General features: G+C 32.0%; 8 protein-coding genes and 1 non-coding gene across 12 annotated transcripts; 5 read left to right on the forward strand and 4 right to left on the reverse strand.

Annotated features, from left to right (window-relative positions):
• Positions 1-10,632: 10,632 nt before the first annotated feature.
• Positions 10,633-11,715, forward strand: LOC125859610 (uncharacterized protein At5g65660-like). The gene is made up of 2 exons (XM_049539393.1): positions 10,633-10,902; positions 11,256-11,715. Exons 1-2 carry the CDS (start codon positions 10,684-10,686, stop codon positions 11,451-11,453), a joined length of 417 nt encoding a protein of 138 aa, XP_049395350.1. The 5' UTR covers positions 10,633-10,683; the 3' UTR covers positions 11,454-11,715.
• Positions 11,716-29,659: 17,944 nt separating this feature from the next.
• Positions 29,660-30,287, reverse strand: LOC125859534 (protein BRICK 1). Its single transcript, XM_049539302.1, has 2 exons — positions 30,016-30,287; positions 29,660-29,913 (listed from the first exon to the last, which is right to left on the reverse strand). The coding sequence occupies exons 1-2, from the start codon at positions 30,146-30,148 to the stop codon at positions 29,789-29,791; spliced, it is 258 nt and encodes an 85-aa protein (XP_049395259.1). The 5' UTR covers positions 30,149-30,287; the 3' UTR covers positions 29,660-29,788.
• Positions 30,288-34,662: 4,375 nt separating this feature from the next.
• Positions 34,663-36,615, forward strand: LOC125860301 (L-type lectin-domain containing receptor kinase IX.1-like). Its single transcript, XM_049540229.1, has one exon. It carries the CDS (start codon positions 34,663-34,665, stop codon positions 36,613-36,615), a length of 1,953 nt encoding a protein of 650 aa, XP_049396186.1.
• Positions 36,616-38,065: 1,450 nt separating this feature from the next.
• TRNAN-GUU (transfer RNA asparagine (anticodon GUU)) lies at positions 38,066-38,139 on the reverse strand. The gene has a single exon. It is a non-coding gene; the product is annotated as a tRNA-Asn (tRNA).
• A 3,734-nt stretch (positions 38,140-41,873) lies between these two features.
• LOC125859425 (U-box domain-containing protein 4-like) lies at positions 41,874-45,946 on the forward strand. 2 transcript variants are annotated; one of them, XM_049539174.1, is made up of 3 exons: positions 41,874-41,966; positions 42,173-42,336; positions 44,648-45,946. In XM_049539174.1, exons 2-3 carry the CDS (start codon positions 42,257-42,259, stop codon positions 45,498-45,500), a joined length of 933 nt encoding a protein of 310 aa, XP_049395131.1. In that variant the 5' UTR covers positions 41,874-41,966; positions 42,173-42,256; the 3' UTR covers positions 45,501-45,946. The 2 variants fall into 2 exon arrangements, with proteins under 2 accessions (XP_049395131.1, XP_049395130.1); XM_049539173.1 differs by lacking the exon at positions 41,874-41,966 and having other exon boundaries at positions 42,055-42,336.
• Positions 45,947-47,536: 1,590 nt separating this feature from the next.
• On the forward strand, positions 47,537-48,211 carry LOC125857561 (agamous-like MADS-box protein AGL80). The gene has a single exon (XM_049537160.1). The coding sequence runs from the start codon at positions 47,537-47,539 to the stop codon at positions 48,209-48,211; it is 675 nt and encodes a 224-aa protein (XP_049393117.1).
• A 6,776-nt stretch (positions 48,212-54,987) lies between these two features.
• Positions 54,988-83,739, forward strand: LOC125857782 (protease Do-like 7). The gene is made up of 24 exons (XM_049537424.1): positions 54,988-55,378; positions 55,724-55,794; positions 56,857-56,991; positions 62,816-62,874; positions 64,480-64,516; positions 65,236-65,361; positions 66,816-66,905; positions 68,645-68,710; positions 68,792-68,848; positions 68,934-68,999; positions 69,446-69,553; positions 73,642-73,722; positions 75,274-75,323; positions 75,495-75,660; positions 77,325-77,825; positions 78,890-79,072; positions 79,153-79,258; positions 80,237-80,407; positions 80,524-80,603; positions 80,679-80,906; positions 82,261-82,476; positions 82,637-82,794; positions 83,097-83,208; positions 83,390-83,739. Exons 1-24 carry the CDS (start codon positions 55,114-55,116, stop codon positions 83,564-83,566), a joined length of 3,309 nt encoding a protein of 1,102 aa, XP_049393381.1. The 5' UTR covers positions 54,988-55,113; the 3' UTR covers positions 83,567-83,739.
• Positions 83,740-97,773: 14,034 nt separating this feature from the next.
• Positions 97,774-100,557, reverse strand: LOC125859424 (heavy metal-associated isoprenylated plant protein 21-like). 2 transcript variants are annotated; one of them, XM_049539172.1, is made up of 3 exons: positions 100,169-100,225; positions 99,588-99,663; positions 97,774-98,298 (listed from the first exon to the last, which is right to left on the reverse strand). In XM_049539172.1, the coding sequence occupies exons 1-3, from the start codon at positions 100,172-100,174 to the stop codon at positions 98,006-98,008; spliced, it is 375 nt and encodes a 124-aa protein (XP_049395129.1). In that variant the 5' UTR covers positions 100,175-100,225; the 3' UTR covers positions 97,774-98,005. The 2 variants fall into 2 exon arrangements, with proteins under 2 accessions (XP_049395129.1, XP_049395128.1); XM_049539171.1 differs by lacking the exon at positions 100,169-100,225 and adding an exon at positions 100,387-100,557 and having other exon boundaries at positions 97,781-98,298.
• Positions 100,558-115,469: 14,912 nt separating this feature from the next.
• LOC125859799 (uncharacterized) lies at positions 115,470-121,136 on the reverse strand. Of its 2 annotated transcripts, XM_049539623.1 has the most exons (9): positions 120,870-121,130; positions 119,340-119,470; positions 119,177-119,234; positions 118,954-119,088; positions 118,242-118,844; positions 118,021-118,164; positions 117,839-117,949; positions 117,682-117,723; positions 115,470-116,171 (listed from the first exon to the last, which is right to left on the reverse strand). In XM_049539623.1, the coding sequence occupies exons 1-9, from the start codon at positions 120,939-120,941 to the stop codon at positions 115,554-115,556; spliced, it is 1,914 nt and encodes a 637-aa protein (XP_049395580.1). In that variant the 5' UTR covers positions 120,942-121,130; the 3' UTR covers positions 115,470-115,553. The 2 variants fall into 2 exon arrangements, with proteins under 2 accessions (XP_049395580.1, XP_049395581.1); XM_049539624.1 differs by lacking the exon at positions 117,682-117,723 and having other exon boundaries at positions 120,870-121,136.
• Between the last annotated feature and the right edge of the window lie 2,269 nt (positions 121,137-123,405).

Below are 123,405 nucleotides of genomic sequence, written 5' to 3' on the forward strand. Positions count from 1 at the left end.
TAATTTTACTTACCTTTTAGCCTGGACTATGACAAACTTTTACAAGTTGACATAGTCCAAAAATATCTAGAACTAAGTTTCTAGGATATTTTTGTGAATGTAATTAGGTCTACCTCAAATTGTTACCAATCAAAGTTTGTATAGCCAAAAATGTCAAGCCATTGGTTAAGCAGTACTCTCTTCATTTTTATTTATATGTTATCATTTTTAATTTTATGTGCATTAAGAAATTAAGTAAATTTAGTAATTTACTATTTTATCGTTATTTTTTTTTAAGTCAATTTTCAATTAATGAATATGAATTAATTAATTTTAATTAATTAATTTGATCAATGAACATGAATTATTCACTTAGTTTTCTATGTTGGTCAAATATATATTTTCAAGGTTAATAACTCATAAGGGTAAAATAGGAAAAATATTGTAATTTATGCATTGATTTTATGAAATGACAAGTATTATAGACTAACTATTTATAGTAAGGATGACATATAAAAAGGAACGGAGGGAGTATCACTTTTTTTTTTCCAAAGATGTGCCCTATGAGTAAGGGCATTTGACTTGAAATCTTGAGATGATTTGAAAAGACGATAAGTCATACTCTCTCCGTCTTTATTTACTTGTCAAATATTTTTTAATTTGATTTTTCTTTTTACTTGTCATTTTTGATAAAATCATCAAGGAAGAATAATTATTTTTTCTTTCTATTATATCCTTAATTTATTAACATTAAGCTAATGTCTTTAAAAAATGTAGTGAGTAAATATGTTTAAGACTCTATCAATTAATAGGAATAAAATAGTAAACTTACTGTACAAATAAAATGTTTTCTTTAAATTTCACAAATTAAAAAAAAAGGGTTAAAGAGAATATTAATTAAGATTGAGACTCAATTTCTAATTCGAGATAGATGTGGTGACTTTTTTGCAATGGACAAAGAAATTCAAGTTAATTTCATATCTAGTCATTCAACTTTAAATTTATCATATAAAAATTACTTTTCTATTTTTTGTTACATAAAAATCATCTAACTTTAATGTGGTAAAAATCAAAGGGTAGATTTTTTTTTTCCCACCAGGTGTTCGATATCCACATTGGAGTATGACTAAATTCGGATTCGCGCCAAAAAGTTTCACATTGAGGGGTAAAGAGCTCCTTAACAAAGGCAACTCCGTATCCAAGGAAACTCGAACCCGAGACTTCTTGATTAAGGATAAAAGATTACTTACCATTCCATCACAACCGTGATTGATAAAGGGTAGATTTAGAAATTAGGTTTACCAAGGTAATCTAAAGTTTGATAGAGCAAGATACTTCTCAAATACAACCGAAGTGTTGTAAATGCAAGACAGCTTAAAATTTTGAGCACTACAGCTACTTATCAAGTGGATAGGACACAAAGTAGGACTAGTCAGAAAATATGTCATTGTCTTTGTTGTTTCAACTGCACCAACATGCATGTGTATGTGCTATATTAGATATTCGAATGGCTATATGTTTCGATTGAACATCTGAATATGTAATAAAATGGTTATATTAAATATTTTTAATTTAAATTTAAAAGAAATTTGTGTACATTCTCAAATATCATTATATAAATAAATTAATTATTTAAAATATGTCATTTTCTTTAATTATACGTAACTGATAGATGAGTTGTGGACCAAGTCATGTTGTCTAAGAGTTGAATCCACTAGATGTTGTCATGATCCCTTAGCTCCTTTACTTGTCAATTATTGTGTGTCTTTGCGTCGGCGGACCATTTTTTATTTTTAAAGAAAAATAATCCATGAAATTGGAATATTGAGAAGGGAAAAAATGAATTGAAGTTGTACTTATAATTTTATTGAGATCTATATTATATGCATGAAAGAATATATATCATTGATTTTCGATTGGTGTCTTAGTTATTATTTGGACAGTCAAAGGATATCTATTTTTTTTTACAGAAATTTTTCTTATAATTAAATAGAGCACTTTCTACATATATATTGAATTATTAACTATCGTAACTAGGGGTGTTCACGATTCGGTTTAGATCGGTTATTGATCAAAATTAAAACCAAACCAACTTAATCGGTTTTAAAATTATCAAAACTAAATCAAACCAAGTATAATATATATTTATCGGTTTGGTTGTTATCGGTTTCGGTTCGATTTGATTCGGTTATTCGGTTATTAACCATATACAAAAATAAAAGAAACAATTCATTCAAAACGTGAAAAAAATCCATTCAAAACGAAAAATAGTTAAAATGACTCACATTATATAACTTTCGATTATTGAATTTACTACGTATAAAGCTTCAAAATTCATTATTTGGCCTAAATAGAAGAGACAATGACATTTTCAATCCCACGAAGAATTGTCATACACTCATATACATGAAGCTAGGGGTGTACAAAACCAAACCGAAAATCAAATCAAACCGGAAACCGAGTCAAACCGATAAAAAAACCCGACTAGCGGTTGGTTTGACTTGGTTTGGTATTGAAAAAAAAACCCGGCTATATTTGGGTTGGTTTGGTTTTAACTAAAAAAAAAAACCCGACATTATATATATATTAAAATTTTATTTTATACATGAAAATATTTACTTTGATATAATTTTTAAATATTTCTTATACTTTTTCATAGTTTTTATCTTTTAATATATTATTTCAAGTTTGAAACTTAGATTCTGAATGGGTCAATAAAGATTATAGTCCACAGATGTTGATAATTATAATAAAGCTTAAATCAATATCAAACTAATATTAATGCAAAAAGAAAGTCAATTCAACACTACGAATGACAATAGTATTGAATATTTGTTCTTTGGTTTTACATTGGTTTAGACAATTCAAATACATAATCTACTTTTAATTTCCTTTAATATTTAATCATGTAACTAATACTTATTAAACTTATTTTAGCATGATTTAGTACTTTTAAATTATGATCATTTTCATTATGACTTGTTAATTTGCAATATTTGTCTTACGCGATTTCATTATTATTATTTTTTGTTAGATATTTTAGTGTCATTACTCGTATCATATTTTGTGTTATTTTCTTAAGAAACACCTTAGATAGTTGTATTTTGGTAGGACTAAAGAAATATTTGAAGTACAAGTAAATATTATGTTTGTATGAATACTTTACCGGAAAAACCCAAAAAAACCCGAAAATCCAAAAAACTCGAAAAGATCCGAGGTTGAAAAACCCGAGTTTTATTGGTTTCGTTTGGTTTATAGATTTAAAAATCCGACACAAATGATTTGGTTTGATATTTGAAAAACCCGAACCAATCCGGTTATGTACACCCCTACATGAAGCCATAGGATAAATGTTCTCACTTTGAATATTTTTGCTTTCATAAGTAAATATATATAAATTTTAATGAAAACGTATATTAGATATTTAAAAATTATTTATAAAAATAATATATTATGTATGTATAATAATAAAATATATGTATATATTTTGTCGATTTGGTTCGGTTATTTCTTTGGTTTTTTTCGAACAAAATGATAACCAACCCAAATACTATCGGTTTATAATAATCTAAAACCAAACCAAATCAAACCGAACCCAAATAAAATTGATTTAGTTCGATTTTTCGGTTTGAATCGATTTTTATCCAAACCGTGTACACCCCTAATCGTAACTTATAAATTCTTTTTTATGTGAGTTTTATTTTTTTAAAATGAAAGATTTTATGTCTAAATTTACAGTGAAATCTCTTGTTAAATCAGGCAAGTTAGTAGTCTTTTTTTTATGCATCATTGAAGTTCTGACGGCTAATAAAAATATTTGTTAGTTTGACCCTCATACTCTGAATCAAACTAAACCGACAGAGATAGTCTTATTTGACATTTGTCCTTTTCTATTTTGTCCATCAAGTAAAAGAAATATGAAGTGTTTACTTATTTGTTTCCTATAAAATTGGTGGAAATTGACCTCTAATTTGCCTTTTATAGAATACTTTACATAAGTTTATTAGTTGGAACGATATATTGATAAGTACATGACACACGACGGCAAGATTTTTTTATTTTTTTTTGGGGTGGTGGGGTGGGGTGGGGTGTGGGTGGGGGGAGGTTTCCCATTTGGTGTAAGGTATTTGGTTTGGGGTCATTCGTGTATTGTGGTGCCTATATTTTTCGAAGACTCGAACTCGAGACCTATGATTAAGATGAAGAAGTTTCAACTATTTCATTATAATTCATATTGATATGATAGGAAGAGTTTAAATTCTTTTAAGCGGATACTCGAGTTTGTTTTGGAAGACAAATTGTCCACTTGCATGTATTCACGGGTCACATGGTTTAGAGTTTACGAGATGAATAATGCAGAAATTAATATTATAAAGATTGTTATATAAAAATTGTACTATAAGAATTAGATACATGTATCGTAATGTAGATAGGTAAGTAATACATGAATTGTAATGGAAAAATATATGATTCATGAATTGAAATGTAGAGGATAAATTAGGTGTTATTTTGATAATTTCATCTTCTTAATTTATGTATATTTAGTAAGTAACTTTTACGTTCTTATTTCACCTTGTATTACAAATTAATGATTAACTCATATATGTAGTGTTATGCAGGCAACATAAATGTCAATCAGATGCATAGCTACACATAGCTTAGAGTGGTCAGTCGAACACTTTTTGTAAAATATTATAATATATATAATAATATTATATATGTAATGTTATGCAGGCAACATAAAGTCACTTGTGTTGTGTCCTTCATTTGCTAGGAATCGACATTTTCAAATTATCTTATGTGTACTATATAATTTTTTATCGAGAGAATTCGGATGAACACCTTCTGACTCCCGCCAACTACATCATGCCCTGCGTATAGTCACGAAGATGAGATAAGTGCATTAAAATTCTAATGTGTTCTTTAAGAACCCCAAGGGTCACAATTCTTGAGGGGACAATATGCAACAAATTAAATTTATTTTATTTTTTAAACATCCTCTCAAGAAACATGCTTCTTTCAACTGTTTCTATGATATTTTTGTTACCAAAGGTTGAATCCATTATGAAAAAGAAAAAATAGACTGAAAATTAAGATACACTAATTTTGAAAGAAAAAAAAGTAATTTCTATAGAAGATAAAATAAATAAATAGAAGGCTTTTATAGAAATTTTAACTTCAACCTAGCTAATACATAAATAAATGAATTTAGAGGTGGGCATAAACAGGGGCGGACCCACATAGTCATTTCCGGATGCTTGAGCACCCACTAACCTTGTATCGAATTATTTATACGGGAAAATAAAAAAACCCTAACCGAATCGAACTAATTTGGTTCTTCGATTTTTCTGTTCAGTGTCGGCATTAATTTTTCAAAAATTCGATTTTTTGGTTCGGTGTTCGGTGTAAGGGTCCCAGAACTTCAGTGCACCGAAATCGAACTTTTATTAAAAAAAAATAATATATATGGGCATTCTCTTAACTAAAAATAAAAAGTTAATTAACAATTAAATGAACAAATGTACAATTTAATAGTTAACTTCAAATATTAATTCCCAAGAGGAACCCAAACATATTTTTTATCAATGTACATTATGTAAAGGAACCCGTCTTCGTCATTTTTTTTAAAAAAAAAAAGTAGTTCGAGGCACAATGTTCTTGACAAAGACAAATATAGTCATTTAGTAAGCACAATAAGTGTTCCATGGCGAGACACATTATTCCTTAACGTAGTTTTAAATTTTTAAGTATATATCTTATACTTTGATTTTATCCTCATTTTATTTTTCATTTGCATCGAAAAATTAAATTAAAAATACCGAACTAAACCAAACCGAAGTAGAAAAAACCAAACCGACTCGAACCAAACCAAACCGAATTAGTTTGGTTTGGTATACGATGCACACTTTTCTAAAACCAAAGAATCGAACCTCCACCCCCTATTTTCATATAGATTTTGTGTTTAATTGTTGTAAATATATTTTTACTTTATTTAATTATAAAAATAGACTTCCTCTGTTTCAATTTATCTAACACTTTTCAGATTTTGAAATTCAAACTAACCTATTTTTGATTGTAAAATTTTTATTTATTTTTTAATTATTTTGAATTGTCATTTTTTGTGACTTATAGTACTTTTTACGTAGTTTACAAATATATAAATTTCATTTTAAAAAATGACGATTTCATGCGCAAATTCTCGATCAAACTTAAACTTTGACTCTAAAATAATAAAAAGTGTCACATAAATTACGACAGAGAGAGTAATATATTAACATAATTTGATGTAAATATTTTATATAACGACACAAATATTTTTTTACCATTTATATACCTCCTGACTTTTTATTAAGGACTTTGCTTATAATATCAGTTCTAAAATTCTACTCATGAAGAAAACATAAATACTCTCTTCCTATCAATTTGTGTGATGGTATTTGACTGAATATAAAATTTAAGAAATAAATAATGATTTTTTAAACTTATGATACAATAAGCTATTAATATTTGCATAATTAATAATTATTCACTAAAGATAAAATAGCTATTTTAAAAAATTAAATTAATATATATAATAAAAATATTATTCTTTTTGAAATCGACTTAAAAAAAAGTGTGACCTTGGACGGAGGAAATACTACACTGTTGGAGAAGAATTTACACTGTTATCACTATAATTTTGTAACTTGCTTACTGTATAGTACTTTTATACAACTATTCGATAGCTACGTTTAGCTAAAATACATTTTTTTTTAAATATTGAATTTGGCTTACACAAAATATCGTAGATTTTACTGACATACATCTATTTTATAAACACTTTTTACATGGGAAAAGGGACAAAGATATTTTTGAAGTACTTAATATAGGTTAATTTTACTATTGTTAATATTTTTGTCTCAAAAATATTCTTCAACTAATTAAAAATTGAAAATTATTTTTCCTACTAGCGGCTGCTCCAAAATAAACTTATATGTGTTGTATCTCATTGTTTTCAAGATTGACGAGACATGTTAAGATATGTGATAACTCATTTAGAATGTAAAAGAAAAAAGTCGTCACCTAATGAATTTAGGTGTATTAGGACATTATATTACTAAACTAGTTTGCAAATAACTTTCTTTTATTAATCTGTAATCACAAGAAGAAATACGAGCTCAAAGTAATTTTAGAAGGAGTGTGTTAGATACCCTTATTTCTTGTTGACTACGAATCGTTTGATATTACTATAGAAAGGTCAAAAGTATTTGAGTACGAGCTTGTTTGATTTTGATGTAGGAAGGCCAAAAACATTTATTTTGAAAAAAATATATATTTTTAAAAAAATTTAAGGTGTTTGGCTAATTAGGAAATCTACTTTTAAAAAGAAGCAGAAAATTATTTATTTCAAGATCAAAATATCCCAATCATATTTACAAATTTATCAATATGTCCTTTATATTTATTTCTTTATTTTTGTGGTGCATTTAATTTGTGAAATAATTTTAAATTATTTTTCTTGATATTATTTAATTATATTTAAATCAACATATTAATATTATATCAATATTTATTTAATTAATTTATTTTATTCATCTATGTATGATATTGATTGAAAATTAGAATCAGTACATTTAAATATTTAATAAAAAAATCTACAATAGATATATAAATATTTTCTCTACAAATAATCTTAATATTAAAAGTGCATTGATACTTATCTTTTCTTTTTTTTTTAATTTGACTATCAAAAGTATTTTCTAAAAAAGATTACTCAAACACAATTTGCTTATCAAAAGCACTTTTCAAATAAATTAACCAAAAACAAATTGTTTTTTCCAGAAGCACTTTTCTGGAAAACTATTTTGAAAAAATAATTCTAAAAATAAGTAATTTTAGCAGTAATGCCAAACAAGCTCTACTTCATTTCATTAATCTATAACAACACAAATAATAAACATACAATCATGACCTAGAACTAATAGTAAGTGATATTTCATTCTAAAAATCTGTTTGAATTAGTTGAATAAATAAATAATAAGTTGCAAGTGTTGAAACGTATTTTTAAGCTGAAAATGAGTAGTTAATTTGCATGATAAAAAAATGTTGATAAGTTGTCTTTGTTAAACGACAAAAAATGGCTTTAATATTCTTATAAAAATATGAATTTTTAAAATATTTTTTAAAAATTAAAAAAAGAAGAAGAAGAGGAATGACAAATAGGGAAGTGAGATAAAGTTTTATGAAAAATATATTTTAAGGATCAACAAAATATTAAGAATAAAATAGTAAAATATTATAAATTAAAAGCAACATAAGTTAGAAATGATCGGCTTAAGGTTTCTTGATTAATTTGGTTTAGAATTAATTATATGACTTGTAAATACTTTAGATATTTAAAGATGTCAATAAATGCTTAGAAAATTGAAGGTTATTAGTTGTGTTCAATTCCATTGAAGTTTCTTTTTTTTTTTTTGTTTAATTATAAACTTAATTCTTTTTTATAATAAAATACTTACTTATAAAAAAATACTTTAGATATTTATCAAACGTATAAATAAATTTTAAAAAATAATTATAAATTAATTTGACCAATTTATAATCTTATAATCACACTATCAATTTATATGATTACTAAATTGTTTGATATACAGAATGATAGGAACATTTCATGGGGTTAACTATCCACTTGAGATAACTAATCCTACAATTTAAATATAAATAATAAAAATAAAATAATTTTAAAACTAATCAACAATCATAATTAAGGTTGTCAAAAAGGATTAGCCCAGCTCCAACCGGTCCAAGTCTTGCGGGCTAAGGAATTTGATGGGCTATACGGATCGGCCCTTCATTTAGAAGGGCCTGAAAATGCTCAACACAACCCAACCCTCGAAGGATCGCCGGCTGGGGTGGGCTAGCCTTTTTTTTTCTTTTCAAACTTAAAATTCTATAACATCAGGAAAATGAGAAGATTTTCAAATTAAATATGACAAAAAATGGTATTATTTCAATAACACTAGCAAAAAATCTAATGTGAATAGCATGTATCTAAGATACTAGATACGCAAGATACATGTATCTAGTGTGATGCATTCCAGATACGTGAGCGAGATAAGAGAGTGGCGTGGGAGATGGGAGGGAGGCGAGGGCTCAGGATTTGTCTATGTAACCTAGATACATGCGAATCCACTTGGATATAGTGTATCTAGAAAAAATTACATATAATTTTGAGTCCATGTATCTCGAGATGCATGTATCTAGATGCACCAAAATATGGTAGGATTCGTAATATCACAATATAACATGCATCTAAGTAATTAGCTCATACATTAGCGAGATTTCTGTAAGTTACCCTTAAATAAATTGTTTTGGCCCATGGGCTGATCGTCACCCAGCCCCGATCAAGCCTCAAGGGACAAAGACTTATATGGGTCAAACTTATAAGCTCTAGTTTTATATGGGCTTGAGAAATCCGATCCAAACCTATCCCAATAATGAGTTGGGTTGGGCCGGCTCCATGGGCTAAACCCATTTTGACGGCGATCTACTCATAATAAAATGTGTGCTAGCATATTCTTATATTTTATCTCAAGATTATTATTTTTATTCAGCTAACCAAACAACACTTAAATTCAATAAAGTGAGAAAAAATTGATTCCATGATTGCTGAATCTCTTATATGAGATAACTAATTCTATAATTTTAGTACAAAAATAAAATATATTTCTGAAACTAATTAATATTTATAGGGACAGTGTGGTATAATATTAATATCAATAATTATTTTTTTAGTGGTGTGTTAAGTCACACAATAACAAATAAAAATGAACGGAGAGAGTAATATATAACTACTATTCTTTCACTATCATGAAGTGATTTTTTTTAAAAAAAGCTATGAAAAGTAAATGATCAAAGAATTGTGATGACTTATGAAATGATATTATTATTTTTAATTAGAAATATAAAATTCAAATTATAAAACTGAAAAAAAAAGAAGAAAAAAGCTTATAAAAACTATTTTCCAAAAATAAGAACAAAAGGTACTACTTACTACCAAATGACTATACAAAGTATACCAAAAGGGTCGAAGGTTGCATATTTTCTCTCCGCCGACAAAGAAAATATATTTATGCTTTAATTTGTCTGCCTTATCTTTTATTTAGTTTAATTTAATATATTATTAGAAAAAACTTAAAATTAATTTGATCATTTTTTAATTCCAACATATCACATGTAATGTCAAATTTAAGATTTTTATTAAGGAAATTTGAAAAATAAAAATATAATTAAGTGAATTTTTGATTCTTTAAACCACGTCAATCTCTAATCTCATGTTTAGGAGATTCAAAATTTATCTATATATACACATAAAAGAAAATTTTAAAAAAGTAATTCATATATTCAATAAAATCAAATAAACACCCTCACGATCCTCTAAATCTGCTCCTACTTACATCATATTTTAAATTAAACTTTTTATATCTAATTAAATTAAGATAAATAAATTAAAATCGAGAAAATATGCACCAAAAACAAAATGGGTCCATAATATTTCTTCCGTACTTGCTGGCCCCGGACAGCGTAAGCTGTACCTTTACTCAATCTTTACTCCATAGCCCCCAATTTCCAACTTTATAAATTCACCATTCTTCACATCTCAAATTCACACCAATTTACTTGTTTGTTTCTTTTTGCAATTTCTCTATTATTATTAGTAGAAATATGGAAAATCAATATTATGCACCACCACATTCAGATGCATCTAGGCCTTCGTTAGGATTTCCTTTGGGCACTGCTGTACTTTTGATTGTCATTTTTAGTTTGAGTGGCATATTTTCTTGCTGCTATCACTGGGAGAAGCTCCGGTCGCTTCGTCGATCGTTTGCTGATCTCGAATCCGGCCTCGATCCTACTTCTATGAAATATAAGCAAAACCATATGGTAAGTTTTTTTTTTTTCTTTTTTCTTTTTACGAATTCACAATTTAAACTTCATTATATTTCAAAATTTAATATAGCTAGCGTGTAGTAATAAATAATAAAATTTTCAAGATTTTTGCGACTTTCACTCGGAAAACTTAAAAAATAATATCATCTCAAAATATGACTTTCAAATTTAAAAAACGTAGATTTTCGAGCTTCAAGTGTTAACTGCGAAAGATCAAACAGAGCTTCTATTTATTCATATTTTAATGAAATTTTACGCGAAATTGAGATGAATTTGAGATTTTTATTATTAGTATATCTTACTTTAGATTCAGTTTTATTGTTTATTAATTAATTTTTTTTTTCCAGAATTGGAAACAAAGCCAGAGTCCAATTTTGCCAGCAGTTTTAATGCCAGGGGATGAATTTCCAAAATTCATAGCAATGCCATGTCCATGTCAGTTTCCGACACCGGAAAAAGTCGTTCATGAGTTGCAGAAATTGCCGCCACCGTTGCCTTCGCCGCCTAAGCCGCCGCGAACGGTGGCCGCAGTACCTTTCTATTAATAATAAAATTCAATTTTTAGGAGTTGGCCAATGTGTAAATTAGCGTATAGAGTTGTAGTTTCAATCGAATTTCTAGATCTTTTTTACTTGTGAATACTAATGAAATCTCAACAATTCCATTTCTTGTTTCGAGGTCGGATTATTTCGGATTCACGTTGAAAATTTTCACTTCCTGAAATATTTTCTATCAAAGGCAATTTTATATTCAAGCTCAAACTCAAAATATTTAAATAGAGATAAATGAATACTTATCATTTTGTTTAGAACTTGTGATGATATATACTTCATTAATTAGAAGGTATAATATTAGAAAATAACAAATAAATCAAATTGTACATTTTTTGAATTTTTTTTTAAGGATAAACATGATAAATTAAGTGAGAGTTATAAATAAATTAAAATACATGATATTACAAATCACATGAAAAATTATTATTGTGAAGTCGATTGTGAAAGGACTAAGGAGGTCCTTGATATTTTTTCTTTTACAATTATAGCAATGTAATTATCCTATTTTGTCACACTAAAACAAGTAAACTTACCCAATAGAAAATTATTTTGATAGATAAGCTTTTGTGGTAAAAAATAATTTAATAATTTTATTGTTAGAGTGAAAAAAGTTACTATGGATAATAATCGTCCGTAAAAATGACCTATATGGAGAGGACAATAAAACCAATTGACCGATAAAATTGGGAGGGATAAGTACTAGATTTCAAATAATATTTTTTAATTTTTCATTTGGTGTTTGTTATCAACATGAAAATTTGGGATGGCGCATTGTAAGACCTATTTTAAAAGCAGTGCTTTCAACAAGATCTTTTTCATATCAAGAACATGAGACTTCTGACTAAAAATCGAAAGATCCAAACCATCTCATCCTGACTCATATTAATAGTAGATGCCAAATATATGAAGGCAAGAAACACAATGATATCCTTGGGTATATGCCAATGCCATTTTGTATATATGTATTTGATTAAGCAATTATGCTATAATGGAATTTTTTTAGCACAAAACATTTCCCCCAAAAAAATAAAACAAGTGACTTATTCTCAAAATTCGAATTTTTTTGTTGTATTATTGCAAATCCGAACCAAGAATAAGAATGATATAATAGTTGAATTATTGAAAATAAGAACCAAGAATATTAATGAATATGGTTGTATTATTTTAAATCAGAACCAAGAATATTAATGAATATGGTTGTATTATTGCAATAAGAACCAAGAATATTAATGAATACGGTTGTATTATTTCAAATCAGAACCAAGAATATAATAAGAATGCTACTACTTCCTCATCTCAAAATAATTGTCATATTTTTCATTTATAAGAATACATGTATCGGATATTTGACTACTTTATTCTTAAATGTTTTAATATAAGATATAATCTTTCTTAGCTTCACTGAATATTTACTCTATTTATAACTTAAAAATATTTATAGTTTTCAAGAACAATTATCATTAAAAGTAAAATAAAAATTAAAAAATAATTAATTTAATTTTAAATATTTGAAATGACAAATATTTTGAGATAAATATGTTTATAAGTAAGAATACTACTATTGTTTTTAAACGAAGGAAGTTAAAAAATTCAAGTTTATCGTTTTCTTTTTTCCTCGTTGAGGTCATGCACCCTTGATATGTTTTATGCCTTTGTTGCCTAAACTACATCTTACTTTGATTTATCAAACTCTTTTCTATGATATATTCTATTCTTCGATCTTAATTATCTGACCGGTAATGTATAACTGAACACATAATTTAAGAAAATTATAAGAATTTCAACACGTAATGAAGTATTGTTAAACATATCATATATGTTTTTATGGTTCTAAAATTTTTTAAGTTAAAGAGTTTATATATATATATATATATATTATGTGTGTGTGTGAGAGAGAGAGGGTCAGTGATCATATTTATTAACTGCTTATATTTATTGAGTACTTAGACTAGATTAATAATTTGTGTGATCATAGAAATTATTTATTTATTTTTAAATAATAAAAAAATTCACATTATTTTAAAATCAATATTTAATTATGAAAAATTTACAAATTTGGAAAATAACTTTTAATCACTTTTTCAACTCATATTTTTGGTTTTGAAGTTATATTTAAAAATATTCAAATATAAACATATTTTAAATATTTTTTAAAGAAATATAATTAAACACATATCCATCTTCAATTTCATAGTGAAATATGGGCTAAACACAAGGGTGTATACGTCACATGTCCTAAATTGACCTATCAACGCTGAAAAGTCACAATCCCAGCTTAATTCGTTCCACCAGTCCACGCATATACTAAGCTAACAATATATCTATATATTATTAATTTTGTTTTAAAAAAACTTTAATAAGTACAATATTACTATTTCATAAAATCAATGCAATAGGTTAATTTGTGAATGAATGATAATAGTTTGTGAATGGATGATTGCATTGTTTTAAGTGAAAGCCTTGGAAAAAAAAATTTAAGTGATATGCAATAAGTAGTATAAAAGTTTCTATGAAGTGATATCCACCCAACTTCTATTCTTCAATTTTATTATTACGAGTTATTTCATATACTTTAATTATCTTTATTATTTGATATAGTACTTTTTCTTCTTCCATATTTCATGTCTTTCCGTATGCACTCTTCTAAAAATTGTTTTCTTATGTTGAGGATTCGTATCGAAAATAACTTCTCTACATTTTTAAGATAAAAGTAAGATTTACACACATCTAATTACCCTCTTCAAACTCTATTTATATGACTAAACTATTTTTTTTAAAAAAAAATCAATACTATTTTCATTACTCTTCACTATGAGTCAAATCCTCAACCTATACCGATTTATAATAGGGGTGTTCAACTACTTAAACAAATTTCACTTTTTCAGTATTACAATATTACACTAAATATGTTATTGTTGTTGTTATAAAGTTTTGACTCTGTTACTCAGATTTCTCAAACACAAATTAAACCTCTTAATTCATTGCTTGCACTATTTTGAAAACTTATTTTTCATGAATCGAGGGTCCATCAGAAACAATTTATCTACTCTTCAGAGATCTAAGGTATGTGCACATTCACCCTTCATGAGACCCTACTTTTATAATACAGAATATGTTATTGTTATAAAATTCTGACTCTTGTACCGATTATAGCGTAGGAAAAATTGAGAAAAAACAAAAATCAATATTACAAAACTATATATATTTTTGTATTCCAATTATATCCCTGACCTAATTTTTCTGTAGAATGTAAGTGGCCTATTTTGTTCCCTTTTTTCCATGGAGACAGCATCTTCTTCCCCCACCACTTAGCCGTGTTGATGTTTTTAGTGCTTCTTTCATCCCATATATAATGTAATCATTTCTCTTCTTCTTGTTTTTTCTCAACTATATTTTCACTTTTTTTCGTCAGCAAACGACCCCTCGCCGCTTACGTTTGGCCCCTTCATATTTTGAACACCAAAAGCCAATTAAACAAAATCTCCAAACCTTTTTTTCTATTCATATTTTTATTTGGGAAAAAGGACAAATATATCTCCAAACCATCGTAAATGATATGCAAATACCCTCCGTTATATTTTTGGGACATTGGTGCCCCTGTCGTTCAGAAATTAGAGCATATATACCCTTTATACTAACAAACATACACGTGTCATAATCTTATCCATCGGTCCGACATTTATCGACGGATAAGATTACGTCACGTGTCCCTATTTAGGCTTCCGTTAGAGTGAAGGGCATATGCTCTAGTTTTTGGATGGCAGGGGCACCAATGTCCCAAAAGTATGACGGAGGGTATCTGCATACCATTTACGATAGTTCAGGGATATATTTATCTTTTTTCCCTTTTTATTTTTGTGTAATGGCCTTATGAGTTATGTCCATATGACATTAGTATGTAAGACCTGCTTATTTATATATCTAATATCTCTTTTGTGTTTTGTCAACGTGGAACTTTTTAACTTAAGATGAGGTGCTACATAAACCAACCCCCTCTTATGACTCAGCGTCCTCACTGACGCTTGCCTCACTGCATGAGATTTGCCTGGGCTCAACATTGAGGTTTTCCCTATCTTACTGAGATTTGCCTAAACGCAGTTGAACTCTAGCCTCATATCGATAAGATTGACACAAGGGTGACTCTGATACCATCTGTAATGGCTTATCCCGTTAGTGATGTTGTTCAGTTTAAGCTTGTACTCGCACAATTTTAAAGTGTATTACTAGTGTGTAACACCTGCTTCTTATATACCCAACATTATCTCTCATGTGTTTTTATCAATATAAAACTTTTTATTTTAAGCTGGGGTATTACATTTTAATATACGTAATATCTTAGTTTTTATTCAACATAAGCGGAATAATGTCTAAATATGTGTCTAGACTCTAGATATTGGTATTTGTTGAGATTCGAAGAAAAATAGTGTTCATTGAAAATTGAAGTTAGAAAAAAGAAAAGAAGGTATTTCAAAGTTAAAAGTTATGTTTCATAAAAATAAAGTTGAAAATTTGTGAGTGATAACTTGAAATACTTAAATAATAATAAATAATAATCTTATATACTAACATGTTTTCATACTTATCGTCAAGAGTATGAATCAATATCTTCAATGTATGACAAATGATAAAATTAAGATATTTCATATATCGCAGTATAATAATATTTTAGAGGGAATAAAAGTTTGAAATATATTCGAACTTTGACCGAAATTACTGTAACAACATCGAACTTTGAAAAGGACCTTTTACCCCTGCACTATTTAATAGTGTATTTTAAAGGTATAAATGTGTCCACGTGGACATCATAAATATTGCATCATTTTAAATAGTAATGTGTCCACGCGAGCACATATATAGCTTTAAAATACACTATTAAATAGTACAAGGGGTAAAAGGTCCTCCATAAAGTTTGATAGCGTAACAACAATTTCGGCCAAAGTTAAAGTATTTTTCAGACCTTTTTCCCTATTTTAAACATTTTTTCCTCTTTAATTTATATTTGGTACGTCAAGAAAACACGATAAGAGTTGGAAAATGAGGGTACAATGAGATAATTCTGTTAGTTAAATTAAATAAAAGAGCATGTCTCTATAAATTAAGTCCAATTGCATTCCTTTCATCATAGGTTGTGATGGAATGATTGAGATCTCTTTGCTCCTAATTAGAAGCTTCGAATTTGAGTATTGAATATATATAAAAAATGCATTAGGAGCACCATCCTTAAAAATGAGCCCTGCAATATGTATATTTAAATTAGTCGAACTTCAATATGAGTACTGAACATCAAATCAATAAGAAAATAAAAAAGAATTAAGTCCAATTGTGCCTATTGCTTTCTAGCTTTATTCGAACAATTAATTAAAGAAACTGATCCATTACAATTTTCTATAAATAACACATGGATTAAATTGGACGTTCTTTTTTATGATAAGGTGAAGATAATATTATTGGATATTTATTATATATAGATGCCTTAGATAAAAGACACTTTCTACTCTAGGATAAACAAACAATTATTTCCATCTTAGCTTTGTCACTTCACAAGAAGAGAATCACCATATTTAGAGAAAGGAGGACATATACCTAAATAAATTTGACATTTAACTTCCAATACAAATATTATAAAATTCCATTACGTAATTTAGTCCAAGATTTTTTAATCCAATGGCAAAGCCTCATAACCTTTCATTATCAATCAATATGCATGACAAAAGGGTGTTAGAGAAATAAATAAGGTAATGATAGATTCAAAATTTAAAAAATATGATCGGGAGGAAGAGGCGTGGCAAAATGAAACATTAACACGGTGTGACACAAATTCTCAATCAACTCGTTATCGATATATAAAGTACATATGCTCCAAAATTGTCTAAAATTAGCTTAGACATGAAACAAAGAAAAAAACATTTCTTAACGATCAATACTTCTACCACTAAAAAATCGCTATTTTTTGCGAATAAAAAATCACGTCTATCTTTTCAAATCTTATATGATAAAAAATTGAGGATATATGCCCTCTTTTCTATTCTTTATTTAAAACTCGTAGAGGTTTATAAATTTTGTCCCCTTAATTCTACTCTTTGAATTGTTTATTTTTTTTAAAAAAAATTAAACTAAAAAGACTTTACCCATTTTTTTAAACGTATATATATGATTCACGGGGTAGATTTGGATAATCAAAAAATCAAGAACTTTAATATTATAATGATCAAAATGTGTTATATTAGAAATATCTGCTGGAAATCCAATAACAAAATAGACTCTTGATCTAGCAGAAGAAATGAAACCGACTTAAGCTTTGCCAGTCTCTTGGATAAGGGTTTGATTCACCTTAGCCACGTATATATAGTAAATCTTCTTTTGAAATTTATGATTTATGAAAATTCATAAACTTTGAACCCGCGAATTCTTGATTGTTGGATCCATCAATTGGATTGGACCCCTACCCTGCCATCTCAACATCAATATGACCCATCAATCAAACATAAAGATGTATAAGCCATCAGTTCCCAACGTCCCAATAATATGTTTTCAAATGGTGAAGGGATATTATCTCATGTTGTTTGTTTTGAATACACACACTAAAAGTCAAAACAAGTTGTCGTGTCATGTGATCTATAGGCCACGAGTTTGAGTTATCAAAATACCATTATTATTTTTATTAGGATAAAATATCTACTTTACACTTTTTGGCGCTCTTTTTTAGGTTTTACTAATGCGAAATGTTTTGTGCATAGAGTTATCCTGCTCTATCAAATTCTTTAATTTCAAGTTATTTTGATGTCTTATCTAATGTCTAATATTTGTATTAAGGACCGACTAATCTAGAATAAGAAAATTCTCTCTATCAATTTATTTTTTATATACAGAACTCAAAATCGAGACTCGAATTAATTTCAAACTTCCAATTGCACGGATGATGAACCAAGTAAATAGGACCCTTTTGGTCCCTAGATGTCACGTGAAAAAAAATATATGTCGTGAGAGGCAGCTTCTAGTGGGTGATCAGTGATTTTATCTTTAAAAAAATTAGGTCATGATGTAACATATAACATATAGAATATTATATGTTACATATTGTTAACTTTTGCTTTTCTTTTCTATTTGTAATAATTTTCTTGTAGAGACAAATTATGGGGAAACTAAGTAAATACCACGTAAAAATAAAATAATTACTAGCATATACTTCTTTATATTCATACCTTACTAAATAACTACATTATATATTTCCTCAATTAATTTCGCTTAACTGATACTAAATCAGTATTATATATTGTATTGATATTATTAAGACTGCTTAATTGATACTAAATTTATATATATACTCTTATAGTATCATTGACTAATGAATAATTTTTTAACAAGAAACCTTAATGATACCACAACAATATACATATAGTATTATAGTATCATTGACTAATAAGTAATTTTTGAACAAGAAACCTTAATGATACCACAACAATATACATGTATTCTTATAGTATTGACTAATGAGTGATTTCTGAACAAGAAACCTTAATGATACCACAACAATATACATATACTCTTATAGTATCATTGACTAATGAGTAATTTCTTAACAAGAAATATTAATGATACCAAAACAATATGCATATACTCTTATAGTATCACTGACTAATGAGTAATTTCTGAACAAGAAATCTTAATGATACTACAACAATATACATATACTCTTATAGTATTGACTAATGAGTAATTTCTAAACAAGAAACCTTAATGATACCACAACAATATACATATACTCTTATGGTATCATTGATTAATGAGTAATTTCTGAACAAGAAACCTTAATGATACCACAACAATATACATATACTCTTATAGTATTGACTAATGAGTAATTTCTGAACAAGAAACCTTAATGATACCACAACAATATACATATACTTTTATAGTATAATTGACTAATGAATAATTTCTGAACAAGAAATCTTAATGATACCAACAATATGCATATGCTCTTACAGTATCATTGACTAATGAGTAATTTCTGACCAAGAAACCTCAATAATACCAATTTAGTGTGTGTATATATATATACTGATTTAGTATTAGTTAAGCGAAATTATCAGCCTTAATGATACCAACATAGTATATGATATTGATTTAGTATCAATTTAGCGAAAATTATTAGAGCAACTTTCACATATAACAAACATAAAAATCATAATTGTATGTTATAGCTATAGTTTGTATAAATGTTTGCTATGGAGCATCAGATTGTATAACTCGCTGGCAGGAGCTTCAGATTTGTATAATTTTGTTGGCAGACCATTTGTGTAAATCGATGGCAGACCATTTGTATAAATCGCTGGCAGCCTCTCAATTCAATTTTATGTGTTTGTATATCTGCATAAAATTTGAATTTGTATACAATTGAATCGAAATAAAACATTTGTATATCAAATCTTTCTCTCTCTCTCTCTCTCGCTTATATAACACATATTATACATTGTAATTTGTATAATCTGTGTTTGTATAAAGAGAGAAAGAGAGAAAGACAAAAGAGTACTGGGCAGGGGAAGATATATATTTGTATAATTATAAGGGTATAGGACAAAAATATATGTATTTGTATATACAGTTTTCTCTCGCTTTATACAAACACAAACACATTTTCTACATTTGTGTTTGTATAAAAGCGAGAGAGGCGAGGGAGAGACTGGGGAGACTGGCGAACGAGAAACCTAGGGAGAGAGGCGAATGACAACTGTTTGCTACGGGTTACAATTAAATCAAACTGTTGTTATATCATTTAATTTGAATTAATAGTTTGCTATTTTATACAATTTTTCCAAATTTTAACCTTAATGAACCTGCATGGGCTGTCATTTTTTTTTTGAGAGAATGGTTATTTCTTGGATTACTTTGGATTGGGGTATGAACATGTAATTATTTTGAGTTTTATGAGTCATTTATGTAGTTTTTCCACAAATTGAAGGGTTAGCCATACCTTCGGGGGCTTGGGACTTCCATGTTGGAGGTCTCAAGTTCGAAACCCCTTGCCAGCGAAAGCAAGGGGGTTTGCCTTCTGGGTCGAGCTAGTCGCACCGGGCTTGCCTAGTGCGGATTACCTCTCCTATGTGGTTTGCGAGCTATTACATAGGAGCGGGGGTTTTATTACTGTGCGCACCCAAAGAATAGCGATTGCGGGTTCCTTTGTCGTCAAAAAAATTAAAGGGTTAGCCATTAATGTCTAAACCACATGTTAAATTTACATTCATAAATATATTTTAAGTCTTTTAACACATTTAGCTGCTCGATCAAAATTATTATAATGATCAATAAAATATACACCAATTTTGTATATAATATAGTATACAATATACATTTTTCGACTATTATAATAGATGGTTAAATAGTGTAAAAAAACCTATAGTTTTCTAATAATCTACTGAAGGTAGAATTTAAGTCATTATTATTAGAAAGAAAAAAAAAACACTAATCGAAAATTTAAATATTCATAGAGATTGCAGCCAGCTGCCAAGTTTTAAAGAGGTGGGACAATGACCTTTTTATTCCTTCAATAATTTTAATTTTGATCTTCTCATATATGAATCCAAGAAAATTAATTTTTGATTAATAAAAATATATGACTTAATTTCTTTGTATAGAAAATATGTTATATTTATACAATTTTGAGAAGTATATTATCTCCAAATATGGAACAACAATATAAATTTACATAACATGTGGACAATCAAATGGTAGAACGATTAATAAATTAAAAATATTTGTGATTGTTCACAAATAAAAATTATCAAAAGTGTATATTTTAAATATATGAAAGTTAAATGTGAATTCAGTCAAAATAATGTAATTGGATATTTCAATATAATCTTGTGCAACCACATGACATAATCTTCGTCTAAAATAAAGCTATATCTATTCTATAATATAATGGTAGGGTCTGAAATAACTAAACTAAACAAAATAATATATTTAAATTATTTTTGATACTATTTTTCGTAATTATATTATTAATTACATTTCTATGAACGATTGATTATAATTGTCTCTAAAGAAATGATTTAATAGTGTAAAAAAATAAAATAAAAATATAGGAAATGCTAAATATATAGTGGAAGTCCTACCAAAAAGTTACTTTATCTCTAAAAAGCCAGCCTTGCATTAACTTTTCACAAGATATATATTATAAATATTCAAGAATGTCTCTATCAATACCTAAGTTGTTGATGTAATCCAAGATATCTACTATAGAAGAAAACAGCTAGTGAATCATAGTGTAAGGAGGGACACAAGTGTGACGCCACTCCATTAAGTTATAGTATTCGTCTGAACGAGATAGACAAGGATATTTTATGTACTATATATAAAATAAGAGTAGCTAATATTTTTTTGATTTCTTACTTGGTGTTTGAAGTTTACATTAGAGCCCTTACTAAATTTGAATCGCAAAGTGTAGAGCCCGTTCGGAGGTAACTCCTCTAACATGATTTTCTTTATACTTAAGGCTTGAGTTCGAGACGTCTGATTAAGGGTAGAACAGTCTCATTATTGCACCACAATCCATGTTGGTGGAGTAGCTAATATCATTATTTTTGTATAAAATAGTTCTTGAAATTAATACCCTTTCATAATCAACACAAGTGATAAAATAATTTTATATTTTATCTGAAGATTATTATATCTCATTCTATCAATAAAAAGTTGCTTGGTACATAAATTGAATTATTTTAAAATTGTAGTCTTAGAAGTTGAGATATCAATTATAATTCCTGAACTAATATATCTCATATGGAAAATAGGGTAAAATAATTTCAAATTAGATGTAATAATATTTTAAGATTAAGTTTAATATTAAATTTATATCGTCAATCAAAATATGACATAAATATATTTTCTACTAATGTAAAATATTTTATGCATCTGAACTATCTCTACGATGCATCATGAAGGGAATAACATTAAATATATTATCATCAGTAAAAGTGAGTTCTAACATCTAGTAATCCAATATTAGTATACAAAATGTGCAAAGGTAATTTGTCATTTTCTTAATCCAATTTAATTTTGTAATCTTTGAATTAAGAGTGGGTACTTAACGGATCGTGAAAGCAATCTTGTATAAAGTTGAGCATATTTTTATTTTGTAGCGACGGTATACGACTTTTATGGTAATTATTATAATCATTTATATTAAATCATTTTTTTAATTCGTTAATGAAGGATCTAAAACTGATCTAAATTAAGATCTTTTATTTGCAATTATATACATGTTAATGCACTTATTCTTGTTTTTATATATGTTAGAACTTTTTTTAGTTAAATATCTGAATTTATAATGATATCTTATAGTCTCACAACTCAAGATTATTCCCTCCATCCCATAATATTGATTATGTTTTGCTTATTAAGAGTCATGATAAATATTTTGAAATGTATATTTTTATTCTCTATTGATGGGAGCAGAGTTGTAATTTATAATATTTGTTATATAGTTTTTAAGTATTTGAATTTTATTTTTAAAATATTAAATTAATAATCTAATCCTACTTAACTCTGAAAATTAATTAAATTAAATTCCGAAAAGTGAAACATGATTCATGTTGGATATTAGGACAGGATGAAGGAGATGAGGGTGAGGGCAGAAGAGGAGTTGCATGAACTCTTAGCACGTTTCATTTTTCTTGGGGACATGAATTAACAGGACATATTCATGATGAGGTGTCATGGTGTATGCTATTTTGTAAATGACATAATATTGATGGATGAGACACGTGATGAAGTTAATGACATGTTAGAAGTTCAGAGATAGGGTTTTAGTCGTTTAGGTTGAGTAAGACTAATTAGACAATTTTTGGAGTGTAAGTTCAGTGACACTACCCATGTGACATATATGAAAGTGAGAATTGATACACAAGCCATCTCCAATAAAAGAACTTTCAAGTATTGTGGGTTAATAATCCAAGAAAATGGGGAGATCGGTAATGATTGTGCACATCATATTGAAGCAGAGTGGATGAGATGGAGACTCACATCCGATGTCTTATGTGATATTAAGAATATGTTATCAAAACTTAAAGATAAATTTTATAACGTGGTTATGAGACCAGCTATTTGTATTGGGGGAAGTGTGGCTAGTCAAAAACCTGCATGTCCAGAAGATGAAGAGAAATGAGGATATTGAGATGGGTGTGTTTGCATATCCTAGGAAAGATAGGATTATGAACGATGATATTTGAGATAGGGTGGGAGTGGCCTATGTGGTGGACAAGATGAGGAAAGTGAGACTAAGATGGCTCAAGCATGTGAAGAGGAGATGCACAAATGTTCTAGTGAGGAGGTGTGAGAAGTCGACTATGGTGGGTATGAAGAGAGGTAAAGGCATAACACCCTCACCTTACCAAGCACATGACCCTAGATAAGAGGATATGAAGGTCAAGTATTAGGGTAGAAAACTAGTTGGAAGTCTAACATTGTCTATGCTCCCTAATCAATATTGATATTATTACTCTTTAACTATCTTATTCTCTGATTTTATTATTGCATGTTTTTTCTTCATATTTGAGTTGATCATCTATCAGAATTCAGAAACAACATATCTACCTACGTAAGCTGAGGATAAGACTACATACACACTATGTTTTCAGACTTTACTTGTAAAATTACGTTGAATATGAAAATTTTAATTTGTTTTATAATTGAAAAATATCTATAAACTAGTTTTTTTTTTTTTTTTTGATTTGCACCGGGTGTCCGAGTCTCTTTGAGCCCCGACTAATCCCGGGGGTGCACAATGAATAATGATTCTTCAATAGTATTTCTTTCTTTATAGTATAGTATAATATCTCTCCCAAAGAGCATAAGAAGGTCTCTATATTTTTGTTTCTATGATTTTTCGAACCTATTGCTCCTACACTATAGTAGCAAGTGAAAAAATAATTGACTTGTCATAGTGGATGTGAAGTGGTCTTCAGCAAATGGGCTGGTCCATGGATTTAGACATTACAAAGAGGCCTTGAGATGTTGCAGCCCACATAAAGTACATAAAGGACAAAGTGCATTTAAAGGATGTCACACTACTATTGGGTCGACAAAAATATTATTACATGTGTGGCTTTATTGGCAAGAGACAACCTTCACTTGATGATGATAAAGAGTACGGGTGGAGCTATAAAGTATCGGTTATGAATTCGATCGAATCAAGTAATTTTAGTTCAAATTTTATAGTCTTAAAATTCACTAAATATGTGTTAGATTATTTAGTACCCAAAGCCCCCAAAAGCTTCAAATCATCAAATATTCAAATATGATTTCATAATATCTAATTTTGTTAAAGTAACAGATTCTAACCAACTGCCAAGAATTCTGGTGGCATTTAGAGACTTATTTCATGTAGAATTTTACCTGTTATTGGACAAGAGGGAGGAACACTTAAGCTAACCAGGAAACTTGAAGTTTTGAGTTTTGTTGGTCATCAATAAGAGAGAATTACTGGAATGTAGCAGGTTTAGATAATTGCATTTCCCCAGATGAATTGAACAGAAAACAATGATAAGTTGAGAACCATTAGCTATTAAGAATATTCAGTTGGCTAATCATGAACATTGCCATGGTATATAATGCCATAGATGTTGAAAATATTAAAATTGCCTAATAAGTTGAAAGATGGCCAAGGAGGAAAAGAGACTGGATAGTGCCAAATTGACAGTGTTGCACTTGTGTTTGGAACTGGAGAGCAATTGCACTCTTCTCACTATTTCAGTATAGAGAGCAACCATGGAGAGTAATTCAATCTTTATGTTGATGGGTGATAAGAAATGATTTGTTTGATTATGGTGGTGGTCGGTCTAGCTTGCATGCACCTACACTATTCCACCAAAACGGTAGGGCCTAGACTAGTGGTCAAGAAGTTGACAACCATGAGGTCTCACGTAAAAGAAGAATACTAGTAGGTGATAGGGGTACCTGTGCTGGTGGGAGGTAAAAGACACAAATAACTGCTTTTCAGCCTATTCGCGATATCCCCCACAGCCACCACCACAAACAATACTTATCAACTACCTTCCATGACATCCCCCATAGCCCCCACAACAGCTGCCACAACTACTGTTTTTTAACCTTCTTTCTAAACTCTTCCATAGTACAATACTGCCAAAGCCCAATATACCTGCTCTCTATTCTGTCCCCACAGTCAACACCAAACTGCCACAAGACCCCTCACTACATTACCATAACCACTACCACTACCTATTGTGTCCACTGTCGCCTCCTTTAGCGACATTCCTTTAACAGCAGCACATTCACTGCAATGCTAGTTTCTTGGAGTTGTAAAATTCTTCTCTTTCTAGCAGGCTACTGCACTCATCCTTTCTCAAAGTATCAAAAGTGTAAAGGTGGTATGTTACCAGGAGAAAGCAATCACCCCTCTTCACCAGCTGATCTTCAAAGAAGATAAATGCAACTCTTGGAATAAGAAAAAATATATAGAGTTGCAAACCAACATAGTGCTGTTCATTCATAAATAAAACTTATGCCGACTGCTTATCTATTTCAAATTTGCATAACTTATCCACATAATAACATGCAAGTGTCCTCTTTGATGTTCAGGTTAAAACTTCATAGTAGGAACACAAGAGTTGAACAAATTATGTATCCAGGTATTAAGGGAGGTACTAGGCTGAGGATATGTGGAAGGTGGTGCTTACCAACCATGCATGGCCAACATTGTAAGAGAGCTTGAAGATGCCATGATCATAGAAAACAATGCATCAGAATATATGAACTTCGAAGTCCATTGAAAGCTTTAGAGGATCTAATCATTTCTCTCTAGAAAGATCAATTAACCTTCCACCCACTAAATTTGAAATAGATCCATTCGTCACCTCCTTTCAAAACCAGCTCCTCCACTGCCGAGATAATTGTTCAGCAGAGGGATTACGGCTGTTGCAAATATATAACAGATTCAGGTGGGAAGTTTTTCAAACAAATAATTACTCCTTTAAATTCCTTTAACTTAAACTGTCCCTTATTTATTCATTGAAAAAGTTTCTAAAATGTAAGAGAGCTGCCGAATAAATGCTCTCTACTAATAAAATTCAAGCATTGGTTCTTTTCTAAGCATGGCACAAGAACACATGCAGCTTGCTTTAGGTCACTGCTCTGGGTCATTCAATTACTGAAGCATTAATCTATCAAATAATAAGATTCAATCCACAACAAATCTGAAACTTCACGTCTCACATCAATGAAAAGCCGCACAATCCAAACTTAGGGTTCAGTCGACATCAAACAACAGGAGATTTTATCTATCTAACCCCTGATAAGTAGCATCACTTCTTTTTTAAAAGTAAAAAAGAAATAAGAGAGAATTACCCTAATCACCCTCAAATGTAACCGTGTATGTTAAAAGATTGTGCAGCGGTTCACAGCTTATTAAGGGCTTATCTTTCCATGATAACAATGGCATGTGTACATTGAAGATTATATGAAATGAGTTGAGATCAGATAGCCGAAATCCTTGGGTCAAAAGATAGGATAGAGTTCTTGATTAGTCACTGCACACATGTTGTACTGAGTCCAAGAAATCCCTCTCTCAACCCCACTTGGCGCAATATTCAAACAGCATCTCGTGAAAACACAGATCATTCATAATTGCTAGAGGGAAATAAAATTTCACTAGTAGGAGATGGCGAGATGCCTAAACTGTAAACAAGAATTGCAACAATAGCTAGTTTGAATTAGGACACTGAACTTAATGAACCATCAAAAGGAAAGTTGAAATTCTAAATAAACTCAGCAGCTTTTTTATGCAGTATATAAATAACCCAGCCTGTGAGAATTTGTCCTGTTGCAAGTCGAAAACTCGGATAAAGGAAGAGAGTTACGGTAGGTTGACGGCCAGCAAGAAACTAGTCATTATATGATGAATCCTCACAAGCTATTAAGGATTAATATAACCAACTTCAACTAGTTTGGAATTGACGCGTAATTAACATAAAGAAGAAGGATGGACAGAGTAAGTTATGTCAAAGTTTCCAGGCACCATACATCTATGCAGGGTGTTAAACTTTTAGCTTCTTTATTCAGCAAGTAGGGTGTTAAATTCCATAGGATCAAAATAAAGAAAATAGAAGAATTAACCTAAATAACTTTCCACCCAACTGCTTAGACTAAAAATAGCCGGCGGATGTATAATATATGATTAATTCAAGTATAACCGTGGATAATATATGTGTAGCGCTTAGGAAAAGTAAACTGGCTATTTGTGTAAAGATCCCAAAATCAAATATGGAGGGAACAAATAAAGTTGGAAGGAATGAGAATACTCATTGCCCTGGAAACCCTTTCATTTCAGGAATACACGAGCTTTCAGCACTCAAAGTAACAGTGATACAACAGGTCAATGAGGTCTGGAAACACAAGTTTCATGTCTTCGTAAAAATGAGATATGTCTGATAGACAAGAAAGCAATTTGATCAAGTTGAAGAGATGATTAGAAAGCAACTTGATTCAAGGTGTCTTTGGATTGAGAGATCTGAGATTTATGTTGCGAATGAATTATCTCAGATTCTCTTTCTTTTCTTTTTTGACAAGAGATGAATTATCTCAGATAAAAGAAACTAGAACTCAAGGCTGCTAAGCCACTGAGAGGGAGCTGATACAATCTAAAGGGGAATGATACCATTTACAGGGGATAGGTTGCTCTTACTAAAAAGATTTATCAAACACTTGGACTTAAGAGAGCAGTTAGGAGTTGAAGTCCCATCAAAACATCTTTTGTTCCTTTCTGCACATAGACACCAAAGATTACGAGCTGAGTCATCTACCAGATCTTCTTAATGGACTTGTCACTTTCCACATACTCCAACTTCCAACTAGAAATAAAACTTATTACTATACTCCTATAAGTCCATTACAAATTAAACATTAACATAATCTTATAATTTTGTAAATAAACAGTGCTCAATCTAAGCTACGAGCCTGGTGGCTAGTATGAAGAAGGCAAGGGAAAAACATGTAAGCTCTAGCAGTCAATACCTAGTAACCCTTCATAGATAAATCAACCATGTTAACAATAACCAGTCTGGAATATAGCTGCATGGTATATGGCCAGCAAGCTATTTCTTTCTCGTGTCCAATCTTTCATTATGTTAAACTCTGTATTGGAAACAATTATTCCCTTTGTCCCAATTTATGTGTCTACTTTCACCTTTAGTCTGTCCTAGACAGAATGTCATACTTCCTTGTTTAGAAACTATTTAACGTTAAACTTTCGATTTTACCCATTATGAGGATTTAAAGCTAGACACATCTCTGACTTGTTTTAGACTACAACTTCAAAGAGTCTTTTTAATTACTTAATCTCTGTGTCCAGTCAAACAATGCCACATAAATTGGAACGAAGGACGTATTAAAAATAGCTACAAGTGAGGAAGTCCTAGTTAAAGCTTCTATGTCCAAGTATGATCTGGAAACCTCTTAATTTAGTTCAAAAGATAATTCTTTTAGTATTACAAAGAAGCAGGATGGATAAGAGGATTCACATAGATGGCACAACTAGTTTTAGTTTAAGCATCATTGATTGGTTACCGACTACAAGAATGACATTTCACATGATTGTATTACATAACAAGTGAGTAGAAAAAAATGAGAAGGTAAAACGATCATTTTTTTTCTAGAGAAGGTAAAGTAACTTTTATAAATGAACAAGCACAAAGTTCCTATTTCCACATATACAATCTCATCACACATAAGCAAAGAACCAACTCAAAGAGAAATAAGAGACTGAGATCCAGCAGATTAAAGTTCCAAGAAGCCATATGAAGAAAACAGGCAAGAATATTGAAACGGCATTACAGAAGGTATAAAGAACATTTGCTTCATATTAACTGGGTCAAAAGACTAAGATGGTCTTGAAGAATTTATAGTAATGCTTTGACCCCTCAAATCAACTTATCATTCCAATTTCCACATATACAATCTCCATCGTGCATTGGCAATGAACCAACTCAAGAGCATAGTAGTTTTAGCGAACTGAAAAATTAGACGAAAGAAACTGTAGATCCAATAGGTATGCATACTTTCAGCTACTAAATTCCATGAATCATTTCCACAAAAACTGCGATAGATTATTAACTATCCGAACATAATGTACTTGAATAGAGCCGAATTTCACACAAATTCATATAGCTAACCTAACTAATTAGGGAACATTTGATTGAGATTTTCATAAAACAAGGACTTTTCACAGATATGATCTCCAAAACAAAGCAATCTATTTATAATACAGAATTAAAGTAGCTTACAGCTAGAGAATATTAGTACAATGCTGCATCATTTCAAACATTAAACAGAGCTGGATTAGCAGTTGCTGTACTGACTTGGACTTCAAGCAGTTCCAAACGACGTTCCAGTGTATCAAGCTTCTCATTCAGTGTCGCCAATTTACTCTTCGTCGTCGCCTCTGAAAATACAACAAAATTAACCCCGAAATCGCTTTAAAAACAGGAATTTAACAAAAACGAAAATTTTCCCTAAGGAGATTGAATGAGTCAGAGAAATTTACCGAATTGGACGAGGAAATCGAAGAGTTTACGGACGTTGAGGGAGATGTGAGATATGAATTCACGATTCTCCCAATCTGCTTGTACTGCTATGCCTACATTCACCGCATTTGTTATTCCTCCGGCTCGAGCCATTTCTGGTCACTGCTTTCCGATCAACGGAGAAGAAAGAGAGAGAGAGATGTGGAAGGAGAACAAACAATTCTGCAAAGTTTACTTTTTCCCCCCTTTTGTTTTGGCTACTACTCACTCAAGTTGTAGGTTAAGAAAAAAATGGAGGAGATAGTGATTACCTTCTTTTTTTTTTTCTTCAAAGGCAAGCATCTCTAATTGCAAGTTATTGCAAAAAATTAATGATTTTGTCTTTTTAAAAATTAATGATTTTTTGTATGTGTCAGAATGTGGGTTTGATATTTGGATGTATTAGAAGGTATGATAGTTAAAGTCTAATCAGGTTTAATTGAGCAAAAATAGGATCAAGCACAACCACGAGTTATACTCGCAAGATTATTCTGGTTCATTGAAGATTCAATACAACGATGCAAGCTCATCTAGCCCTTGAGAAGATGACAAGGAGGACTAGTGAATCATGTAACGGGACTCACACTTTCTATTTTTTATTTCTTTTTTTCTTCTATTTTTATAATTGAATAATGTTAGCTATGACTTGTGTTTTTGTCACAAGCATGATTGACAGGGGCGGACCTATAGTGGGTCAAGTGGCTTTATATAAACCCATTTCATTGAAAATAACACTATATATATATTAGTTTTTGAATTTTTATAGGTGTATATTGAATTTTGACTTCATTTAGCACAAGTGTGATGCTTCGCCTAGCAGTGAAGAGGGTTCATTCGGTCCAGCCAACCCAAGTTTGATTCTAGCTTCCAACATTGTCTATTTTATTTTATATCTCGAACCCGCTTCGTGATAATTTTAGGTCCGCCATTGATGATTTATTAGATTTTTTTTTTTAATTCACTGCTGATTGACTAGGTTTTTTTTTAAAATTCTAGGGTTACAGGATGATTATATATGAACATTATAGCTTGAAGCTTTATGTTATCGTTTTGATTATCAACATTGGTTTAGTTATTTTATCATGCACTTTATTATGTGATTGCTTGATCAATAATTGAATACTATCTACAAATGAACTCGAGAGTTACTGCAAAAAAATTTATGTCGGTGAATATACTATAAATTATGATAAATTAGTAGTAGTTAAAAAAATATTTGAACAAAATTGAATGAATAAGTATTTAGAATGAGGTGTTGATATCTCATTCTTTTTAAGGAGATTCAAGGTCACTATGATATAATCTACACTGATCTAATAATATATTTCTTGACTTCCCTTCTACAAGATACAATAACTCAACAATGTCGTATAACTCAAACAACTCCGGATTTGTTAAAGAGTCCAAAACTCCATCATAAGAATACATTTCTTCAGCACAAAATTACTCACTTTTTTTTTTTTTTATAGTGAATAAGTTGAAGTCCTGAAATATTTTTCCTTGTCTCAACCATCGCTCTTTCACTACACGAAACTCAAAATATAAACACAATATAATATTTCTCATCAACTTCTCATCCTTTTCATCTAATACAACACAACGAAGAAAACATCCTTTATATAACTAGGATTTCTTCCACAAATAAATAACAAAAATGTGGATAGTTATTTGAGGAATAGTGGAAAAATTAGTAGGAGATAATAAGGAGAATGTGTCATTATGGTTACATGAGTTACAAAGAATTATGACACTACTTTCTCCACTCTATACGATAATTAATTAATTCTAAAAGTTAATCGAGAAAGTCTGCATAGTAATGAGTAGGGGACCTTGTTATGACGCTAGTAGGACTAGAACATACAACCTCAAAGAATTTTCACAAGACCTTAATCACTAGACTAAACCATTAACTATCCAACTCTTAAACAAAAAAAACTCGAATGTTGCATCCANAGTGGTTCAGGAGTTCAACTCTAACCGAAAGGGTCTGGGTTCGATTCCCACTCGCGGCAACATTTTCCCATTTGTGTTTTTTTTTCTTTGAATGGGCTCTTGCTTTGGGCTCAAATCCAACTCTATTTCATTGTTTTTGGAAGGTTGAATGGGCTCTCGTTTCGGGCTCAAATCCCAACTCAATGAAATGCCTCATTGTTTTTGGTTCAATGTAAAGCATTATTATTTTTGTTATCATTATTTTTCTCTCTATGCTATTTCTTTTTCTCAATTTATCTTTGTTTAAATTTATATATTTTAGATACTTTTGTCTTTTATTCTTCTTATTTATACTTCTCATTTTATTTCTACATAAGTCTCTTTCCATGTACTGACGATGACTTATTATTAAATTTGAAATTGATTTACCAAAAATATTATATAAAATAAATTAAATTAAAGTTAATCGAATGAAGAAATTTAAAAATCATGTATAATCTTTTAATAAAATCTAATTAATTGATTTTCCGCCCTTAATTTTATAGTATTTCTTTCTTATTATTTTTCAGTTCGATTTTAAAAAGATGAAAACTAAACTAAACTTATTTGTTCTATTCATCATTTATTTTTTTCATGAATGATTAACCTAGTAAATTGAATTAAATGAACTAAAAAATCGACGATGTCAATTATTTATCTTATGAATATATATTATAATATCTTAGTGGTTGTATTTTAAAAAAATTCAAAAAATAGAGTAGAACACTGCAATATAAAAGAGAAAAAAAGCACAAGAAATATTTTTAAAAAAAAACTTGATGAAAAAGGGTAAAAGTAAAAAAAATTAAACGCGACATGACAAGGCAAGTTAAACTTATTGGATTCAGATTACTAGTTTCCTCTTATCTCGCTTAGTTTTTTATCTTGTAATTTTCACATGTTTACTTCTTTATATTTCGAACCCCCTCCACAGAAATCCTGGATCCGCCACTGGTTACAAAGAATTATGACACTACTTTCTCCGCTCTATACGATAATTAATTAATTCTAGAAGTTAATCGAGAAAGTCCGCATAGTAATGAGTAGGGGACCTTGTTATGATGCTAGTAGGACTAGAACATACAACCTCAAAGAATTTTCACAAGACCTTAATCACTAGACTAAACCATTAACTATCCAACTCTTAAACAAAAAAAACTCGAATGTTGCATCCAAAACAACGTGATATGCAAACGCTCTAACGTGGATTAGTGAGCCACTCAATGACTGCCAACTAATTAAAAAAATTACACGTAGATTTTAGAATATATTTTTTAAAAACCTAAGTTAATATGCCACTAATATACTGGGGTTAGGGTGAAAGACTCCCCAATTTCACCCAGTTCTCTCTCAAAATCGCGAAACCCTAGCAAGATTTCTTTGTGAATCAAAGGAAAAATTATTCAAGATCCGTGTCGAAAGCTCATATACTTGGATGTTTATCTGTTCATCTTCCTCAATTTAGTCCAGATATATCTAATCTTGCTATTTTGAAAGTTTATTTTTGATAGAACGTAGAATCATTTGTTCACCGTGACTGTAAATTCGTTCCTTTTTACAACTTTAATCATATGGATTATTTGCAGAGCAAGAAATCTTTATTAGAGCTCTTTTTTCCATGATGACAAAAAAATAAGGAGTCATTTGCATTAAAAACAAGCAACAATCGTGCTAAAGATAGAGAAAAAATGCTTCAGTACTAGAATTAGAAAGAAGTGAACAAAAATGAGATTTTGAATTTGAAAATATAAAGGTATATATAAAAAGGTATTCATTTAGGGTATAATTGTCATTTCAACATATTTTTTTTACAGTTGTGGACCTCGAAATTTACTTCTGACGTGTGTGGATTGAGTGCATACCACGCATTTTGCCAGGTAAAATTCGAGTGTTTTATTGTTTAAGAATTGAATAGTTAACGTGCCTCTTTGTGAACTGTCAAAGTTATAATTTGAAGCCAAGTTAAGAATTTTATTTATGGATTATGCCTATATTTATTAAATCAAATTTTGACCTTTATATACAATGTAATTTTCAGAGAAGGGTGTCAAGAGTAAGGGTGGGTCTGTCCCTGGACTAGTAGCGATATTTTTTTTATTATTATATTATTTGTTGATCACGTACACTTGCGTGAGCAATGAACTCGACCACCCCACTAAGAAAATACAGGCAACACACGATCGTTTCAAGTCAACACTAGATAACAAATTCTATTGATTGCTTTCTCTATAATCTTGTCAAGTCACATAAAAAAATGAGAGTTGACTTTCAATACACAATTAAGGCTACCTTAGTAAATATGTTCATGTTTGTGGGGACACAATTTGAAATTCAGGTAGTTTTTCAAGCTTAAAAATATTTTAGGTCACAATATAACTTTAACTTATTATAGTTGGTTAGTTGGATCTTACATTGTTTAAAGTAGAAGATTGCTGGCTTAGTCCTTATCATAAAGTTTCTTATAATTATAAAATTAAGTTGGTAGCTAAACCTTATCATCAAGAAGAAGACTATTAACATTGTTTATGCATAACCTCAAGTAAAAACTATAGTTATCCTCTAAAATTCAAGCCCTTTGTCAGTTCGATTCGTTATACTCTTGTAACTTGTTCAATACAAACATTTATGTTCAAGCATTTTTCCCATTCAATTTACCAATGATAATTATGCCTTCCAATGTATGTTGCATAGCTCTCTTCATTGCCTTCTTTCTGATTCCATTTGTGAATTCAGTGTCCTTTCAAATATCTCGATTTGGACCGGACATGACTGACATACTCTACGAAGGAGATGCAGTCGCGTCTGTAGGAGAGATCGAGTTTAACAAAGCAAACTATCTATGTCGCGTTGCTCATGCCATCTATAGAGAGAAAGTTCCACTTTGGGATCCTGATCATGACTCCACAAAGCTAGCTGATTTCTCCACACGTTTTTCGTTCACTATAGATACTCAAAATCATTCCTCATATGGTCATGGTATCGCGTTTTTCCTAGCTCCAGTTGGTTTTCGAATTCCACCTAACTCAGATGGTGGTTTTCTTGGACTGTTCAATACAACCACTAGTGATTCAGCTCAAAGCCAAATTGTTTCTGTTGAGTTTGACTCATTTTCCAACGTCGAATGGGATCCTCCATTCGAGCACGTTGGTATCAATAACAATTCAATTGCTTCATCTGTAACAGCTCCTTGGAATGTTAGTTTACATAGTGGTGATCCTATTGAGACATGGATTACTTACAATGCTACAACAAATAATCTTAGTGTCATTTGGAACTATGGAACAGGCCCGAATTCGAGCATGTTTTACATAATAAACCTCAGAGATGTTCTGCCTCCATGGGTCACAATCGGATTCTCTGCTGCAACAGGACAAAATGTCGAGAGACATACACTTGAATCATGGGAATTCAGCTCGAGTCTTGATATAACAGAGTTAGGTGGAAATGATCGCGAAAAGATTGGACTGATTGCAGGGCTAACAACATTAGGTGGGATTTTGTTTGTGAGCGCGATTTTGGCTTTGGTAGTTTTGAGAAAATGTAGACGAAAGGTGAAGGGAAATCCAGAGACAATAAGCTTAACATCATTCAATGATGATCTTGAAAAGGGGGCAGGGCCAAGAAAGTTTTCGTACAAAGAGTTAGATACTTCAACTAATCATTTCTCAGAGGAACGAAAATTAGGCGAAGGAGGATTTGGAGAAGTTTACAAAGGGTACCTCATCGATCTTGACATAGCGGTTGCTGTAAAGAAGATCTCGAGAGGGTCTAAGCAGGGGAAAAAGGAATACATAACCGAGGTGAAGGTTATTAGTCGATTAAGGCATAGAAATCTTGTGCAACTAATCGGTTGGTGTCATGATCAAGGTGAGTTCTTACTTGTTTACGAATTCATGCCAAATGGTAGCTTAGATTTTCATTTGTTTGGTAAAAAGAATCCTCTTAGTTGGACTATGAGGTACAAGATTTCACTTGGTTTAGCATCAGCGTTGCTCTATCTACACGAAGAATGGGAACAATGTGTGATCCACAGAGACATAAAATCGAGCAACATAATGCTAGATTCAAGTTTTAATGTCAAGCTTGGTGATTTTGGCCTAGCTAGACTAATGGACCATGAATTAGGTCCTCAGACTACAGGACTAGCTGGAACTTTAGGTTATTTGGCTCCGGAATACATAAAAACAGGACGAGCAAGCAAAGAGTCAGATGTATACAGCTTCGGAATAGTTGCATTAGAAATTGCAACAGGAAGAAAATCAGTTGATCCAGGGACAGGGAAATGTGATGCAGGATTAGTAGAGTATGTTTGGGAATTTTATGAAAAAGGGAAACTTCTTTCTGTTGTTGATGAGAAATTAAACATGGATTTCGAACAAGAACAAGTAGAACGATTGATGATTATCGCGTTGTGGTGTGCTCATCCCGAGAGCAATCTAAGGCCATCGATAAAACAAGCAATTCATGTTCTGAATTTCGAGGCATCGTTGCCTAATCTTCCAATGAAGATGCCTGTTCCTGTGTACTATTCACCTAGGCCATGTGGTGAACCAACAGTTAGCTCCGAGGAGCCTACGATGACTTACACAAGCATCGATGTGGGTCGATAACTATTTAATTACTTGAAATGAGCTTAAATGGAGCGATATGGTTAATAATGACTTCAATTTGCTTGGGATTGTGGTGTAGTAATAGTTATTGTTGTTGTAGTAGTATTTGTACAATACAATGGCTTGTAAATCTTGTGGATCTTATATATGTGAAATAAACAAGTACATGTAGAGTTAAAAGATACGTTCGACGAGCAACTATTTTAGCTCGAAATTCATAAAATTGAAATTCCCGATTCGTCACTATAAATCATATAAAGATTGGAGTAGTTTCAAATGTTTACAATAAAGTGATACAATAAATAGAGTCATGTTTTATTTACATAAAAAGTAGCCAAAAAACATAGGAAGTATACTCTAATTGTACAATATAACTTGTCAAATGTCATAGAAAGTATACACTGACTATACAATATGACTTTTTTATACATGAGCTATATATTATGGTACACTCAAAAAGATGAATATAGTTAATTATACATGAAATATACACTGAGTGTACATGAAGTATACATTGATTATTCAATCTTGATTAACTCAAAATCACCTCTAAATAGTCCCAAATTTTAGATATGAAATCATCTCAATGTTTCGAATCTTTTGATATATAATTCGCTCAAAACGATTTACATTTACGGTACATCAAATTTTATTTATTTTTATTTTTTTAAAGAAGAAGAAGCAACCGTGGTTATAAAAAAAAATATACTTAATGATTAAGATTCATTACTTAATAAATAAATAAAGTCAATCTAAATATTTAAGATTAAGACCTTTATTAAGTGCAAACACATGAGAGCCTTGTTGTGCTTGGTTCAAAATTTTCTTTGACATATATGTTATTCGGGTTGACATAAGAAAAATAATACTCAATTTAAGGTGATCCTTTACAAGACAATCCCATTTCATGTTCTTTAAACCTTAGGTCAGTTAGAAATTCTTCGAGACTGCTCTATCCTAAATTCTAACTCACATCTTTAAAAGATGTACATATTCTATTGAGGATATATCTTGAATATCATATAATCTCTTAAGTATTTGTAAAAAGATCAACATAACATATACGATGTTGTTTTTAAAAAATCAAAGCAATCAAAATGCAATCTTCCTCAAGATCAACTTGAAATAGCGAGGTGTTGTCCGATGTTCGTAGCTATCAAATATAGCATAAAGAGGTCAAAATCATCCTACATTTGAGTAAATATGCTACTAACGACTCACAAAGAAAAATATAAGAGATACACATAAAATGCTATTTTTTCTCAAAGCCGAAGCGATCTACCTCAAGATCAACTTGTAATAGTGAAGTGTTGTCTAACGAAAATCAAATACATCTTTAAGAGGTCAAAATCGTCTTATATAAAAAAAATGCTACTAACAACTCTTGAATCACGAAGAAAATTTAAAAAGAAAGAATAAAAAAAATACACAAAATTGCAAAATCACTAAACGCTAGAAGGAGGGCTTGAACCTCCGACCTTGTGGTTAACAGCCACACGCTCTAACCAACTGAGCTATTCCAGCTTGATGATAACTTCTATACGTTATAATTTATATTATAGTGGTAAGGTCAATTATATAAATCTTTTTCGATAAATCAATAAATAAATATATGCATAGTAAATTCTAAGTATCAATTGTCTTTGCCTTTCTAATATTTTTAAATTTACTTAATGTAAAATAACCTATAAAATATGTTTTCTTCATCTATTTTAGTTTGAAAATGTTTAACTTCGCTTTATAACTATCTTTCATATAATTATATTTGAGTGATTTATTAACGTAGTTGAATGAAAGCAATAAATGGACGAATCAGTAACTCGCTCAAACTTAAATGGATCGAACAGATTTAATTTTATCATTTTTAATCATATTCTTTTACGAATAAGATCTTCAAATATTACAAGGTAACTCAACAACTAATATATTTTTATATTTTCTACGAACATGAAATTTCTTAAAGACTAAAAATACTTTTAAGCAAATATCTACGTACTCTATAATCCAAGCATACTAACATGATTTATAACCATAACGCGAAATGGTTTATATATTAATTTCAATATAAGATATATGTACCTACCTATTCAATTTTATACAATTGAAATATAATATTAATTAAGGTTTAATTAAATAATATATTTATATATTGTGTCGTAAATACTATTTATTTTGTTTCAGTTTATATAAAAAAAAATTCAGTCAATCTAAAAAAGAATGATACATTTTTATATTACAGTTTAACTATAAAGTTCTCATTTTACCCTTAATACAATGATTTATAGTCACACAAATATCTATTACTAATTTCATACCACAAATTTTAAAAGTTTTCCTTTTTTTTAAGAAAAAACTTTATGGTGAGTTAAACTAACTTATATAAAATAAGATGAGAGACTCAAAGACAGAGCTAGGTGGGGATTCGTGGGTTCGGACAAACTCACTAGCTTTCCATGTATTTGTATTAGAAAATTATGTATTTACATGTGAACTTCTAACAAAATTGAATAACAGCTTGGAGGTAAGAAAAGAGCGGTAGAAATGTCGTTCAAACTTCACCATCAACGAAAAATCTTCTTTTTTTTTTAGGCAGAAACATATTTTGCAATATTTTTCTATTCTATCCTAAAATTTAGAACCCTCAAACTCCTAATTTTGACTCCCGCACCAAATTATTACTCGACGTAAATCTTACTTTGACAAAGTTAAAGTAGGGTCTACTCCAGTCAAATGGCTGCCGGAAACGCGGCTAATGTTTTTTTTTTTCTTTTTTTTTATGTGTGAATAATGTTTTTTCTTATAAAAAAATAAAAAGTAAAGTGTGAGTAAGTCTTTTTTTTTTTTTTTAATTTTAAATTTTAAATTTTCAATGTGTGTGACTAATTGTATGAATGAAAATTGGAAACCAACACCAAAAAATTGAAATTTAAAGTAGTTTGACCATTTCCCACGGTTTTAATATCATCTCCGCCCACATTATCGGTTTGTTTTGTTCAAATAAATGATAATATTTTTGTAGTAGTAAATTATTTTATTCATTTTTTTTTTACAAATTTAATGTGAAGAGTTTCATTGTGATGTCCATAATTAAAGTATTTTTATTCATTAATCATTGACTTTTTACTTAAAGTTATTATAAAGTTTATATAAATATATTACTGATATTCAAATTAATAAAACTATAGCTTTTTATTGGTTTTCCACCCGGTGGTCGATACCTACATTGGAGCTTGACTAAATTCGGATTCACGTCGAAAAGTCCCACATTGAAGGGTAAAGCGCTCCCTAACAAAAGTGACCGTACCCAAGGGAGCTTGAATTTGAGACTTCTTGATTAAGGATAAAGAAGTATTTATCACTCTACCAACCCTTGTTTGGTAATAAATAAAAAGGAAAAGACATAAAATCCCTCCTGAACTTGGCACGAAAATTTACTTTAGTACTTAAATTACATGGGTGTTTATATATCCCTTAACATCTTTTAAATGATTAAAACACCCCCTAAAGGATGATGTGGCAGAGAGAGTGAGTGCACTCTCCTGAAAGTGCGTGAAAAAAGAGAAAAAAAAAGCTGAATTTTTAAAGCCCTACACATGGCCTTTTTTTATTGGCCAATATATAACAAATTATTTAAATAGTTTTTTTATATATATTAAATCTTCAAAATATGTAAATTTTCTTATTAAGAGGTAAATAAAATTAGTGGGTCCCCTTTTTATTTTCTTTAAATTTTTTTATTTTTATTTTGTTGTCTTCTTCAATACACATTTTTCTCCATTGAAACATCTCTTCCTTCATCTTCTTCCCCACCTCTATCCACTATTTTCATTCACTAATCTTTTATTAATCCGTAGAATTCAATAACAATGTCATTTTATTGACGTCAATTTCACTCTATTATTTGTATCGATTTGGCAAATGTAAACTTTTTTAAATTTTGAGCGACCCATTTTGATTTCTAGATCATTCAAACATTTCCCATAAAATTTATATTTTTTTCAATCAACTTTCTTATGCAATCTTCATTTCTTATTTGAGTTGTCAAGAAAAAATTGGCTTTCAAAAAAATTCATTCTTCAAGAGGGTAAATTCGTTGGGAGGGTTCGAAGAAGATAATATGAATTTCTTGTTTAGAGTGACTTAAAAAATTGTTGAATAGGTGAAGAAGAAGAAAAGAAGGTATTAAAGGTTGGAATAATGGTGAACAACAAGGAAGAAGAAAGAGAGGGGGTTGGCGTGAGGGTGGGGGTGGGGGTGGGGGTGAGGGTATGCATTTATAAATTAATTAATTGATATAATTAATTTTAAAAAGTGTTTAAGAAAAAATAGTGAATAAGTAAAAAAGAAATAAAGATTAATGACATGGTGCCTACATGGTTATGATGTGGCGCTTACGTGGCTATGATGTGGTGGATGAGAGTAGTGTTATAGTCTCAGGGTGAAAAAAAAATCACTTCAAAGATCTTAAAGGGGGCATTTAAATGCCCGTGTAATTTAAGTACTAACATAAGTTATCCAATCAAGTTAAGGGTTTTTTTTATGTATTTTCTCTAAATAAAACTATCACTAAAGGATATGTCGTAAATACTATTCTAAAGCAAATGACATAGCAAAAGTGGGTCCCATAATTTTAAAAAAATTATATAATAATTAAATTAATGTTAAACGAAAAAACTTTTTTCTTTTTATTTTATTTTTCAAAAATACTCTTACGGAAGCAGGCATGTCAAAGGAGAGGCGCTTGCTTCAACCTCGAACTCTCTTATGAGAAAATTGAAAACACGTTTGATCAATTATTTCAAAAATTATTCTTTTCAACCTCAAAGATGTGTCATTTTTTATTCTCAAAATTTACATGATTTGAATTTTAGTAATATTTAAAATATATTTTTTTATATTATAAATTTGAAAGAATTACTATAATTTTTATATATCTAAATTTTAATTCAAAATGTTAACTTAATTTTAAATTTAATTTAGACTAAAAGATTTAAAAAAAGTGAAACATATTTTGGAACTGAACTTTGAGAAGTACACCCATTTAAAGCCCAATTACTTACTTTGACCCTAATTACTTGTTCATTTTTAAATTAACACACAAAAATAATGATTAACACTGTAAATTTATTATTTTATTTATATTAATTATGAAGTAGATGAATTAAAAATTTAAGATTTTCAAAAAGCTAAATCTTTTTCAAAATTATTATTATTAATTGAGTACCAATTTTTTTTTGAAACGTTCAACCTTTTTCAAAGGAAAATGAACGGAAATAGCGTCAAGGGAGTGAACAGAAACAGCAACTTCCAAAAGCCGTCAATGGAAGTCAATCGCATTCTGATAACGACCCGTAATTTTCCTAACCTTTTTCAGTCAAAATTGAAGTTTTTATCACGAAAATTCTCCATTATTTTTTTTTTATATACAAGTACAAAGCCCTATTTCTTGCTTAGTAATAATTTACTCTTTTTGGGGCAGACAAGAATAATGTCTTGCGCCATTGTTGAAAAAACCCTTTATTTCATTCTATCAGATGACCCAATTTTGAAATTGCAGGGTGCTAAGGATATTCGCCGGCTAACTAAAAGTTCTTTGCGTTACCGGCGTCATTTTTCCGACGCTGTTAAACCCCTTGTTGATATGCTTCGTAATTCGCCGTCAGTTGAATATAATGAAGCTGCTCTTCTTGCGTTACTCAATCTCTCCGTTAAAGATGAAGGGTACGTATTCACAAATTATAATTAACTATCATGAATTTGGATGTTAATTGTGGTACTACTAGAGATCATTGAAATTGCTAGTCTAATAAAAAAGAATTGTTAATTGGTCTGAAACCATCTTCAATCCAACACCAAATTAAATTTGGTGTTTTGAAACTCTAACCCAACACCAAATTTTACACCATTTTGATATGTGAACAGTGTAACACTATTCATCACACCAATTCAATTTATTGAATATTTTAATACTATTTCATTATACAAAACTTTTAATTAAATATTATATTAATTGTATGTTTTAATTAAATCTCTTGTATATTTAATTATCTTTTATGCAATATTTTTATAATATTAGTTTTAGATATAAAAGTTAATTTTTTTTATAAATTATTTTTTCTATATATGACTTTTTTTTAAAATTAAATTTATGTTAATTCTACTAATAATTGGAAATAACTACAATTAACCTTCACAAAAATTAAAAATGCGAACATATAATTTATTAAACAAATAATACAATGTACTTAAAAATAACCAAAAATAATAAACATTCAACAAAGTAGTAATTGACATACATCAAAATTGAAATATAAAATACATAGTAATTTTAAAAAGTACAACAAAACATAATAATTTTAAAAAAAATTACAACAATAACTTAATAATCTGGCAGATTCTTTCAATATGTAATGTTTATTTAATTGTATTTCATTAATGATTCACTTTTATTTGTATTATCCATTATTATGTATAATGTATAATATTTGCTAGCAATTTATATTATTTAAAAAGTATGGTATAAAATAATTTTATATTAAACGACTATAAAAGAAAATAATATATGACTTATATATGGTGAATGTTTTAGAAATTTGTTTTATGAAATAAGAAAATATAAATGAAATAAGAAATAATAATATAATAATGAAGAGAGAGAAAAATATTCATTTTTGGTGTAAAATTTGGTGCAGTGGGTTGAAGTTGATTTATTCTAAAATAGTGCTAACACCAAATTTGGTGTAATTTGGTGTTTGGGTTGGAGATGCCTGACAAAATATAATTAACTACTACTCCCTCCACCCCAATTTATATGAGTTAATTTGACTTGACACGGAGTTTAAGAAAGAACGAAAAACTTTTAAAACTTGTGGTTTATAATAAGTTATAGATATTTGTGTGACTAGAAATCGGAGGATAAAATGAGCATTTTTAAGTTAAATTGTTAGTAAATGCAGAAATGTATCATTCTTTTAGAGATCAACTAAAATAAAAAGCACATCATATAAAGTGGGATAGAGGAATTATATATAATTCCTAAAGGTTTAGTAGGTAGTTGTGTGTTGTCTCGTTTCACTGCATGGTAGGCTTGGTGCTTTGAACATGTTTCTCTTTGTATACCAATAGCCTTAGTACTAGCATCATAGTTTCTTATCCTTCGAAGTTTGTTACTGTCTATTGTTTTTGTTTTTTTTTTGGTTATCTCATGTTGTTACTATCCTTTTTCTATATGCTATGTCTTCATGTTTGTAGTTTTTAAATTGCATTGATATGTGTTACTCAACTCGAGAGTCTTTTAGAGACAACCTCTCTATCTTTCATGAGGTACAGGGTCTTGTCTGCGTATACTATACTCTCTTCAAATCTCACATGTAGAATTACACCGGATATGGGGTATGTTGTTGTTGTAGTCCATGTGAGGCAAATTTAGAATTTACACTTTATGCGTTAGAATTTAAGCTTTGTGGTTTCCTGAAATTTCTGATGCTAATTTTATTTTGGGTGCTATTGTTACCTTCTATTCAACTTGTTTTCCTTTACATATATATTGGATCTAATTAAGTTGTATGTCAGGTAAGATATGTGTGTCTACTTGTTCAACTTTATACGAATTTAAGTGTCTATTTATGCACCATCAAAGTTGGAGGGCATAGATGACATCTAAAGCCATGTTAAATAACATGTTTATGGATTATGTCTATAACAAATAATATTGCTATTTCCTCCATATCAAACATTATTCTAATGTGAAACTGTAAATACTCTTGAAACTTTGATATTTGACTCTATTCCCAGTCTCCCTAGAAACTGTTGAATTGTATAATCCAAAAGATTAAGCTATTAGAAATGACACACTTTTCTTTTAATGTCTTCAATTCGCCCTTTTTGTGCGAGTTTACTTCCTTTTTGTTCTTAAGTTCTTGAACCTGAGATCTTTGTCTGCTCTGATAATATATTGAATTGTGTTACCAACTCATTTTAGTTTGCTATTAAAAAGTGCACGTTCTTACGTTTTTATTCATGTCTTCTACAGAAACAAGAAAAGTATCATAGATGCTGGTGCCTTAGAACCCATCATTGGCTTTCTTCAATCAGAGAATGCAAATTTACAAGAGCATGCAACTGCTTCATTACTCACATTATCAGCATCTTCTGTCACGAAACCGATCCTTAGTTCTTTTGGTGTCATCCCTCTACTCGTGGATATTCTAAGACGCGGTAGTCCACAAGCCAAGGTTGATTCTATAATCACTTTATACAATCTTTCAACTTCTCAAGGCAATCTAACATTGATCCTTCAAACAGAACCAATTCCTTCTATAGTTACTCTACTTAAATCCTGTAAAAAGTCCTCAAAAACCGCTGAAAAATGTACTGCTCTCCTAGAATCTTTAATGTCTTATGACGAGTGTAGGAAAGCGTTGACATCTGAAGAAGGGGGGATACTTGCAATAGTGGAAGTCCTTGAAATCGGATCTTTACAAAGCCGAGAACATGCTTTAGGAGCTCTGTTGACAATGTGTCAAAGTGATAGATGTAAATACCGGGAACTAATTCTCAGAGAAGGTGTAGTTCCTGGACTTCTTGAGCTGACTGTTAAAGGGACAACTAAGTCTAAAGAGAAATCACAAACACTTCTAAGCTTGCTGAGAGATACTCCTTACGAAAGGTCTCAGCTTCAACCCGACACATTGGAGAACATTGTTTCTAAGCTTATATCTCAGATAGATGGCAAGGAGCAAACTGGAAAAGCGCGGGGATTGCTTGCTGAAGTGATACAAGTTAGTATGAATCAAAGTTTGAGACGTTTACACCAAAGGGCAACGGTATGTACTCCAGTTGATTTGTCTATAGCTGGTGGTGCCTCTACGATCTCTTCAACATGATACAGTTTGATCTTTAAGAATGATTCTTTTGTTTCTCTTCTCTGATATCCTTTAATCTTTCTTCCTGCAACCGTGTTACCGTGTTGAGATCAATGTTTTGTGCTCGGAAAATTAGATATACTGAGATGAGTGACACGACTAGTAAAGATTCATATAGCCCAACTCTAACCTGTTTGGGATTGAGGCGTTGTAAATTTTTTGGAGAGTTCTTAGAATTTTTGTTTTTAGAGTTGGTTTTTGTATGTTAGCATCGGGAGTCCACGAGATACAATTGGAACGAGTTGAGATGTCTAAATGTGCATTTTCAAAACTGGAGTGTTTAATTATCAGGAATATATCTTTGAAGGGAATAGCTATAGAGCATCACATTAGAGCTCTGATTTCATAGTTATATCACTTTGTAATGGGTTTTTTTTTGGATATATATATTTGATGTTATTACTCTATGTTCAAAATATTAGATTAGAAATGTAGAATATGTTGAATGTTATTCCGAGCTCACAAGTTGCTTGTGTGTCGTTAAGGAATTATAACGCTCTTATTGTTGTCAAGATTTTGGGTTACTTCCTCCCAAAATAAGACGGAAAAACGTTTTTGTAATAGAAACAATGTAAATTACAGAACCCCAATGAATTCAACAAACGAAGCAACACACGACGCTTAGATGTTATTTGAAAATGATGCATCATGAAGAAAATAAGATTTTCATTTTTTTAGTATATTCAATTTATAATATCTGAGGCTTGACCTCTGAATTTATAAACGATGAAAATATGAGATGAAGAGGTGCCATTCAAAAGGTGCCTTTTTGGTTCAATCCAAAAGGTGTCTTTTCTAATTTTCCATTTACACCTCAAATCCTCAAACTTTGAGGTTTTAAAACTTTTAACCGTTAAGCTCGATTAGTAAAGACTATAATATGATATAGACTTTCTTATAGTTACAAGGTGAAAGGGGAAGACAAAAGATTCAACTAGATATAAAGTTCGACCTTTTTTATAATATATGACATAAATTCAATATACTTGTTGTTCTTTCTTCTTCTCTAACTTATAAAGATGGACATTAGCGAGTAAACATGGGATAAATTTAAATATTGATCCCAATATGATAAAAAATTAATTTAGATACCTAAACGGAAGAAATCTCATTAGAGTAAAATGTATATTCTCACTTAATAAAAAATAGTAAGAAAGTCTACAAGTAATTCTTCTTCTTCTTGAGTATTTTTCTTTAAAAGAATACAAAATCTTTTTATTTTCCCACTGTGTAAACACATTAATTTGATCGGTGTTTTTTGTAATTATTTTGAATTGTTTGCCTCAAGACCAATTTAGAAGAATTTTTAACGTGAGATAAGTGACTGGTTGGTGAGTATCAGATAGTAATAAAAACAAATTTAAGTCTTTAAAATTTCTGTTAAATATTGTTTCTTTCAAATTTAGATAAAATAATAATGTGTTTCTATAAGCGCTGCAACAACAATAATCATACACATATCACCATTTAATATTCAATGCATATTTGTATTTTATTAAATTAATCATTAAATTCATTATTATATGGATATTTAAATATGTATGACATGATGTGTCAAAATTCTTACTTAATATGTTTACTTATTTCATCTTTAAATTTGTACATTCATAAATAAAAATATACAAAAAAAAATAAAAAACTTTGCTAATGAAAAACATTAGTTATTACTCTGTATCCATTTTTTGTAGATTAAAACCAACTAAATTATTTTTCTAATAAGAAAAGTTTGACTCAAAAAATTAATCATAATAAGAGTGGAGCCATAATCTACAATTATTTTAAGATGATAGTCCTCATTTAATTTTATGCCAAAAATAGAATGACAACTAAGAATCCTCTAATTCAAATTATTCAAAATTTTACAAAATAAAAATTCTCTCCCTATAAATTGAAGTCAATCGATCCTAGGAAAAGAAACATACAACAACAACAATAACAATACCATTTAATCCCCAATATCCAAACAACAACAACATTAACATTTGTCCTCCTTAACAATGCCTAGAAAGAAAGTGAAGTTAGCTTTTATTGAAAATAGCACTGCGAGGAAAGTCTCATACAAAAAAAGACAGAAAGGGTTCTTGACAAAGGCCCGTGAACTTAGCACCCTTTGTAATGTTGAAATAGCTGCCGTTATCTATAGTCCTTACCACAATGAACCTATGATATTTCCAAATAATGATTTTGTTACCAACACCTTTACAAGGTTTCAGGAGTTGTCAGAATTGGAGAAATCAAAAAACATGGTGACACAAGAAAATTTCACCAAGCAAAGGATCCAGAAAATGGAGGAACAACTCGGGAAGGTAAGAAAGGAAAACAGAGTCAGGAATTTCACAAACAAGATGTATGAAATGTTGAATGGAGAAGATATTCCTAACGGTATACACGTTTACGATCTCAACGATCTGAGTTACGTGATCAATCAAAACCTTAAACAGGTAAGCGAAGCAATCAAAACAAAGGTCAATGGAGAGGACCCCATATTATCTACACCAGTGTTACCACAAATGAACCCTTCAATGAATAATCATCAGAGTCCTGCATTGTCAGAGATGTTTGACTGTTTGATGAATTTGGAGTGGAGTGATTTGATGACTTTACTTGATGAGCCATCTTTCAATAACATGACTAATGTTCAAGATCCAAATCACAACAACGATAATTTATAAGGATCTAAGACTAATATATGTCTCTTTCAATTACTATTGTTTTGTATGTCCATGTTATTTGATGGACTGTTTGTCTTTTATTAGTTTGAATATCTAAGTTGCATTATATGATTCTCAATACTCTTTTATCATATCCTCATTTGAAATATCCATCTGTTATTTTTTTTTTCTTCAAAATTTGTTATTTGCGCCTTTATTACTATTGTTATTATAAATGTTGTTTAGTATGGTTTTCAACTATGGTATTAATGTTGCTATTAAATTGAGATGGGTTTAAACGGAAATAGAACCGGTAAAAGCTTTTAACTTGTGTAAGATTGAGACATTATTAGACAATGCTAGTCTAGGCTCTTCTAGGAGCCCAAGTGATTTTAGAGGAGGATTGTTTGTCCGGGTGATTAATCCTGCCATAATGTACTTCTACCTATTACAACACCAACAACTGAATCGGCTAATATAATTTTTTAGAGAGTTCATAGAATTGTAATTTTTGAAATATGGTCTTTGTATATTTGTACACAAACTTTGAAGATTATAGGACTAGTTAAGGCTCCAATTTTTTTTTCAACATGATATATTTGGTATATTAGACTGCACCTTTATTTGTCTCTTTAAATTTTCTTCCTGTAACCATGTTGTTGTGTTGAGGATAATTTTGCACTCGAAGAATTAGATATACTAGATAAGGACACTGAAGGATGTGATTTTGTGGTCAATGAATTGAATTGGATACCATGATGTCTCACGTTTAATTTTCAGGAGAGACAAAACTCTAGGTGATTTTTTCTCATCTATTCTAGCCTTGGTGAACAAAGCTATCATGTTGGTGGAAGGTGATATATATTGCGTGAAAATTAATCAAAGTATACACAAACTGATTTGGAATGCAGTTGTAAAAACAAAAATAATAATAATCAGAAGATGGAAAAAAAGCATTTTGTCCAGATGAACCCTTAAGATATATGAGGATTCAATATGTTACATATCTTGACCCTTACTCATCGTGAGTGGCACCCACACTAACCCTTTAGTGGGAGAACCAACTAACAATTCAAGCTTAACCCGACAATCAATTAAGAACCAAGTCATGATATCAATTATGAATGTGGAGTTGAAATGCATGATTTGTTGTCTCTTCCGTGTGGTGTGATATTGTTTGTGTGCTTTGATTTTTGAACACCATGATAAGACATGTGATGAATTATGATACCGAGGTCTTTGTCGACGAGTATGATTACACCGAGGTCATTTTCGGCAAGTGTTTATAAAGCCGATGGAAAATGATTCTGGCTAGTGATTTGATATAAAGCCAATGGAAAATGGTTCCGGCTAGCGATATTGTGCCGATGGGAAGTGGTTCTGGCAAGAGATTGATTATTGTGACTTGATACCTTTGATGCGTCTGTGTGATTTACTTGGTAATTGTGATTGACGTACTTGTTGCGTATGACTAAACTACTTGACTTTGAGATTGACTTACTTTATTCGTTTGATTGATGATTTGTGACTATTGAACTGCGGATATTGGGCCTTATGAGCAGTGTATTGTAGAACTGCTAGGTTGGGCTGATAGGTTGTAGTTTGAGTAGGTTCGATTGGAGTGTAAGGGGTATTCAATTTCTAACTAGATACCTTGTTTAGTAGGTTGCTTGCTGAGTATCATATTTTTGGTACTGACTCCTTGCTTCTACACTTGTGTAGGTATCGAGCCCGGTATAGTGTGATCACTCTTCTTCTCTTTTCTGAACCTCGTTGAAGGACTTGAGAGGTAGTTGTTTGTCATTCTAGCGGACCCTCTTTTCCTTTTCTTTAAGCGCTTTGTTCTATTTGAGAAACAAAGACTAATACTTGTACTTATTTCTTAATTCCGCACTTTATGTATTTAGTGGCTTATACACATGACAACCAAATTTTGGGGTATTGCTTGGAATGAATAAGTTTTCCGCCTTTGTCTTGTTCTTGATTTATATTTTTGCATTTTTTTCGTTTTCGTTGGGTTGAGGCTGACTTGTCCTGATGGGAATAGACAAGTGACATCATGTCTATTTTTGGGCCGTGACACTCTACCCACTCTCTATCTCTCTCCTCTTTCTGCCTCCTCTCTCTTAACACAAATACAAATTGTACAATCAATTATACAAATATAAATATTGACAGTCATTTATACAAACACAAATGTTGACATTCGTCTATACAAACACAAATGATAACAATCAGTTATGCAAATTATATATGTTAATTATACAAATCTCTTTAGTGATGCGAATACAAACACACATGTATTCATTGATACAAATGATGACAATCAATTATACAAATACAAATGTTGAACTCAACACAATTGTATTCAGATACAAATTGTATTTGTTAATACTATTGATACAAATGATAACAATCAACTATACAAATACAAATGTTGAACTTGAAACAACATTGATATAATTGTATACAATTTATTTATTGATACAAATTGTATTCATTAAGGGGTCGTTTGGTTACTGTATAAGAGACATCTTATTCATGTATAAAAAGTTGCATTAACTTTACTGTGTTTGGTAGAAGTTTTGTATTAGGTATAAAAGTCAGCATAACTTATACCACGTTTGGTTGGTAAGAATTTAAATGTTGTATAATAGTTATTCATGTATTAATTTATACGGTGTTTGGTTGCATTTTTGTAGTCCTACATAATTAATACCAACATAACTTATGAGGGAATCTATGTATAAAGTTATGCAGGGTAGAAGGTGGAATAAGTTATGTGGGTATTAGTTATACATGTATTAAAATGATAGATTACATATTTACCCTATTAATTTATTTTTTATTTTTTAATTGGAAACTTTACTGTTTCCTATATACGTTTGTTGTTTTTATTTCTTTTTATATATAGATCATTTTCATTTCTTTTAATTTATTTTATTTTATTTAATTGGAAACTTTACTGTTTTCCTATCTACGTTTGTTATTTTTATTTCTTTTTATATATAGACTATTTCATTTTTTTTAATATTTACCGTTTTTATTTATTTATGCAAATATAAATATTTTTTTTAATATTAGAGATTTGATTGTATATTTTTTGACGGTACATATGCTAATCAAATATTAGCATTATGCTGGAGTTGTTCTATCAGTTTAGGATTTTTTTTGTTTCCAAATTAGATTATTTCTAGTTGTTTTTGTTTTGTCTATTTGTTGACCGACTTGGTCACTCTTGGACCTTGTTTGGACACATTTTTATTTGATGAATAAATAGACATGGTCCAATGTTGATTAAAAAAAATAAAAATATTAGTATTGTATATTATTCAATATATTCCACATTTTATTAACATGTATTATTATTTTGTAAATAATATATATTAATAATTTACTACAAGTTTAATATAATAGTTAATAATTCATGTATTGTAATCTCTACATAACTAAATAATACCTACATAACTAATATCCACATAGCTAATACCCGCATAATTAAACCATGCATAACTAAACCCTGCATAACTAAACCCTGCATAATTAATACCTGCATAACTAAACCCTGCATAACTAATACCTGCATAACTAAACCATGTATAACTAATACCTGCATAACTCTAACCAGTAACCAAACGGCCCCTAATACTATTGTATTCATTGATGCATATACATACTAATTACATAATATATATATATATACACACACACAATTATCCGATACATATACATATATACAATTATCTAACAAATATACAAGTACAATTTGTCTCTCTCCTCCATGTCCTAATCTCGCTCGTCTTTCTCCTCCCTCTTCCAATCTCGCTCCCCCCTAACATGTAGCTACGAATTGTAATAAGTAAACTATAGCTATTTTTGCCTCATTATATTTCAAGTTTTTGCTATTTTTGAAAGTTCATCTAAAAACTATTCTTTTGAGAGAAAGGGTAAATGGATGCAAAATTTTAGAAAAAAGAATCTCAAGAGAGACTGAAAGAGGGCTAGAACAATCTGAAGCAGGAGTGAGAGCGGAGGTGAGCTACATTACGGTACAACAATTCACGCTACCAGTATAATATTAACTCTAAGTAGCAAAATTTAGCATCATATTTTTTTGAGAAAATATTATTCACATGTAAATATTTTAAATTTTAAAAATGTTAAAAATTCCAATGCAAATTCATAAGAGATTACTTTAAATTAAATTCCATGTAATTAACATTTTTTTAATAGTCAATGTGATAGCCAACAAATCATATTAAAGAAATAATCCGTATTAAATAATTTCTATGCTATAACCTATTGTTAAGTAGGTAAGTAATTTTAAAATGAGATAATTCATTTAAGAAATCACCGCTCAACATAATTCGACTATTCTAATAAGGACGATTCTTTTTCTTATTGGATACTCCTCTTATTCTATTATTGCTGGATTAAATATGCATTTTTTTGACAAGGTGTTGACGTGGATCCACATTGTCATGTACCATGGAGCATGCATTTTGATTTTTGGTCTTTTTTTTTTTTTTTTATAAATTTTTTAATGTACATAGAAGAAAATTTGAACAGAAAATATAATAAGAGATATATTTAAACTAAACTATTTCTGATAGTAAAGACGTATATTTAACTCTTTTCGATATTAAAAATTACACTTTATTAAATTTGATTAATTGAATCATGTATTTTATTTTATTTTTTGGGTAAAAATGATTGCTCCAAACTCTAATATCTATTTTTTGTTTTTTCAATTTTTATTGCTTATAAGTATTTAACTTCAAAAATAGCATCTTTGATGGTCAATTACTTCCATTGCTATCTTTTGCATATTTTTGGGTTTTTTCACCATTTTTCTTCTAATAAAATAATGGGAATACTTAAATTCACAACTTGACTATACATTATAAAATAAAATGAGCTTTCTAGTTATTTTATAGCTAAAATTACTGATAAGATAATTAATAACCATGAAAAAAGAATTAAATATAACTGAAAATTAATTTCCTTAGTGTGCACTTATTCAAGTCACACATTATACGCATCAAACCTATACCTATGACATGCCTCTAATCCACGGAATCATGCGTTGTGCTCTTATTATCACATCAAAGTTGCATGATATGTCACTAATTAACATCTCATTTGATTTAATTTATATGATACTTTTTACTTCTCAATAATCAATTCGACTAATATTTAAAGCTAAATTGATTTATATCAACTCAATATTTCTAAATTAAAATTTAGGTATTGATACAAGATTTTACAAATTACAATGTTTTTCATGTCAATATAATAAAAAATAACACTTTAAACTATCGATCAAAATTCACATATTTTGTATTTAGATTTTTCAAGAAATTCTTTGATTTTTTTTCAAAAACGGATGATTAATCACATGCTTGTCACGTTCCGTGGATATCCGAGATATTGAGGAATATCCAGAAAGGCATTTAGAAATTTTATCAGGACAATGTTTTTTTATTTATTTGTATTCACAACTTTTGAAATGAGAGGAAATTGGAGGACGATGTCAAGTCAAAATAGAACAAACAAATTGAAAACATATAAGATTTTCTTTTTCCATTAAATAGGATGAGTTTATAGCCAAAATCATCTTTAAAATATATCTAAACTTAAATACATCCTTAACTTATCCTTCTTAACAAAAAAAGTTCCTCAAGTATTTAAAACTTGACAACTTTCATCCTTTTATTCAAATATGTCAAAAAGTTAACGAATTCCACACAAAAACACAAGTTAGATGAAATAAATTGAACTATAGTTAGATCAATAAACTTTTAGGGTAGTTTGATAGTTGAGGATGTTCAAGATTTTGATTTTGATATCTGGCACTTGAGTTTCATTCTCCATCATTAAAAGTAAAAGTCTCTGTTGGTGTATATGCATTTTATATAAATTTGGTGAATATAAATAATAAAGTAGGAATTGATTTGGTGAATATAAATAAGAACGGAAGGAGTAATACTTTTTTTGTTTTTTTTCATAATAAAAAAAAACTTCTCTTTTGGCTACGTATGAAAATGTTTAAAGCAATTAATATGAAAAAGGACAAAATGGTGATATATGTTTGATAATCACTATTTTCAGTATGTTTGATTTTAGCACGAAATTAATTCTCTGAAAATGTGTAATTGCACACAAGTAAAACAAGGCATGAACCATTATGATATTGACACACATGAAAATTGTCATAACTTGTGTAGTGTTACATAATTATTTGTGAGAATACCAAATGAGTGATAAAATATTTATGGTCTATGAGCATGAAAATATAGTTGCGGATAATATTGACCAACAAATGACTCAAAGTTCAATGTTGATTCGTCTTCTCGGTCATATGATCGAAAAATGCAAGTTCAACGTGAGTAGATTTTTCATACTATGTGAGAGGATTATATTAAAGACTAGTACACTACAATTTATGTTCAATTTTTTTTATTGAATTAAAGTTTGATCAATTAAAGTTAGATGAAATAATTACTTAAGTCGAAAACTAATACATTTGTAATAATTTATTATGCGATTTTATAATTTTTTATTTATTTGGTAAGATTGAATGAACAATTAAGACTATTTTAATAGTTTTATAATTTATAAAATTTTTATGTTTATGAGAAAATATACTAACCCAAAAATTTTATATCACATATCAAAGCAGAACTTTAACTTCATTTCATTATTTCATATTATAATAACATATCATGATTTAATATCGCAGAACCTAAGTTACAACATAGTTTAAAAAGAGGGACCTTTTAACAGGGTCAACACCAACTCAAACTTGTCAGCCGCCGCCGATTTCCTCTCATTTCTCTCTCCTAGTCAGCTTTAGAGCGAGAGGAACGTCCTTCATCGTCGCCGGGAAATTCACTCTCCGTCAATCGTGATCGGAGATTTTGATGTCGGAGGTAGCAGTAGAAGAGGAATCTATAATAATGAAGGAGGATTTGTGTATGGAAATTGATCCTCCGTTCAAGGAGAACCTCGCTACTGCCGAAGATTGGCGGAAGGCTCTTAGCAAAGTAGTTCCTGCTGTTGTCGTGCTCCGAACCACTGCTTGCCGAGCATTCGACACTGAATCTGCCGGATGCAGCTCCGCAACGGGTTTTATTGTTGATAAGCGTCGCGGAATTATACTCACGAATCGACATGTTGTTAAACCTGGTGATTAAAATCATTCATTTGTCTCAAATTCCCTTTTTAATCTGTTCGTAGTGACAAAATTTGAGTTGAAATGGAAAAAGGTTTATGGAAATTGGAAATTTGAACTTGAAACTTGGTGAGGGGAAGTTGAAGATTTTATAAAATTCAATTAAAATAACTATTTCAATTGTCCACTTAAAGTTCAAGTAATATTTCACTTGAAACCCGAATTTACTGTCATGAGTACAGATTAACAGAAATCACTATTCCGTTTATCATATAGGTTGAGTTTAGATAACCAAGAGAGAAACTTGGAATTCATAATTTTGTATTTTAATGGATGTGTGATTGTTCATTTGCTTGTAGGACCTGTGATGGCGGAGGCTATGTTCGTGAACCGTGAAGAAATACCAGTTTACCCCATATACAGGGACCCTGTGAGTTCACTTGAGAAATCATATGTCATGTGACTGTTGCATCCTGTTTATATGCATATATATTTTGGTTACTTCAACTGCATAGTTATTTTTCCACCAGTGGTATCTGCACATTAGTTTTGACTCACTGGATACTGCTAGGAAGAGTTACTTAATGAAAGGGGGTAAATTGAAAAATTCCCGGATATCTAAGCCATGGGTATGCTTTTGACAAATCTTAGACACATTTTCAGTGCCTCATACCGATAGTGAACCTTAATTGAACAAAGACTATTAGGATATAATTTGGCATTTCATAGGTACAAATTTATGAATTTTTGCTTCCGAGGGTGGTAGATGGTCCTTGTAGCTGTGTGAATCTGCCAAATGGATTGCCTAATCGTATAACTAGACTCAGTATCAATGTTAGACATATGTTATGGTCCCGTGATATGGATCTAGGTACAGGATGCTGCAATATGAAATAACATGTTTTCTTTCAACTACCTATGGTGCTAGTTCGTTAAGGGAGAACCTGCGATTTCTGGAGTTGAAGTACTCAAAAACTTAATTAAGTTTCTGCTTATCTTTCCATTGAATTCAAATAACTTTTAAACGCAACATTGATGAATAACCACCCACCTAATAACAAGGAAATAACTTCCTACTACTACTGAAATGAGAAAGTGGAGGAATAACCTCCTTACTGCCAATAACTACAAAGAAACAGGAAAACATAATTAATAGATAAGTTGTCCTTACTGCTTATAACTGCTACAGAGAAAAGAACAAGACATAATTAATAGTTTCTGAAGTAATCTACTTCTAATAAAATTAGCACCCTTTTAGTCTACCAACAACTTACACATGAAAAATTAATCAGAAAGTAGATTGCTTCAGCATGTTTGCTAGAAGTGAGATCTTTCTTTGTACTTAAGCATGCTGCTTTGTGCAGATTTATATAAGGAGGCCGATAGCTTCCTACAAATGCATGAACTTCATATATTTCATTTAATTGTTATTCATGAATAACCATTGACGTCCATTTTTTTTGATAAGTACTATTTGATGTCTATCTTCTAGGTTCATGATTTTGGCTTCTTTCGGTATGACCCTGGTGCAATACAATTTTTGAGCTATGAAGAGATTCCTCTTGCTCCTGATGCAGCCTCTGTAGGTGTAGAAATTAGGGTTGTTGGTAATGACAGTGGAGAGAAGGTATTGCCTTAGATTTGACATCTTTCTTTGAATATCCTATATTTGGTCATCTTTTGTCAATTTGTGTTAATTGATTCATGTAATTCAAAGGGAAGCAATGAAATCTTTATAGCATCTTCAAGAGTCGATAGACAAGTCTCATCGCGCTGAGTGCTATATATTAGTTCCTATTCCTACGTTTTAATTTTTATATATCTTACTTTTCTTTTTAGAATGTTAAAAAAATGAATGCCACTTTAAATTTAGTATTTCTTTAAATTCAAACTTTCCTCATGATATGTTTAAGACTACAAGATTCAAAGGGCATTGTGGTACATTACATATTCAAAACCTCCTTTACTTCCTTAAACTCTATGCCTAGTCAAATTAAAACACACAAAATGAGATGGAGGGAGAAGTAATTTTGATGAATGTAGACACACGAGCGCATGCCCTCACATACACACAATCAAACATACATATATACATAATTGTCATGTAAACCTTTAGTGGAGGCCCAATATCATTCAAAGCCTTTAGTTTGATAAGGGCCTTACAACTTTCCAACACACACACATATAAACATTCTAGTTGTGCTTACTTCTTAATGTGTATTATGCCATAGAATGATACTAATATTAGTTGTATGTCATTCACCCTTTTGGCTTATATGTTGTGGAAGCATGGAACCTTGTTCGTTATTGATACTAGTATGCGTACCTGCGTGATGCGCGGAAATTGTCTTGATAAGAGTTTTGTAAAGACATTGATTTTTAGGTTTAATTTAAAGTCATTAGCACGACAATATGTTGCACTTCTGTTTTATTTAATTGTATGTGCATTTTATGTCCTTTTTTAGTTAAGTAACTTTGAAAGAATCAATAGTTGTCCCACATATTAATTTACTTTTACCAATATATTTATTATTAAGTGAAGGAGTTAGGAAATTGTGAATATAGTAATCTTCAAGGTTATGTAGTTGTAGCCATTTGATAGATTAAAGATGTTTCCATTGTTGCTTTTTGAAAAGTGGTGTAAGTTGTTATGTTTGACCGTAATAGTAAGTTCCTATTAAAGGAACAAATTGAACCTTTAATAGGCATCTCAATGGTGGATGGATTTGATTGGTATGATTTTCCCTCTACTATGTATGTATTTATACATTGAATCCAGTTTTTAACTTTTCTATGTCGTTGGTAAAGCACAAAGCATACTTGGGAACTATTGGAAGATTTTGCAATGAAATAAAAAAAACACTTCTAGCCGTCATGCTTAACAACCTTAGACCATACAATTCTAATTTTGGATTGTAAATTAAAAATATTGCCTTTAATGCCATGAATTGCAAGCAAAAAATAACATGCTTCCATTTTGCTAATGCCTTTCTCAAAGACCAATGTTATTGGATACTAAAGATTAACATAAACATTATTTCATTTTCAATAGTCTATAAAATATTGTGTTGTGCCTTTATTGAAGAACTATGTACGCCAAAGAGTTTATAAACTTTTCCATCTTGTAGTTTCCGGATTTGTTGGACTCCTTCTGTGAAGAAATACTATAAGTGTTTCGAAAAGTGGACATCAATGTGTTACCCCACACCACCTATGCTCCCTGTTAGAATATGAATATGAACAAGAATAGTATATACAATCCTAGTTAGAATAGGAATAGAAATAGTATATAAAATTCTCCTTGGAAAAGGATTATCATGTGGTGTCCTAGTTGAAAATAAGTTTTATGTAGAGTTTATAAATAGGGTCTCAATGTAATAATATAGATATACAATTCAATAATATTCTTCTTATATTTCTCACAAGTGGTATCAGAGTGAGGTTTAAAACGGGTGCTCATCTTGACGGGTTTAGTTCTAGCTGCAACCTATTTGACAATAATGAAGCTTTTTGTTGGAGAATTTTTTCAGAGTGGTTCTCTATGTCGAGACATAGATTTTGCAGAGGATCTTCAATCTGTTGAAGATTATGTGAAGAAGGTGTAGCAAATCTATTTTGTCAGAAATTTAGGTCAAGGGGGAGATTTGTTGTGTATTTGCCCTGAGTTTCTTACCATAATTGAGTTTGTCTTTTCCTAAAAAGAAAACACAAAGTCTCCATATTTGGCCAGTCCTTTTTCTTGTAGGAAAACGTTTGTGATTGTATAAATAAAGGCTCATTCCTTCAAACTTGTTAGCATTTACAATGTAGTTCTATGGGCTTTGAGAGTTTTGTGTAGAGGAGAAATGGTGACACTTGTGTGAACCTCTGTTTATTTTGAGTGAAATGTGTGGGGTTATTTCTCTCGATATTTTGTACTCTCTTTTATATAGTGGATCGCTCATCTCTTTTTGTGTATGAAGGTCGATTGGCCGAACCACGTTAAATGTTTGTATCTTTCGGTATATTTTTCATTCGTCTTCTTACTCATGGTCTATCGAGGTTTGCATTGCTAGCTTCCGCATGACACTTGATTATTCGATCTTAACAAGTGACATCAGAGCTTTTACGATTTTAGTAGAGAATCAAAGAGCTTCCACTGCCGACAGGTGGTGTGGCCCATATATGCTGCCCGTCTAGCCAATGGTTATGTTAACAAAAGGAGGACCAATGATACAAGCATGAACCCCATATTCAGGGGAAAAAAGTCAGTAGACAAGTCACAATGCGTCAATTTCCAGTGACTTTCTAGGATTGTTTTGTGTCAACACCATATCCATCAAGATTTGCCTAGAACCATGCCATCTTTTAGGTGACTATTTTCTCATATTTGATTTGCGTAGCATTGTGCATCTTTTCCGGCGACTACTTTCTCATATCCGATTTGTGAAGCATCGTGCATCTTTGATCCTTTTAGTGACTACTTTCTCATATCCGATTTGTTTAGCACCGTGCGAACTTTTTGGTGACTGCTTTCTCATATTCCATTTGTGTAGCACCTGCCATCTTTTTGGTTACTACTTTCTCATATCTGATTTGTGTAGCACTATGCATCTTTCCAAACTATTTTGTCATATCTAAGTTACATTGCACCGTGCATATGTTGATGACTCCTCAGATCTGATTTGCGTAATTACGTGCGTTTTTCCAATGAAAGTGATACTCTCTCTTCCGGGGCCAAAATAACATATGTATGCCTTGTTCTATCTATGGTTGTTGTTCGTCATTGACCTTTTAATTAATTGAACATCAAGAATATTTTTCTCCGCGAAGATCTTGAGGAAGAAGTCTATATGGAGCAACCATTTGGTTTTGTTGCTTAGGTGGAGTCTAGTAGCCTTATATGTTGATTGAGTCTGAAATAGTCTTCTCGAGCTTGATTTAGGAAGTTCAGCACAATAATTCAGGAGTTCGCCATGACTCATAGTGGAGTAGATCATTCTGTGTTTTATCGACATTCTACATCAAATCCAGTATTTTATGAGAGGACTGAGCACATTGAGATTAATTGTCACTTTGTCAGAGAAAAGATACTCACGGGAGATTTATCACCAAATTTGTGAAATCGAGTGATCAACTTGCAGATATCTTCACCAAGTTCCCCATCGGTCCTCGTATTAATTACATCTGTAACAAGCTAGGTACATATGACATTATGACTTGTATGCACTAGCTTGAGGGGGAGTATTAGAATATGAATATGAATATGAACAAGAATAGTATATATAATCCTACTTAGAATAGGAATAATAATAGAGTAGTGTATAGAATTCTACTTGGAAAAGATTTATAATGTAGTGTCCTAGTTGAAAAAGAAGTCTAATTTAATGTCTACAAATAGGGTTTCAATGTAATAATGTAGAGACATAATTCAATAATATTCTTCTCCTCTATTTCTCACTCTCCCAAAAGGATACCTTTCTCTTATCCCTCCACATTGAATGACATGTATAATAACAACTACAACATACCAGCACCCAAGGGTATGACCTAGTGGTTAATGAAGTGGTTGAGAATCATCAGGTCTAGGGTCATTACCCAGCGGAGACAAAAAACACCAGGTGATTCTTCCGATCTGTCCTAGTCTTGATGGACAGAATTACCTGGTACCTGTTGCTGGTGAAAGGTGGCATGTATCCTGTGGAATTAGTTGAGGTGCGCGAAAGCTGGCCCAGACACCAGGTCATCAAAAATAAAACTACAACATGCCAATGGGGTTTGGGAGGGTGGTGTGTACGCAACCTTACCCCTACTATTAATGTAGTTGGAGAGTAATAATTATAATATTAATAAAGAAAGATAGACAAGGCTTGACTACCTACTAACCTTGTACTCTAATCCTTGACCTCCATATCCTTCCTGTTTAGGGTTATGTTCTCGATAAGTTGCAAGTGTGTCATGTCTTGTATAATCACCATTCATTTCTCTCGCATTGGGACATTTGTGCATCTCCTCTTCACATGCCTGAACCATCTCAGTCTCGTTTCCCGCATATTTTTCTTCACCGAGACCACTCCTATCTTATCTCGGATATTTTTATTTCTAATCCTTTCTTTTCTAATATGCCCATATATACATTGCAACATCCTCATTTCGCAATTTTCATCTTTTGATGTGAGGGTTCTTGACTGGCCAATACTCTGTCCTATACAACATAATTGGTTTACCCATCACTCCGTGAAACTTGCCTTTAAGTTTTGGTGACACCTTCTTATCACACAATACTTTGGGTGCGAAGCTCCATCTCATTGATCCTGCACCAATACAATGTGTGACATCATCATCAATCTCCCTATTTCCTTGGATAATACATAATAGACCCAAAATACTTGAAACTTTCTTTATTTTCCCATGCTTAAAATAATAACCCAATAGGGGGGCCTCGCCGGAGAAAAGTTCAGAGAGGGGAATGTTGGTGCACATTTCCCAAGTGAGAGAGAAGTGGTCATTCTCTCTTCTGGCAGTTTCCAGCGAGGTGGTGCGGTGAGGCAATGAAGCAATGTTTAGGGGGAGAACATCAACCTCTTTAAGAGTGAATCTTGTGAGGTGATTACTCAATATTAGTGAATTTCTCATATGTCACAACATATCTATTCTATTGATATACCACATACTGTGTTGATGCATTTAATTATAGATGATAAAAAGGATTTTTCTGATCGTCAAATCACTGAACACAAGATGAATTGTGTCTCCCTAATTTTCATGACTGTTGGTTTCGACTAACCATAATTGAATATCTCCATCCTGCGTGTGAGTAGGGGTGAATGCATGCGATACTTCTTAATTTACAAAGTAGGGTGGATTTTAGATCCTATGCTTTCTATTCTTCTAGAGTGGCTTTGAGACCTCCCATAATCATTTGAAGAGTATTCTTACGGGTTAAGGACTCTGTTGCCTCACAAATATCATCAAAGGGTATAGGCAAGTTTTTCCAAAGATTAAAGAGGATATTCTGTATGTTGTTCAAGGCCTTTCCACCCTTTTATGAGTATAAGGTGATTCTGTCTGCATTCGGAATGTTCAATTTGAACTTTAGTTTCTTCTTGAAGTCAATCAATGGAATGCTATTTAATAGGTGTTGATTTCCATATGAATATAACTGAGTTATCCTTAACCATTGTTATTGTTTGATCTTCCCTGTGAATATTATTGAGCCATCCTTTTCTATTGTTATGTTACTGACCTATTGTTGTGTTACTGTTACTTCTAATCCTATTGCTGATATATTCATGCGTCTGAAACCATGTCATAGCCTACTGTGCTATCTCAAATTAATTGTGTTACATGACCTTTTGTTTGTATGTTCTATTAACCCTTCCCTTGCATCTTCGTCAAATTTTCTAGTGGTATAATGCTTCAGAATTTCTAGATTCTTATTCTTTTTGCTTTTTTTTTTCTGAATTATTCAGGTGTCTATTTTGGCGGGTACCCTTGCTCGATTAGATAGAGATGCTCCGCAGTATAAAAAGTATGTAACTTGTGACTCACAATGTTCTTTCTTAAGTAAGTCCTGATGCTAGAATGCGATGGATTTTTTTTTCTGGATAAATAGATTGTGATGAATTACTGCTCCGCAGTATAAAAAGTATGTAACTTGTCACTCACAGTGTTCTTTCTTAAGTAAGTCCTGATGCTAGAATGTGATGGATTTTTTTTTCTGGATAAATAGATTGTGATGAATTACTGTTTCATTGATCTTAGTTGTTGATTGCAGACTAAATGATTGTCTTTTTAACCTTTACCATTTTTTTTTAAAAAAAGATAGTAGAGCCTGCAAGAATATTATCGGTGTTCAACATTATTTTGAAATGCCTTTTGTTTTGTAATCTTTGACCAAGAAAATGTTCTATTTAAACCTGCTTTTATGTGCTTTGTGGAGTGTTGCAATAGCAATATAGGATTTCCCTCATCCAAGTGGACTCTGCAACGTGATCAGAAAAATTGGCTCATGGCTGACGTTTTGGATATCAAACATTTTAGTTTAATATGAAGTGGCACTGCTTATGGATCTCAAAATCTTGTATGGTTAAGAATTAAGCACCAGCTGTAGACTCCTGTTAAATTTAGTTTTCCATCCTCTCAGTCTATCGCAAGGATTTAATGCTGCCCCATATCAATATAGTAAATTCCTTAAGGTGGAAGCAGCAGCGTAAGGTAATGGGACATTTTCGGTCAAGTGTGCCGACTACTCACTCTTCTGGTACTACCCAGCCAGATCCTTGGCCATTGAAGTCCATTTGGAAGAGTAAAGCTGCTATAAGTAGCTTGTTTTGTAGGATTGTATATCATGGTGGGCGTCTTACTGAGTCAAATTTCTAGAAATGGGCTTCAGCATATGCAACAGATGCTTTATGTGCGAGAGAGAAACAGAGTAGGTGAATCATTTTTGCTACACCATCAGGTGACTAGATAGCTCTGAGTGATGTTCTTGAACACAGTTAGATAGATATGGGTGATGCCAAGATCAGTGAAGGAGCTGCTGTAGTGTTGGCATGGATGGAAACTGGACAAATATATCAGGAAATTATGCTCTACCCTTCCCACTGTGTATTTTGGGTGATTTTGTTGTAGAGGAACCAAATATAAGTCAAACAGAAAGCAGAGCCTTTCATAAGCTTAAGTATAAATATTTGCATTTTTTTTTACTTAAATTGCTAACTTTATGACACAGTTTTAGATTTTCTCAGCTCCATGCGTTTATTAAGGGACCAAGTTTGTGTTGTTCATATATGCATCTACTTGGTGCTATTTCTCATTAATAATTTTATCTTTCTTGTCAAATAAATAGATCTATTAAAGATTGTTGTTTGTGCTAGTTCATGTCAAGGACTTCAAAGTTTTCCAGTGTAATGAGTAGGCTGAGGCGTTTGGAGGGATGTGTCACATTTAAGTTAATCAACTAAACTACTACCTTGTCCTTTGCATATACTACATCACCTGGCTTCCCTGTGATTATGAAGAACCTTTTTTTCTTCTTAATAAAGTTCTGCAGTTCTTTTCTATTGGTGAACAGTTTTGCAAGTCTTGGTTCCCAAAATGTCAGCATTTGATAACAATTCCAATTTCTGTGCAGAGACGGCTACAATGACTTCAACACATTCTACATGCAAGTAAGCATATTGATGTTACTCTCTCGTTATTAGGCAGTAGCACTGGATACTTGCCTGTTTGACTACTGGATATGGATTTAGTAAAATGGTTAATGTTGTCTGCCTTTATTATCTTCAATTAGCAATTTGTTGGAGGATGTTTAAGGTTTATGCTTGTAATGATATTAACGATTGATAGAATGATAATACAATTGTTGGTAATGCTTTTAAATAGCTTTCTTAATGAGTGAACCACCAAAACCTTAAACAGCATTCAAAATGGACCGGAGGGACTACATGTTTAGAAGCAAAAAAGGAAGATGCTCACATTTTTTAAATTTTCCAAAAAAGAATACTACCTGAGAAAGTTTTAAATCTTTGAGCACTTCTGGTAGGCATCTGTTGGTAAAAAACAAGAAGATAAATATATACAAATGAGATCTATTACAGTTTCTGCTGCCTCCTCAACTAATATACAGCTTCCAAGTGAGTGTCTCTGCTCTTAGTTTAATAGATAGGATTTGAGGAGATCTTCTATCAATTTCGTTTTTCCATAAATGTTAATGTCGTAAATGAGTCAAGGAAATTACTGTTTTGTTTCAACCTGATACTCTTTTATGTTCTCCAATTTTTGTTTTTTGTACTTCTGGTTCTTGTTCTTATAGTAGTAGCTTTGGGTTTTTCTCCTCCACTTCCAATGACTACTTTTATTGTTCAATTTCTGTGTTCTTCTCCCCCAGGCTGCTTCGGGGACTAAAGGTGGTTCAAGTGGCTCGCCTGTAATTGATTGGCAAGGAAGAGCTGTTGCCTTGAATGCTGGGAGCAAGTTATCAAGTGCATCTGCTTTTTTCTTGCCTTTAGAACGAGTTAGTACATGTTTTCTGTTGTCTTATATGTTACAGACTTTTGTTATGTTATTCTATTTTGCAAATGTATTTGTTTTTTTGAGAAAGGTAACAGTATATCAGCACAAAGTTTACCATAATCACTTACCTTGAAGTGTATTTAGGAGGGAAGTAATCCTCCTCTCTAGAATCCAAGAATTGACCAGAATTTATGCCTCTTTTCTCTCTCCATGCTCCAGATTAAAAAAACTTCAGGGGTACCTACGTGGACCACACAGGTCTAGGCTCTTTCTTTGCCATGTTTTGGATTTGGCCATGCAATTGTATGACCGACGCAGGTCTTCCTGGCTACGTAGCTGCTCTGGTACCCCTCAGTAAAAGGTCATAACTCCTTGTAGGAATGTCGAAATGACAAAAATGGTTTGAAGCATGGCAAAATAAACTCGAAGACCTTTAATTTGATATGCAACTCACATCAGAATTCTTTATATCTTTGGAGTTGTGCTCATTTGAAGTTAGAACTTGTGCAATCTCATTTGGAACTTTAGTCTGTTGCGTAGATATCAACTTGTCTTTGTTTTAGGATTCTCCGTAGACCTTAAATCACTTCCAATGCACCTCCATGTCCATACGATAGGTTTTAGTCTGTAGCCTCTTTTGCTACACAAAACATTGTTTCTAATTGTCATTGGCGCACTTAAGTCTTAAATCTTGTGATTTTTTCACAGGGCTTTACAATATTATAGCTTTGAATGGGTGAAGAAAAAAGAACTTTATTCGTCTCTGAAATTGGTTGCTTTCACGTTGTTTTTTATGCTGCTTGCTGCTCAGAGTTTTCTTGTTCTACTTATTTTATCATTATTGAGGCCAACTGGGAAGTGATCTGTGTCTTTGTTTCATTTCTGATTTTGACTGACTCCTTTCAGATTGGTCATGAGCCAGCATCTCTGTCACTTGACTTGTGGTTTCTTATTCTGTATGATATGAAGGATCCAAATTCTTTTACTCCTTGAGTAGACAAAAAATTTCTTGTATGTTTTTGTCCCTCCCCTGTATTATTTATGCATTATCCTTAAAAATAGTTTGGTAGATGAGAGATGTTTGAAGTTTCTTCATGGAACTTCCTGTTTCACTTCTCCTTTTCCTTATTATTTCAGGTCGATCCCGTATTCCAACTGCTACCCGATAATACTGTTTTGGTTGTCTATACGTAAATGCTTCTGATGAGAATCTAGGATTATTTTTTATTAGAAAAACGGGACTATAGATTGGTTAGGAGCTCACACTGAATTTATAATTTGTATTCCCAACTCTCAAGCTGTACTATGAGTCATGGTGGTGCCAATTTAGTAGTATTACATTTTTCTGTTTCTACCTTCTTTCCAACTCTTTTTACCCAATTTGTGTGAAGGCTCATCTTCTCTATTATTTTGTAAATCAAGAAACATTTTCATCCCTCTTCTTTTGGATACTAGGTTGTCAGGTCACTCAAGTTCTTACAGGAAGGAGGATATTATTCTACTACTACATGGGCAGCGGTTACGATTCCTCGTGGTACACTTCAGGTTGGTTGCTGGTACTCGTTTTCTTCCCATGAATACCTCAAAAGGACTTGTATATCTTTTTCTCCTTTTAACTTTAGTCGATCGAGTAGCTTATTCAGAAGTATGAAAGAGCTGAAGTGATTATTAAAGAATATAGGGGGTCTTTTGTTTGGATAAAGTAATTATTTTCATTTATGCTATGGGAAGATATAGAGGAAAAGATTACCTATCAAAGAAAAGATGAGAGAAAGAGATTTGGTTCTCTATGAATGATACTGAATCATCTACACTAAGAGGGACCTTTTGGTTGTATCAAAAATTCACCAAAAGCAAAAGACGCGCATCACTCATACAAATTGATTTCCCATCCTTTCAAATGTTCTTCTATTCCTCTCTCTAAAGTACCCAATAAGGGAAAAAAGAAGTTATGGTCCCATTCCCTGCATGTTCTCCTCCTAAACTATCTGTGCATCACATCCTTACCTTGTAATTGATATTAACCACTCTACTCCAAACACATTTAGCTCCATTAACCAAAATCCATTTGCTACCTGATAATAAATCAGTAAGTAGTTCTTTTATCCGTGTTCCTAGAGTTTTGATATAACGATAAAGGTAATACAGTGTGGGATGTGTGGTAGGTGTATGTTATGAGTTCAAAACCTAGCTGTTGAACCAAGTCCACTGTCTAAGTGGAGAAGGATAGAAGAGCAAACCTAGTATCCCTAGTTTTTTTTGGATGACTGTGGTGTCTAGGCCAACTTTTGCACACCTCGACTAATTCCACGGGATACCTGCCACCTCCACCAGCAACAGGTACCAGTATCCCCTAGTTTTGAAGATGAAACAATGTTTTGTCATAAAAAGGTGATTCATGCACCTGAGGGTTGTCTGCTCCGTATGCCTCAAGGTATGCAACCTTAATGAAATCATCATTTCATAATTCACAAAGTTCTCAAAATGTCAAACTATGTTCACAAGATATCGAATATCATTCATTAGCATTTCATGAGCAAACAGCCCATACAAACTTAATCCCTTGGGTTGTCTGCTCCGTATGCCCCAAGAGCATTTTCTATTAAGTATTTTACTGTAATTATATAATGTATTGTTTTATAGTTAAGAAATTTGTGACTTAAAATTGTTCTTATAAGGATGTATTATTCGTGTCTAGATAGTGAAATTATTTTCCTTCACATCTTTTATATTGAACTTTATCCTATTTCTAATTTAATTTTCATAATTTTTCACATGTTAATATATTTTTAAAATTTAATTGTGTTGTTAAGAATATTAAACTTGAACCTGTGCCTATGGACTAACACCTCCCGTGGTAGGTAATATGATCTCCTTGCACCTTCCTTCCAATATATTGGATCTATTTTATATTCGAGCATAAGGTAATGCCTCAGATTGTTTTAACATGTTTCTCCTCAAACATGATGTAACGTCTTTGGGATGATTGAATATGGACGGAAACTTGTGTTATTCTATGGTAGAAGATTATCTGAAATGTTGTAGGTGCTCTACTTTTGGTTTACGAGCTTTGCCTTTATTTATAAATTTTTTTTACCTGATAAAACAAAAAAAGATTATCTGAATGACTTTACTAATACAGCGGTTGCGCTGCTGTTTCTTCTTCAAGGGGATATTAAATTTTGGTAGTTAATGTTTTTTATCTGTTAATCTGTTATTGTGCATGTGGACACATCGTTTTTCTCCTGGCAAACTTTAGTTTTACTTGGATGTTTTTAATATAGGTGACGTTTCTCCATAAAGGCTTTGATGAGACACGCAGGCTTGGTGTTCAACATGAGACGGAACAGGTAAGGATTTAAGATTTTTCTTTCCAGATGGTAGATTACTAAAATAATGATCATTAATCTGTTGAAACTTGACTGGAATAGTTGGTGCGCAATTCAACTCCACCCTCTGAAACTGGAATGCTTGTTATCGATTCTCTGGTAGGTACACCATCCCCTGTCATACTTCCATAAAAGTATATGCCTCTGCTTATCAAGATTTATTCTTTCGTTGGGTTCATGGTAGGTTCCTGGTGGCCCCGCTCATAATCATTTAGAACCCGGCGATGTGCTTGTTCGCATGAATGGGGAGGTTAGTCTTTCTTTGATCTTGTTGGACTATTAAAATTTGATGGTTTTGCTATGCTCATTCTAACAAGCTTTCTAGATCATTTATAACTATACTATTTTCAGCAACTTAATTAGAGATTTATCTTCTTATATGGAACTGTATTCCCTCTCATTTTCCCAAATGGCTGCATCCCACCGAATTCTACAGACCCACATGAATTCTCCCAGGCCAACCATTGAACTAGGTTGGATCAGAGACTTATTTGACTGAGTCATACACTAGCTCTATCTGTCCCCTCTGCTGCGTGGCATGTTGTGAGGGACACTTCTATTATCCTATTTGATTGCTCAGATCTTTCGTGAATACAAGAATACTACTTTTTTGGAAATTAATTTTGTCAGATGAGTAGGAAAACTATACGTTTCACTGTTCATAGCTTCAAACTGAATCCTGGAAGCCTCATGCAGGTTGTTACCCAGTTCCTGAAGATGGAAACTTTACTTGATGATAGTGTTGAGCAGAAAATTGAGCTTCAAATTGAAAGGGGTGGCACTCCCTTGACAGTGGACTTGTTGGTAAATATTGTACTTGCATGTATTGGAATATTTCGACTCTTTCTTTCTTTTCAAAGTTTTCTTTCACTTGGAAATGGAGAAAAATTTATCAGTTCTCTTCATCATGTTAACCCTTCCGTTTTGGACCCTACCTTGATTTTTAAACCCACTAAAGTACCAACATTAACCATAAAAAACTACCAACATTATTAGGCAATGGCGGTTTTAAGGTTGATATCAGTTAGTTATTTCCCAACTTAAAACACAACTTTTACAAAAGCACCACATTCGATGGTGGCTCTCTAGACACCTCAACTCTTGTTACGTAGCAAAATTTGGTTGACATTACCCTGCTAAATCCTAGAAATTTGTTTTAGGTTGTATTAGTTGCAAATGATTGGATACTTTTTTTTCTTTTACCATTTCTCTTTTTGTTTTTCATCCTTCTGACTGCGGTCCTTTCTATATTTTATAGCAAAGGGATGTGGTGATTGTTAATATACACAAACTAGACTGTTTAGGGGAATTTGACATTCTCTCTTGATTGTTGTGGTTTGTCTAGACATTACTGTGAATCCTCTTTCAATTGTTCCTCCATTACAAGTATGCCAGAGGTATTTGGATGACTTGTTCGCAATAACTGGAGCATTCAACTTTTAAATATTTAGGTATCAGTAGGTAATAGGATAAGATTGTTTACGTACTATCTTAGTATTTGCTTAGTGCATCGAGACAAGTACTAAGAATTTTTCAAGATCATCTTTTGTTTCCAAATGTTCAGAGACTATTATTATAGCTTTGCTTTAGTCTTCATCTTGATATGAAAATTCAGAAAGAAGAAAAGGGGTGGCACAAGTACTAAGAATTTTTCAAGATCATCATTTGTTTCCAAACATTCAGAGTGACTATTGTTAGCTTTGCTTTAGTCTTCATCTTGATGTGAAGAATCAGAAAGAAAAGAAAAGGGACGACAGATGGTGCTAGTAAATGGTCTGTAGATTCACAATCATGTCCTTCCCTTTCCTTTCTAGCAAATCAAATTTTAGCTATTATCTAATCAAGGATGTTGTCTTCCTATGGTTCTTTTGGGTGTTTTGAAGCATTTCTTCTATTATCAAAATGAAATAGGCACAGATCACTGGAGATTGTAGACTACCCTTATTTTTCAGAATTTAACTAAATTTAATTAAGCAATCTAACTAATTTGTGGAGTAAAATTTCTTGTGAGAGCAAAAAGAACTGCATAATTTCATTCAGCAGGGAGAAGCACCATAATGTGAATACATTTTCACCAGCTTAAAAACACTCTGATGAACCCCAGGAAATAGAATTAGGAAAGGCAAATGGATACAGAGATACAAAATATGACTAGATTTGGTGAACTGTAATTTATGCATGCGATCAAGATGACATTTGATCAGCCTCATAAGGGAGACACTATCCCAACATAAGATTATGCATAATTAATATAGCATTAGACGTGCAACCAAACTATGCAGTACTAATTTAATTCTATAGCTAACATAGAGTTTGGTTTATGGTATGGACTTTTTGTATATCCAATGTAATGTTTAATCTGCGGGATTAAAATGCATTGCTAATACCCCAAATAACTTATGTAGGAAAATTTATTTTACTTATTAATTTAAGCGAGAGAATGTGGAATAGAAATGTGTGTGGTAGCAATAGAGATTGCAATACTTGGAAGATTGTCTAAAGAAAAAAATGCCTTTAAAGTAAGCAATCTCTACATAACCATCGCTGCAGTTTGAGATGAATGTGTGGACATACTATTAGAGATAAGATTAGGAACAAAATATTCAAGACAAGGTGAGAGCGACCTCTGTGGTGGACAAGATGATGGTGGCGAAGCTGAGAGGTTGGGGCATGTGAAGAGGAGATGTACTCATGCATAAATGCCCTAGTGATAAGGTGTGGAAGGTTGGTTGTGGTGGGTCTAAGAAGAGGTAGAAATAGGCCGAAGAAATATTGAGGAGTGGTGATTAGACAAGACATGACAAACTTGCAGCTTACTGAGGGCATGACTCTAGATAGGAAGATATGGAGATTGAGGATTAGGTACAAGGTTAGTAGATAGTCGAGTGTTGTCTAGGTTTCCTAATCAGTATTATTATTATTACTACTCTCCTACTACATTATTCTTCGATCTTATTATTACCTGTTGTTTCCTTTGCTTCGGTAATCGTATTATTTGTTTTTGCTACTCTTCTTTTCCTCATTATTTTCTACGTGGCTTCTTTACTACTATATTCCTTTTCTTACTGATTTTGAAATGCTGACTGTCTATCGAAAATAGTCTCTCTACCTTCATAAGATAGAAGGATAAGGTTGTGTACACCCCTCCCAAAACCCCACTTCTGGAATTACACTGGGTATGTTGCTGTTATTGTACATGTGTCATTCATTGTGGAGTGTGGAGGATGGGAGAAAGGTATCCTTTTGGGAGCATAGGTGGTATAGGGTAACACATTGATGTCCACTTTTTGAAACATTTACAGAATTTCTTGACAAAAGGAGTTGTCAATCCAATGAATCCGGAGATTACTAGATGGAGAAGTTTTTTTGAGGCTTGAGGTTTAGGAGGAACTTTCAAAGTCGAGAGGTGACAAAGTTTCAAAGATTGACCAATTTTCTCCATAAACAAAGCTCTGCACAAGATAGGGACGATGGATGGAGGTGGGAATTTTCTGTTAAGTCTTATTATGGAAAGCTTCTGAACATGGAGGATGTTGTTTTCCATATACTCCGATTTGGATTTCTAAAGCACCAAGAAATGTGTGTTTTATCACTTGTATATCAATATGAGGGGGTTATTTTAACCGCAGAGAATTTGAGGAAGAGAAAGGTTACGTATGTTAGTTGGCGCGTTATGTGCAACAGAGCAGGTGAAGATGTCGACCATCTCCTAGTACACTGTTCGGTAACTTCAAGGCTTGGTTAGAAATCATGAGATGATTTGGTTTATATTGAGTGATGCCAGACACTATGAAAAGGGTAATTTTAAGTTGGAATGGCAGGAGAGAAAGGAGAAGATGGCATGGATTGTTGCTCTATTATCACTCATGTGGGTGGTTTGGAGAGAAATAAATAGAAGAGCTTTTGAGGGGTTACTGAAGAATTTTATAAAATTGAGAAGTAGTTTCTTATCCTTTTTTTGTATGCATCCACGAAATTCCTGTATGTATAGAAGATTGGGTGTCGTTCGTAGAAAATCATTTTGTATTTGTAGGTTTGTTTGAATGCACTTTTCCTTAAAACATGAAATATGATTTAAACATGAAATACAATTTAAATAGGATCATTTTTATAAAAGTAAACAATTTAGGGTAAAATTTGAAAAAGAAAAATATACTGAACGAGAAAAAAGTGGAAATAAGGTTTTAGGTGTTTTTTCAAGTTCCAAATACAACTTTAAGTCATATTTGGAATTTTCATGTCCAGAAACTGATTTTAAAATAAAATGAAAAAAACTCCGGAAAAAGTGAAACATCATCATGGTCGTTGGGTCCTGATCATTTTGATACATTTGCACCGGTGACTAAAGTTTCTTTTATTTGAGTTTTGATTGCCTTGAGGGATGTATCCGTAAGAATCCAAGGAGATATCATGTCCATATAGGTGAATTACTAACATATGATTGTGATTTGAGGTAGGTGTCTTTATTAGTTTATTTCCTATACTCTCAATTAATGTTATACATTCTTATGGGCAAATTGTTCCGTCACTTTTAAGGATGAGAATCTATATCATTTGGATTTTTTCAACATATATTATCTCTTTAACCCTTTCAACATCTTAAAGGTGGATGAGTTTTTCATTCATAGAAGTTTCATTGTTCCATTGATTTGTAAGAGGGTACTTATTTTTACTGATAGATGATTGTAAATGGCACTCATCTTCATTTCTAACTCAACCTATTAATTAATAGGAGAAAAATAATTTTTCTAACTTTAATTCTTTCAAAAAGATGGTAAGGAATTGGTTTGGGAAAAGGGCTCTGAAACTACACTCACTTGCTTATAATGTTTTCTTCTTTTGCTTGAGTGTATCGTCTGTAATTGTGACTTCTTTTCTTGCTGTAACTTCAGGTTCAGGATTTGCACTCTATAACTCCTGACCACTTCTTGGAAGTTGGCGGTGCAGTGATACACTCCCTTTCTTATCAACAGGTTTGTGATATTCCGCACTATTGCCTTAGTCTTATGCATGCAATAAGAAACATTCTTTAACAGTAGATTCTTGTTAGATGAGTTTAGCTGCATTCTACTCGTTAGTCATTCCAATGTCGGATGAATTCTATCAAATGTGAGTCGAATTGTTTTTGACTTGCCCACAAGCTTCTTCCCCGGAAGAAATCAGCAATCTGTTATGGTAAATGCAAGAATCCTCTAATCCTAATCAAATCTTACCTTCAACTACTTTGATTTTGCTTGGTGAAATAAATTCATACTTGTTAATTTTGAATGACTATGAGAACTTTTGTTCAGCACATGAAAGTTATGTTGCATGGACTCTCCAAAAATGTTGTCACACCCGTGTTGAATCCTTAAAAGAAAAACACTTGTGGAGGATCTGACATGCACCCATTGATATATTTGAAGAGTTTGAGCAACATAGCCTGAAAGCGGAATTTAGCTGTTGCATCCTGCCAACTATAAAAGTTTTACTTTTGGTGCTAAATTAGAGTCAATCAACCAGGCTAAGAAGTGATGTAGGTCCATTAGAAGCAAAGCCATGTTTTAGGTATGTGGGTTTCATGTTTGGGGCTTAATCAAATGAGTGTAAAACGAGGAGCAACACATTGAGAAAAACAAAAGAAGTCCAGAATTTCTTGTAATCATACTTCTTTCGTAGTTGTAGAATGGACAATCCTATTTTCAAGAAGTTGTTGAGTCATTCTTCTTTTCATACCTTTACTGTGAAGCTTGGGAGTTCTCTGGACCTTCTTCTTAGTTCGCAATCTGATTTTAGTGCCCATGGGCATTTAAATCTTGCTCCCTGCTACTATTGTAATTTAGTATAGTTTTAAAGGTGGAGGGCAAGATTTTAGCAAGTACATTCATTGTCTATTTTTTTAATGGGAGCAGCTTCTGCAAAACCTTCCGAGACAACTAACTCAACTAGGTACCAGGTTACCTGTGCGAAGAAGTGGAACAAACGTGCAACTTTTGTTGCACATGATATATGAATAATAGGATGAGGTTCAAACATCATGTGGTGATGGGTGAAGTAGGAAAGGAGCTTATAATCCTTAGGTTCCTCCTGTTTATGACTTTCTTACTCTTGCAACACTATAGGAGCTTTCTGTGAGTTGATACCTAAATTACATTGCTGTTGGAACTTTAGTTTAGTTATTTTGATCCATCTTGAATTATCTTTGCTCACTGAATGGTTTCAGAAGGCTGTCAATGTCCAGTGAACTTGAATAATTTAGTCAAGGATTGCTTTAGTATTTCTCTTTGGAAGTGCTGAGACTTGTCAGGACTGGATTTTTGGCTTCAATGATTAAGAAATAAATAAAATCATCCCTTGTAGCAGTTCTAATCATGTTGACATTCTTTTGAAGCGTGGGGTAGTTCTTTAAATTTAACATGAAGATCCACCGTCTCTTTGGAACATTTAGTGGCTTGTTGATGTTCATATTGATGTAGTTTTATTATTTTCTGTTTGCAAATTGAAGCCCCCATTTTGCTCACTTGTTTTGTCTTCCTTCTGTGCAGGCTAGAAATTTTCGTTTTAACTGTGGTCTTGTCTATGTCTCTGAACAAGGGTTTGTGCATTTCCTTTTTTCATATATTAGATGATTAATCATTAATCTGATGTAATTTTGGCTTAAGTTCTCGTAATGCATGATTTTTAAGTATAAATCTGTTGGTACAATCCTTAGATATTTGCTTGTAAAACATATTGTATTGACTGTGACTACTATTTTCAATTGTAGATACATGCTATCTAGAGCAGGAGTTCCTCGCCACTCCATCATTAAAAAATTTGCAGGGGAAGGTATTTCAAGGCTTGAAGACTTAATTTCTGTTTTATCTAAGTTGTCTAGGGGTGCAAGAGTACCATTGGAGTATATACACTACAAGCAACGACATCAAAGAAAGGTATTAGCAACATACTATCAAACAAGATGTCAAAAAAACTGTTTCCGTCATTTATAGTTCCTGCTTTCTATTATCTTTCTCATCTGTTTTGCGGATAAGCGCAAATGCTGGTACTTGTTTGCTTTTTCAATTTGATCTTGGTGATTTGCATTAACTATGGTCAACAAACTATGCCTCGTTGTGGTTCTGTAGTTGGGTATTACTACTGATGTGTCGGTATAGTAGGGCGTATTCTTCTTGATCAGAAAGGGTAAAGGGAAGAAAAAGAAACGTAATGGCAGGTTTAACATTTGTTGTCATCAACAGTGTCAGGACTCAGGAGCATTGGCAGGAAATCTCTGTAGCTGCATTGGTGTCAAACTTACAATTATCTTCCTAAATGGTTTCAGGTTTTTGAATTAAGGGCAGGAATACATCCACCTGTTTGCAACTTTATGGGTTTGTCAACAATGATATTAATGATCAAATTCTTTTATTACATATAAACATAATGTTGGCCACTTTTCCATCTCGTAGTTTTTCTTCCATTTTAAAATTGAATTTGATCATCGAATCTGGAAAAAGATAAATAACTTGAGCTATGAAGATGTAGTTGCTAAAAATGTAATTATTGGGAATGGGTGAATGACAACATTCTGCAGGACACTAAGGCAACCGTGGCCTGTACAAAACAGAGCAGAGTTGGGAGATTAACTCTAGGAGAAACTCTAATGATTGTGGAGTAGGTGGTATATCACTATTGCTACAGATGCAGGGTTGGGAGATTAACTCTGGGAGAAACTCTAATGATTGTGGAGTAGGTGGTATATAACTATTGCTACAGATGCAGGGTTGGGAGATTAAGTCTAGGAGAAACTCTAATGATTGTGGAATAGGTGGTATATCACTATTGCTACAGATGCTGGAAGTACTACATTCATGGATATTCCAGGTTTATTAGCGTGGGAGCTACAGAAAAGTGAGGTGTTTACTGTCAACTCCTGCTTTAAGTGCCTGATCTTCTCTGCTGGTGAATTGTCACTTCGTCCTTCAACAAGATTTGGAGAAGCACAGTTCAAATTGATGTAGCATGTTTTTCCTGAATTTTGACTCATGAAGCTTCTCTCTCTGAAGATAATCTTCAAAAGAAGGGACATTATTATGCAATAGGTGTCAACTGTCTGTGGCTGGGCTGACAATGTCAACCACATATTCGTACAATGCCTTTGGGAACACATATGCGGCTTTTTTCTCAGTTTTATACGGTGCAAGTAATTTATGTAAAGATCAGTGAAGGAGCTATTATTGTGCTAGTTAAACAGAGAACTATGTGGGTAGAAAAGGAAGAGTTGGGACACAATATCAGCATGTATTGGTGGGTGATGTGGAAGGAAAGAAATCAGAGAGTTTTTGAAAGCAAAAGTGAATAATTCTTAGACTGCAATACAGATATATATCTTTTTGGCATTTTGGTGCAAATGAGAAATGTCAAAATAATGTGGAAAGCATAGTGGAGATCTTCTGTCTCCTTGAGTGAAGGGACTGGAGTTATTTAACCTTGATGCACATTGCACAAGTTTATAGTGCTTTCTGATTCAATAAAGCTTGTCAGAAAGTCCTTTTGGTTTTTCCATGTCTTCTTGCATGGAAGCATGACCTTCTAATAAACCTTTTTTTTTCTGCAGTCTGTCTTGGTCACAATTGACCGCCATGAGTGGTATGCACCACCACAGATATATAAGCGTGATGACAGATCTGGCTTATGGACAGCAAAACTGGCTTTGCAGCAGGAGTCCCCACTCTTGATATCTGGCATTTATCCAGTTGAAAATCATGCCGGGTCTTGTACTAGTGAGGTCAGTCCTAAGGACTATAGACCTGAACAAGTCAGCCAAGAATCCACAGATGGAGTTACTACTATGGAAATTAGTGGTGAACTTGTTGCTGAGGGACCAAATGCTCAGGATGATTCTGATAATGGAACAAAGAAAGGGAGGGTGGAAGAGAACTCATCTGAAGACGGTAATGTAGTAGCCGATTGTTCTTTAAATGAGCGTAGAGAAGAAAGATTGGATGAGTCTGGATCTGTGGAAGATACAGTTCTGAGAGATTATCATGGTGCCGCACCTGTAGAAGCTACATCAGTCGCTGAGCGTGTGATCGAACCTACTCTTGTGATGTTTGAGGTAACATTAAGGTCTCAAATGACTTGTATACTTCTACTGAAAAACATTTGTATTTTTATAGCATGAATGTTGATTATTCAAGTGTCTCCGTCACTATCTCCTTTTTGGGTCCGTGGGAGGTGGGTTTCATTTCCTCAGCTGTATTTAATAAATGACCTTTGATTTTTAAACGTTTTCTTTCTCCTTTGCTTCTTGGTTCCTGGGAGTTCTTTTTTTTTGTGTAATCAGACTAAGAAATGTGTTACACCCCAATTTTCCCTGAAAACAGAAAAGAAAAAGAAATGAGTTAAACCCCAGTGATGGAGAGCAAAGCTTTTTTTTTTTGGCTGTATCTCTTTTGGGTCCCCAGAGGTGGGTTTCATTACCCATCTCTTTTTCCTTTGCTGCTTTGATTCCTGGGAGGTGGTTTTTGATGTGTAATCAGATTAATCAGGCTAAGAAATATGCTAAACCCAATGATATTTTGGCTGGGGGTTCATTTTTGTGGACTTCTGCTTTGAATGTTAAACTTTGCATTAGCTGCATCTGCATTGCAATAAAAAGGTATTTAAAGTTCTCTTGACACATATGACATTTCTTCAATTTAATTTTGAACCATAAGGTGTTGTGAATGTGATCCCTTCAATTTTCTATAGTAATGCTTTGGGCGGTATTACATTAAGGCAAAATTATGCTATTGCAACTACTAGTTAGACTTCATTCTGCATTCAATTTAATATTGTAGATCATAGAAATGCTGAAATAAAATCATAAATTCCTGTGTTCTAGGGAGTAGTAAAGAGGATAAGATGACTCTGATCTTTACTTCTATGGAGCTGGATGTGAGCTTATCTCCTACTGATCTTACTCAAAAAGAGTCAATGATTTCTTTTGCTCACAGTTGGTCTAAACTTAATATCTGTTAGCTATAACCAGTGTTCATATCATGTTTTATTTGTAATACAAATGATCAATATCAAAATGACAAATGCAAGTAGGAGGTATCTCTCTGGATATTTTTTGTAACCTGGTAATTCCTGTTTCCGTCTGTCAGTTAAGTACCCCTTATGGTGTTAAAATTGCAGGTTCATGTCCCTTCATCATGTATGCTTGACGGTGTTCACTCGCAACAGTTTTTTGGAACTGGGGTAATTGTATATCATTCCCAAACAATGGGCTTGGTTGCTGTTGACAAAAACACAGTCGCAGTACCAGTTTCTGATGTGATGTTATCATTTGCTGCTTTTCCAATTGAAATTCCTGCTGAGGTGAGGTTTTGGGGGAGACAAAAATTTACCTCTTGCCACTTACCCTCCGTTATTGTTAAGAAGCTCAGTAACCTTTTCAGGTAGTCTTCCTCCATCCTTTCCATAATTTTGCTCTGGTTGCATACGATCCCTCTGCTTTGGGAGCTGCTGCTGCCTCCATGGTTCGTGCTGCTGAACTTCTTCCTGGTAAGTGTTAACTTTTTGGATGATTCTTATCCTTAATCTGATCCCCTTTCATATTGTTGCTAGTGTGTGGACAAAGTGATTTGTCTTTATTTCAGTGTGTTGTGTATGCATCATACACTACCAAGTGGAAAGATGTGTTCACAAAAAAAATAGAGGTTTTGAATATCAAGTTCAACTGTCTGCTTTTATTTTCTTCCTGGTGTAAAATAGATTATATGAAGGACACTGATACCATACTGGAAGCTTTAGAACTCCTACGTGTATGGATGAGGCTCTCATAGTCAGCCAAATCTAATTTTGCTCCTGTTCTTTTGCTCTCTGATGTCCTTTCTTTTAACCTTCTCTACTGTAGGTGTTGTAAATATTCCAGCACTTACTAAATACTGTTTTAATCAACTATATGCCATTGACTCTTTGAAAAAGAAAAGAAAGAAAAATCCTCGTTCTAGATGGGAGTTTTCATCCAGCTACTGATCAGGACATGATCCCCTTTGACACCATCTCTATTTATAATTGTTTTCCCTTTCTTTACTTTGATCCATGGTCTGTTACCCAATTTGAAAGTAAATTCTGTAGTCTCCAACTACACTGATGTGTTCTTGCAGAAAATGGGGCTGGCCTTCTGGGTTGAGCTCGTCGCATGGGGCTTGCATAGTACGGTTTACCTTCCTGTGTTGTTCGTTATCGTTATTGCACAGGAGCAGGGTTTACCCTGTGCGCACCCCAAAGGGTTGCGACTGCGGGTTTCCTTGTTAACAACAAAAATGAATGAACTAAATTATTTTAAGACAATCTTCTTCTCCTGTTCGAAAGTAAGAATATCTTTGGACAAGTACTGTCCATGAAAATGTTTCAACATAAGGTTGTGACTTCTTGAAATCCTCTTTAACCTGCGTACCTTGTTATTATAGTTCCCCGTAAATGATGTCCAGTGCAGAACACCTTATTTTTGTCGGTTAATATTTTTTTTGCCAACAGAACCTGCTCTTCGCCGTGGAGATTCAGTGTTTCTAGTGGGATTGAGTAGAAGCCTGCAGGCAACCTCAAGGAAATCAATCGTGACTAATCCTTCTGCTGCTGTGAATATTGGATCCTCTGATGTTCCACGATACAGAGCAACAAACATGGAGGTCATTGAGCTGGACACTGGTATGTCGAAACCTAAAGGGTCCTGCTCATATTTTGTGGTACTGATCACTATAATCCTTGTATTTTAACACTCAGCTTGTGACTTTTTCATGGTGCCATTGTTTGTGACATTTCAGATTTTGGAAGCACCTTTTCTGGTGTGCTGACTGATGAGCGTGGAAGGGTTCAAGCTTTGTGGGGAAGCTTTTCAACACAGGTATGTAATTCAAACTGCTGCTCTGAGTTACTGACTGTCGAAACTTGTTTTAAGTACTCCCTACACTCTTTCCAGCTCAAGTATGGCTCAAGTTCATCAGAAGAGCACCAATTTGTCCGAGGTATCCCAATATATAAAATAAGCCAACTCGTTGACAGGATTACTTCTGGCACTGAGGGACCGCCTCGTCTTATAAATGGTTTGCGAAGACCTATGCCTTGCATAAGAATATTAGAAGTTGAACTTTACCCTACTTTGCTTTCTAAAGCTCGAAGTTTTGGATTAAGTGATGCATGGATCCAGGTAATCTGCTATTTCTGAAGGTTTCTGTCGTTTCTGTGCTTGCATTTTCCTCTTATCCATTCTTGAGTTGAATGTGTTTTTCCTAATAAAAGAATCTACTTCAACTCAGACACAGAAATTCAATCTATTTCATCATTTAAAGCTCTTTTTAAATCTGGGTCCACAAGAGATGGTTGCTTGGTATTTGACCAAATAGTATCGTCCAGTTCCTATAGAACCTATCACTAAAATACCCCTTAAGGGGGATAAGGCTAAGCGGTGTGGAAAGGGTTTTATATGTGCTTAGATGTGTCCTCACTGAACATGACAACGGGATACAATAACTTCAACATACCCTGTGTAATTCCACAAGTGGGGTTTGGGGAGAGGGTGGTGTGTACGCTGTCTTACCCCTACTTGTGAAGGTAGAGGAGGCAGTTATTATTGATCAAGAAGGAAATCCATAAGGACTCAAATTTTTATGTGCTTGTTAACGTGCCCTCATTCCTTAAAGGTTAATTGCAACTCCCAAGTGGAATACAATCCAAGCTGTAAATGGATCGATAAATCTATGGTTATTCCGCGTACCTGGTCTTCATCACACTTCACGATTGTATCTATCTATGTGAATTGCTTAGTTGCATGGGCTCTTCACTTTTGATGCCGCGCCCTTGTCGGATTCACCAAAAATATACTACTTTTGGCGAATCCGACACGCACCCGTTGACATTTTTGAAGAGTCCGAGCAACATAGGTGAATTGTGTATCATTTACAGGTGTATGAGTAAAAAAATTGTTTGGCATTAGCTTGATGTGATGTTTATGGATTTTGGATATGATCATGACATCTCTGGTTGCCACCAGGTCAATCTTCCAGGCAATATTTACTTTATAGAATCGTGATCACCCAAGGGATTGATTCCTACCCACAAGTAGAGTTGAGCTGAAACTTAAAACTGGTAAATAAAAACATCAATTGTATAATTGTTTATTAGGAATGTCTTCTTGGAATTCATGCATGAGCATGTGTATCTATCTGCCTACTGTATCATGTTGCAAGTGTATGGTAAAATTTGTTGCCTTGGTGAATTGAATCCGATATCTATGGATTCAGACGTGATCATGGACATGTCTAATTTCTCAAATGATTTTCCTCTTAATTTATGTTGCCTGAAATAGAGGCTCTCTATTGATGTTTGTACATGTTGTTATTAGCTTTAGTCCCACCTTAATTGTTTCTAAAGATTATCTTTTGGAATAATAGGCTTTTCATGTTACCATAAAGAAAATCAGATAGTCTTCCCAAGATTGTTATAAGAGGTGAGCATAGTATGTGAGTTGGGCATTTTCGTAATAGTTGACATATCTCATTTAGGCCCTCGTGAAGAAGGATCCTCTGAGACGCCAAGTTTTGCGAGTCAAAGGTTGCTTTGCTGGCTCAAAAACTGAAAATTTGTTGGAACAAGGGGACATGGTCTTAGCAATTAATAAGCAGCCAGTTACATGCTTTCGTGACATCGAAGATGCGTGCCAATCTTTAGACAATTCCAGTCACGATGATGGAAAACTACACTTGACAATTTTCCGTCAGGTTAGCAAGAAGCTATCTGCCATTAGCTTTACTTTTTTTTAATTTCTCTCACTTATTTGATCAATAGAAATTTATTATTGTCATTATCTGTTTACATCAAGCAAGTACAAGAGTTCAAACACTCACTTAGATTCTTCATTTGTTGTTCATGGTTTCTCAGGGAAATGAAATTGAACTACTTGTGGGAACGGATGTGAGGGATGGAAATGGAGCCAAACGAGCAATAAATTGGTGTGGCGGTATCCTCCAGGAACCTTATCCAGCCGTACGTGCACTTGGGTTTCTGCCTGAAGAAGGTCATGGAGTGTATGTGGCAAGGTGAGGTGATGCTAGAATGCTGTAACAAATGAAAGATGATAGGAGGGTTTAAGTTTCATTATTTTTGCCAAGTAATAATGATATTACACAAACAACAAACATACCCAGTATAATAATCTCACAAGCGGGGTCTGGAGAGGGAGGGTGATGTTACACGGTTTTCTAAAATCTGCTATATTTAGATTGAGCAATCTTTAGTCAGAAGTAGTAAGTAGTTTTGTTTGCCTTGGCTGACCTGATTGTGCACTTATGAGTTCTCTTTGCCAACTATTTGGTCCCAAAGGCTAATGCCTCTTTTTCAGGTGGTGTCATGGGAGTCCTGCACATCGTCATGGTCTCTTCGCTCTTCAATGGATAGTTGAAGTCAACGGGAAACCAACCCCTAACTTGGATACTTTTGTCGATGTGACTAAGGTATGAGAAACTTTGCAAGATGTTATTTTCTATGAAGATGTATCAAATGGGACTCTAGAAACATTTGTTTTCGAACATGGTTCTAGGAAGCTTGTTAATGGTTCTCGGTTAACAAATTATTTCTATGTTGAACTTTGTTGTGATCCTGGTTTTAACATCTACTTAATTGAGTCCCTTACAGGCAATAGAGCATGGAGAGTTTGTTCGTGTACGAACAATCCACCTGAATGGGAAACCTCGAGTGCTCACATTGAAGCAAGATTTACATTACTGGCCAACATGGGAACTCAGGTTTGATCCTGAAACTGCAATGTGGCGACGCAAAGTAATTAAATCATTGGATTCTGGTGTTGTGTGAACTGTCTCACCAGATTGTTCAAAGCATTAGTTGGTGTACGTTGATATTTGAAGTTGTCATGTGTAGCTAGCTGTACGAGAATCTTAATGAACATTGATTTGATGCCCCTATATGATGTGAAATAATTAGATATTTGATCATTTTATAGAATTTTAAAAATAATAATTGTATGAGTACTTGATTTTGACAAAAAGAGGAAATTTCTTTTGTTAACCAAAAAGAAAAAAAAAGAGGAAATTTCTCTTAAAATGAAGTTTCATAGTATCCTTTTTTGGCTGCAAAGATGCTCCTTAGCTCGAAATTAGGTCCTACGCAATAAAACTTACAAGTAAAATGATAAATAAAGTGGCTAAATAATACTCCCTCCGTCCCTATTTACTTGTTCATATTTCCTTTTTTAGTTGTCCATTTTGACAAATCAAGAAAGGACAACAAATTTTTTCCTATTATACCCTTATTTACACTTCTTGAAAATTGTAAAAGTGTATGTTGTTTCCCTCCAATTTATTTCACTTGAATTCAAATAAGTGGTTGTAATTTTGAAGTGAAAAGTTGTCATAAGGGTAAAATTGTAACTTCACTGTGCTAATCATTGTTGCCTTAATTTGTGTGTCATTTCTAAAGTGGACAACTAAAAAGGGACGGAGGGAGTATATTTTGGACACCTGATGGGTCTACATTGATTTGGACTTGGGCATGAGCTTTCAGTTGTCCCTTCCCTTGCAAGTACATGTTACGTCTAGTAACAGTCTATGGGGTCATGACTTTTGCGTACTACAGTTACTCCTGAACTACCATTAGCTGCACGCTGTGGCCACCATCTTTTTATGCATAAATGCTTGAGTTGTTGGCAGAGTTAAAATTTTTAGTTTATGAGTTTTGAATCATAATTATTTTTGTTTGCGGGGTTCTCAACATATTATTTTATACTTGTGAAACGAGTTTCTTTAAATATAAATATAAGGTTTGAGCAAAAAAAAAAAAAACAACTATGTTCTCCCGAACCGTGGTGGAATCAGAATTTTTAATTTATGAATTTTGAATCATAATATTTTTTATTATCAGATTTTCAATTCGTTACTTCTATATATTAAGTGAATTCTTTTAGTATAATTATAAAGTTTTAGGCTAAGTTATTGAATTCTTTCGAATCCATAAGTACAATGTACTATGTAGGTTCTACCCCTACTTGGTCATATTGGCCAGTTGCTTGCGGAGTCAAGTTTTAACTTCTGCTGTTGTAATTTTAAATAATCATAATATATAAACAGACACTTAAATTTGATCTCATTTAGTTAGTAAACATTTCAACTTTGAGAGTATACATCTAGACACCTCAACTTGATCTTAATTGACGATTGAACGTTCAAACTCGTCTCCATTACGTCTTGTGGATACCTGATGCTGATGTTACACATAAATTTTAGAAGTGTTTTAGATGATTATTTTGTAAGCTAAAATACTGCTAGCATAATAAAAATGATTTGAGCTTTATTAAAGTATGCTTTTAGAAGTAAGAATTTATAGTAGTATTAAATATGTTAGAAATGAGTGAGTTCATGACTATTAAAGTACCATAATAATAATAATCCTTAGAAACGACTAACTACCCAAATGGTCACCACACACCATGAATGTCCACTATTAAAAGGTAGTAATGTACAAGACTTTCTCTATATCACCGCAAAATGAGGTTCAAGTGTACTGCTAATTCCTACTTATATTATATTTGAGTTTAAATCCTAAATTTTTTGCTATCAAATCAATATTTATGTGCAATCATTCATAATAAATTAAATAATATTAGTAACACGAAAAAATATATTTAACTTATTTGCGTCAGCCAATACTTACATGTTACATACATCGAATTTATATCATGAGCGAATTGTATCTATTGAGTAAATATATGCTCAAGTAAGATTTACTTTTCGAAAGTGCCAAAAGCAAGAACAACATAACATTATGAACATAAAGTTTCTACAACGAGTAAAGTTAGCTTGATCGTGTAAAAAATATTTTCTCTGTCAATAAATATCAATTAAAATCTAATGAATAAAGCATGATAAAACTAAAGTACCTGCTACAACCAATTAAAACACATTAATATGATAAAATATTTTTCAAACATTAAATATGTAAGTTAAACCTATATAATATAAAGGCTTAGCACCAAGATGAAGCAATCCATATATATGTATATAAAAAACTAACTTGACTATTCCTTTTGTCACCTTTACTCCTTCTTTCTTTGCTTGAGAGATAACATTTTGGTCATGGCTAGGAACATCCCTAGCCTTCACCTACATAAACTTTATTTACTTCCTCCTTCTATAACTTTTTTCATAACTATACTATTTGTGTTTGCCATATTTTCTATGGTGGCCTTTTTGTGTGGAGTTGGCTCTAATTACAAAAGGAAAAATGAGAAGAAAAAAAGTGTGCAATTAGGTGGTGAAAAACCACTCTTAAGTAGTACTAAAGCTCTTATTATGACCAAATTGATATGTTGGAGGAAAGATGAAGATGAAGATGATGAGAATGCGTTGTGGAAGAGAACTATAATTAAAGGAGGAAAATGCAAGCCCTTGGAATTTTCAGGCAAGATTTGTTATGATGATAAAGGGAATCCAATGTTGGATTAATTCATGGATTTTTATAACCTTTTTTTTTTTTTGGGTATGTATGGTTTGTCTTGGAAAACCGTCTGAATTTACTTACTTATTATATGATATATTTTTATTTTTACCCTATCGATTGTCGTTGTACATTAGGGTCATTCATACTTTCTTTGGTTAGCAAATTGTTTCTTATTTATATTGGATTTTAGTGAAAATCCAATGCGAATTTCACTAACAAAGTTAAAATTTATTCCTATACTTTCGATTATGATTTAAAATTATCATATGATACTTTATTTCGGTTAGCTCCATTCTGGAGCATCGTTTAAAATCACAAGTAAATATGGGAAAATTTGCTAAAGGTGGGGATCCATGACTCCAAACTCGACATGTAGACGGTGATACCGCCACATACAACATGGGTAAAATTGAGATATTTTTACAGTGAAGAAGAAATTCTAACCCTACATTTTCTCTTCTTTTTTTTTCGTGTGAGACGATACATATGATTTGTGTTTATTTGTTTAATTTTATACAAATTTAAGTGTATTTTATGCACATCTAAAATTGGACATAAATATCAACTGAGATCACATTAAAGACATGTTTGTTACACCTATAAAATGAATTATACACGAGATACTAGATACATGTTACAAATTACAACAAATAAAGAATTCAGTGGCAACCAAATATCTCTTTTTTTTTAATTGTAGTGCTAGTTCAATCTCGAAATCCACAAGAAACATTCAAACTCCCCTTATTGAATAACCCAAATTACAAAAGTCCATAAATTCATCAAAACCAACAAAATATGAATTTCAATTTGAAATCCAACTACATCAAAATTGGGTAAAATTGGTATTAAACACAAGGAATTAGGTTCACTAATATCAAAATTGGGATGAACATAAGGAATTAGGTTGTAGATTTCTTGTCCTTGTAGTGCCATCAACTCCTTCAAAATAAGTAGAGCTCTTTGTTAGATCTTTGTGGTGTTGATTATGATGATTTCTAGAGAAATCTAGTGAATTTTGGTGATGGTTTGTAGTGGTGATCTGGTGGTGTGAATCACTAGTGTATGTAGTGCATATATAAAATGTAGGAAAAATTACAGAAATTCTACCTTTTAGTTTACTTATTACCATTATCCCCTATAACTTTTATAAATCTCCGAAATCCCTCATCTTCGCGCATCAGATTAGTGTATCAACGCTTATATTATTGTATCTCACGCATCAGATTAGTGTATCAGCGCTTATATTATTGTATCTCACGCATCAGATTAATGTATCAGAGCTATATAAGTGTTGATACATGCGCGATATACAATAATATAAGCGCTGATACATTAATCGGATGCGCGAGATACAATAATATAAGCGCTGATACATTAATCTGATGCGCGAGAATGAGGGATTTCTGTAATTATAAACTTTTAAGGGATAAATTGTAATTTTGCCTTAAAAGTATGTGATTTCTGTAATTTGCCCTAAAATGTATGTATGTTGTATGTGACACTTTAACTAGGGAAACCAATAACTAAAGTGTATATGTTCTATGTATAGGAGGTGTATATCTCATGTATCTTGTAATATACAAGTAACAAACTGTGAGATACAATAATATATAGGGAAAATGACAAATATACCAACAAACTATCATAAATGGTATGCAGATATCCGACGTCGTACTTTTGGGACATTGGTGCCCCTGCCGTCCAGCACATATGCCCTTCACTTTAACGGAAGACTAAATAGGAACACGTGGCGCAATCTTATCCGTCAATCCTATATTTAATAAATGTCAGATCTGTGGATAAGATTATGACACATGTTGTCCGTTAGTATAAATGATATATATGCTCCAATGTCCCAAAAATATGACGGAGGGTATTTGCATACCATTTACAATAGTTCGGGAGTATATTTGTCCTTTTTCCTTAATATATATAAGTGATTTTTGGTGGTGGATGAGGTAACTTGTGGTGATGATTGGTGGTGGTATGTGTATGCAATGAGTATGTAAATTATTGTATATAAGTTGTATGTGTGGAAACTTTATTAGTTGGGTAAAGCAGTAGCTAAAGTGTATGTAAGTTGTATGCGTATAAATTGTATCTTAAGTGTACGTTATAAATATATATATTTTGTATCTATACATTTCAGTTAGAATGAGATATTATATATGCACAGATAAATGCATTTACTACATTTTGATAAAAGAAAAATTTCGCTATATTTTGCAAAAAAGTTCCCTTTTTTATCATGCACTAATGGGTAGGGGTGTTCATGGTTCGGTTTGAATTGGTTATTGGTTAAAATTAAAACCAAACCAGTTTAGTCGGTTTTTAAATTTCTTAAATCAAACTAAAAAAATAATCATCAGTTTGATTATTGTCGATTTGGTTCGTTTTTTTTTTGTTTTTTCGATTTGAAAGTAATAAGTTAGTTGAGGGCATACACAACTCGATAGACACAAACACCTACTACATGAAATACCCGCAAGAAAGTTGTTGTGGATTCTATTAAGCTAGCAGTACTAGAGTTATTATTACACGAACAGTGTGATTTAGTTAAGCAATAGTAAGTGTTGGGCTTGGGAAAATGGTAATGTTAAAGACTTGAGTTAATTAAAATTAAACATATTTATTTTTTATTTATGAATAATATATAAATAGTTACAGAATATATGTATATATAATTTCTCGGTTGGTTTGATTATTTTTGCGATTTTTTTTAATAAAATCAAAACTAAATCAAATAGTATCGATTTTTAAAATCTTACAAAACCGAATATCAATTATTTTAATCAGTTTGATTCGGATTGTGGCGGTTTAATTTTTGGAAAAATTACTTAACTATACACCATTTATCATCATATTTTCTTATTTTCCCTACCATTTCAAAAAAATATCAAAAATCCATTTTTTTCCTCCCATCATCTCTTTTTCCGGATACATTAATTTGAAATCTCATACCCATGGTTTTCCTTCCTTTTTTCACGCCACAAATCTCTCCATAATTACATCAATTAATCTATTTTTGAATTTCAAATTTTTTCTATTTCCAATTAATGATTTCAAATTATTCAAGAGGTAAATTTCTTTCCATCACTTCAATTTCCGATTTCTTTTATTATTATTTTTTAATTTTTCATCTTAAAAAATAAAAATAAAAATACCTCCTCCCCCTACCCCGATTGAAATCTTATTGAACCTTTGCACTTTAGTTAATCATATTGTCGTTGAAATTTTTTCTTGAAAAATATTTATTTTCTTTTAATGTATCTACTATTGAAAAACGTCCAAAAAAAAAAGAAGAAAAAAGTTGAAACTGCCATTGCACGACCATCACTATCAAACATACAAATTTTTAATGTATATAGTTTATTTTGAGTCTTAAATTAGTCTTTGTTAGTGTTATCATTGATCCGATACATTACTGCTAGAATAACCCTTGTTTTATGCAATGTATAATGTTCATATTTAAGGTATTGATACATAACTCTAATGTTGTTGAATCTTCGATTAGTGTTTATCATGTTCAATATAAATGTACTTGATACATAAACTTTATGTTATGTATCACACACACAAAAAAGAAGCTATTTTGGAACAATTACATGTATAATGTATTTTTTTAAAATTATAAACTATAGTATTTCTCAAACAAAATAAGATACATAAATAATAATGTATCATGCACTAATTTTTTAGTTATGATACGTAAATTCGAATTTATACTAAATGTATCTGATACATAATAATTACCAAACAATAATGTATCGATCTCAAACCTAAAATCTTATGGGCAACACTTTCTTATTTAATGTATCTAGTAGATATACAACACTTATCAATTTAAATTGAAAGGATCTTCATGATGTATCTTCTCAGAATTTTTGATAATTTTGAATCAAAATGGAAAGGATCTTCAATGAACTAGGAGAATAATATTGAAACTCAAAATTTTCATCAATTTTGAATCAAAACGGAAAACATCTTCAATGAACTAGGAGAAGAATTTTGAATCTCAAAATTTTTGACAATCTTGAATCAAAATCGAGAGGATATTCGATGAACTTGAAGATTCACAAAAGAAAATCGTTTGTCCAACAACAATTTCATTACTTTTGTATCCTTCATAACTCACCTAGCTTATCCAAAATTTCGACAAAAGTTTTTATGAAACAGAGAGGACGATGAACAAGAAGAAGAAATTTAATTTTTAAATTTTTTGTTTTGTTACACTATATGATTGAATTCTTGACAATAATTTGGAATGAAATAGTGCAATTTATGGGATCTTAATTTGATTTTCAGTTTTTTTTCCTTAATTAGTGCAATAGATGGATGCTATGAGATCTTAATTTAATTTTTCAGCCTTTTTATTCCCTTAATAAGTGCAACAGATTGATACATATGTATCAACAATAATGTATTCGGATCCTTAATTATGTATCCGAAATGCCTAAAAAACATGAGATTTGTGTAATTAGAAAAAGAATAGGGATAGAAGGTAATTTAGGTTTTACACTATTGAGTTTATGTAAGTTATACTTAATTTTTTAACCATAACCATGAACGACACTACTAATGGGCCACTTTTCTCGTATTCAAGTTAAGTTGTTGGACCAAATAGTAATCTTTATAGAATCTGAAGAATGAACAAGCTCCTTCTACTTGATTGTGATTATTGGGCCTGAAGCCCATTTATTCTATAAAGGAAACTTTTAGGCCGCCATCTTATTAAAATTGCTACTTTCTTAAATTTAGAGTATTGGTTGGTTAATTATAGATTAAGGGACAAAGCAATATTCAAGTGAAAAGAACATCATTCCCTAGAAACAAGTATTAGTCATGGGCAAATCTAGGGTATGGGGTGCGGGTTTTAGGAAATTCAGTAACTTTCTCGCATATTCTATATTTATATTGAGAAATTTATTAAATATATAAGAAATATTCCTATGAGTCCAATAATAAAGTATAAAAGTCACTTGATTTAGCAAAAAATGGAACTTGCTCAAACATTGTTGTCCATCTTGATGACTGACGAGGGTTTGTTTTCTTTTGGACACTTATAATAAATATTTTTTAAAAATATAAAATGTTAGAAATTCATAAATTTTATATTCTGAATCTGCTTTTGAAGTGTACTTGATCTATATTTAGACTTCCAACTTTGCATAATGCCTTATTTTAGTCTTCAAATTAAAACCAATAAGAGTTCACCAAATCCATATATTAGATAATATTGATAGATATATTCTTGAGCCAAAGTGTGTTACTTTATTTATTTGTTTATTTGGTAAAAAATAATAATAATTGAAATTCCCTTCAAATATCTTTTTTGACCCGTTTTCTATACATAATTGTAAAATGGAATTTTTTTTATTCTACAAATATTCTTTGAAGAAATATGAAAAAATTAAACACTCTATTTTAAGACAATAAAAAAAAGAAGAGAAAAAGTTTATTGCCTTTTGCTTTACGTGGCAAAGTGTTGCAGCAGATTTTTTATGCCTTTTTTCATAAATATGTTTGACAATACAAATATTATACTCTTTGCACATTATCAATATTGTTATAAAATTTATTTATAATTTTAACTTAATTAGACCTTCTTCTTTTTTCAAGTTTGAAGCAGTGAAAAATGGATAAAATGTATGACCAAACAGGTTTTCAAAAGAAATTTTTTTATGTCCAAATAGACTAGGGTTGTTCAAAATCAAATCATAATGGATAACCTAATCAGAAAAAATATTTATTGGTATCAGAATCAACAGATTAATGATTGTTGAACGGATTGAAATTCATAACTAATGGCTCAACAGTACTACACAGTACAAATTACATAATTTCTTTATCGGATAAACTATTAACTTGTTAAGAATGATTAAATTTGGATGTATACCCTTTAATTTGTATATATAGTAAGTTTAGAAAGTTAGAAACCCTAAAATGTTACAACTCTAAAGAATAGGTTGCAGCAGGCCTCATATTCTTGCTTAATTAATATTTCTTTGAAGTTTAATATGAGGTTTGTAAATTAGGAGTTCCAAAATAATGCATGAAATTGCACAATTCAATTAAAAGATGGACAAAATATCGTAGTAAAACAACAAAATTTTCAAGTTAATTTCATTTCATGATGAATTTTGAGAAAATTCAATTAGCTAGGAGCCTTTTAGAGACAAATTAGCTAGGGTCTCCGACCAATTCCCTAGCTAATTTTATATTTTCTAGCGGCAGTTCTAAAATGTTGAATTTAAAAGGCGTGTTTTGGTACATATTTGCTTCGTATAGGCAAATTCACCGATGAGATCTTTTGTATTTTGCCTTTTTCTTCAATTGGCTTTGTTGATTGACTAATAAGTCGATCAATAATCACCGCGAATTTACTCGAATCTAATAGCTTTTGTTTAAATTATGTATTTATATTGAAAAACTTATTAAATATGTATGCACATTAAGTTAGAATTCAATTATTATTCTTTGAAATTAGTTGTTCTACAATTCAGAACCCCAAAAATTGAAATTATGATTCAGACTTTGATTGAATCCAAACCAAACCAACTGTTATTTTACTGGTTAGTATAACGAACTAATATATTCAAAAATTGATAACCGATAAACCAAATCATTAAATACAAATATTCAATTGAACCACCTGATAAACATTCTAGAACGGACCCTTATTATTGTTTGTGCAATTTTGCAAAATTATGACGTTCAAATTATAATAAGTGACATATGTCAATTTTCTAGATGCTCTTATTTGCAATATCTTTGGTCCTTATTTAAGGAGTGGAATAATTTCACTTTAATTTTGAGCACAAATCGCTACTTTCGGAAAGAAAAGAGAATTTGCATCTCTATTCTCTAGGAACAAATAAAACTATCTTTTTTTTTTAATAACATAAAAGTAAAATAAAGTTTGAAAAGTACATAGTACTTCATTTGATAAGACTTTCTCTACTATTTGGGATAATTACTCACGGAATTATTAGTCATCTAATTTATAAAATATTTTATTTCATTTCAGGAATACCTCTAAGGAAAAAAAAAATGATATACAACGAGTAACTCTTTATTTTTGTCAAGATATAGTTAAGAATAAATTAATACTATATGGTTTAATTAATAAGAAATATATTTTTATTTGGTATATATTTGATATTAGTATTTGTATTGATTAAATTTATATTTACACTTTACAAGATCTATTTTTAGAGTGACGTTCAATCCCAAGACATTTGAGTATAGGTGGAGGGATCTTAATCCTCGGCCTATTGAGTTTTCTTTCCAAACCATATGTATCTTCATAGTCCATAACTATACTATTTATCGCTTTGATTTTTGAGAATTAAATTTATTTCAAAATATATGACGTACATTTTAGAAAAACAACAAACATATATTATTTCTTTATTTTTCTCAAAATGCAGTCGAAGAATATAATAGAAATGGCAAAATGAGTTAAATTTGTTATTATTTGTTTGATCCAACATATTTTGAATGAGTTGGATATCCAATCACTTAATGATGGATTAGAGATATGAATCAACTTATATTATACATCATAAAATATGGATAATCCATGAGTATCGATTAATTGCACTTTCCTTAAAGTATGTAAGGGTATATGAACTTCTAAAAAGTACACCTATTAAAGGTTTGTTTGGTATAAAGAAAAATATTTTTGAAAAATATTTTCTAATTTTCTCATATTTATAGTTGTCTTAAATATTTTGGAAAATATATTGCAAATAGGCTTCTTCTTCAATAATTTAATAAAAATGACTTCCTTGCATATAAGTAATTGAAATATTTCTCAAAACTTTTCTTAAACTTCACTATCATAAAACAGGTTTCGATTTGAGATTTGACTTATGACCCTGTCCCTAGACCGACTTGGACCTGGGATCCAACTCCCAACTATGACCCAATCCGAGACCCAAGATTCAACTTCCGACTTCCCGACTACGACTCTGGCTTTGACCATTCACTTAACAAAGATATTAATTCTAATCATCCATAGTTCAGTCATTAGGTCATATTATCTTTTATAGGTCTAAATCTGAATCATTCTATTTAATCATTAAGTGCATTTTTTTTATATGTTACAATCACTTAATAAGCTTGAATACATTGAATGATTAAGAGATCGGTAACAAGTCTTGTTATTTGTTTGCTTGTAATGGAGGGTCTTAGGCGTCATTAATTTGTTGAACCTAATGGAGGTTCGAATATGAATGGTTCAGACCTTACTCTATTAAGTTTATTTATTTTTGTTAAGATTTAAGCACTTATTTGATCATTAAAATCTTGAACAAACTCTTAATATCATTAAAATGTATTTCGTGTAGATAATTTCGACCACCACGTTTTATTCATAATTCACATGTTGCAACCACTAATCACCTCTGCCATTATAATCACCACTATCAATAATAGTACTATCACCAACTACCTCTGTCATCACAATATAATCATGCACCATTGTTGTCAACTTCTATTGCCAGTCCTACCACACTTACCACCTTCCTCATTATAACTATATCTACTGCTACTAGTGTCAACCACCATTACCCTTGACAACCACCAACCACCTCTGCCAACAAGTATTGTTAGACATTACCATACCTACCATTTCCACCATTTTAATTATATTCATTGCTACCACCACCTCCGCTCTCAGCTACTACTATCACTATGGCCAATCTCTACCACCAATCACATTCATAATCATAGCTAGCACCGATGTCAATTATTATCAAGACACTATCTACCACCACACATTTTTCAACTACCACCATCCATTTTGCCAACTATTAACATCAACTAATTACTTTACTATCACAACCATCACCTTCCCGACAATCATCAACCACCTCTATCATCACAACAACCTTCTTTAGATGCCACCATCACCACCCTCTATATATATTTTAAAAATATTTTATTGATATTGTATTAGATTAATTTAGTATAATGCTTATTTATTTATAAATAAAGATAAAATAATTGTATACATTCAAATGTTGAAAAAATAAACAACCTTCATACAACATTTTACTATTGAAATGTGTATTTATATTCAGACATCTAAATGTGTGGTAAAATTCAGACGTTTTAATCTTTAGTGAAACAAATAAGGCCTAAGACTTTGTTACATAAAAATCATTCAAATCTATTTTGACTCATTAAATGATTGTAACATTAAAACAACAAAATTAAAATCTAAATAATTAAGATTCTAACTTACGTCACAAACAATTTAATGACTAAGTTATGAATAATTAAAATCTTCATTAAATATAAACAAATAAGATCTTAGACCAGCTTATAAGCTTTGTCAAACACAACCAAAGACAAAAGCTACTAACTTATTGGTTTGATAAGTTGGTAAACAGTATAAAGGTAATCTAAGATTGTTGATAGTAAGTGCATCATTAGCTGTATGAAAGCCATTATAAACATGACAACTAAGTTGATAATCTAATCTCCCTTTTTAATCTTAAAGCACTTAAAAGATAAAAATTCGATGGATTTTGTTTGAAGAATAAGATTCTATCACCACCATTGGAAAGTCCTACAAAGTTGTGTCTTCAATATGTCTTCAATATGAATCCATCTTCCTCCTCATTCTCCTTTTGCCTTTTCCATTTTTTATTCTATTTTTTTTCATGTCTTTTTTGGATGATTTGACATTCTTCCACACATGGCCTCTACTTTTGAACAAAGAAAAGAATCATTTTACACTTTTTTAGGACCACAATCAAGCTACCAAGATGTATGTGAAATTGTGAACCACTAATTCTTAATTTGAGCTCCTTTGAACAAATATTATGAAGTTGAAAAAACAAAATATGTGAAGTTGAAATTAGAAAAAGAGTGTCAAAATTTAGTTGTATTTGGATAGTTTGACAAAATTATATACAAATATTTTTAGAGTAATATTTCTTACTTAGGTACCGAACATAAAATAAATAAATAAAATTATTGAATGAATTGTTATGTGGGGATTGCATAGTTTAAACATATTATTCATACAATGCATTTGCTAATATATATATTGTCATTTTATATTTGTAATTCATCAAATAATACATAAATTTTCATATAAGTTAATGAATATTAGTAATGTGGAGCTAAATCCACCAACTATATATATATATATTATAAAAGTACAAACTATTGCATTAATTAATTATATATTTGCATTATTTTTCTTGTAAAACCAATCAGATATTGTATTACTTACACAATTTTTTGCGGGACTTCTTTTAGTTTTGCAACCAACTAAACAACCCTTCAATAATTGATCCCAAACGTCTTATCGCTTCGATGAATCACTTTAGGATAATTGTTTATTAAAACAATATTTATACAAATCATATATTTGACCAATAGAGTCGAGCCTACTTTAGCTTTGATCAAAACAGAGTACGTAAAATCAAAGCAAACTCTTTTCAAATCGAGTTAAATCGAGTCGAACTAAAATAAAATTGACTCGGTTCAGTGCTAAAGCCACCCACTGCCTATGGGCTATGTCCACATTATTGTCACATAGGAATATTCGGCATATTAATACTGTACATATACAACATCATTTTCACTTAAAATTCTAAATTGACCTATCATTCCAATGTCCATATAAGCCAACCCCTTCTTCTTTCTAACTAGGGTCTAAGCTAGAGCAAGAGAAAAAAATTATGAATTTAACATAATTCAGTAATTCTAATAAAAACTTTATATTTGTGTTAAATTTTTTATTAATATGTATGATTAATGCATTATAATTTAATAAATTCATGTCTTTTTAAAAATAGTTAAAATCCATAAATTTAAAATTATGACTTTGCTTCTAGCTAGTACACCTTTATATTTAAAAATTTTACATGAATATTTACCTCATAAAGTGCTAGAGAAAAAGGGGGAAAAAGGGCAAAAAAAAAAAAATCACTTTTGTGGAAGCTTCTCTTTTATTGGAATTTCTTTGTCTTTGCTTAAATATAAAGCTCAGAAGAAAGAAAAGGACAAAATAGTTCCTTATGTAATTTTGATTCTTTAAATTTGTTATAAGTAAGCATTTATTTGCCTATGTAAAAATACATTTAAACAAACTTTAATGGCTAGATTTAAAGGTAACCTGGAGAAAAAAGATTTGGAAAAGGGTCATATTTGTCCTTATACTCTTAGAAAAGGGTTATTGTCCTTCGTTATATATATATTTTTTTATATATTTATCCTTACCGGCCAAGTTAATAGACACACATTTGCCCTTAGACCGTTAAATCTCATATTTCCACTTTGACTTTGTAAAATAAAAATTACAAGAAATTAACTCAAAGTAAGCTTAATGACATGCATTTAGAAAGGACCAAAATATTCATGAGCTTCATTAATTTACTCTTACACTGGTCAGTTACATGCCCTCCTTAACTCACTAAGTATGATCATAAAGGTAAATACTACATTTATCAAAATCTTCTTGCTATACTTATAGGGCAACCCCCCCCNAAAAAAAAAAACAAAAAAAACTCATCAATGAAAATATAAGTGAAAATATTTGTCGTCGTTGTTGTTCTTTCTTTAAAGCAGCCATCCTTCTCGAGATTCACACGATGAAGGTGACTGCTAACCTTGATGATCTTAATATGTGTAACAAAAGAACTCAACAATTTTTGCTTAGACTCTATATTTGTATCAGAAAATTTATTATTAATTACGAACCCATTAACTAAGACGACCTATATAGATATAGTGACATGACTTCAGAACCCATAAACTTCAAATCTTGATGACCCGTCATCACATAATGGAACAAGCACTTGGATTGTCATCACTAAAAAGGTAAGCAAATTTTTCTTCAGTAGCATTTGGGGCAAGAAGTGCTTGTGGCACATTTTTAACCATACCAGCAGGTGCCCTTTTATCATAGGCTTGTGGTGCATGTGGATAATATACCACATTATAAGGTACATATGGCCAAAATTCTGCTCTTTTTCCAGTACTCTTTATTTTCTTCAATACTCTATTTGGATCCACATAACCATTTATTATCACTTTACTTTGCTTTCTAATCACTTCCACTGATTTTACACCTGAAATAATTTCAATATAATTTTTACAGTTTAAATTCTATGCACTGACAAAAATAATAACACGAACATATACTTAATGATATAAGTAAGGTCTAAGGAGGATGTTGTGTATGCAGTCTTGTTTCTATCTTGTTAAAAAAGGAGGTTACTTCTAATAGACCATCAACTAAGTTCTACGTGCTGACGTTGTAAAAATATTAACATAATCAGGATATATAGCTTAATTTATGTAATTAAAGAAAAAAAATCATGATAAATAATTAAACTAGCTAGAAGTCTCTATAGTACACGTGTATAAGATAAAATATGTACTACATGTATAGAAGGAGCTCACATAAGAAGTATGAGTTCGACAAAAATTAATAACTTTTTTCAAAGATTGTGTAGTTATTAAAAAAATTATTAAATATATACATATCATAAAGTTTAAAAACTATAAACAACACATTCAGAACCCATAAACAAAAAATCTTAAACCCGTCTCTAATACATGTATATTTGTACTAAGTTGGTATCTATATTCCAAAAGAATTTCCATGACAATGTGTAAATTGGAACTCATACCTTTACATGTGCTTGGTATTTTATTTTTATTAAAAGAAAATGGAGATGCCAAAACACAGAATAAGTAACAGTTCATTAAAGATGATATATACATTTTGACTACTATTTCACATGAAAAAGTAACATTTCCATAAGTACAATGTTTAATTATTTAAGCTTTTAAAAGAATTTTCGCATCCTTCTTTTTCTTTGTTGATCATATAAACTTGTACTATTTGATACGACGAAATACATCAATAACTTCTTAAATTTTTGAGTAAAATTTTATTTAAATATTCAAATTATGACTTATTTTAATTAAATATCTGAACATATGATAAAATATTTATATCAAATACTTCCATCTCAAAATTTTGAAAAAACTTTTTCACATATTCTTAAGTATCTAATTATGTACATGTCAATCTCCATTTAGTTATACACCACAACTTCAATCGTAACGGCTTATTAAAACTAATGTATATAATCAAAGATGCTAAGTTATCTACATGTCATGAAAACTTAAGAACACACAATAAACTAAATTTGAGTCGAAAGTGTCTAAAACACTTTTTTCATATGTTTAGATGCTCAATCAAACCAATCATCATTTTGAATGTCGACTAAATAAAATTTATTGACAAAATTAAGAGGTTATCGATGTATTCCACCAAATAAAACTTGTGATAACTTTGAGAAGAAATGTTTTTTATTTGAAGGAGAAGAAGAATAGTAATTGTACGAACCTTTCATATGCTTGACAGAATTCTTGATTCTTCTTTCACATCCATCACAGTCCATTTTCACTTTTATTTCAACTGTCTGCATGCCAAGGAAGAAAAAAATAATCATAAGGATGCGACTTAGTGGTCAAATAAAACTTGTGATAACATTCAAAAAATATCATAACACACGGCGTTATTATAGAGGGCTTTGACGAGTTAAACGGGGTGGGTGGTGAGTGGGGATAAAGCATAGAGCAAAAAGAAGAATTAAGGGCCTATCATTCGATATAGTGGTCAATGACGTGAGTTGAGCACCATGAGTCTCAGGTTCAATTTCTAATTGAGACAAAAAATGTTAAGTAATTTCTTTCCATCTATTCTAACTTTGATGGACAAATTTACCTGATACCAATTACTGATATGACATGTATTTCATGGAATTATTCAAGGTCAGCAAAAACTAACCTGAACACCACGATTATCAAAAATAAAGAAGAGAAAATTAAGAGCCTAAGACTTGGTGTCTTCTTGATCATGTCAACCCTTTAATTAATTTGGAGGGTTATGAATTGGATGAGTATTAAAGTGAATTAAGAAAATACCTGCATTGATTTCTTCTTGTTGTTTGTGCTGGTTGTGATTGTACAAAAACTTGCTATATNTTCAAGGTCAGCAAAAACTAACCTGAACACCGCGATTATCAAAAATAAAGAAGAGAAATTAAGAGCCTAAGACTTGGTGTCTTCTTGATCATGTCAATCCTTTAATTAATTTGGAGGGTTATGAATTGGATGAGTATTAAAGTGAATTAAGAAAATACCTGCATTGATTTCTTCTTGTTGTTTGTGCTGGTTGTGATTGTACAAAAACTTGCTATATATTCCAAAACACCCATGATTTTGGCTCCTTATTGTTTTAATCAAAGCAAGAAGAAAAAAAAAGAGAAATAAATAGAAGAGGAAGAAGGGAATTTTAGAAGTTGGGTGTGTGAGAATATGACATAATGATTGCTAGGCATGGTATATATATTATATATATATATATGGCGGGTTGTGTAAAAGAAAATCACGATAGATAATTGAGATTTAAAAACTAAGTACGTATATAGATACTAGTAGAAAGAATAAGTAGTTATTAATATGATGGTTCGACATTCCTTTATTCTTAATTAGAAGTCTTGAGTTTGAATTTTGGAAACGAAAAAAAAATCTATTGAAACCAAACGTCAAAGAAATGGACTATGCAATATATGAATTTAGATTCAGTAGAACTCCAATGTAATTATTGAATATTTGGTGGAAAATAAGAGAAAAAAAAGAATGTGTAATTTTAATATTTTGTATAATATATTACTTGTTTTATTTTTTATAGTTTGAGTTTTATGTATTAATAGTATAATAAGAAAATATAATAATTGGATCGCTTTTAAAATATTTGATCTAATTTGTACAATAAACGTTAGTTAATAATCTGATGAATGTGGTATGACAAGTTAAATTATATTGATCGTCTAAAATATATTTACATTGTCAATGTATTCAATTTAAATTATATTTCTCGAATTACTAATCTCATTTATTACATTAATTTTAAAACATATTTTGACAATATAAAAACTTTTGTATTATATATATATAAGTTAAGCTCTTGAATTTGGGAGACTTAGTTTTTGTTTGATTATAAATTTTGAAGTTAAAACTTGAAAATTTAAGTTTTTGAAATATAAAGTTGAATCCAGAGTTTAGACATGCATTATGGTTTGAAAGAAATATGATTTTTATGAATGTGTCACGATCCAAAACGAGTCATGAGTGGCACCCACACTTAACCTCCTAGGTGGGCAAGCCATTGAATCCAAACCCCAACATATATTACTTGTTAAACTTACGAAATACAAACCATAATGCGGAAGCTCAATCTTATTAAGGTAAGAAACACAAATCCACTAAAGTCTACTCTATGTTATTCCCAAAATCTGAAAATCATCACATCAAGGACATCTAATCTTCAAATTAATACTATGTCTAAGAATATTAAAGACACCAAAATAAATGAATAAAATAGTTTATGTCCAAAAACTAAGGACATCATGCCATGACCAAGAGAATCCAACACGAGTTAGAATGAATAACTCACCTTGAAACCTGATGTGCTGGAGACTGGCTAGAGCTGAGGGCGAGTCGAAGTCACTGGTACACTCGTTGCACTCCACAAAAAGAAAACAAAGAAAAACACAAGTAGGGCTCAATACAGGGCAACATGTACTAAGTAGATATCATCGGCCAACCCAAAATAGAAACTAATATGTAATGGATAATAGTATAAAATCAACTATGACACTTAGCAGGTGGCAAGCAACAAACAACATGCACCAGTGTCCACAACACTAAAGTAAGTACGTAATCAGTCAACAATATCAAGATCACACATGAGGACTCATCCCTCCAAACCAAGCTATTTTGGGAATTGAGTTCTTTGAGATTGAGTACATTCAGTTAATTCAATATGTTTTCCTCTTTAATGTTACCGTATCAGAACGTGACACCCCGATCCAATAATACCATGTCGGAATGTGACACCCAATCCAATAATACCGTGTCGGAATGTGACACCCCGATCCAATAATACCATGTCGAAACGTGGCACCCGATCCAATATATCGTTAATTTACCAATTATTATCACCACTTTTCACTTCATTAACAATATTTCATCAAGCCTTCTTTATTTAAGGCATCACTTCGCTAAAGAGGATTTCAGATTATAAATCTCACGGTCTCAGAATTTCAAACCAATCACAAACCACACAACCAAGCCATACAACCACACAATCAATTACATAGAGAACTTCACAATATCACTCAATACATATCAATCACTATTAATTAAGAGTCTATCTATCACATATAATAAACCATAACCTACCTCCACCGAGAAATCGAAGTCAAGCAAGCTACTTCTCCAATGCTTTTCCTTTTCTCAATGCCTTTGAACCTGTCCAATCTGTAGCCTTTCCGTCAAACTTGTCGGCGGTGCTAAGAACCAAGAAGAAGAGGCACATGCGGTTTGTCTTCGATAACAAAATAATAACAACCCTTCTTACTTTAATTAATTAATTAATTTATATATATATATATATATATATATATATGGGTATAAATTATGGATTAATAAATATTAAATCCTACTAATTTTAATGTTATCTTCTTTAACCACTAACTAAATAAATTATTAAACTACCCCATTAATTTTATACTTATAGTTACGAATAGTACAAAATACTCATTTAAAATCTATCGAAAGAGTCTTTTATGCAATAAAAAGCTCTAGTACTCAAAACGACCAAATGGGGCGCTACATTAGATACCAATTTACCCATCGTTCGTCCTAGAACGATCAAAAGAAGGTGAGGGTAAGAAAGGGTAGTTGTCTCAACAATTCCTTCAAAATATTAGTACCCAAGGTCTCATATCAAAAGTATCAAACCAACCAATTGGAGATCTACACCTCTTCTCATACAATGCCTCAAATGGGTCCATCTCACTACTCTAATGATAACCGCTGTTGTATGTAAACTCAACTACCAACAAAACTATTCCCAAGTGGACGCTTCAACTGACCGATTCTCCAACTAGACATTGACACAACCATCAGGACAATTATTATCTAACATAACCATGATAAAATACTTAATCAATATTGGCTACAATCAGGGGTGAACCTGAACTAGCCACCACACACTCATAATGCACAAACCATTATAGATCTTATCAAGATTACATCCTCACAACATAATTTTTCCTCGAGCTTAAGCTATAAAAATATGATCTTTAGACATCAAGTAATCATCAAAGAGAATCGAACTCATCTGATCCAAAGCTGGAAATGATCAAGTACCCACCATCGAGTGATACACCCAAGCATACAAAACCTCTAACAACACTGTAAACCTTAAGAATGACAAAAATAGATCCAATGGTCCTCACATTCAATCACACATAGCCAAAACATGATATCGATAATGAGATAAATCTTAAGTATATCAAACAAATGTAAATTTCATTGGTAGCTCTCCTATAAATTCTCATAAGCAAAGTTGTGCATGTTGAATCACTAGTATACTTCAACTATCCCAAACAACACAAAATCTTCCATAACTGGAATGAACAAGTCTAACCAATGATGCCACCCTGCCAGGAGGAAAATCACAAAATCGGTACACCCAATCCACTACTAGGGACTCACCCATAGAAGCGAAAACACACACAAACGTAGAAAGTGAATCATACTCTAAACCACACCTAGAATGAAGTAGTTGGTCACATAAGAATGTACATAACCAAGGTCGAATAACTCTAGATACTCCTTCCATAGTGCCCATATCAAACATTTTCATTCATCTGACTCTATCTCTTTGATTTTCTAGCTACCACAATCACCAATTTAGTCCCTATTATAATTGCACACATACTTGGTTTATTGAACCCCACATCCACTGAAGTCAACACTCTTAATACTAACAAAACATCATAACCACATCGATCATCTACCTTACTCTCAAACCATCATTAGTATCATATTCTTATCAAATACATGTTCAAATTATGGCTATCTCTCTTTCTATTTAAGCATTTCATGACAATTATGAGTCCCAAACAAGGCTAATAGCCCTAATTTCAAATTTGATAGTACCTTTCCATCGAGATAAGAACTCACACCCAAAGTCAACTTCACACCACTTCCACATACCATGCTTTAGCTACCATTCTAAACCATCACATACCTCATGCCAACACTTAGGGACCATGTAGAATTATATCTTACCTTGTACATCATTCTTAAGTCATCTGTCATAATTTGAGCAATCTAACCTCACGTAAAATTTTAAATTTTTCATACCTCACTATTTGTCACCCAAACCAAAACTCAATCTTTATAAACGTCGATTATAAACTCCTAGTAAGTCTGTACCGAACTAGTTCACATCTCACGGTCATATCTAAACTCATAGGCAAAAATCAATACAACCTTCAACTACACCCCAAGGGTTTATATGAGAGGTCTTGTTCCTTCACTTTTCTCAAATTCTTCCATGGTGCAAAATTCTAAATATCTCGACCCTTCAATATATCAGACTCTTGTTTCTCTAGCTCGCTTACCGATCTCATCCTTTTACCGATAACCCATGACATTTTACTTCACACTCTAAATCAAAACTTTGAGGGAAACCCTTCCTTAGATCCTTTAACAATCAAAAGTAACAAACTTTATGGTCCAAAACATGCATAAGTTCTTTCACATGCTCATTACCGATGCAATCAATCATTTCTTATCTTACTAATCCATATCTTGAAAAAACATATCACCATAAATGTAGACGTATAATGAAAAAAAATTGAATTGTAAATTCAACTGTGTAACTCAATCCTCTTATCTATCAACATTAGCTCATACCTTGAAGATTTTTAGGAATTCATGTATCTTAGCTTATCATTGATCACTTCTTCATAGATCTTACCATATCCTTCGTTAAAAATTCAATAGTACTCATTACTGAACTCAAAATCACAAAAGAACTTATAGTCACACTCGAGTTGAACGTATGTACACTCTTTTGTCAAGTCTTTTCCAATCGTTTTTAATTAATTTGATGAACCTATGACACTATTATCATAACCATAGCAAAAAAAATGAAACCACGTATCTCTGAACCCAATTCTCAACCCTTCCGAAGATACATCTTTAGGCCTTGTAATGAGAGAAAATATTCTTGCTCTCACCTCTTTCCAAAGGCTACACTGCATCTCATTAATTTTATTTTATTGTTCATTTTGACTCTACCTCCTTTAAATTCTATTCGAGCGGTGTCCCAACATCTCCTTAAACTTTTCATACAGTCACGTTACTCACCAAATAGTAGAAAACAACAACCTTAGCTCGCAAGTCATTATCACCATACAAAATTCATCTAACCACTAATCATTATTATATAGTTGCATTTCAATCACAATCCATCACGAACTCTTATTACCATCATGTTAAGTTAGCTCTTTCCATCACCACGAAGTCAACCTTTTCATCAACATGACACCTCAAACTCAGTTATACCAATCAGTTCAAAGGACTAACCTAATTTTATACGCACTTTCTTACTAAAATCTTCAATTGTCTTCACCCTAGTATACTCATTGAATTTTATTTATCCATAAGTTTGTCATTTCAGTATCAATCTACTCCTTTGGAGCTTAAGATAAAATCACCAGTCCCCAATTAGAATCCTCAAGATACACTTCACAGCCTAAATGCATTAATACCGTACCAAGGATCCAACACTAAGATCTTCCTTAAAAACAATGCTTAACCCAACACCTATAGTAACAAACTAGTTGGTTTCTCAAATGTGAATGCAACACAAAATCTCATTATTTGAACATGCCATACAACTAATAACTCCTTAAGTAATTAGTATTCACACTTGACAATCGACATAATCGTTTCCATATAACACTAGTACCACATTGTGAACGTCCGTTAAATCCATCACTAGAACAAATTATACCTATCGAGAAGATCATATCCAAATAGCCCACACATTTTTAACCATTGAATAACTGCAAAACATTATTAAACCGTTCTATCTCTAGCCTAAGCGATTTGCATTTTTTCTTAGATCAAGTCAACAATAGTAACACACTTCATAACTCTAACTAAGTAAGCATTGGTACTGTTGTAGTAGTCGTATCATGACCCTCTTTAATGTACAATCAATCCATGGAATTGTAGTAAAGATTCTAACCTCAATTGGCGCAACCTAATTTCATCATTCGCTAAACAACCCATGCATGTTATGAAAACTTTTCTAACTGTGTTTTCTAAAGTAATGATGTTCATTTTCCAGCTGTCCCTTACGAAACTTCTTGCATGTTGTCACATATATAGATAAAGTACAAAATTTGACCTCATAGGCTGCAACACATATCTTCCGTTTCTCTATATTCATGAAACCATCTCTCCTCCTATCGCTCAAAGTTTGGGGTATATAATTGAATGAAAAAGCTAGAAAATGCCGCCTTAAGTCATAGGTAGTGCCTTTACTAATCGGCACTCAACATGAGACTATCACCACATTTTGCGTCTCCCCGAAACTAGTATGTCACAAACTCAACACTAAGCCTCTCCACTATATTCATTTTATGAAGCAACTCAAAACAATCAACAATGAAAGCATAATCATCTTCATAATCAATACCCATAAAGAATGAGGGTTTCAACTTTATGAACTTAATAAAAAAAATCATGTTGATCACTAGTCATTATAGGCCCTGTAGTCAATCGAGAAAATATACCTATTTTCAAGGATACATTTTTTATTTCTTTCTGGTGTTGCTATTTCAACTCATAATACTCTAGTACTAACCATATGTGAAATAGAGTGAAGAAGTTCAGATACCAATTTGTATCACTTAGATACCACTTGGATTCAAGTAGTAACACGAAACAAAAAAGGAATGAAGTTTTCCTAAAGTCCTATAGCCGCTCGAAGAAAAGTAAAGGTGTCCCCATACCGTTCCGCGAGACTCTACTAGATTTGTCCTTGTGTGATGAGATCACCGAACCTAACACTTTGATACCAAGTTTGTCACGATCCAAAACGAGTCATGAGTGGCACCCACACTTAACTCCTAGGTGGGCGAACCATTGAATCCAAACCCCAACATATATTACTTGTTAAACTTACGAAATATAAACCATAATGCGGAAGGTCAATCTTATTAAGGTAAGAAACACAAATCCACTAAAGTCTACTCTATGTTATTTTCAAAACCTGAAAGTCATCACATCAAGGACATCTAATCTTCAAATACTAAGTCTAAGAGTATTAAAGACACAAAATAAATGAATTTATGTTCGAAAACTAGGGACATCATTCCATGACCAAGAGAATCCAACACGAGCTAGAATGAATAGCTCACCCTGGAACCTGATGTGCTGGAGACTGGTTAGAGCTGAGGGCGAGTCGAAGTCNCAAAATAATGAATAAAATAGTTTATGTTCGAAAACTAAGGAAATCATTCCATGACCAAGAGAATCCAACACGAGCTAGAATGAATAGCTCACCCTGGAACCTGATGTGCTGGAGACTGGCTAGAGCTGAGGGCGAGTCGAAGTCACTGGTACACTCGCTGCACTCCACAAAAAGAAAACACAAGTAGGGCTCAGTACAGGGCAACATGTACTGAGTAGATATCATCGATCAATGCAAAATAGAAACTAATATGTAATGTATAATAGTATAAAATCAACTATGACACTTAGCTGGTGGCAAGCAACAAACAACATGCACCAGTGTCAACAACACTAAAGTAAGTACGTAATCAGTCAACAATATCAAGATCACACATGAGGACTCATGCCTCCAAACCAAGCTATTTTGGGAATTGAGTTCTTTGAGATTGAGTACATTCAGTTAATTCAATATGTTTTCCTCTTTAATGTTACTGTGTCAGAATGTGACACCCCGATCCAATAATACCATGTTGGGATATGACACCTGATCCAATAATACCCTATCGGAACGTGACATCCTGATCCAATAATACTGTGTCGGAACGTGACACCCCGATCCAATAATACCATGCTAGAATGTGGCACCCAATCCAATATATTGTTAATTTACCAATTATTATCACCACTTTCCACTTCATTAACAATATTTCATATTCAAGGCATCACTTCGATAGAGAGGGTTTCAGATTATAAATCTCACAGTCTCAGGATTTTAGACCAATCACAAACCACACAACCAAGCCATACAACCACACAATCAAGTACATTGAGAACTTCACAATAGCACTCAATGCATATCAATCACTATTAAGAGTCTATATATCACATAGAATAAACCATAGCCTACGTCCACCGAAGAACCAAAATATCCAATGCTTTTTCTTTCCTCAATACCTTCAAACCTTTCCAATCTGTAGCCTTTCCGTCAAACTTGTCGGCGGTGCTTAGAACCAAGAAGAAGAGGCGCATGCGGTTTGTCTTCGATAACAAAATAATAACAACCCTTCTTTCTTTAATTAATTAATTAATTTATTTTTATTATTATATATATGGGTATAAATTATGGATTAATAAATATTAAATCCTACTAATTTTAATGTTATCTTCTTTAATCACCAACTAAATAAATTATTAAAATTATCTCATTAATTTTATACTTATAGTTACGAATAGTCCAAAATACTCATTTAAAATCTATCGAAAAAGTCTTTTATGCAATAAAAAGCTCTAGTACTCAAAACGATCAAATGGTTACAGAATGAAAGTCCCAAATACTGATCGAAGCCAATTTTTAAACAATAATATTCATAGCCAAAAAAAATATTTAAAGATGATTTTTAAATAGTGTCATTATTTTATTTTTTTTATGTTTGATTAAAGAACTTAAGTTCCATAAAGTTTTCTTTTGTTCCCTGAATTATGACGCTAATTATATAATACCTTATTATTATTTATTATTTATTTATATCCATAGTTCTTTGGCAAATTATTGTAAAGAGCTTTTGTGTTTGCTTTCGAAACTTTTTTGGTTCAATTAGTGTGGCTTTTGCCATTAGCTTAATTTATCAATTACATTCAGACTTTTTTAAAAAGATATAATAACATCATTAGTATCGGATTCATGATTTTCATTAATATATATATATTATAATTTTTACTGAAGAGGTTAATTTGGATGGATCCCTATCAATTACATTCAGACTTTTTTAAAAATATATAATAACATCATTAGTATCGGATTCATGATTTTCATTAATATATATATATTATAATTTTTACTGAAGAGGTTAATTTGGATGGATCCCTCTCGTTATCCATCTGCCTCTGAAAACAATCATGTTTTTTATGAAATCGATCTTTCTCATTATATATTATATTTTTATAATAAATATTTTATTAGATATTTCAACAAACGATGTGATTATAAAGAAAACATTAGACATTGATCATAAGTATTGGTACCTTGTGTAGGTTGACCATATCTTAGATTCTAAATGTGTGAAAGATCGACGGAGAAACTGATTATTTTTTTTAGAAAAATATCGTCTGATTATGACTAAATACAGTTCCAGCACCACTTGTTATAAGAAAAAAATGCAAAAGAATATTAATCTCTTCTTTTTTGTTGTTCTAGGACCACTTTTAGCAGAAAATGTAAAAAAGAATACTAATATCATGGACCACTTTTAAGAAAATATGTACTCCATCCGTTTGAATATTTGTGTATCGTAATTTATTTTAGTATGTTAAAAAAATAAAATGTTATCGATTCATATTTTATCCATCGTTAATTTTTTTTTGTATATTAACTATTGGCTACAATTAATTTGGATCGAGCCGATAAAAAAAAGAAAAAAACCTTTTTGATTAATCATATAAACATTTCGTTTAAACTAATAAAACTTGTGTCTGCGTTGTGTGTGTGGGGGGTGGGGGCAGTGGCGGAGGCAGGAATTCTATCAAGGGGGTTCAAATAAAACATAGGCGAAATCCTGAACCCCATAAACCATTGAGCTACTCCTTTGACATATGCTCAGGGGGTTCAATTTTAAATATATACACGTACACAAAAAAATTAATCTTATATATATAGTGTAATTATTTTTCCGAGGGGGGTCGGATGATCCCCCTGGACACACTCTACATCCGCCACTGGGTGGGGGGTGGGGAGGAGGGGTTAGAAAGATCAAAGAACACAAGCAAATTGCAAAGTACAAGAGTAACGTACAAATTTTCTACTTTGATTCTTTTCCCCTAAATTACATATTTTATCCTCCTACGTCTCAATCTCGTTATCTCAAATTACATATTCCTTCTTTTCTAAATAGGAAAAAGAACAAATATACCTCCGAACTATCGTAAATGGTATGCAAATATCCTCCGTCATACTTTTGGGATATTGGTTCCCCTGCGTCCAAAAACTAGAGCATATATACCCTTTATACTAACTGACATACATGTGTCATACTCTTATCCATCGACCCGACATTTATTAAATATCGGATCGACGGGTAAGATTGCGCCACGTATCCCTATTTAGTCTTCCATTAGAGCGAAGACATATATGCTCTAGTTTTTGGACGGCATGAACACCAATATTCCAAAAGTATGACAGATCTGCATACTATTTACGTCAGTTCGGGAGTATATTTGTCCTTTTTCCCTTTCTAAATTATTATGTCTCAATCTCAAATTAGTTCAATCCAACTTGCGATAAAAATGAAACAAAACCTAATATAATAAAAAGAAAAGATGGAAAGCTTTTGTCTTGTGACCAAAAAAAAAAAAAAGAATTCATGTCTTAAAAGGAAGCATGATTTGCAATATTTTTCTCCTATGTCCTAAAATTTAAAATTTCCAAACTCCTAATTCTTACTTCGCCTCTGTTCATTTTGACATGTTTTCTCTATAGGAGGCAAATTATGGCACGAAGGACAGTTGATGCCTTGTTTCCCAGAAGTTGAAAAAATTATACAATCCCAATACATCCCATCTTGGCTGGCTAGGTGAAGAGTATATTCTAATACTTCACAATTAAGGGATGTCAACATGATGCGTGGGCAAGGAGGGTTGAAGCCTATCCGGGGTGGTAGGGAAGGTTCGTCAAAATTTTCACTGAGGGGGTAAGAGAGGATGTAGAGTATTAATTGTTGTTCGAAATATTACGGAAAATACTTGCATCGCAAACACGACAGGGGATTCTTCAAAGCTTGAGGGTCAAAAATATTATATCATTAAAAATATTTCACCTGATATAGGTGTATCTCAGAATTCAACAAACTATTTTAGTAATTAGCTCTTAATATGTTATATATTTTCTACTTTTCCAAAGGAAAAAAAGGACTTCAATATATATATTAGCCAACCAAAAGCTGAAATATGAACATTCTATAAGTCACTAATAAACATAAGGAGGAAAATAAAAAGAACCTAATAACTATAGCGTTGAAATTCAGATTGAACAAAGTTTTAGAATTATTACAATCATTCCCTGCAGCTTTGAGAATATTACTTGATTTATCACCTTATTCAATGGTCTGAATTAAATGTCCCTGGAAAAGATAAAAAGGTACAAATTAATGGAAAATTAAAAAATACTACTAGTATTATTTTTATATCAAACACCGTCATGTGCTCTCAAGACATTTTATGGTTGGCTCCCATTTCTTGGCATCAATTATTTTGTTACGCTATATGTGGATATAGTTTATACTTTTTGACTGCGTATAAAGTACAATTTGTACCCTTTAATTGGGTGGGGCCATCGTCCCGGAGACGTTTTGATAATGCATATTTGAATGATTAAGAATCTATATCTAAATTTGAACACTGAATGATTAGTATTATTTATTTTTAACATTAGAATGTGTTTAATTTATATATTTGCAAATATAATATATTTAGTAAACATATACAATTCAAATAAGAAAATAATTAAATAGAATAAAATATATCATTATTTGACAAAAAAAAAAGAAATATATATGTTTGATGGTTATGGTGGAAATTGTTTATAGTGATGATTATGGTAATGATTGATGTTATAAGTAGTTAGTAATGGTGCTAGTGATATTTATAAAGGTGGAGGTAGTTGGTGTTGTAGTGACCGATGTGATGGTCACAGTTGGTATATGGTAGTGTTGATTGAGATGGTGAAGTTGGTTAATGTTAGTAGTTGGCGATGTTGATGGTAGTGTCTGAAGGATGTGTGGCGATTGATGATGTGTTGGTGATAGTTATCGGCAATGCTAGTTGTGATGGTGAATGTGGTTGATATATGGATTGACCTCAATGGTGGTACTAATGAATGATAATGATCGTGGAAGTGGCGATGACGGTGACGACAATGTGTGCTATAATGATGAAAGGTGGTAGGCGTAATGGGGACTGATAGTACGTAGTAGTTGATAGTGATGGTGGTTGTCAGTAGTGATGGAAAAAAAATAAAGCACAAATTAGGAGACAAAAAATACTTGGACTCTATTCAATAGGCTTGAATTCTCATTTTCAGAATTCCAACAATTGAACTCTTTTAAATAGAGTTTTACTAACAAAAAATAAGATAACACTAACTCGTACTATCACTCAATGACTAATAAACTCAAAAGATTTTGCTATTTTTATTCAACCAACTACTCACATGCTATATATAGACTAAGTCAATAAAAAATACTAACAACTGAAAAAAGTAAAACAGTAACCAACAATCCCTCCCTTAAACTGAAAGTCATAGTATCAGTTTATCATGCTTGCAATTAACAACTTGTTTCAAATGTGATCTTCCAAAGTCCAAACCCCAAGTAGTTTTCTGAACTTCAGGAAATATGCTAATTTTTAGAGATTTGGTAAACACATTAACAATCTGATTTTCACTTCTACAGAAGATGAGAATGATTACTCAATCTTTTGTGAGGTCCCTTAAGAAATGAAATTTGACATCAATATGTATACTACACTCATGCTAATTACAACATCTTTGGAGAGCTTTATTGTTCAACTGTTGTCGCAATAAATGGTAGTATAGCCATTTTGCTTGAAATGAATTTCTTCAAGAACCTTGCCCATCCAAATTGCTTGACAGGCACATGTTATTGCTGCAACAAATTCAACTTCTGTAATTGATAAAGTCACAATTGATTGCTTTCTCAAAGACCATGAAATAGCTCTCGACCCATCATAAAGACATAACCAAAGGTACTCTTCCGATCATCTGAATCTCTAGCAAAGTTAACTAAGTCTAATTTTTCTCTTTTCGCGTAGAACGAACCATAATTAGTAGTTCCTTGCAAGTAGCGAAAAAATCTCTTTGCGGCAAGAAGTTGCATCTTTTTCGGGCTTTCCATGTATCTGTTAATAAGACTTACAACATGAATATTATCAGACCTTGTGGTTGTTAAATACATCAAGCTTCCCACTATTTGTTTATAAAGAGTGTTGTCAATAAGACTTACAACATGAATATGATCAAACCTGTGGCTGTTAAATACATCAAGGTTCTCACTATTTGTTTATAAAGAGTGTTGTCAACTCTCATTCCTTTAGGTTCATTAGTCAGCTTTATATCGAACTCAGTGGAACTGCTAGCAAAGTTATAACTCTTCATTTGAAATCTGTCCAAAATCTTTTTAACATACTTTTTTTAGGTGATGAAAATCTTGTAAAGAATGCATCACCAACTTAATTATTTATTTGAAATAAGTAAAGTGATACATTGATTTCGTCCAATAGCCCTCGTAATTTGTGGAGGGAGAACCAAAAAAAAAAAAATCAAACAAAAATGTGTTGATGCAATTTTATGTTTTTTTGAATGCAAAAATCAATTCTATACAATTGATTAATAAACTCAGGAAAGTAATAAATTTGTACCATCACCTTATTTTTTTAATAGATGATATTAAATAGGTTTCTTGATAATCTTCTTTACTATTTTTTGATTCATTTTCAATTTTAGATGTGTTATTAGTTTACATTAAAAAGTGTCGAAACAAAAATTTGCCCGTTATGTATATTAGTTTTAGATTTTTGAAGCGTAAGAATTCATTTTTAAAAATCATAGTAACAACAACAACATTTCAATAACAACAATAACAATAACAACTGTAATAAAAACGCAAATAAATATGAGAGTATCTAGTAAATATTAAAATAAAAACTTATCGTAAATTTAACAAGTGAATGAAATAATAGACTTTAAGAAATGACAAACAAACACCTTGAATGAGGCCACATGAAAAGAAATATTGAGAATCCTATGACATAATTTAGACGTGTGAAAAGGCAAAAGTCACAGAAAGTCCATGAAACAACATAGACGTAAAAAATAATACTCCTCCGTCCCATTTTATGTGGCACTTTTCAAATTTTGAGATTCAAACAAGTCTATCTTTGACCGTAAGTTTTTCATATATATATCTTTTAAACATTTTGAATTATCAAGTACTGTAACTTATAATACTTTTTATCGTAGTTTAAAATATATAAATTTCATTTGAAATTAAATTCCGTGAGTAAATTCTCGGTCAAACTTAAACGGTTCAACTCTCGAAAAATGAAAAGTGTCACATAAATTGAGACAGAGGGAGTATTAATTAAAAGAGACGGACATGGATCCTATGTCGTTAGAAATTATTGTTGTGGTGGTTTAGTTCTTGAACATCAACGTTGTTCAAATATGAATCAAGTAAAGTCATTACATCATATCATTATTTCAATCCAAAATCTAGATAATGCAAAACTCTCTAAAAAAAATTAAAATAGTTCTGATAGATATTCATTAGCACTGATGTACTGAGTTTTATCTCGAAATTGTAATACCTTGCGAGGAGTACTGTGTTTTATCTCGAAATTAATCTTGTTTTATATTTGATTAAATTGAGTAACGTAGCATGAATTATCTTTTTTGTGTTAGTTGACTTAAGTTGCATCTTACTATTGGGTTGAGGCTCCCCCTCCAAAGTCCAAACTATACTTTGGAACGAGTTTTTGCCTCATACAATTCAAGCCAAAGGTCCCGAATAACTTAGCAGAAATGAGATCACCTAACAGCTCCCAGTCGGGGAAAGGATAAGCTTGCTTCTTCATGAGCTTAACAGAATAAATCCTACACAGTGGAGCTAAATTTCTCATGATTTTGCGCGAAAGCACACTCAATGATATACTGGAAAATATACAAATTTTTGCAGCCTAAGGGCAGTGTAATAACAAAGATTGCCCCCTCCCTAACAGAAAAGTAGTAATGTTCTATGGACAGAAATATGATCAATAACTTTCCTGCATTCTGTTTATAAATAAACTCGCGCTTGCCCTGATGAACAGCAAGTCTGTCGGAAGCTGTATTCCAAATATGTTGATTAATCACATATTACTACATTCTGACAAATACAATTATACAAACAAAGCTGCTATGTTACATCTACAGAGCTCACTCTGATCCAGGCTCTGTCGGGCTCCATATACAAATCTCTAAATCTAGCTGCCCGGATGAGTCCAGATGAGCAAAAGGAACCAGGAGAAAATCCACCGGGGGTAAACCTTGAAATCTACCTGGAAAACTATGAGCAGATGATTTCAATCTCAGTGAGCTGCTTCCTTTTTCTGATACAACATCATACAAGTAGCATTCCTTTGATGACCTTGGACCGATACAAGTAATCACAATGGTATGTCCTATACTTTGTGTTCCCTTGGATAGAAGAAAGAGGATCCCATCTTTTTCTGCTTGTAAAACAAGGAAAGTTTCCTTCTTGCTCAACGAGATAGGCAATGGGCAATCATACTGAAAGTGCCTTCCTGAATCCCAGTGCTTACTGCTGAAATGCGATGAGAGTTGCTTGGAGGAATCAACAAATTTACAGTTCTGGAGAGGGCATGGACATGGTGCATAAGGGCAGGCCTCTTCGTGATCTCTTTTCTTTGAGAAATCAACAATTTCTGTGCATCCATACTTGATGTTTCCGCAAGGTACTGGTCCTGAACCAGCAACTACTTCAATCTCTGCACAGACTACATTCCCCTCTATGCTATCTGTGTGTGCATGTTCCTAAAGGGGGTACCAGCAAATCATTTTGGTCAATAATTCCAAGAGAATACTTTTTTTTTTAACTTGAAATTCCAAGGGAATACTTGAATGAACTTGTACCATAAATGAAAATTTATTCGAAAGAAAAGAGACGATTGGGTAAGCCTCTCAGGTTCTGAGATCTTTAAAAGTAAAATTTACCATGATTCAATATCAGGTTCCATATATAAAAACATACATAACGCAGACATTAGTTATCATGCACAGAGAACTATGTATGTATAGTTCTAGTAAGAGTATGAGATTTGAAAAGTGATATTACAACATTGACGTACTCAACAGAAAAAGATACTACAACATCAAATCATCTTAATATGCCATGACATGTAGTAGCAGAGGAAGATCATTTCACACTTCCACTCAGGCATCAGTAAAAGGATTCTGGACGCACACCAAATACAAGCAATTAGGGTATTGCTGCTAAAATGAAATCCACAGATGCATTTGGGGTTTAGGATAACTATTTTTTAGTTTGTGATAGTTTACTCATTGTTTACCCTCATTAGTCACTCAATCTATTAATTAAGGCATCAACTAAACACTCATCTCAATATCATTTGTTTCTGGGTCATAGAAGCAAGTCATGTGTTAAAATGATAATAGCAACGTGCTACTTCCACTCAGGCATCAGTAAAAGGATTCTGGACGCACACCAAATACAAGAGCAATTAGGGTATTGCTGCTAAAATGAAATCCACAGATGCATTTGGGTTTAGGATAACTATTTTTTAGTTTGTGATAGTTTACTCATTGTTTACCCTCATTAGTCACTCAATCTATTAATTAAGGCATCAACCAAACACTCATCTCAATATCATTTGATTCTGGGTCATAGAAGCAAGTCATGTGTTAAAATGATAATAGCAACGTGCTACTTCCACTCAGGCATCAGTAAAAGGATTCTGGACGCACACCAAATACAAGAGCAATTAGGGTAATGCTGCTAAAATGAAATCCACAGATGCATTTGGGTTTAGGATAACTATTTTTTAGCTTGTGATATTTTACTCATTGTTTACCCTCATTAGTCACTCAATCTATTAATTAAGGCATCAACCAAACACTCTAACATCTCAATATCATTTGTTTCTGGGTCATAGAAGCAAGGCATGTGTTAAAATGATAATAGCAACGTGCTACTTCCACTCAGGCATCAGTAAAAGGATTCTGGACGCACAGCAAATACAAGAGCAATTAGGGTATTGCTGCTAAAATGAAATCCACAGATGCAATTGGGTTTAGGATAACTATTTTTTAGTTTGTGATATTTTACTCATTGTTTACCCTCATTAGTCACTCAATCAATTATTTAAGGCATCAACCAAACACTCTAACGTCACAATATCATTTGCTTCTGGGTCATAGAAGCAAGTCATGTGTTAAAATGATAATAGCAACGTGCTCCTTCCAGGTTTCAGTTCAGGGTAAAACATTTTAATTAGTAGAGAGCAAGAATTAGATGGCAGATCACCTGTTCTGTGAAGGTATCTTCATACTCTTGATCTTCCATGTCCTGCCAAGTAGATGAAAATATTACCAGGCCTTACTTGATACTTACAAGTTGCGACTATAAGACTAACGGGTTACTTATGAGAACAAAAAATTACTAAACCACACCTCTCCTATACCTGTGCATGAGAAACCTCTTGCATTGGTTCCACTGCTCTCAGCGGCATACTGTCAGTTTGGGCTTTGTATCCCAATGACCCCATCCCAAGTCCTCTGTCCATGCAGACTACCTGCATGAGAGAATAAAATTAGAATAATATGAGAATATGTTGGTTTACTTAATCAGACAATTGGAGTGTACCTCCCCTGAACCATAACCACCAAGCTCCTTCTCTTGCTTTTCTCTCTCACTAATCTCCTCCTCACCCCATGAGAATAAGCAAGGAAAAGCTACAGGGGCTGATTCATATGCTGCTCCAACAGCAACACTCTCATAGTAAAAGAGCTGCAAACCAATGAGATATTAAATTAAGCACTAATAAGATAAAACAGAGATGGGTATTTCACATTATTCACCGTCACCTGGAGAAACAAAAGACAACCCCCAACTGCACGTTGCTTTCCTTGACGAAAACGAGATATCTCCCGCACTAGCCGGTCAAGCAAGAACTTGCCCCAATTATATTGATGGAGTACATCCATATTTGTCAAAAAATGGAGGAAAGAAGGGCTTACATCAAGCCTTGCAGTTGGGCACACAAGAGTGCCCATTACATAAAGCACGAATGACCTTTTGAAATCTTCCCCAGCTTCTGGAGCTGCAAGTCGTTCCTCCAGAAGACGGACAGAAATCCCACGATTGGTGGCATTGTATCGTTTACGTAATTGTAAAATCAATTCATCAGACCCTGAGTTCACCACATCTTTACCACTGGCAGGCAAACCCATTACAAGTTCCACATCCCTTGGAGTTAAGGGTATCCTCTCACCACAGATTTCCAAGCTACGTCTTACAGTATTGAACCTCTCCAATAGCCAAAGACACAAACTTCTTCGAAGAGTCCGACATCTGAGGCCAAGGATGCTACCAAAACCCATACTCTTTACAGCTTCCTTCTGGTCAGGTGTGAGCCGTTGTAAGACATTTAGTAGACGGCCAGGGGAACACCTTGTGACTAATTTGGTCTGCATAAGTAATCCATCAATAAGTTCATAAGAAGTCAAAGATATTAAACCTTCTTAGCGTTATGAGTTTAATCATCAAATAAAGAAAACCTTTGGGAGGGAGTTTAACCTGTCTTCTTGGCTTAGGAGCACGGGCAGGTGCTGAGCTCAGGTACTTATCCCACACTTCACGGGCACGAGTAGTGTACTTTGCCTTCTCCTCAGGACCCATCAGCTTCCATGCATCTGATGCTGCCTTTGTGGCCTGAAAAGTGATGTGCTCTTACTAACAGGCTTGTGTGTAACAAACAGGTGTACGCTAATGCATCTCATAAATACAAATAGATTCTTACAGCTTTCAGGCCTGAAGATTCAGGATGTGTAGCACTATACTCTTTAATAAAGTCACGGCTGAAAATATTATTCTCAGTGTTAGATGAACATGTAGTCCAAAAGCAGTGGAAATTAGATAAACAAGTTACAAAGATAAGGTATTTACTCAAATAAACATGTCACCTGAAGTGCACCCAAGAGCAAGCAGGACGAGGAGTGGCTACTTGCTTTTTCTTCTTTTTTCTACTCCCTTCAGGTTCACTAATTCCTTGATCCTTCCTCTTTCCCATTGCAAATTCTCCTTCAGTAGGCACCTTAAATTAAAGAATGGAGAAATTCAGTTACCTATAATACCCATCCACCTTAAAAAAAAAAACGAAGATGATGCCAAAGCACATAGAATCCGGAAAAAAATGAACTCTTTTAACTGAACAGCAAATGAACAAATTCACCACATTTAGAAAATATGACCATTATATGCTATGATGCTCCCAACTACAGCATCAGCTGAAAACATGTCTGTAGGCCGGCAGCAGTATTATGCATACAGATTCAGCAACTCCTAAATGTTAGCTTCTTCATTCTGCTAATTCATTAAGATTCAGCTACTCCTCAATGTCATTTCTGCGTACTGCCAATTTCCTTAATAAACAGTGCATTTGTTTTGTGAATAATATGCTATTAAACCAAGTAATGTTGTGAAGTATGCTGATAGTCCAATACAAAACAGCCAAGCAGAGCTGATACCTGCACTTTGATATATAGTGTCCTTACTTTAAAGACAAAGTTATCATATTTACATGGTTCATATCCTCAGTCTCTTCAAAAGCCCACTAGTACTTTGCAAGTCCATAATTCCGTGACAGAAAACCTGGACTATCATACTTTCAGACACAAATGGCTAAATAAACAGTACCCAGATTATGTTCCACTTTCCTACATCATCTTTTGAATGTGATATAAATATCATGTGCTCTATTCACTACAACTCTGTCTGTGCCAGCTCGCTCATACTACCAGTCCCAAGCTCCCATAAAGGAGGGCTACCGAGGGTCAATCAGAAACAGCCTCTCTACCCCATAAAGGTAGGGGTAAGGCTGCGTACATCTTACCCTTCGCAGACACCACTTGTAGGAATACACTAGGTTTGTTGTTGTTGATGTTGTGCTCTCTACTACCTTCTTAAAGTTCCAATTGGTGCAGTAACATTTTTAAGCAACTCTGTTTTTCTTCGTCCAAACAGTTTACGAGTTCTACTCCCTTCTGTCTCAATTTGTGTGACATCGTTTGACTTCACACACAAAGCTTAAAGAAAGAAATGAAGACTTCTGAATTTTTTAGTCTAAAACAAGCCTTGTACATCCGTGTGACTATAAATAAAAGCAAAATTTTAAAGCTAAGTTATTTCTAATTATAGAAAGCTAACAGTCTTATTTACATAGACTAAAAAGGAAAGCTTCTTCTCTAATTCTAGTAAATTGCTACTGCATTCTAAGCTGGACAGCTATTTAACACAAAAACACACACACGCAGAAGGAGGAAGCGAGAAACTGAAAGAGAACCAAATGATCATGAAAGTTTTGATGAATAATAAGTGGATGCTTCACTTCAGCAAAAACAAAGAAATCGAAAACTGACTGTAAAACAACAAAAGGAGGTACGATATAAGGCACAAAGAAAGATGAAAAATCGAAGGGAATTGAGAATTGAAACCATTGTCATTGTGTGGTGAGGAGATGAGGCTTTGTCGTTGAGATCAGGTGGAGAAGCCTCAACCTCGACCATGTCGATTATACTAGGGTTCCGGCAGCTATGAATGGTGATGGAGGTTGATCGATGACGAGACGGGGACGAGTTCGTCGGCCGCCAGGGAAATTCAGGCGTTCAGAATTATTTTTTCTGTGCTGATTAGGGTTGTACCTTTAGGTTCTTTGGTTAATTTGATTTTTTTCATCGGTAATAGGAAGAGTACAATCGGGCACCGGTTTAGCCCGTTTCCTTTGTTCTTGTTATTTTTTTATTTTTTTTTGTCTTCCAATCCATAGGTGTCCGGAGCCCCTAACTAAATTAGGATTGCGCCCTGCAGGCTGCAGGGAGGGGTGTTCATAGTTTGATTTGCGTTAGTTATTGGTTAAAATCAAATTCAAATCAATTTAGTCAATTTTTAAATTTCTAAAATCAAATCAAATCAAACGAAAAAAAACTCGCTAATTTGGTCGTTGTTGGTTTGGTTCGGGTTTTTTTATTTTTTTGATTTGAAAGTAATAAATTAAATTTGTTGAGAGTATATGTATCTCGATAAACACAGACACCTAATACATGAACAATCCACAAGAAAGTTACTGTGGATTCAATTAAGCAATATTATAGTTATTATTATACGAACAAAGTGATTTAATTAAGTGAAAGTGTGAACTATTTAATGCTACGTAGGGTATGTAAAGATTAAAGTACTGGACTTTGATCAACTTTGTCTTAGATTTTTAATAGTCGGGCTTGAGATAACGGTAAAGTTAAGACTTAGGGATCGTTTGGTTGGGCACAAGTTATCCCAAGATTAGTTATCTTGGGGCTAGCTATCCTAGGATAACTTATCCCACCACGTATATGGGATAACATATCCCATCACTATGATATAAATAGTGGGATAAGTTATCCCAAACATGACAACCAAACAAGATACAAAAACTTTATCCCATCACTATTTTCTTATCTCATCGCTATTTAGTTCTATCCCTCACACCAAACGACCCGTAAGTTAATTACTTCCTCCATCCCATTATATGTGAGGTAGTTTGACTCGGCACGGAGTTTAAGAAAGAAATGAAGATTTTTAAAACTTGTGGTCCAAAATGAATGATAGAAATTTGCGTGGCTGTAAATCATTTCATTAACGGTAAAATAGACATTTTATAGTTAAATTGCTACTTAATATAGAAATGTATCATTCTTTTTGGGACTGACTAAAAAGGAAAGTAAGTCACATAAATTGGGACCGAGTGAGTAATATTTAACAAAATATTTATATTTTATTTATGAATAATATATAAATAATTATNCTCGGTTCGATTTGGTTGTTTTTGTGGGTTTCTTTTAGTAAAACTAAAATCAAACCAAGTAATATTGATTTTCAAAATTTAAAATCAAACCGAACTAAATCACATCAAATATTGATTTTTTTAATTGGTTTGGTTCGAATTGTGGTTCAATTTGATCTTTTAATCATAACCATGAACAACCCTAACTACAGGACTTAATTATGTCGAATTCGAGACATCTTATTATGAGTGAAGTAATCTCACAATGACACCATAACCAATGTTGGTTGTTTCCTTTGTTGCCACACACATTACACAAAAGTCATACCACATTTCTTTTGGAAAATTTTCAAAAGTATACAGCCCAACACAAAAAATTTAGGGCAATTGGTCAAATTTGCTCCTGCACTATGTGTTGTAAAATAAATTTATCTTTCATTAATAGTTATGGTTAAATATGCCCTTTTGTTACGAAAATAAATTTTAAAAAAATCTAATGTTAAAATAGCAAAAACTTAGTCTACAGTGATGTCATATGTACCGCAATTAATGATTAAATTTTTTAATTGGAGGAGGGAAAAATGATTTTTTTTCTCGGTAGTTCTGAAGAAAGTTTGACATTTTCCTCTAGTTTAAAGTTTTTTAGATGTTTCTTATTCTTCCTTTCTCTCTTTCTGTCATTATCTCTATCATCCAGTGTTTTAAAAGACTCTGTTGACTCGTTTTGAGGCAGAGCTCTAGCAAAACGCTCTGAGGCTCAAGTGTGGGGCTTAGTTCTGTAAGATTTACATCCTAAGCACCCGATTGTACGCCCTAAGCACGTCCAACACCCAACGTTCGGGGCTCACCTAATAGATCTTACACAAATTATGTAATAAATTCTTTAGATAACATTGTTGACCCTCATAATTCTTGAATAAATAAATGATACTTAATACTATTTAAATCTATAGAAATAAGAAGATTGTGAGTAATCCAAATAACAAGTTGTAGTATCACATATTTAATATTTCGTAACACTGTGAGTCTACAAAATTTTACTTTTTTCACTTATCATTGGTCTTCATGTTTTTGTCTATGTCTCAAAATTATCATATTTTATTTATCTATTTGGAGGTAATTTTATTTTTATTCATATGTTTTCATTATAATACTAGCAGGTTTTATTGATTATTTTCTCTTTTTGGGGTGTGCGGGGGGGGGGGGGGGGG

The sequence above is a fragment of the Solanum stenotomum genome, chromosome 3 (genome assembly GCF_019186545.1).
Source record: "Solanum stenotomum isolate F172 chromosome 3, ASM1918654v1, whole genome shotgun sequence".
Lineage (NCBI taxonomy): Eukaryota > Viridiplantae > Streptophyta > Magnoliopsida > Solanales > Solanaceae > Solanum > Solanum stenotomum.

Bases quoted from the DNA above. Each gene is read 5' to 3' on its own strand.
- LOC125859425 (XM_049539173.1), top strand. From the start codon at position 42,104: ATGTCTTGCGCCATTGTTGAAAAAACCCTTTATTTCATTCTATCAGAT. The intron at 42,337-44,647 runs GTACGTATTCAC...TGTCTTCTACAG, and splicing joins CTCTCCGTTAAAGATGAAGG to AAACAAGAAAAGTATCATAG.
- LOC125859610 (XM_049539393.1), top strand. From the start codon at position 10,684: ATGGAAAATCAATATTATGCACCACCACATTCAGATGCATCTAGGCCT. The intron at 10,903-11,255 runs GTAAGTTTTTTT...TTTTTTTTCCAG, and splicing joins AATATAAGCAAAACCATATG to AATTGGAAACAAAGCCAGAG.
- LOC125860301 (XM_049540229.1), top strand. From the start codon at position 34,663: ATGATAATTATGCCTTCCAATGTATGTTGCATAGCTCTCTTCATTGCC.
- LOC125857561 (XM_049537160.1), top strand. From the start codon at position 47,537: ATGCCTAGAAAGAAAGTGAAGTTAGCTTTTATTGAAAATAGCACTGCG.
- LOC125857782 (XM_049537424.1), top strand. From the start codon at position 55,114: ATGTCGGAGGTAGCAGTAGAAGAGGAATCTATAATAATGAAGGAGGAT. The intron at 64,517-65,235 runs GTAAGCATATTG...CTTCTCCCCCAG, and splicing joins TCAACACATTCTACATGCAA to GCTGCTTCGGGGACTAAAGG. The intron at 79,259-80,236 runs GTAAGTGTTAAC...TTTTGCCAACAG, and splicing joins TGCTGCTGAACTTCTTCCTG to AACCTGCTCTTCGCCGTGGA.
- LOC125859424 (XM_049539171.1), bottom strand. From the start codon at position 100,461: ATGGGTGTTTTGGAATATATAGCAAGTTTTTGTACAATCACAACCAGC. The intron at 99,664-100,386 runs GTATTTTCTTAA...CTTGGCATGCAG, and splicing joins ACAAGAAGAAATCAATGCAG to ACAGTTGAAATAAAAGTGAA. The intron at 98,299-99,587 runs GTTCGTACAATT...AAATTATTTCAG, and splicing joins TTCTGTCAAGCATATGAAAG to GTGTAAAATCAGTGGAAGTG.
- LOC125859534 (XM_049539302.1), bottom strand. From the start codon at position 30,148: ATGGCTCGAGCCGGAGGAATAACAAATGCGGTGAATGTAGGCATAGCA. The intron at 29,914-30,015 runs GTAAATTTCTCT...TTGTATTTTCAG, and splicing joins CGATTTCCTCGTCCAATTCG to AGGCGACGACGAAGAGTAAA.
- LOC125859799 (XM_049539623.1), bottom strand. From the start codon at position 120,941: ATGGTCGAGGTTGAGGCTTCTCCACCTGATCTCAACGACAAAGCCTCA. The intron at 119,235-119,339 runs GTGACATGTTTA...TAATATTTTCAG, and splicing joins TGCTCTTGGGTGCACTTCAG to CCGTGACTTTATTAAAGAGT. The intron at 116,172-117,681 runs GTGATCTGCCAT...TACCCCCTTTAG, and splicing joins AAGATACCTTCACAGAACAG to GAACATGCACACACAGATAG.